This window comes from Melospiza melodia, chromosome 3 (genome assembly GCF_035770615.1).
Source record: "Melospiza melodia melodia isolate bMelMel2 chromosome 3, bMelMel2.pri, whole genome shotgun sequence".
Lineage (NCBI taxonomy): Eukaryota > Metazoa > Chordata > Aves > Passeriformes > Passerellidae > Melospiza > Melospiza melodia.
In genome coordinates this window covers 9,827,118-9,971,296 of record NC_086196.1, presented here as the reverse complement: position 1 = coordinate 9,971,296, position 144,179 = coordinate 9,827,118, and the positions used below count along the sequence as shown (strand labels likewise).

The 144,179-nt window shown below is 38.8% G+C and overlaps 2 protein-coding genes across 6 annotated transcripts; both read right to left on the bottom strand.

Moving 5' to 3' along the window:
- Positions 1–89,308: 89,308 nt before the first annotated feature.
- On the bottom strand, positions 89,309–134,689 carry COLEC11 (collectin subfamily member 11). Of its 5 annotated transcripts, none has more exons than XM_063150800.1 (7): positions 134,435–134,689; positions 110,434–110,589; positions 104,770–104,841; positions 94,246–94,317; positions 93,494–93,547; positions 91,705–91,800; positions 89,309–91,548 (listed from the first exon to the last, which is right to left on the bottom strand). In XM_063150800.1, exons 2-7 carry the CDS (start codon positions 110,561–110,563, stop codon positions 91,139–91,141), a joined length of 834 nt encoding a protein of 277 aa, XP_063006870.1. In that variant the 5' UTR covers positions 110,564–110,589; positions 134,435–134,689; the 3' UTR covers positions 89,309–91,138. The 5 variants fall into 5 exon arrangements, with proteins under 5 accessions (XP_063006870.1, XP_063006868.1, XP_063006871.1 ...); XM_063150798.1 differs by lacking the exon at positions 134,435–134,689 and adding an exon at positions 126,423–127,243; XM_063150801.1 differs by lacking the exon at positions 134,435–134,689 and adding an exon at positions 126,423–127,238 and having other exon boundaries at positions 89,309–91,530.
- Positions 134,690–134,787: 98 nt separating this feature from the next.
- RPS7 (ribosomal protein S7) lies at positions 134,788–141,753 on the bottom strand. The gene is made up of 7 exons (XM_063150803.1): positions 141,683–141,753; positions 141,065–141,146; positions 140,680–140,751; positions 139,010–139,153; positions 137,349–137,413; positions 135,523–135,673; positions 134,788–134,903 (listed from the first exon to the last, which is right to left on the bottom strand). The coding sequence occupies exons 2-7, from the start codon at positions 141,137–141,139 to the stop codon at positions 134,826–134,828; spliced, it is 585 nt and encodes a 194-aa protein (XP_063006873.1). The 5' UTR covers positions 141,140–141,146; positions 141,683–141,753; the 3' UTR covers positions 134,788–134,825.
- Positions 141,754–144,179: the final 2,426 nt, after the last annotated feature.

The following is a 144,179-nucleotide window of genomic DNA, read 5'->3' as shown; positions in this document are numbered from 1 at the left end:
CAAGCAAAACCAAATAAACAACTGGTACCAGCCCTCTGAACTTAAAAAATTGTTATCAGCTCTTGGAGGCACCACTTCCAGCCATGTTTTCCCACTGTTTCTAAGCATGTGCACTCATTCATAATATGTCAATCTCTCTCGTAGAATAAAGCTTCCCCAGTTCATTCTTCTTCCTCCATAAAAATTAATACATATATTCCATTAGAAAGCATAGTCAGCGACTGCATATCATGATACAGCACATATAACTGTGTGTTGCAAGCAGCAGACTCCTGATTCAGGGAATTTCACTTAAGCAACTGACAGTTTTTAACATTAAGTTCTAATTACTGATGTTGGTATTGAAAATTCCAGAAAGCAAACAATTAAGTCAACACTTTGCCTCCCCCTTCTTCAGACTCAAGTCCAATATCTCTCTGACCACTTTCCCAGTCTCACTTTCCTTTGTTTTTCCAAACCCTTCAGTGAGATGTTGGGTGGCACAGGAGCTCCAGGTCAGTGCCAATTTCATCTCCCCTTTGCTTCTTGCTGTTTTTCTTCCACTGCTCCTTGGCTCTTACTGCTCCTCTGCCCTGGGAGGGACTCTCCATCCCTTCAGGGGGGTTCCTGCCCCAGTGTGAGGGTCTTCATATGTGACCCCAGCCCTGTTCCCTTCCACAGTGCTCCCCCACTTTGTCTCCCTTTTCTCCTGGTAGGTCTATTCCCTTTTTTTTCCCCTTCCAACAGGGCATTATGTTATCAAACCCTGCTGCTGCTGCTCTATGAACAGTGCTGCAAGATTAAACCCATTAACAGTTCCACTTGTTATATTTTCTAAATATTTCACATTCCAAGAATGTTCAGTGGCACTGGAAGTCGCATGGAAGTCACCATGACGAAGTGCTCTGCTTTGCACTCCCAAACAGGGGTTTACCTATCTCCACCATTTGAAGAAAAAGGTAGTATGGTTTTTTCAGGAATTTTGTGGTTGCTAACCCCACAAAAATGAAGGATCATGGAGGATTGGAGATGCACAACTAAATTTTGGGATTTGCTGGTATGGTTTGAAATTAAATTCTTAGCTGATAGTGATGGTGAACAGGATCTGCTGTAAGAGAATCTAACTTTCTTTTATCATTGAAGTAGATGTGGTGTTTAGGGACATGGCTTAGTGCTGGACCTGACAGTGTTAGGTTAATGATTGTAACCAATGACCTCAGAGATCTTTTCCTACCTTAATGATACTATGATTCTATGAAAGAATTCACTACCTTAATCTGCCCTGAATTTATGTGTTGCATACCAAAGTATTTATTACATCAAAAAGACATGTAAGAAATGGCAGCTAGGCAGCTCATCCTACTAAAGTATCTACTGAAATCACATCAGTGCTCTGGTTATTAAGCCCAAATAAATATACTGCCTGGCTGTGTCTGGGGAATTTTTGAGGCTGACACTGCAGGACCAGTGACAATTTCCATCTCTGTTACCGTGGTTACGGTAAGAAAAGACTGTGAACTCTTGAAAAGATAGATTTCAAACACTGAATGTCCCAGTTATAGCTCTTGATTAGTTTAGATATTTGTAATACTTGTCTTTAATCCTGGACTGTAATCCTAATGCAAAATACATGTTTCCTTTTTCCGTGTGAAAAAGATGTTTGTCTTTTTCATCACTAAAAAAAAAGCATTTTTCACCATTTGAAAGACATTTTTTCATTTCCCTGCAGTAATTATATGACTACCAAAATATAGGAAAAAAAATTGAAAGAGATCTCTGTTTACTTTAAGTCTATCAAAAAATAATTGGGACAAGGTCAAACTACATACTGTGAGGAGAAATGTCAGTATTCTTTCTGAAACAAATATGCCTGAATGATGTTCTGCACAGTTAAGAGTCATTTACTAATAATGTTTTTAAATTAACAGAGAACTTTGTATAAAGCATGAACATGATCTAAGTAGTGTTGACATTACATTTATGATACTAATAATGAATGGAAATTATATGGTCAGGCAAAAGAATAAAGAAAAATAAGCTACTATACTATGGTTTCTAGAAGCCAAAACCTCTGGTAATTATTTTTCATGAACCCTTTATTTTTAACAGGTAATACCACAGTGAAATATTAGATTCATTTTGACATGAAAGCTAATTGCATTCAAGCATTTGAAGGATAAACAGTAGAAAATTGTACCATTTAAGATAGGTGTATTGGTGTCCAGGCTTTCGTAGCAGAATGGCTACAAGAGTGGCTTCTATGAGAACCTCCCAGAAACTTTCCCCATGTCCAACAGAGCCAATGCCAGCCAGTTCCAAGGTGGACCCACCATGGGACAAAGCTGAGCCTACCAGCAGCAGGGAGCACCTCTGGGGTAATACAGTTAAGAAGAAGAAAAAAAAAAGTGCAGCAGCATCCAGAGAGAAAAGTGACAGTGTGTGAAGGGATCAGCTCTGCAGACACCAAGGTCAGGGAAGAAGAAGAAGAAGCAGGAGGTGGTTCAGGCGTCAGAGCAGAGATTGCCCTGCAGTCTACAGTGAAGCCCTTGGTGAGGCAGCTGTTCCCCTGCAGACCATGGAGGAGCAGAGATCCACCTGCAGCCCAAGAAGGAATCCGTGTCAGAGCAGGTGGGTGCCCAAAGGAGGTTACACCCCATGGGAAGCCCACTCCTGGCAGAACCTGTGTCCCTGTGGAGACAGAAGCCCATGCTGGAGCAGTTTGCTGGCAGAACTTGTGACACCATGGAGCACAGCCAACATGTGATGAACTGAGAGCAGTCCCCATTCCCCTGAGATGCTGAGGGGCAAGAGGTGGGTAAAAGCAAGAATAAAGCTGAGATGGGAAAGGAGGGAAGGGTAAGGGTTTTTTTTTAAGATGAAGTTTTATTTCTCATTATCCTGCTCTGATTTGATTGGCAATAAATTAATTTCCCCAAGTGGAGACTGTTTTGCCCATGATTGCAATTGTGGAGTGATCTCTCCCTGCTCCTGTTTCAACCTTTTCATTACATTTTCTCTCCCTTGCCCAGCTGAGGAGGGGAGTTATAGAGCAGCTTTGGTGAGTGCCTGGAATTCATCCAAGGTCAACCCACCACAACAGGACAAAGAAAATATGATGAGGACTAAAGGAATACAGTTAGAGAAAAGAAAATATGTATCTGGAGTATAATCAAATATAAAATATCGAGTCAAATCAAATGACAAAAAGAATTAGAAAAATTGTATCCCAAAACTCAGCTGAAACAGGAATAATCAAAATGTTTGCTACTTTACTTTGTACAATAGTCCTAAGCTAATAACAGAAGGATCAGTGTTCTGAAAATTCTTAGCATCTCCTGAGATAACTCTCCTCAAGTGAAAGGCCAGTATGACATTCCCAACTCCTCCAACTGAACATAATTCAACAAATCTTCTGACAGGTTGGAGAAGTGTGAACATAACACCTGTTGTGCTTAAGTACACATATGCTGGAGCTGTAACAGCCCACTAAACAGGGCCAGAGCACAAGCTCAGCTGCAGCTGGTTCCCTTATAGGAGCACTTAATGAGCTTTCATGCTCCCAGATATCACCAAGATATAGATTTGAACACAAAATAGGCCAACGAGATCTTCAGACATCCTGCTTTGTGTGGGAAGAAAGTTTAGGTATCAGCATACAAGTTGTGCCAGCTAGTTACCCTGAAAGCCAAAATGATGTTTATTTTTTTTACCAGGATTCATATAGTTATGGAGTTTCAGAGCAGTAGGGCACAAAAGTAAATCCATGCCCTTCTGTTGAAATCCATTGCGAATGGTTTGAAATCCATGCGACTTTTCTGTTTCGCTAAGGAATAATAAATGCAAAAATACTCAAAAGCAAAGAAAAAAGAACACTGCTTTTTATTTTTTTAATAGAAAGCTTAAAATTTACTAAGAATGTGTGGCACATCCCTCAGGAATCATTTAGCTGACACTTCATTCACTTATGCTGATGTTTAATTCTGTGTAGTGCTTTTTGAGAAGACAGGATTTTATTCAGCCTGTGCTTCAGTGAGGAAGTTAATTTGGTAGAGGAAGGGGATTTTAACCATTATATTCAGTTAATTTTGTATAGGAAATACTGTCATAATATCAGGAGCTTCAGGAGAGATGCATACAAGGAAGACTGGTTGATTTATAGGTACTGTAAATACAGATCCTAATGAGTCATTTTAAGACTACCTGGACACAAAATTTGCCTCTGAATTTACACATAAGACTACCCGAGTAACTCCACTGACAAAACAGCACCTTGAGCCAGTCACATATTAACATAGTTCACAAAGTGGTCCACAGGACCCTCTGGATACTCCAGCTTAACAGTAGGAATGGCAGTTCTGTCTAGTTCTGGCTGACTAACTAACCTTGACAAAATATTTAATCTTGTTTCACTGATCCTTTGCTGAAAGAGGATTTGAGTCCTTGACTACCTGACATCTATGTATGAAAATGTGTGCAAGTATATAGCAAATATGTATTATTATATAGTAAATATTACCATAACAAACCATGCAAAGGAAAACCCCTTTTGCATGTTAACTTAAGGCTAGGTCAAAATACTCTTGCAACAAGTTTCTGTTTTTATGCTTACTTTACAATAAATCAACACCAAAGCTGTCAATACTCCAAAACCTTGATGAAAACTGTGGAACAGTTTGACCAGTTCTGAGCTTTGCTGCTCTGTATTTACATTCAAAAAAGGACTCAGCTGACCAATTGCAGCCCCTCCTCTAATATGCATTAACCTAAAGCTGAACAGCTGCCAACGTGATCTCTGTAAAGCTTCATTGCATTCCCTGCTAAGTCTTCATTTTGTCACGTTATAGTATTTGTAGATCAAAAACAGCTCTCCAGCCCTGCCTTAAGCAGTGGATAAAGCAATTTCCTTTAAGAGTTTTAGGGTATTACACCCAAGTGCATTTCTGAAAAGTCTCAAATGGAGCAGATAAAAGGGCAAGCAATGGATATAAAAAGAAATAATTTCAACTTGATACCTGGCAAAAGGGGGTGATTTTTGTGTCTGTTGATTTCACAAATCATTAAACTTAACAGCAAACATAAAATGAATGTTTTCTGCCCATTTTTTGAATGTGGAGGCGTACAGGCACTTGTAATGTTCCCCTATGTGAGTGGCCATTAGATTGAGCATTGCAAGGAGGGCAACTGCATAAGTGCTCTCACAGCATCATTGCCAGACACCAGATGCAGTTGTTGTGGCCCCAGGGCCAGAAACCACAAGTACTTACTGTGATTGCAGTCAGAGGTCTCATCTGTGTCCAGGTTATTCTTTTCTTCTCCAGCAGAAAACATCAGTGATTCAGCTTCACTTAAACTATATAGTGCTTATATAGAAGATGACATCACTCACTTTCTCTACATTCATTTCAGGAAATCTCTCTTTAATGCACTCCTCTGCTTTGCTGTGCCGCTCCTCAGCTGATACAAGGGGCTGCAGCTGGATGCCTTTTTCAGCTGACTCCAGCTAGCCTGGTGCATTACCTGACAGGGAGCTATTTTTTCAGATGTTTTTCCAACTTCCTTCCTTCCTTTTTTCAGATGTTTTTCCAACTTCCTTTTCTTTGAGAGTAGCCTTCACCAACAGTGTATTGCAGTAAAGACTTCCTCAGGCTGTGCTTCAACAAGACACACAAAGTAATGAAGAACAGGTCCTGGATTCAACAGCCCACATTTAAGAATACCTAGCCATGACAGTGCACCATATTATTGCAGTGAAGTTTAACCTTTATGCCCAAAACTGGCCTGAGCACCTTGCCCTCTAGGCATCTGCTGTATAAACACTGGGATTCTCATATTTGTAGCTTCAGATGTTTGTCATGGTGATTCAATCAACACTAAGGAGGAACATCATTGTTTCTTAGAGTATCAGCTCCAATGCTTCAAAGAAAAGTAGAACTAAAAAAGAAACTGAAAAATTACCTTAAAATAGAAAAGCCAGGATACAAGAGTTTGGAATCCTCTATAGAATCACATTTTAATGAATTTAACATTGAGTCCTGCCTTTGATGCTTTTGATTAGTACATAGTAATTCCCTCATGAGCTTGAGTAAAGACAGGTCAGAAAAATCAGGACCATCATACTGGTTCTAAGACAGAAGTATCCTTTCTCCTGAGGACCAAAAATTGATTTTTTCAACATCTTGTACTTATACTAAATCTCAGTAATACAAATTAATATTTTAAAAAATTAAAAGCAATTTTTAAAAATCAAAATCTCTTTATTCCCTTTATTCTTGGTAGTTTTGCTTTTCTTGGCGGTCTTCCAGATTTATATTTTCTGCTCTTTATCAGCAATCTTTTAACAAGAATAGTTTTGACAGATTGAATAATAGAAAACAGTGTATGCTGACAATCAGATGAATTAATGGACAAGTATTGGTACTTAAAGCTTACTTTTAATACTAGCTCAGACTTGTGTTACAGCAGTGAAACACTAAATCACTGTGGACAGGGATGGAAAGTGTGCACATTGGCATCACAGCATTGCATTAGCTCTAACACTTCTGTTACTTTGTTTTTTATGAACTATCAAGATCCTGCACATGGTATTTGAGAAATTAAGATCATGTTGCATGGAAAAATTCCTTCTGATTATGGTGATCATACCATAAGGTACTTTTGAATGTCATATGTTATTAAAAAAAAAAAAAAACAAACAAACACAAAACAAAACAAAAAACACCACAAGAAGGGATGAGTGTTAGAAAGTACTGACTGCCTGGAGTTAGTCTTTGCAGGACCATTCCCTGAAACTGCTTGAATCTCTAAACTTGAATCACTGTAGGAAAGAGAAGCAGATATACCCATGAGGTTTTGATTCAGAATTTGTAATTCAGCTTTTGTTCAAGATTTGATTGGAAAAAACTGTTCCTGGGACTAATCCAGAGAAAAGCTAAGTTTTAGAGAGAGCCCCATAACTCACTGTGTCATTTGTACTGATGTCAGTGACAATTTGTGGTGTGAATTCCACTCAGTATCACTTTAAATATGATGCAGCAATTCTCATTGGGAGCACCAAAGTTCTTTCACAACACAATCTGCTGATTTCCCAGGATTTGGCCTATTAAAAGCAGACTAAGAAATTAATAAGCTGTATCTCAAAGTGCATATTTTCATTTTTACTTCCACTAAAATGATATGAGACGCAGACCTTAAGGTCCAGCCTGGCTCAGGTAGCAGCACTGCACACAAGCGGTGGCAGCTGCTGTGGGTGTCTCAGAACTGGGCAGAAGCAGCAAGGAATAAGCAGTCCCTTGCAGCTGACAAGTTAAGGAGCACTTGAAAGGCATCACAAGCTTTTCTGTTCCTTCAGCAGCAGTCAGGCCAGTGCCCCTAAGCCCAGGAAGGTCACACACTGATAAGTTACAAACTACTGACCGGCCTCCGTCACTAATTCCGCTGGCGACAGGTTTGGCTGATTTGCACTCGTAATCATGCAGGCTGCTATGCAGCACTGGTAATATGAGAACTAATGAGGCAGCAGTTGCTTTGCTCAAATTATTCCCCATCCTTCCCTTCCAGTGGTTGCCTGACTTAAAAAGAGAGGCCCTGAAGGCACAGAACATGCTGGATTCCCAAGGCCCATATATCAGAGCATCCCTTATGCAGCCATCATCCCTCTCTAACTCTTGCTGTAACATCCAGCAAAATGCACAGCTACTTCTGAATTATTTTGACATATCATTACCTTTACATTGCAGCTTAGATTTCAAGCATAGCTTTTAAGCACAGATTCATTTATAGGCATATAGGCATATGTTTTTTCCACCAAAAAGAAACAACTTGATTTCTTAATTAATCAGTCTTTCCAAAGATGTTGAGATGTAACTAAATAATTCAATACAGTATCAGGAAGGGAGCGCTGAAGGACTGGAGGCCTCTTTTCTAAAAGAAAACTGCAGCTAGGACCTGAGGCATGGGACATAAATTTAATACTTATTTTGATAACTTGAAGGCAAATAAGGTTTCCTTTGCAAATGCTGGCTTACCAAATAGGCATGCAAATACTCCAGGGTAAACAAACACTCAACAGAGCACATGGAGAGTGTGAGTTATGAATATACCACAAAATTAAAGGAGCAGATGTGTATCTCTGGCGCTCATTGGAACAGTGAGCCTTCTGACTGCAGACATGCAGCCACTTGACATTTTTGATATGTGTTTACACCACTGGAAGGGCACAGAGAGAATGGATGGCCAGTCAGTGTACAAGGATGAGACAAATGATGCTTTGAGTAAAACCTACATGCACCAGGAAAAAATGCTTGCAGCCTGAAGGGGAAGTATAGGATGGCATTGTTTCCAGGCTAAAACAAAGGTTAAACCACAGAGGTTAAACCAATGAGTGAAAAGCAGAGCAGCAAAGCAAGACATCAAACTTTTCTGTCTCACAAAGAATCATAGAATCACTAAGATTGGAAAAGACATATATGATTGAGTCCAACCATTAACACAGCAGCACTGTGTTCACCACTAAAGTGTACTCTCAAGTGCCACATCCACACACCTTTTGAATCATCTGTATATCTCCTACACCATCATCTATTTCACTTCTGATTTTGGCACTCTATGTCTGTGACCTTGGAGCAGAAAACAACTCTCCGACTAAAAGCCCAGGAGATGCATTTCTTCGTGTAAACCACACAATAACTCCAGATTTAGTGATTTCCTCCTCTGCCCAAGAGACTTGAGAATAAATTTGATTCACAGTATTTTTCACTAATACAAAACCTATCAACAAAAATCTCATGCAAATCTCTTAAAAAGCCAGTTATCCTGGAAGTAGGAATCTTGTAAGTCCTCTAATCACCTAGCTAGCAAAGTCATCCCATACCCACACACATCAACACCTTTCAACAAGTTTATGATTGCATGCAGAACCCTCATATATATACCTATACTGTATAATAGATAAGTTACATATTTGTGACATGTATCTCTATGTGCCACATAACTAATACAAAACCTTGACTCTAATGTAAGTCTAATGTAAGACTTGATACTTCAAAGACCCACTTCCAACTGCATTTTATTGTACTCAGGTAGCTGTTACCTGTACTCTGTGCACCTCCACATTGGTATTCTTAGATTTGGTAGTCTTGTCCATGTTTCCTTAGGCTGCTCCTGATGACTTATTGGTATTTCTTTGTTGGACTGGGCTAAACAGGGCAAGGGATGTCATTGTTATTGGCAGGGCCCCTACTGTACATGGTGGCTGCTAATAGGAACCCACACAAATAATGTGAAAAACAGTTTAACCTTGGCTCCCCTAGTCCTTAAATTTCTACAGTGCTTGCCTTGAACCCAGCCCTCCTGTCTCCTCTGTTCAGAGCATGCAGGTTGTGGGGCTGATGCAGATGGACTCTGCTCTCTTCTGGTGAAGCTCCCCTGCCTCACCCTCTGCCCTCACCCTCCTGCTCTGCAGCACAGGTGTGACTTTGCAGGCAGCTGCACAATCCTATGGTGCCAACATAAATGCATACTGAGAGCTATGGAGTGGCTCTCTTAGGGTTGATGTGTTTGTTTTGCCAGGTGATGCACATTTCTGGTATTAACTGAAATTTGAGAACAAGCAAACAACCTTCTGGGAAATCATGCAAGAAGGAGTGCTTTTTCTCATCTTGAACTTTCCACTGTAATAATGTTTTTCTCATTTACCACAGAATGTTCAGAACCAACTGGGAGAAGTTTTTAAGATGTTTGTCTTGTCAGAATAAATTTCTTCAGTGCGTTTATAACTAGTTCTGCACTGGACTATTATAAGCAATATAAGTTTACCTTTGACTGGCACCTCAGACTTGATACAATTTTTTAAAATTAAGACCTTTCACACTTTTGGCTGTGAAGAGCACCTCGCTTTCTTTTCCAGATTAAAAATGTTTAAAGTAAACAACCATTTGCAAAAAGGATACCAAATTTGACTTTGCATTAAAGTAAGCAAAACAGCAGCAATGCCCATTCCTTCTGAGATGCTTTGCAGGTCAAGGAAATAAAGTGCTAAAGTGCTCCCGTTTCAGACTTAAATTATGATGGAGCTGCTGTGCCAGAGACCAAAACCTTATTTTAACTAAATTTAAAACACAAGAAGGAAAGAGGGCGGGGGGGGGGGGGAATGGAAAAAGAAAAAAAAAAAAAAAAAAAAAAAAAAAGAAGGAGAAAAGGAATCAGTGTTGCCATTTCTGAAGGTGATGAGTTAGCACGTTTAGCCATTTCTCCACGAGCTGGCAGCCCTTTGCGGACGATGCGGGCGCTCCGCCCGCTCTGCCGGAGCCGGCGCGGAGGAGCAGCGGCCCCGAGCGGCCGCACGGAGCCACCGAGCATCCCAAAAACACCTGCTGGCATCACTTAACAGCTCCCGGTCGGCCGCCAAAACCACAAACAAAACAAAGCAAAAATATTTACCTCTAAGCCACCACTTTGTAGAAACGCCTCGTTTTAATTCTCTTTTCAGAGCTCTGAGAAAGCTCCACGTTAGGTTCGAAAGTGCGGTGTGAATTTGGTGTGTATTTTGGGAAAACACGTGGAAGCCTGGATATTTAAACCTGAATCCAGCGGAAGAAGGCAAAGGAAATTAATTATGTGTGCACATACAAAAGACCTGGAAATAGCACTGCTTACCCAGTGATTTTAATATCTTTGTTTTCATAGGGCTTGGCTACACAGCCTAGTACAGTGCACTACTCCCAGGGCTAAGGGTAAGTATTCTTCATTTCTTGCTAGTTTTTCTTAGAAAAAATGTTGCTTTATCCCTGCTCAGTTTTTCTGCTACCCAGCTGCTCTGCTCAGTGAGGTCTCAGAACTTGCTCATGGAAACTGAAGTCCTCTTTGACAAACTGCATTTTTTGACAGAATCAAGTTTGCCAGACTGTCAGACTGAGACAGCTGGAATGAGGGATTTTTTCAAAACGTTCAGGAATGACAGACAAATTATGTCATGAAATAGCATCATATTGAGGCATAGCATTATAATACATAAATTCTCATGAAATTACAACAGTGCAAGCATTCTTGCCTGAGAACAGTCTTCACAATTTTAAGTCTACTCCAGACTGGAAACTACACTGATTTGATCACAATCCAGTTTTATCTTGTGATGTATTCTGCATCATAATTTGGAAAGTCACATAAAAAAATGCCTGAATTCTTATAAAACAGTGCTTTATATAACATAGAAAAAGTATTTTACAATATTTTGCATGCTTAGCAATCACACTAACAGCAGAATTCACTGAAGGAGCTTTTTACAATCCCTCATAAACAGAGAAGGAAATTAAATATTTTAATGCTGTTATATGAAGTGATTATCCTTCATCATCTGGGAAAATGCTCTCAGTTCTGGTCATCTAATTCCATTGGATCCAGCAGAATTTAACAGAAGTCTTTGCAGAAGTTGCAATATTCCAAGAAATAAGTCTCATAAAACAGTAAATTATTCCACAGATCCACGCTAAAGCTAAAGGTTAAATTCCATCACAACAGGTAACTGCAAAACCTGTTTTTCACAGTTGAAACTTGTACAACACAAGCTACAGACATGAGTTATTAGAGAGGATCTGATATAGGTTAAAGAATGTAGAGGAGCACCTAATAATGACCACTTCTCTGGGGGTCATTTCTCATCATACAAAGTTAAAGGGCAATTGGTGACATCAAAATGCAAAACAAGGGTAAAGAGATTGTTTCGGCTGAAATATTATTATTGCAAGGGCTACCACCTCAAACAGTGCATATGCACCATACTCAGACTGGGGGAAGGCATTTCCCCATGAGCCACTCTTCAGAGAATTCTGGCACTTTGAGCTGACTCTCTGGCACCAGACACTGCTGAAACAGGACACCAAATCTCAGGTTTGGCACAGTATAGCAGATCCTGCATTCCTAAAATTCCTGTTTAATCTGTGCAAATTGGATCTAAACAAATGCTCCTGCTGGGCTTACAAAAACAAGGATAAAGTCTAAATTAGGCAATGGAGTTTGGCAACTGTATTTAAAGATGAACTATGTGTAAGGTCAAAGTAAAATTCTACAAGATAGTGGTGCTTCTACTGTCTTGGAAGCACACATGCAGCTCCAATGGCCAGCATAGGCACTACTACAGAATTGTGTGAAATTGTTTATCTATGCAGCCCCAAATTAAAAAAAAACAAACTCATACCATTTACTCTGTAAAATTCCATGTAGGGTTTGAAATTAATTTCAGAAACTATTTGTACTACCTATGATGCATACAGAATTTAAAATTTGGCTTTACAATCTAGACCATCAATTTAAGCCACTAGAAATTAAAACCATGAATAAATAGATGAAAATAGATTATACAAAGAAGATTGAGGCCATCTGTCTTGTCAAAGAGGAAATGCTTGAAAGACAAACCCCAAAAACTTATATGGAGTACAAAACTCTTTCCATTTTTTTTTTTTTTTGTTAAACTTAAATTGTCTCAAATGTGAATGAAATCTTATAGTCTACAGACTGTATCTGAACTAGATAGAATGAGACTGGCTGTGTTACAATCCCCACCATGATTAAGGGAAAGAGTCATCCAGGCTAGTACTACATTCATATACTTTTTGAGGGGTTGTTAGTTATTCAGCTGGCAAAGTAAGGCAATGGATCTATTCTGCATTCCCTCCTTGTAAAAAAGCTGGCTCATATAATAGTATTTCTTACTATGAATATAGAGTGTGGGAAGGAAATTCTCTCTGTGTTAATATTTATTTCAATATTGCTTTAAGAGCTCCTTCCTTTTTATTTGTACTCTGATATACCTACCATTATACCAGGTATTGTACAATTGAAGAATTGCAAGACAACTTCTGACCCAAAGTGTTTACTGTTGAAGACTGAAATGAAAAATAAAAACATCATTAAGGTTAACTTCATTATGTAAAGATGCTTCTTCAAAACCTCTTTAAGTTATATATAAAAATAAGAAACAAAAATTAAAACTATTCGTTTTGTAACTATCAAAGCAATAAACATTTTTATATATTTAATAAATATAAAACAGAAGTCTGCAATACAGTTTTGAACTTTCTGAGACACTTTTTTTTTTCCATTTTCATCAGTTCAGTTTTCTTACCTCTAAAGTGGGAAAACTTTATCAAAACTGGCAAACTCATCTTTGATTCATGTTATTCTTTCTGAACCACTTTGATAAGGTTAAGCAAACATCATTGTGGGGTAAAAGTAAGCATTCATTGTTTTCTTTATTTTTTAAATGCATATTTTATGTGAAGGTACAAGATTTTTCACTAAAAAAGCAGATGAAAAACACAGAGAGAGAAATAACAAAGAGATGGATAGATATGTGCTTCTCAGATATCTTAAAATCTACTTATATAAATTCAAGCCTGGAAGTTAAAGCTGAACATAAATACTCTAACTAAATTCTGAAATAATTTCTCCAATGCCTCCACAAATAAGTCAAAAGTTTGTTATAACTATGTATGCACAACAGCTCCATTGCAAGTGCTATGTGATTTCCAAAACAGATTATTCTGCATGTTTTCATAACAAAGAGAACAGACCAATGCCACATTTCCATTTTTCTAGTGTTTTTAATCAACACTAGCAGGTAATTTTTTCCAAGTTTCCTGGACAACAGTCTTTTTTTTTCCCTAGTTAAAAGACCAATTTTAAACCCCAAAACATTAAAGCACTGGAAGGAAAAGAAAATGGTATGAAAATGTCTTCTAAAATCCTTTTAAATTTCCATTTCAAGCTTAGATGTAGCTTTTCCATATTTAATCAAAAGCATTCAGGTGTCTGCTCTCAGAGAATTTAGCAGAGAATCACATTCCTACTATCAGCAAGTTGCAGTCCTTCCAAGTGCTTTGTGCAGTGACCTTAGCAACTCAGAGGGCTGAGGAATTGAGGATTCTGACTGAAGCAGGCTCTGACTTCATGAAGCATGGTCTGAATTCTCAAAGTATTTAAAACCAGCACTTACCAACTAAAATGTAGTGAGCATCATTCCACTCCACTATTTCTGAATTCAATTTTACTTTCCTCTCTTCAAATGGAATTGAATATGATCAGTTAAAAGATATTATTAAAGGAGGCATCAAAGAGTAACATTTTTAAAATAAACAGTATTAACTTGTCGTAATTTTGTGTTAATAAAAATATCAGGCTATTGCAGTGTAGAAAACACAGAGTAAATGTGAAATAGGTATGGATAGGAAATGTGTTGGAAGTTTACTTTGAATATAAAAAGAAATATTATTAAGAAGATCACGTTCAGTAAAGAATATCTATTACAACATCATGTAGCTTTTTATTTTGTGTGGCTCTTTTATGACAAAGTCCAATATGCAAACCTTGGCAGAAAAATAATCTCTACTTAAAATATTTGTAGTTGTAATTGCATTTATCTGAAAGTATCCCTGTATATTGTAAGGACCCCATTTGGGTGCCAAAAATAGGCATCTAGTGCCATTTGAAACAGCTTATTATTTTTGAGATATCCACATGTCAGATATGCCACATATCTTCCTGGGACAGCAGCTGGAGGACAGATAGGACAGCATTTTGGAAGCTTGAGACCACACATATTAAATGTTACTATTTATCTGTATTTGGTCAATTGATTCCAACTTGAGTCACACATCAAATAATTGAGAATAATTACCAACTGAAGTTTCTCAATCAGGCAATAAGGAAGCAATTCTATGTACATAAATGAATAACAAGCCAACAATTATAAAGAGGGTTATAATTAAAGATGATACTGCATGAAGTTTGAAAGTCTAATTAGAAGTCTAAAATTGTTTCCTGATAAATGTGTGAGTTCCATTTCATCCCCGATTAGTCAAAAATTTTCAGTTAAACCACCTATGATGATTTTTAAACCCATAATTGAAGACTCTCATCAGCAAATTTCCAGATTTAAGCAGTAAGCAACTGCACCTCTTCACTCTTCTGTTCAAGATAATCCTCCATAAAAATGAGGATGGTTGGATATTAGAAAAATATTTTTCACCCAGAGGGTGGTTTGGCACTGGAACAGGCTCCCCAGGGAAGTGGTCACAGCACCAGCCTGACAGAGCTCAGGAAGTGTTTCAATGCTCTTAGGCCCAGAGTGTGACTCCTGGGGATGCTGATGTGAAGGGCCATGATTTGGACTTCAATGATCCTTGTGTGTTGCTTACAACTCAGCGCATTCTGTGAAGGTAAAAATCCAATTCAAATTAAAGCATGATTTAAGAAACATTAATGTTACACTAATTCTTTCAAGGCAAGCTTTTGTTTCCAGGCAATTAGCCATTCTGTCTCCCATTCATGTAGCTTTACACACTTACTACTCCAGTTACATTCCACAGGCACTGGAAAGGATGCATGAGACATGAAGTTACTTGGTGTGCACTTCACCATAACTCAACATTTATGTGTAGTTTTGGAACTGTATGTAATAGTAGTCCTGGCTACCATCAGCAGAGAGAAACAGACATTCTAGGACATGACATACCCTAATCTGTCACAGACATAAGATTAGAAGAGCCACATCTTTTCCACAGTAGACTATGAAGGCAATGTAGACAACTATCTCTAATAGACAACTGAGTTACAGATTATAGAATCATAGGATGGTTTGTGTTGGAAGGGAGTTAAAAACCATCTAGTACCTACACATCTGCCATGGGTAGAGACACCTTCCACTGGACCCAGTTTCCCAAGACTACATTCAACCTGGCCTTGAACACTCCCAGGAATGAGGCATCCACTTCTTCAGGAAACCTGTTCCAGAGCCTCACCACCCTCACAGGGAAGAATACCATCACACCATTTACTCAAACAAATCCTGCCTCTGCTACCAAAGAGATGTTTTAAACTGTTACAGTGAAAATTTTGCAGTTGAAACTTTCCTCGTTGCAGCTCTAAAGAAGACAAACTTTGATTTACAAGGATGAATAAAACAAACTGCAGTTGCCTCTGAGGCAACTGCTGCTTTCCCTTTGGCTAAAGGATATATTATTTTCTGTTGTGTTTTAAGGACCCTGGCTGTATCCATATGACACACTGAAGTAAAACCCTTTGGAGTTATTACATTCTATCAAGTAGCTAATATGTCTTTAAAAAATACTCTAAATGTGTTTACAGGCTAGAGACTAACAATCTGTCAAGTAATTCATGTTTCTGAAGTCTCTAATATGGTACATACATTTGGTAGGATTTCTTTTTCCCTAAGGAAAAAAAGCGGCAGTCTTGATTACATCACACTAGAAAAATTGCCTCTCCAGCTTCTTGGCTGCATTAAACAAATAAAACTACTGTACATTATGTAAACACTTGTAAAAATGTCAGTGGAAATTAAACAAGTTTTTTCACCCTCTTGAGGAAGATTTCTGCAGGTATTTCTCAATATAAAGTATTAGAGCTGCCTAGAGAACCTCCACTCTCACAACTTGCACAGTCTGATTTCTTTCAGCACTGAAATGAACTGAATAAAATGAAATAGTGTAGGAAAAAAAAACCACTTAGGGGACAGGTATCTGCTCTGTTTTCTCCCTACAACATTCTTACACTCCCTACAAGAGCCAAACACCATACACCAAAAATCCTCCTTTGTCAGAATGTGACAAAATGAAAGGCTTTGACATGCATCAGAACATGACTGGGAGTAAAAAGATAATACTACAGAACTTAGAGGGGAAAATACAGTTGCTACTCCCTGCATAGAACACTATTGGTATCCAACCTCTCCCACACAATACAATCTAAAATGCTAAATAAATGGAGGGTGGAGCAGAGTGGAGACATCCCAGCCAGGGCCTGTCAAAACCCTTGAGAAGAGGGAACTCAGCACTTCCCAGCTGATAAGCCACACAATGGCTGAAATCCATGGGAGATAAAGGAAGATGTCCTACTGTTCAACCAGCAACCATGACAAAATTGCTCTCCTTGGACTGGCACACGTCCCCATCCCAAGGTTATCTCAGATACTATATTGAGATATCTGCCCCAGGGTACAAGTACCCTCACTGAATTAGATGTAGGAGTACAGTTACTCAAGCTTCTCCTAAAACAAAGAAATGTTATTAGAAGTTAGTTAAGAGAGGGGAGAAGTTGGCAGAAGGCTCCATCATAGCTTCTGGGAGCAGCTGAACCTGTCTCCATCATAGGAACATCATTTGGTAAGAATTGTGTTCTCTGCATGATGGATGATTATCCCAAGCCAATTTTCAGTGGGGAATGGAGCTTGTCTGCATAGTGCTTTCAATTAGGATGCTGATTTGAATATATTTTTGCAGTCAGGTACTATCACTGGCAGTCTTCAAACTGTAACCTGTCACTACTTTATTAATGGAGAGTATTATTCTGTAAACTGTTAATGTGAATCCTTCAAAGGGACTGTCATTCCCTGGCAGTGGGTAAAGGTGTGAGACCTGGGAGGGGGTTTCTCTTTTTGGCACATGACTCCAAATAAGTCAGTGAAACTACCCTCTGATGCAGCAGGACTGCTTACTGAAGGTACAGAGTACCCCAAAGGGACACGAAGAGGCAGGTCAGGCACAAGGGCCTTCGCTTTCCTGGGGCACTGACAGACAAATCAAACAATAAGTGTTTGAGTCAGTCTCCCCTTTTCACTGGCAGCATACCAGCAATCTGCACTAACAAGGAATATCTAAGGAAGCCAAATACACTCTATCTCTTGAAAATAACAGAGCATTCAACACAGGCCCAGAAGTCAGAAATTCTCATATCTTCAGTCTATAAACTTATATTTTGAATATGCATCCATGCATCTTTCAAGCAGGAAAGTTATTCACAACATCCTGACTATACTCATTATTCATTCTCAGCTGCTTGTAGTTTAGTAGGACAGCAGACAAAACTTAACATTTTTAATTTCTTTCACAGTTTTAAAAATATGGGGGGGGGGGGGGGAAGAAAAGATAATTTGTGGTGGTGTTTTTACAGACCCAGGTTATTATAATGATTCAGTCTTCTATGCAAGCACTAGCAGGGAGTAGAAAATATTTCTGCTAGTTATGCCAGAAAAGAAAATATTATGTGGAATGAATTTCCATACTACAAGAGTAGTTTAGACTCCATAATTTAGTCCTTGTACCTATGTTCTCCTACAAGTGACATACAGTAAGTATTAAAAGAGTAGCTACAAAGAAGTCAGAGACTTCCTTTTTCACAAGGGATCACATGGAAAAAAGATAAGGGGTAATGGGTATAAGTTAATCCTGGTGAGATTCCATTTGAACACAAGAAGAAAATTTCTCACAATGAGAAAAATCATCTGTCGGAATACTCTTCCCAGGAAAGTGGTGGATTCCCCAACACAGGACACTCTCAAAATTTACTTGGACATGGTCCTGGGCCATCTAATCTAGACTGTGCTTTTACCAGGAAAGGTTGGACCACAAGATCCTTGAGGTGCCTCCCAACCTAGTATTCTATGATTTTCAGCTAATGATGGATCTGGGTTTTAATGGTCCCTAAATAATCAAGGAACCATTCTAAACACATATTTTTAAGATATTTTTTTAAAGTAGCGTTAGCTGTTCTTAATATAATTGTTTTTAAAATTGAAGTTGTTATCTCTTTGGAATTTTGTAACTTCACCCTCAAACCAAGCATCTCGACATTCACAGCACTCCAAAGACCTATGAATTCTCTCCATAAAAACTGCCACCGCTGTCCAGGCTAATTTAAAATTATGCCTTTTTCCTCTTAGGAGATCTTCTGAAATTAGAATCTTGTCAGTTGATTGGCAATTGGCATTAAGCCAGGATATAATTCTCTGGTATGCACCATTAAACCTCACAGTGAGAATTAATTAGTACTGCAAAAGCACTTTGGAAATGAAATGCGCTGTGTACTAAATAATTATTATTTTTATTATTATAACATTGTAAGAAAATTAGCAAGTGACTAAGAGACAGTTTACAAGACCTCCCACTGAAAAATGCATTAGATGACCTATTTCTAAGAGATCATCCAAATAAAATTATCCACCTCTATATACATCTAAATCTGTTTAGATGTATATAGAGGCGGATAATAAGGTGCCATAATGGAACAGCACTGGTAATATAGCTGGGTTTGGATATGGAATCAGTGAACAAAAAGAAATTTGCCAAGTAATTCACAAGACAGCATTATGACAGGGTTTTCTGCCTATTATCTGCTGTAGCCATATATATTTATATGTGGGCAAACATAATTTGTAAATATCCATGGAAAATGAGCTGCAGAACTCACTTTGATTAGTCACTTAAATTTAATAACTAAATTAGGAGCTTATTCCCAAAATATTCCTTGCAACATCAAGCACAATATGCGCTCAGATCTCACAGGTTTAACACAGAATCTAGATTTTTCTTCATACTGACAAAAAACAGGTTTTCCATGATTCAGACAATACCCCTCTCCTCAAAGGCTAAATGACTCACCTGAGGTTTTTGCACACAATATGGGCTGATTTAGAGCCATCTTCATTATCCAAAATAGTTCTTATCATGTCCTTAGATGCATACACAAAGCCAAATGTGTGATTTCATAATCCTGCTCAGCTATCACTTCGAAGACTTCCTTCATAATTATGGAAGTTAGAAACCAACTTTGCCAAGAGTGGGAACTGAGGCTTTGGATAGGAATCATTGGGATAATTTTGCCTACATTCCTTCAACTATTCCTTTCCTTGTTTCCTTGCTCAACAAAAGAAAAGGTAGCAGATTATGCATTTGCAAACTCAAGGGTAATAAATGGCAGTGAGATATGAATAAATTCACACAGTGAGACACAGTAGAATCCTCAACATAAACTGCATGAAAAATGCAGTTTTGAGGCTCTGATTCAGACAGATGTTGTCCCATGTATTTTTCTTCATATTCTTCAAACTCTGTGGCTATGCAAATAAAAGCAGAATGGCCCAATCTGTCTTCTCATTGCATAATCTAAGCCTTAGCTCCAGAAGAACTGGTATTTTCTCATTAAACAAGTATGCATAAAGATAAGTTCAGCTTAGACTTTTGTTTGTCTTCTGCGTTCTAACAGATAGGATCCTTTCTATGGTATGTATTGTAAATTAATGGAAGTAGTAATCCAGTTATTTTTAGACACCATTAGTCAGTTCCCTGGTTAAACAGGGGCAGTTGCATGTGCAGGAAAGAAATCTGTGATGGAAGTTATGTAGGAAGCACATTCAGCACACTCTGTGGAAGAAAATAGGAATGACTATCTATCAAAAGCCACACAAAATGCAGGTCTGGATCTATGACAGTATGTGAAATTTGTAACGGTAATGTATAGCCACAGAGCATGGAAAAAATCAAATGGCATGCCATTCATGCATTATTTATATTAGTTTTGAGGACTAGCAGGCAGACTGCTGCTCTTTGGAGACTCAGGCTGTTCATCCAGGTTAAGTCTTGGTGAAAAAAACCACGCAAACTCTAGCTCATAACTTTCCTGCCCCTAAAAGCTTCTTGAGAAATGAACAGATTACTCATCACTGACTTTATTTTGATCTCAAGACACAAAGGTTTATACACACTTGGTATAACCACAAGAAAATTTCTAGAATAATTTGGAATACAATAAACCTTTGGTTGATCATTAATATGTTAATTTCCTCCATATTGTCAGTGATAATTAAACTAACCATTCCAAAAAGAAGATTCTTAACCTTGCCCATCTCCTCCATCCTCATTAAATTGCTTGTTAGATTTAATTTCTATCAATGTCTTACATAATATTTACCCCACATATTTCCTCTGTAGTTTTTAAACAATTCTTCTTCAGCTCTCATTTGCTAATGGAATTGATCCTTATCCTCTTCTGAGCATTTCTTAATGGATTTATTCTTCCCTCATTATTTATTTAATTTGAGGTTCAACTTACGTAACTAGTAGAATATCCTAGCATGCAATATTTAGTCAAACACTTTGGAAATCCTGACTAAAATCTCAGTGTTGTAAGGTGCTAAATGACTTCCACAAGGGGAATAGGGCTCTCAGGTCTTTATCCAGGGTCTAAAAAGATTTAGAAATGCATCAAAGATATTTTGGTTGTATTTGGGTGTTTTTCATACATCTGTCCTGCACCACAGAGATCTTTCTCGGGTTAGGGTCAAATACATGTATAGAAAATTTGGGGGCATTTTATTAAATCAGAGTAATGGATGCAGATGGATGAAAGACATCTGTAACTGATATCAGTAATAATGAAAGAAAAATTAGACTCCCTTAACCTTCATTAAGCTACATAATTCTTTTGTTTGTGAAGTTTTAAAAACAAGATATTTTCACAGAAAAAATAAGTTGGAATTATATCAATCCTTGAAAAATAATTGTCATTACAAATTCTGTAACACTCATTTTAATTCTTAACCTGAGTTTTAAGAAATCAAAGAAAATAATTTTAAAAGTAAGAAAGATTTTATTTGTTAATTATAAAATACCAATTCAAAATTAATACTGTATTCAATTTTTAAGAATAGTTTTGAAGAAGTTTGATCATTTTATGTAAACTCTTAAAATGTACAAAAACTTCTCTGTGGCACTCTTTTTAAAAACCAAAGATTGTCAGCTAGACACAATTCCTATTGCCATATTCAGATCAAGACATCACCTCTTAGATAAGGTGCTCCAAAAAAGTGTGGTAAGTTTATAAAAATTGCATAAAGGCCATATATGTTGTCCATATATCATGTAAACAACTTCTCAAACCAGTTTTCAAGCCATTTAAAAATACTCTAACTTGTGAGATTATTTGTATTTTAGTTCATTTTCTAAACCACTGAATCATCCTATATCAAAATTTAAAATGGTTGCTTGAGGAAGCGAAGGGAGACGACCACATCCTGATTGATCAGCATCGAACTCCGATTTATTGATCCAGCTTACACACTTTTATAGTAGTGTTAATTAAGCTCATACATATTGCAAAACCCAAGCTCATCATTGGTTACAGATTGCACACCAACCCCTCCTTTGTTGCCAATACTTGTGGTTTTCTTGTTGAGGCTAATACTTGTTTTTCTCATCCTGTTGTTGACTTGTTATTTACCATTCTCAAGGCCTCCATGTTTTCCACCATGCCTTTCTCATCACTTTACTCGAGGACATGGTGTTTACTGTTTAGGGGAAAAGCCTGAGAACTTGCTGCTTACAGCTGCCTTTTACTTTTTAACCAGCTGTATATGATCATAGCCTTTCTATAAGCCATGTCTGAACAAAATTCTGCAACAGTTGCTGAACATTTGGAGTACAGTAATGACCCTGTCATGTCTTCTTGTGCATATGCTCTTACTGTGGCAGCTCATAACTACTAATTAACATTAGCAATTCCATCTTTCAGGGCTGGTGTAAATGATTCCAGCCTACAATGTTGCACAGTGTATGAGGGGACTGTATCAGCCATGTGCATTTATTGACAGCACAGATTAAGTTAGCATGCTGACGTGACCATGAGACATGACCAACTCACAGATTAAAAACACACTATTTATTGAAATACATTTCACAAAGCAGAAAGTTATGAAATTATTTATGGTTATAAGGAAGTTCAGAGGGCCCTCTGGTCCAACCCCTGCTGAAAAAAATATTTTGACTCCTGTCTCTCAAAAAGGCAAAGCTTGGTAAAATGAATCAACCCACTGTATTTTATGCCATCTGCTGAAGAATAGGGAAGGAATCTTAAAAATTCTGTAATTCTACATCTTGAGAATGCATTGACAGAACAGGAGTGGTGGAATCAAGCCAGTCTAGCCAAAGGGACATTCTCTGGGACTTTCTGCACCCTGAAACTCATCCAGAAGAAATGGCCCTTCATCCGGCAAAGTAGGCAGCCTGAAAGACAGGTTTCTACAAACTAACCTCAAAATATCGTATTCAATATACTTCCTTCCATACAGTCAAATGAAAAATAAATTGTATAAAATACTTGAAACTTATAAATTTATTTTGAAAAGTTATGTTTATAGACTGCAATACTATCTTTACTCTTGTACTATAATGATTCTGTACTCATACTACAGTGCTGACATATATCTAAAACCCAGAAGCTAATATAATAATTCCAGTGAAAAATATAAGATGACCGGTTATGATGTAAAACTGCTTCACTGTAGTTTCTGAAGAATGAACAAAAGTCAGACTCTTTGGTGTGGACATTCTTTCCTAATATCAGGCAGATAAATGAGAGGCATAACGTGATAAGCCAGCTATTGAAGGTCTATTTACAGTCTTTAAAATAAATTAAGACTTTCAGAGAATTGTTTAAATTACCTAAGGTCTAACTTGTTCTTTGTCCTCCACAGTCATGGCATTTCTGCCCCTTATTTTACTGAGTTACCTAAGAATGTAGCATTATGTGATTTCATCTGATAAGGACTGTGTGTCCTTCCCTGAATTTCTGTCTTTTGGCTCCAAATCCATAGAATCATAGAATGGCTTGAGTTGGAAGGAACCACCTAGTTCCTACCTCCCCTGCCATTGTCCAGGACACCTGCCACTATTCCAGACTGCTCAGAGCTCCATCCAGCCTGGTCTTGAATAACTTCAGGTATGGGACATTCACAGCTTCTCTGGACACCCAGTGCTCACCACTGTCACAGTAAAGAATTTCTACCTAATATCTAATCTAAATCTACTCTCCTTTGAAAGCCATTCCACCTTGTCCTATCCCTCTACACACTTGTGAAAAGTCCCTCTCCAGACCTCTTATAGCCACCTTTTAGATAGTGGGGGGCCACTCTAAGTTGTTACGTTTACAAGACAAGTAAAGTCTCAATGCTGACAATTTCACCGGCATAAAGATTTCCCCAAAAGGGACAAGAAAATTGCTATTCATTTAAAATGTCCTCTAGGAAAATACATACTTCCTTCACAGTTCCACAAGTGTTTTCTCATTTTCCAGACATTTCACATTCACCAGGATTTAATGTATATTTCTGTTAGTGAACAGCACTCAGTACAGTATTTCTACAGCATCCTCCAAGATTATCCCTCTGCCATGACAGTAACCCTATGAGCCTGATTGTCATTGCTTCAACTGCAGGCCATCCCATAATGTGACTGCAGAATCATATTTACCCTCTTCTCTATAGCCCCAGCCAAGCCTCCCTTGTAAACCTGCTTCAACTACAGTCAACAGTGAATTTTCTTAATGATTTATGAAGTTAAATTATTGGAGGGAAAATTAATAAAATCTTCCATAGCACCCTCACTTTCACTCTCCTGCCTAAATTTTCCTTCCTGGGTAAAAAAAGGCAGTATGTCTTCAGAAGCTGAAAGGAGAAAATAATGCAAATAAATGACTGATTTGAATCCTTATATTTGTAAGGAATCAAAGAGCCCATCATGGATACCAAGCTTCCTCTACATATTTAGCTTTTGTTATTAGATATTGTATTCCAAATGTGTCTTAGACAATGACTGAAAGCCTTGGTTTGATTTTTACTGGGGGGGCAATCAAGACATCAAGACTGATTTACATCAGGTGAAAAAAGGTTTTTCCTTTTTAAGTAATCTGGGATGTACTGCAATGGTACAGTGGTATGTATGCTTCACCGTTGAGTTACTTTCATGAATAACTACCAAAGTAATTTCATAAGATATAAATTATTACTAACCCCAGGCTACAGTAATTCATGAATTCCAAAGCTTTTTAATTTAATATGCATATTTTATGTACTTGAGGATGAAAAGCACACTTTTTAGACTGACTCTGTTTTGATTTACACCCTTAGCACCATGCCTGAGAAATGTTATTTCACACACAGTGGGAGGGAGATTATCACTGTATAATGTAAATATTGTATATATTGATGTGCAAAAAATAGATTGTTTCTTTTCACATAGTATCAATGCCTCTCAGTACACAACTTTGGAGATTTGAGATAAAAAAGGAAAACTACTAATTGAAAAACATGTAAAAAGACATAGCTATGGGAATTTGAGATATGATATTTGTACAAAATTATTGTGATGAAGGACAAGGGGTACCTAATTAACTTCATAATGTTTGACTGTGTGCTACTGCTAAAAATGTCTAAAAATAATGCCTTGAAATCAGACTGTGATAGTATCTGGAACTGATGTTGGGGAAAATGCTCCATTTACACATAAATTTACCACAAATTCATCAGTGGTCATTCAGATCACCACAAAATTACTCGGGTATAATTACTGATTGTGAAGAAATAGAGCTTTCTGCCATGACAAAAATTCTACTCCAAGCCAGACTTTGATAAGCATTCTTTTAAGTACTTAGAAGCAATTTTTTCAAAATCTAAAGAATTTGTAGGGTGTTAAAACCTCCCTTGTGGGTCCCCCTGATGGGGAGATCCCTAAAAAGTTCTGTGCCAGGAATAGAGACAGTTGGGACTTTTGGTTTTTTGCTCTTCGGATTATTGTTTATTTTTCTCTTATCTGCAGTTCTGCATGCCATCTACATCTCAGGCTTAGTGTACAATAGGCAGCAAAAAGTCTCAAGACACAAAGATTCGAGGTCTTTTAAAGCTATTTTGTCCAATTAACTCTTTAAATGTACTTTATTTCTACCTTCCTACCAATAACTAATTTTTCTGTCTACCCAACATCTGCACTGCAGTTCTTTCTAACCAATTGCCCTGTGCTCCCAACACTAGAGGAAATGGAGTAGATGAAGAGCAAGAAGGAGATCAGACAACATGCAAAATCCTCCATCTTATTTCCTATCTACTTCCATACTAAAAATCCAAAACTCTAAGTTTTTCACCCTGTGATAAGATATATTACTATCTATGTCACACACTTCCAATTCATCCCAAAGTCTGGGAAGCTTTCTCCACAGATGAAGGTTAAAAGCAGTGTTTTCCTGGGGATCAGGACTTCTCAGGACAGGCAGAGAAATATTCCCTAGGCCCTGGGTTCCAACAGTAGGGTTTTATTTAAGTTAACACAAAAACTTTCAAATCAACCGTTTTACAATTAATATCACCCAAGTTCATTGAACGAAAGATCTGAAAAAGATTAAGTTTTGTCTAGACAGGATGCAAATTGACATTTCATTTTTAAATGTCAGTTTAAATAAAAATTTTGTAAAGTTTTTACTTTGTGTCCTTCTCTCTAAGTTAACATTTTCTGATGCAGATTTCCTATGAATTTCTGTGATGGTAGGAACTAAATGCAATTTGGGGTTCTTTCCTGATGGATAGGAAATAGAATACTGCTTCACTCCAGGCAGAGGCCAGGGAACAAACTGAGGATGCCAACCTATGGTGGCTGGCAGGTTTAACTTCAGTTAAATTGAAGTTAAAACTCATTCTTCAGTCAAAACTCATTCTTTCACTTACTATCGAGCTTACAGCTAATGAAACAGATTGTTACCAAAAACTTGTAGCTGCCTGTTCAGAGCACAAATGAAAGGATGGCATCTGGGGACTGCAGTGCTGGGAGGCGCATGTTGCTTAGTCCTCAACCACAACAATAACAACAGCAACTTATATTAAAAAGTGGGGAAAACCATTTGGGAGAGTCATCTGCTAACTGTCAAGGGTGAGCAGCACCACCAGGAACCATCCAAGTGCAGACTTTAATCACCTGCACAAAGAATACATTCTCATCTTCCTCCTTTTTTGAGAATTTATTCCATCATGCCTCCAGCTAATGCCACTGGTCAGATAGCAAGGAACAGAAATATAAAAACTCCCTCTTCATGGTCCATTTGCCAGCAGGAAAAAGTGTGTTTTCTTTTTGCTGTTGTCAAAGAGACAACCTCAGCAGGTTCAAGCAAGCTCTTGATGGATCAGTCAGAAATGACCAGCCTCAAACTTTGAACTGTCAGCAATTCACACCTGAAAGACACATGTGGAAGCGACCACTTTACCATTACTACGTCTTACAAGGAGGCAGAAAGCCTAAGGGCAGGATTCTCCTAAGCAGCTGTGACTTTGGCATTCTCAGTGTCAGATGGACGTTGTTGTTAGCTCTCATGTAGCTGCACAAGCTGCTTGGTAGGTATTGCTGCGGGAATTTGAATGGCACAACAGAAAGGGAGCAGAAACTAGAGCTGGAGCTAGGTCTTTTCACTTAAAGAGACTACACAACATAGATTTATTAGATAATACCAATTCTTTTGTTAACTCTTTATTCAAACATATTTCTTCTCTTTTTGCTAGTCTTACTTTGCTTAGCTCTATAAAGATTTTCTTAAGGAAAATATACTGGCTTTAAAAATATTTGTATGTGAATACCAGAGATCAAACATAGGAAATTAAGTCAGCGTGCATTTGTTTATGCACAGAGACACTGTGGCCACCTCTGGTCAGTGAGGAAGAGAAAAAGAGAGACATGATCTTTGTTCACCAGCATGATGACAGTGGCAGGATGGCTTGGGAATTTAGAGTGGAGGCATTAACAGAAACACTTTCTGGTTAAAACTTCAGTAGAAGAAATGTGAGCTTATGGGGCAGAAAGTGTTTGCCAGCCCAAGAGTCTGAATCACAGATATAAGGATCTCTTACTTGATATTTTCAAAGACTTTTCTTTTGATGAATAATTTAGATAACACTTAGAGGTCTCTGGAAGTCATGAGCCTCCAGAGCTCTAAGTATAAAACTGCTCCTTTTTGTGGTTAACAGATAAGAACTAGAGTTACAAAGCTGGACACACAAATTATATTTACATTTGAAAATTAAGCACATCTGGGATCATGCCTTGGCCTGGGAAATCGTGGCCTGACCCAGTTACCATCACTAAATTTACAACTTCCAAGGCCAGATAATTTCTTGGTCACAAATTACCATTGCTGAGCAGTGAAAATTTGAATTTCTCCTTCAATGCAAACAGTCAAATGGGAGCAGTTCTGCATCTGTGCAAATCCCACAGTGCATGAAGGAACAGGTCCTGGTTGGCATCATCGGAAAGCATGGTCAGCAGCTCCTTGCCAGCTGATCTAACTCACCTGCACAAGTACATTCCCTTACACTGCTGAAGCTGCTGGTGCTGACATGGCCAGAGAGGGGCACAGGTGTCACTTGGTCAGTGGTCACAGTGATTCATTTTTCCACTGGGCCTAGATGAAATAATTTTTTCTTCATCTTCCTGCCCTGGTAGTATTGACTTATTCCCTGCCATGGTAGTATTGACTTATTCAAGGCCGATCACTGAAACACCATAAATCTCACATACCATGAGAATTTTCAAAGTTCTCTGGTCTTTATATCCTGCCTTTCTATACCCCTTTTTTTCCTCAACACCTCCTGTCAATAGGCAATGAACTGACAAGAGGCAGAAGCTGAGACATTCTGCCAGAACAAAACCATCTTCAACAGGAGCTGCTCCAGAGTGAAGTGCCAGCTGAGCTAGAGATGGGAATAGAGTACAGCCTGGGCAAAGTAAGCCAGGAAGGAACCCCAGGAACACATCTTACATGTGGGCTGAGCTCCCACTTCTTCCAGTTCTTCCTCAGCACCCAAGAAGAATTCTGTATGATGCCAATATATTTTTCTCTCTTTAGTCATCAGACATAGCAATTATTTTCTTTTTCCCTTGTGCAGGGCTGTATTTTCATAACATTTTTTTACCATGATTTACTACTTCAGTGAGAGCAATAAAAGTATCTTTCCCAACAGAATGGCACATGCATGTTTTACTTGTAAAGTGAATTAATGACTTTGTTTATGGCTACTGTTTTTAAGCTCTCTAGTCACAAAATACACTATTTTTATCATTTCCTCCCCTCTATTTACCTATGGATTATAATAGCTTTAGTCATCACATCCAGTCATCAGAGAGAAAAAGAAGAAAAGAGGCATTGCCTGTCAAGTTTTGACAAAATAAATTTATTTATTTCAAAAGCATTTCCAATGATTTCATTCTTTATCTCAATAATGGCAAATGTATCATGTCAATGTTCTACACCCTGCTAAAACAGCAATGGATGATACAATCCATAAAGTGGAAAAAGAAACATTAGGGGTTAGATAATATTAATTCAGACATAAGCACACTTAAAAATGTCCTGGTATTCTGCAGTTTTGCAAATCACTAGCTCTCTGGAATAAGGACTGTGCCTTTGCTTTGTTCTTCACACAGCATAATGGCACACTGACACTGATGGAGGTTTCCAGGCAGTCACAAAATGTAAATAACATCACAATTAAATTATGATGGCTATATCTTTTGGTTTTTGAGTATACAGCTGAAATGAGCTCTATTCTTTACCTAAAAAAGGAAAACAACTGTTTTTTTGATGCAACGTATTATATGATCAGTGCCCCTGGTGTTTCTGGTGGTAGAAATAAAGTCTTTATTGTTTGAACAATATCAAATACATAAATGCAGCATAAGCATATATCACAAGAGGAAGGAGGTTAGGATGGCCCCTTGAATTAGTAAACAAATTAGGGCATATTGAAGGTAGTTAATGCCCAAGTGTGCTTTGGAGACTGAGGATTCAGCTGAAAGCTTTGTGGCTGCTATTGGCTGTGGTGACTACTTTTAATGATGCCACCAAGGCTTGTTCAGCACAGTTCAAAAGCTCTGGTTCAATTAATGCTCCTGTCAGACTACTGCAGTGCATAGCAAGCCCAGGATTAGAGGCAGAAGCCCCTGTATCTTGGCATGGAATACACTACTGAGGGGAAAAGCACAAACCATAGAATCCTAGAATTAGCTTAGGTTGGAAGGAGCCTTTAAAGGCCATCCAGTCCAAGGTGCCTGCAATCGGCAGGGACATCTTCAACCAAATCTGTTGGCTTAGAGTCCTGTCCAACCTCATCTGGAATGCTTCCAGATATGGGGCACCTGCAACTTCTCTGGGCCATCTGTGCCAGCGTCTCATTATGTAAAAATTTGCACGTAAACCTTCAAGTAAAAATCCTAATCCAAATCGACCATCCTCCAGTTTAAACTGTTACCCCTTTTGGTGTCACAACAGACCCTGCAAAACACTCTGTCCCCTTGTTTCTTATAGATCTCCTTTAGGTATTAGAAGGGTGCTATAAAGTCTCCCCAGAGCCTCCTCTTGTCCAGGCCACAGAATAACCCCTACTCTCAGCCTTTCCTCATACCAGGGCTGTTCCAGCTCTGTGATCAGCCTCATGGGAGTACAAAAAGAGGACAATCACTATGGCTGTCAACAAGAACCTACAAAGGCTGAACCTTCACTGCAGGTGTAACTACCACAGTGAAGCTGCACTATGTTACACCATAGCTTTGCATGAGAGAAAATCATTTCCTGCAAACCTAAACCTCCCAAGCCCTGGTCTACAATGAGCTCTGCCTCATAATCAACTGGCTGTTCAGTGGAAGTACATAAAATCCAAGGCATGAACTTATTATATAACAAAGAATTATGTCAAAGACAAAATTTAATAGGGGCATTAATGTGTTGACACATAGTGAGAGAATACAGTCCAACTGAAGGTTTCCCAGTGTGGGATTTGCAATATTTCTCTGTTATGTCAAATAAATCCATGACCCTGCTGCATTCTTTCAGTCAGTATTAGGGTCTCACAGAGAAGTTTTCTCTTTGACCACCAAAATTTGTAGGAATTTATTGTTTCTGAAACATACATCCCATTTGCTAGAAATTAGCCATTGAGCAAGAGGCAAAAGGACAGATGTGGAGACAATACAATCCCATACATTTTGTTTCCACAGAAAATGAGACTAACAATCATAATTGTTATGCAATTGGTTTGGGTTGTTTTGCATAGATAATTGCATTTTCCTGGTGTGTATAGTTCCGTCATTATTGTTTAATGTAAATCACTCTCAATCTGCCCAGCATGATTTACTGACAGGATGTTTAAAAGGGAAGAGTAAAAGCCTGAGCCTCTATGCAAGGGATAAAATACATTTCATATAATTTCAAGTATATTGATTTTGCTTTTGAAATTGAAAAACATAATTTAGGAAGGCATGTCTATTAATTTGACTTTAGAAATAAGAAATATGTCTCATGATTCCCTGCCGTTGTAAACTAAATTATAACCATGACTTTCTGAGTTGCATTGTTTTATATGATGAATTTTTCCACCAGTCATCCATTTAGAAAATCTTACTAAAGCCTCCTAACAAAGACTAACCCACAAATCTAGTAGAACAGTAAGCCTTACAGGGCAAGAACATTAAAAAATTGCAAGACAGGTATAAACTGAGATTACTTTTCAGTTCCCCACATGGCATCTGTCTTGGCAGCCTGGTTAAAAGTCTCCATTAATTTCACAACACAAAATAAGACTAAAAATAAGAAGAGCAGTCTAATAAAAAACATGCTTCTTTCAAACTGAAAGAACTGCTTGATTTCCAAAGTTCCCATAATTAAAGGGAAAGCAAACAGTCATGTAGATTACCTAAAAGGTCATAACTTTTGAGGGTAGATTAACACAAATTATAAATATAAAAACTATTAATATAAAGGATAAAGAGTTCTCTTTTCCTGAAATCATACATATCATTCAAATGCAAATGGTGAAACCTAAATTTGAACATGCAAAGACTCATAGTAATAATGGTGCCCAAAAAGTTCAATGAAGATGTATCTACATCTAGCCACAGTAGCAAGCAATAGAATCAAACACAGAAAGTTCTGTGCTTGCACTCTTGCTAAGAGAATGATGTGAAAGAGCTTTAAGCAGAGGGGGTTTTTGTTTGTACAAAGTACTGAGGAATGGTAGGCCAGGTGTAATTAAAGTAATTTATCGAAATATTCTTATACTCAGCAATGCTTTCTTATTTCTGCCTTTTCCATGACAGAAAGCTACATATTTGTGATATTTCAGCACTGATTTTCTCTATCAGATTTCAGTGCTAATATCTCATATTCTTTGAAAAATACTTGGGAGTGATGACCCTGAAGTCTGAATTTGCCCTTATAGATATGAAAGGGACAGAAGAATTGATACTGCTGTATACACTCAGTGGAGTACAGGGCAGGCTCAAAGCCCTTTCCCAGAGGTTCAAGCAAAAATTGGCAGTAAATTGGTTACTCTCGCACTTTATGATTTCGCAGAATAACAAAAAAATTGTTCAAGACTCTGAAAGGTTTGGCAATTGTTGTGGTTGTGTCTTTTTTTTCTTCAGCAGCATTTTGGTCGGCCCTAATATACTGTTTGTTTTGCCTATGACTGAGCAAGACATCTTGTTATAACTGTGCAATGATATATCTGTCCCTAATCTCAAACTGACAGGGTTATCAGTCACAAAGCAGGCCATACTTGAACTGAGTTAAAACAAAATACACATCACTGAGCAAGACTTCTTTTATGTTCCACTTTGCTGGTTTTACCATTCTTGAGATTATTTGACCATTTATTGAATTCAGTGTAATAAATGAAAATATCTTTGGTTTCTCTATTTTTTCTGTATACCAATAGCTTCCCTTTAACTAGGAAATTGGTTACTTATATGCTTATTGTCTCCCTTCACTAATTTAATCTTATTAAAATGTGACCTTCTTGAGGCTCTGAGGAATACATCCATTTATCACTTGTAATGTGAAAAATGTTCCAGCTTTCTATCCCTACCTTTTGTTAATAGGTCTCCAAGTTCATATGAAATTGCTGTCCAATATGTTTTGTGTCATTGGCAAGCTGTTAAATGAGAAACTTTCTCGCAGAATTTTGTGAGAATAAAGAAAAAAATTACCTCAAATCTTTTCTGTCAAGTCTCTGCTTCAAAATATCTCCAGTCATGAGGACTGATAGCTTCCTATTGATGCTTTCAGTCAACCAGACACATCTCTTTCATTCCTAGTCTCCACAATGCGCTGGACCTTTAGAGTGAAACTTCTGGTTCAGTTCTAACCCATTCTTAGCTTCAGTAATCAACACATGATATAATTTCATATAGAATTAATATAATGAGGGAAGATGGGTCTAATTAAAATCCACTGCCTTAATTACAGTCCAAATATTCAGATTTGAAACTGGAAACATTAAGAAAGCATAGCAATAAGGACCCTCAGAAGCACTCATATTCCTGAAATACAAGCCCAGGATTTTTGCTAATATTTACCTCTGAAAAAAGACCTTGTAGTTGCAACACTGAAATAGAGAAAACTGGTTGTTCTGGGAATGAAGAATGCCCACTACAGTCGAGACCACTATCTTTCTCTAAGTGAATACATGCTCAAGGAATAATTTCCTCTGATACTGAATGCAAAATGCAAAGTAATTGCCTATTGATTTGATCTTTGAATTAAGTTGTGATGATAGGGCTGATATTTCTGGTCTTGAACTAAATTTATCTTAGAAGAAGAATCCAGAGAAAGTAATGAGTTTGACACCTATTCACTTCAAAGTTAATGCTAAAGTTAGGCTTAGACACACTGTAGGTAAAAATACAAATTTGTGAAGTCTAATAAGACAAAATCTAAAATGCCTTATAATTAACAAGAGTAACAAGATTCAGGACATCACATGGACAAATCAGTCTAACTCTATTCTTAGAAATACTATTCTTTCATCTTCTTGCCAGCTGATCAGTCATAGCGACAAGGGCCAGACCAGAGCCATTCTTAATTAAAAATCTATGGAAAAAAAGTCAGCAAACTTAAAAAACTGAGGAAAATAAATGCCACCTCCAAGATGATGAATAATCCTGTCCATAGAAACTGCTAGAATTTATGAAAAAGAGAAAAATTTTAACTATTTAAAGAGCATTGATTTTTCTTTTTTTTTAATCATGGAAGTATATGCTTCAAGAAAGAACATAATACCTTGCTTTATAATGTCTTGATGTTGATCTTACTGGCATGAGTCTATCTTACTGTCTTCCCAAGCAACAGTGTCTTAATCACAATACCTTGCTAGATGATTTAATCAACTTCCAATAAGATGGTAATTGATTAATCAACAAATAATATTATCACTTTTTGCTGTTGGGGCTCCATGCAGTCTTCACAGTTAGTTACATTAAGAGACAGGTGCTCACAAATCAAGTGTTTTAGCTTTGTTGACCATGACTTTATTTCTACTGCCTTAGATGGGAGGTTTAGTACTAGGTGAGAGGAATTCCAACCCAGCTGTCAGCAGAGTTCTCACTCTCCAGTAGCCTACAAAAATCAGAATCCTGTTGCAAATATTTCTGCCCTCTCACTAACAAAACAAGCCCATTTACCAATTTCTCCTTGAGGGAGATTCCATTTCATCCCTGTGGACAACAAAAGACAACTTTCAAACACTGATAACCCCAGGCAGACACTAGACTTGAATTTCGTTTATCTGGATATTCATAGGTATGAACAGAAACAGACACAACTCTTGCAAAATTATGGCTCCTCTTCTATTAGGAAAATAATTTATGAGATATATGACTTCAGCTGTGTTCACTTTCCACACACACAGAGAAAGCTCCTTATGCCTTTCTGCTGCCTTTCCTTTTAAGACTAACTATTGGAAAATAGTTCATGCTTTTTACTATGGTCAAGGTCCTTTCAAAGGTCTTTTTGCATATTGATTATAGTATAAAGTAAAGTATAAAATGTAAAGTGTAAAGTATAAAGTATATTTTTCAAATCCTACATGCCATTTCCCTCGGAACCACTCTCCAGCTGTGGTTCTTTCCCAGAATCTTCTAAACATGCAATACTTAGCAGGACAATCCTCTTGCATTAGCAAGATGAGGCCCAGGAAGAAAAACAACCAAACATAAAACAAACCAAACCAAAAGAGAAAAATCAGAGTAAAGTGTTTGGAATTAAATAATTTCTGAAATATTCCAATCTTTTAGAAAAATCAATTTATAGTTCTTTGGCAGCTTGTAGCAGAAGTTCTAATTATTTCTTTCTGCAGAAGGTAGCCAAGCAGTGTGTAAATTCCCAACAAGGCATCTATATTCCATGTACCATGTAGCATCTCCTACAGCATCCTTCTGCCTTCAGTGACTTACATTGGCTTAACCTCTGGCTATCCTCATTTGAGTCTGTATTAAAATATGACTACTGAATCATTCTTTAAAGAAAAGCAGCACTGTACTCAGCATATTAATTTTGTTCATTTATTGAGGGCTTTTTTATCCTTCATATCCCCCAGCATTCCTCAGAAATATCATACAAAACCTCTTCTGAGACTCAGCATCAAAGGTCACCAGTCACAGAAAGTTCCAACTCCAAATTCCATTTTGAAAATTACAGGGTGTTGTTCTAATAGATTATTTATCTTAGAAAGACAAATTTTTCTCTGAAAATCTTCTACCAAGATTCTAGCAATCACTGCACTGAGGTAAAAATGACTACTTGGACCAGAGGGATTTGTTACCATGTACTTCAATCTTGGTGAGAATCTATACTATACTATACTTCATGAGAAATGTCTCATGAAATATCAGTCGTGCATGCCAAAGGCTAATTTTCTTCTTTTTTTTTTTTTTTTTTGTGATTTGTGGCTCAATTTGCACGATTTTGCACTCAGTCTATAGTGCAAATTGTCAAATAGAAGCTGTAACTCACAATTAGCACTCTGAAGAGCTCAGATTCATTGGAAAACCTGCAAAATCAGTGTAAGGTTTCATTCTCATGAAAGCTGAAGTTTACCTTTTAAAATGAGCTCCACAAAATCCAGAAAAACTTAATTTTACATGAAATTGTAATTTTGAATGGTATTTCATAATATGTACCTAAATAGCTGTTTGCTTTACTTATACTCAAAAACCTGTTAGGTGTAAAGCAAAGTCTTACTTGTCTTAAAAATGTGGGGATTTTGTAAATATTACAGCATGCCTACCCGTGGTGAAAGGGGCAGTTGGAACTCTTTTAGGCTCCTTCCAACCAAGTCTGCCTCCTGCTGATATGAACAGCAGCCTGTAAACCTATTTGTGATCAAGTGCAGTAATTAATTTTAGTAGTAAATATGGGATTTGGTCAATTTTAAGAGCTTTTTCCAACCTCAACAATTTGCATTATGTTGATCCTAGACCGGGACCAATATTATTTATTTTAAAAGGTGAAAATTTTGTACTTACTGTAAGACTATATCTTATTTAGGATTTTTCACATTTCATTTCTTATATTTTGACTTGAAATATATTGAATTTTTTCTAAAAATACTCTCTGCTTTTATGAAGTTCATCAAAGCACAACAAAGGATGAGTATGTTATCTTGGTTGGGTATGTGAATGTTATTGCTTTATTCTACGTAATTTAATCATCAAACTTATTCATCTCATGAGACTGTAATTTTCTTTCAAGTGCAATTATATTTCACAGTATGCCTGCTGATTAGGCAGAAACAGAAATAATTCATCAGAAAATTACAAAAAGAATTAATCATCACCAACATGTAAAGTAAAAATATGATATTCAGCAGCCAATAAATAATTAAATCCCTTCTTTCCAAATCCACCAAAGCTTCATAGCAGGCATCTATACATGTGCCAGTAAAAAATAAAGATCATATAACCACCCATTAGGGGTTTCCATTTTGAATTGTGCAAAACAGATGGATAATTTATTGCTTGTTTCTTTACAAAGCACTATTTTAACAGATTATGTAGAAGACAGCCCCTTCTAGTATAAATATGTATTTTATTGCAAATTGTGCCTCAATCTGCAACACTAAAATCCTGAAATGGAAAAATTAAAAGGCAGTAATAAAATAAGAATTACTATTCTTACATCCCATGTGACAGTCTCATGGAAACACTAAGTCCCAAACAATTCTTTAGACAATTGTAGCCCGATCATGTAAATACATGCACATATGTACACATCTATTAGTTCCTGTAAGGCTACTCAACAACAGGCTCAAAAACCTTTGCAGGAGTCGGGCCTCAAGTTCAGTGTCTCCAGTCATTATGTCACTTAGAGGCAGGAATTGTTTCACTCATGGTAAACAGTTTATAAATTAGAAAAGCCCATCAGTATATTCAAAGTCCCTGTAAGAGAGAGCAAACAAAAAGCTACCTACAAGATACTAAAGAGTTAATTTAGATTACAAACTAAAATGTCAGATTCCTAGAAGCTTGTCTTTCAGAACAGTTTTAATTTCAACATATGTAAGCTGAGATGTCTTTGGGCACCTTGAGGTTCATCACAGCCCTGATCCTGTTGTTCCAGATGAAGTCACATAACTGGCAGATACAGCACAGGAGTCAGGGCAAATATGTACTCAGAAACAAATTCATGACACAAGGTTACATTAAAAACCTTGCAAGTGGTCACTGGCAATGATGGAAAACAAGGATGTATATGTGCTGTTGAACTGAGGGCCCATTCAGACTCTGGAGGAGATGATGGCAAAGGGACAGTACAGTGCAGTGACAATAGAACTCCCCATCACAAGCTGCCAACACCTAAAAATAAATGAGATGTACAAAGGAGCTATGTCTAGTAGCTAAAAATACTATTGAGAAGAACAGAAAAATTATAGAAGTACCAGCTCAGAAGTAATAATGGCTTTTTTGCCAAGATACACAATACTTTCATTGAACTCTGGAGACTAAATAAGCCAGAACTTCATGTGAAATAATGTGGAATGAGCCTGAAAGTACATGCTGGAGAAGGGGTAAGATTTTTATCAACAGCAGAAAACGTGTATCTTATATATATTTTACTCATATAAATAACCTATTTCCATGAGATCTATCCATTAATCCCTACGTAATAATTGCATGTTAACATATGTATCTTATGTCTCCATTTCCTCATAAATAGATATCAGCTTAAGTTCCTTGGCAAAGTTCTTAAAAGCCCTGAAAGTAACAAAAATAGTAATTCCCAAGAATGAGTAAAGGAGAAAAGCAGTGTAAGAGCATCACACTGATTAGATAATAAAGTTAAACCCAATGTTGGAAAAATCACACAGAAGGGATTGGCTAAATAAAAAAAATCAGCAAGTTATCTCTCAAAAGAAATAAAATATATTTTATTTAAAAGGAAATTCCAAGCTTTTGACTTTATAAATAAATATATAAATATTATAAAAATGCATTACATAAAAAATGTAAAAATACATGACAGTCTAGATTTGTCTATCATTAACAGTTACGTAACAGTTTTATAACAAAACCAAAAAAAGGTTTCTTTTTATAAGTCTACCTGCACAAAACACCTGTTTACAGAATCTGTGTATTTACACATGATGTAAATACATTTGAGATTGAATTAAGCATTTCAAACAACAAGAGATATTTTCACTGGAAAAATATATTTGCATTATATTGACAAGAATGCAATATAATTAGTAACATTTTCTGTATCAATCCTTATTTTTGTACTTCATTTCACTGCTTAATTAGCGTTTTTACCAATAAAAGGTCATAATTTATTAAAAATTTGCACTCATAAGAAAAGAACTAGCAGCATCCACTGCTACAGTATGAATTACAAATATATGAAAAATATTAAAAGACTGATATAAATGTAATGTGGTGTGGCTGTAGGTACTTGGAAACCTATATAATTCAGGTTATGGTTCCGAAATTTACTTCAAATATATTTATTTCACATCCAGCACCACAGAGTCAAGCACAAGTTTTGCACTGTTAAATCAGGGTGTTAAATATCACTAGTAGTGGTTAGAGTGATAGAACTGGATCAGACCAAATGGAAATGTGGAGAAGATTAAGCCACATCCTGTGGATAAAAACACAATGGCTTCAGAATCTATAGATTCAAAATGTTTTCTAAGCACTTTAAAAAAACTCATCCAAAATCTTTCAACAGTAAAAGGCATGCAGTTCTCACAAATTACGAAATAAAAACATGAAGTTCTGCCACACTTAGTACTGTGAAAGATAATTCATATCATCTGCTGCAGCTATCCAAAATAAAAAGTGATTCTGTATGTAGCTATCCCAACTCATACCTTAAAGTGGAAGCATGGAGCTGTTTTACATTATATGGAAAATGTGTGTAATTCACCGTTATGAAAGAGCTAATGCTCCATACTCAAATTCTTTCTGATTTCACCCTTTAGAAGAGAAGTAACAGTGCTGCCTAAACCGGGCCTTATGAAAGTTAGACTAAGCTACTTGGCCCAGTTCCTTATATATACAAAGGAGACTTTGCCAGATTGAATCAATTCCAAGAGAGATTTATGTCCTTATATCTTTTACTAAGGTATTCATAACAGAAATAAAGCTTCTGCTATGAAAATAATAGATACACCATGCAAAAAATAAATTTTCTGGACAATATTAAACCTTTCACTAGTGATTTTTGTATTTGAAAAAGAAAATGGAATGCATACAAAGGACTTTGACATTGGGAAAAACAACACTGTGTCTGATTCTGATCTCATTAACAGCTCCTTTAGATAAAATCCATATTCACAGTAAGATTAATTCTTCATGAATTGTGTCTTACAAAAAGATGCCAAATTCTTTAATATAGATTTGGAATTATTAATCAGCCTTGGTATCCCAGGCTTCTGTTGATATCTCTGCATAACAAAACCTCTTAGAAAAGACTAGAACCATTTATTTTGCACCCAGCTCATTTCATATCTACATTGCACCATAGCAAATGCATGTTTCTTTTATTAAACTGACTTACATTATCCAGAAAGAAATGGCAATGAAAGTAGAACTGCAGTACATTTCTTCATGTAACAAGAAGAAAGAAGAAAAAAGGGATAACACTATTTATTTAACTTAAATAGGGGTTTTTTTCTGTACAATGGAAGTGGCTGTAAAATTAGACAGTATTTAAATAACATCAGAGCTAACTCAAACTTTCAAAATAGAAAAAAAGTCAACGGAAATGTCAGTGTAATCAGACCTTTCATGAGCTTCACTGATCACTTAGCTGTTTTTTCAATATCTGTTGCATCCAAATACCTATCTGACTTACTTAAATAATTATTGACAATTAGGAAGATAACCTATATTAAACCTGAAAGGGCATTCAAAACAAATCACATTTTTTGCTGGGATCTAAAGATATTTTCGTCAGTCTGAAAACTCATACGAAAGTGTGAATTTTAGCTATTTTTTAATACTGAAAAGAGTCTTAGTGTAACTAATTTAAATCAGCAAAATATCCTTCATTGCTATTAACTTACTTAATTTGAGAAATCAGTATGAACTTCATCTGAAAAAAAAAAAGTACCATAGACTTCTGCTTGTATAAGCCTTCCTACAGTTAGGGGTGTGTCTAATCCAAATATTGTGACCAAGAAATATAGTATCCAACCTTCCCTAGAACAGACAACACAAATTTGTTTCAAGCTGGCAATTTTGAAACCCTCAATAATTTGAATACCCTCAATACAACCTGCTACCTGCTCTCTTAGAACTGAATGTTGTGTACATTTTCAAAAATACTGATCTGCAAATGAAAGAGGAATAAAGGGCCCTGTTGACCTGTCTGAACTTACTATTATTGTACAAAAAAAATTGGTAGAAGCACTCATGTACAAAATTCCCAATGCATTCTTTGTTTTATGTTTTGAATGGATTTTATTAAAATCTACTACTTCTACACCAGAACTTAAATTGAACATATTCTGCTACACATTTCTCTATGAAAGGAGCTATAAACTGATGAAGTAGAACCTAAAACACTTCTCTTTCTCTCTATCATTTAATCAGTCTGCAAGTTTTACCACCCATTGTGTTACTTCCTTACATGAAAATAATTAAAATTACAGCGCTACAACTTTTACTAATTTCATTAATATGTAACAGCCCAAACCAGCGTCTTGAGCTACATCTATATTTCAAAAAGGACATCAGGGAGGACTCAAGGAACCACAGGCTGTTCACCCTAAGCCCCTGGGATGGTTAAGCAGCAAACTCCCCAAGAATGTATTTCAACAGACATAAAAGACATGCACTGTCTACACTAGAATGATTTTTTACCTCCTTTAAAGCCCCATAACCCATAATATTAATAGAAAAGAAAAAATAATTTATTCAAGGTTTTACTGAACTTTTATCTCTGTATTAAAGTTAACTAGAAATTCATTTATATGTACAGATACACACTGACTTTTTTGCTATATTAAATGAAATTTTTAGTTATGAACATATTTTATTTTAAAAATGTGACTCAAGAAGTATACATAAGATATGTTTTTCAATTGTTCAGCTTACTTAAAGTTGACCAAACTTCAGGTGCCACAGCAGAAAGTAGAACAATTTAGTTATCGAAAGGGCCAGTGTTCACAAAAGTGTAAACTGTGTTCTTTGTGTACTGATTTAGACTGAGTGCACCTGTGTAGGTGAAATTAATCAGATTTATAATTGAACTGAATTATCCAAGGTAGTTTATCTTACAGTGATGTTTTAGCAGGTGGTGGTTTGTTAACATGACTTTCTCAGATACAGTTTACAGTCTGTTCATTAGTGTCAGAGCACCAAGCAGGTGCACTTCATTTGCTTGGTTTGTCTGAAAGTGTATTCTGATAGTTGAGCAACATGGTCATGGGACAACTTCTGCCCAAGTGATTTTGTATATGCAATGAATGAAGATGAAAATCTGCTTGCACGGACACAAGTTACTAACAGGAAGCAAATTACCTCACTGAAGGTAAGAGAAAAACACAGTCCAACTTCTTGATTGTACATGTCTGAAGCGTTTTATACAAAATATTTTAGATTTTTTACTTGATAGAGTTTAATGTGTTTCTTCAGAACATTTATATGGTGTTTCTTACTAACCATGTTCTATTTTGTACAGGTTTTCAGATGTTTACTCTATACTAAGCTGTATCTTTCTCTATTCTTTTAATGAGGAAAAAAGGTAGAAAAGACACTTAAGAGAGCTTCAATGCTTACAGAGCATTGTACAGATTAGAAAACTAATCATATTCCTTGAAAAATTGGATAGAAATACAGGAGGTGACCCCTGTGATAATGAAGTACAGGAAAGCTATTCCTTATTTGTTTCAAATTCCCTGGCATGTGATGCCAGATCCACTATAAAACCTTGAGGTAGAGCAGGGAATCATAAACAAAAAATGACTCCATTTGATCTGATTCAGGTGGCTGATGTGCAAGAGCATTATGGCCACAAGCCAGGCAAGATTTACGTCCAGCAAGGGGAACCCTATCAATGCATACATGGTAACAGCCCATATATTAATTGACATCTCCATTGTTCTCATTAACTATTAATAGCATTTTGATAGGTAAGTGAGGACAATGTCCAATATTAATGCAGCAGGATGCTGAGAACTGAGTGTATGACCTGGAAGACAAAGAGTTAAAATCGCTTGAGCGAATGGAGCAAGTGTTATATGCCAACTCCTTCAGTTAACTTTTGGCCCCTGGATGATAAGCAGATGCTGACCACTCACTTTGCAGTTAAAGATCACAATAAAAACAATTTGGGTTTCAGTGTTCTTAAAAATCAAACTTGGCGACTGGTCAGCAGTGTGTGGTCCTTTGGTAACATTTACCCTGTTCCTAAAAGATCCCAGACTGCAATGAACTTCCTTTGTGTGGCACCTACATGTCCTGAATGTAGCAGAAATATCCCAGCCTTTCATTATCACCTGCTACTGATGAAGTCCTAAGCAGGCTGCAGAGGATGAAGAGGGACCTCAGGACCTTGGGATCTGGAGCACAAGCTGTGTTCTCTTCTGTCCTGCCAGTTGCAGGGAACGGGGGGGCAAGAAATAGGAAAATCATGAAGAACATGGCTTTACCAGTCTCAAATACCTGGCTTTGAGACAGATGTTATTATCAGCATGTGAGTGGTTTGATTATGGGTTGGTATATATGACACTGAGTCTGATGGCAGCACACAGGATCCATGTGTCTCAAAGGGAAATAAGATCTTAATCTGCATGTGTAGCAGGACTCATTGAGAGAGTTTTAACTAGATATGAGGGGGAAGAGGGACATTGCCAGGCTTGACAGATGTGAGGTATGGGAAGGAGAGAACTATTGCAACCACTCAAGTAGTAAAATGAAGCTTAAAGAAGGGACAATTCCAGAAAACACAAGTACCAAGAGGCATAACGAAAAAAATCTACTGTGGGGCATCACTTTGTACCCTCACTGGGATATTGACAGAAATATTTCTATAAAGCCCATGTACACAAATGCACACAGTATGGAGAACAAACAGGGAGAACTAGAGATCTGTGTGCAGTCACAGGGCTTTGATCTGACTGCAGTTACAGAGATGTGCTGGGACAGCTCACATGACTGGAATGCTGTCATGAACAGCTGCAAGCTCTTTGGAAAAGACAGACTGGGAAAGAACAGTAGTGGAGTTGCCCTCTGTGTGAGACAACACTTGGAATGCATCAGGCTCTGCCTTGGGGTGGGTGATGAGCAAATTGAGAGCCTCTGAGTTAGGGTAAAAGGGCGGAGTGGCAAGAGTGACGCTGCTGAGGGTGTTTGCTACAGGCCCCTGGTCGGGGCAGGGAGTGGGCCAGGCCTTGTACAGGCAGCTCGGAGCAGCCCCACAGCCACAGGCTCTGGTTCCTTGGGGGGCTTCAACCACCCTGACATGGCTGGAGAAGCAGCACCGTGAAGCACAAACAGGATGGGAGGAACCTGGAAAGCACTGATGGCATATCTCTGACACAGCGGAGGGTTCCACAAGGAATGGTGTGCCCCTTGACCTTACACTAAAAAACAGGGAGATCCTTGTTGGAGATGGGTCTGACAGATACCAGCAAAGCTTGGAGATGGGTCTGACAGATACCAGCAAGGCTGACCTACCACAGTTTCCATCAATAGACTTCCCTGTTTTACCAGGTCATGTTTGCTTGTTACCTGCCAGAAGTGAGAATAAACTATGTCGTCATGTTAATTGGTAATGCAGAGGTAATACAACTATAAAAATGACCCACATTTGATTATTTTTCATAAATCAACAACAGAAGCTCTCATAAGGGCCTCCTCCCACACACATTATCTTCTTCATACATAGTAAAATGAGAAAATCCATCCCTGAGTTCAGACAGTGATGGTAAAAACAGAATTAAAGGACACCGTATTTTCAAAGTCATTCTAAAAATACAGCAGTTCTCTTAGCATATCATTATTTTAGCTTCTGATTTCTAGATAACTAGGAAAATAATTTTGTCTCAATACTAATTTCAGTATTCTTAATTTATGATCTGGTTGAGAAAGGAAAATCAAATTGTTGGAAAAATTCACAGGGGTATAAAAAGTTTTGAATCCAAAATGATCCAATTCCTGATTGAAAAACAAAAATGGTCAATTGAAGAAGAAAAATGGTCAATTGAAACTTAGACTCTCCACTAGAAAATTGTGATTTTAATCACATTACATTTTCTCAATTTTTCACATAAAACATTACCACTAAACCTACTTATTGCTCTGCATATTACTACTGCTTATTAATATGACGTGTTTATCACCATATGCAACTTTCAAAACCTTTATAGAGGCATTGCTTGCAGGCTTTCTTACAGATGCACAGGTTGGGAGATTAAAATTCCAAATATGTCAGTACCCCCACACATAACCTACAAAGTAAGAAAGAACTTCATCCCAAAGACATTACTTACTAAGTATATGCTTGTAACAATAGTCCAGATTTATTTATGCTGGATATGTAATACCACTTCGTGTACTACTTTTTTCTATATTAACTTATGTTTACATTAAGATATGCATTTACTTATCCCAAATTTGCAGTACTTCTTTTAGCCTGCTACCCAGAATTCTTCTGTTCAGAAAGCAGTAACTGTGTTTTTAATTAAAACTTTTCCTGAACATCCTCAGAGACAGAGTATCCCCTTCAACCTATGCCAAAAAGCATATAGCAGTTAATCCACTGAATATTTAATTGAAATCCCATTATCAGCATTTTCAACATTGGTTTCACTTGGAATTTTATCCATTGAAAATGCATGAATAAATAATATTTACTTTCACATATGCAACTGCTGCAATTACAAATTCTTTCAAGTAACTCATACATTTTTAAAGGGTTTTAATTATTTCTATGCCATTCCTACCACTTTTTCTAACAGTTACAGAAATATACCAACCAAAGTGCCAGTAGTATATGTCTGAATATGCTGAATCATAACTGAAATTTTTGCTATAAATATGTATGGTTATATCTGCATTTGTGCATGAATATGCACAGTTATACCACACAAATACAGAATGCCAAATTCTATCTTTGGATTCAAGTTTGAGATCAAGACTCGAGTTTTGCTGGAATCAATCTCCTAAGTACAAGGAGATAGCATAAGTGGCTTTGCCTTTCCTCATGTCAGAAAATGCAATCCCAGTGAGTTCAACTTGTAGCAATAGCGGTAGGCAAGGTGGGCTACAGCAAAAGAGACATGAAATAGAAGACTATCTTGAAATCCAATAGTTAGTTCCCAGCCCAAGGGACCTTTATGTTGTATTTCCTGCTATAGTGGGCATTTACTTAATCATACAATGAGAACATAATTTCAGTTAAAAGTAAGTGGAAAATATTCATGACCAACTCCTACAACTCAGTGTCTTAGGACAATGCAATAAAGCCTGAGTTTAAATCCATTCATACTAAGGGCTAGGACTTGTAACACCCATCTTGCCCTTATCAGTTCAGACGACGCACACCTGGAATTCAGGTTTTTGTGGATCACACTCTGAGATTCCCTATTTTCCATATGCATTCTACAGAAGGCTTAAATGACCATGCTGAGACTAAAACCGTGACTGAAAACACCATGCTTAAAAAGTACATGCTATAATTATGATCATAAATCTCCTTTGTGAATCCTGACTAATTTTTTCGAATCATTGAGTAAACTAATAAATTGCCTCAGCATCAAGTAGCATAGCCCTTCCCAGGTCTCAGTCTCAACAATAATTTTCTGTGGATATAATCATGTTCACATAGTCAAAACAGTGACAGTGCTATCTTTAAAATTAGACCTGCTTCTCTTTCTCAATTCACTGAATTAAGTGTACATAGAATCAGTGTAGGCATTCTTTCAAGCATAAGTAACACACAGACAAATGATTAATGACAGCGAAATTCTGACATAGCTATGCTTTTCAGATTCATCTTTATCTCATAAAGCATATCTGGTATCATTTTATTCAACTTGCTAAAGTCAGTTATAAAGCACACACTATTTCTGATGAAACCAAATTTTCTGCCAGAGAATTCATTGCATGACCCCTAAGAGGTGCCTTTTCTCTTCCAGCACTGTTAAACAATGAGTCAATTCTAAGTCAAGTTTGTAAAAGACAAATTACTATTTAAGGTAGAATGAAAATAAATATATTCTAATAAAAATACATACATAAACAGACTTATTTCAATTGCTTCCATAAGTGTTCACAAGAAAATCCGTGTGGTTGTATTGCATTTCTTTCTTGGTTGCAAAAGGAAAAAAGGAGTGTTGGCAGTATACACTAGCTAAGTCAAATGGATTTAAATTTTCAGTTGAAACTGATTTAATGATGTTGGCATTTCATGAGTTACTCCTGTAATAATGACAAAAATTTGATTACTGAATCCTACAGGATTCCCATCATCATTTAATCATATAAATATCCTAAGCAAACAGTTCATTGAAATTTCAGCCACATCAGAAGGAAGCAAAAAAACCTCACCATTCCACCCCTTAATCAAAAACTACATTAAATGGTTTCATGTTCAGAATCAAATGCAAAATGCTTCACATTCTGCATGAAAAATCCAGCTCGCATTTAAAATAGGCCAACACATTTAAAAAGCAAGGAAATCTAACATCAGTCAGTACTACTGGCACGTGCTGTAATTTCTACTTGCACATTCTCAGGTGGAACCTACATACTTAAAAACCAATTTAGCTTTTCCTTGCAGACTTTGTATACTAGTCATTAACACTTTCCTCACTCTTGTTCCATTCTAACTTTTACTATTATATTAATCTTGGTTTTTTCCTTAATTTTAAATTAAATTCAGTGTTAATATACAAAGAACTAAATACTAATTCTTTAATTTATGAATCAAAATACCTACAAAATATTATTTACATATGTATTATTAAACAAAATATCTGATCTGAAGGCCTTATTCAAGTCAAAACAGTATACACTTCAGCATGGTTTTTACTTAAATAAGAGCTGGAGGGTCTGGCTTAAAGTAGTAAAATAATGAATTATGCTAATTTCATATTCACAAAGACATTCAACTCTTATAAATAATTTAGCCAAATCGAAATTACTGTTGGTGTATGAAAGTGAATTAGAACAAGGGTAGGGAACAAAAGTATCACAATTACAATACTAAAACCATTATAACCTTATCCCACTAAGGACTAACATTTATCTTATAAGATTATTGAGAAAATGGTCGTTTTAAAGAAGCAAAGTATTGTAACATCATTTTCAATCTTTTTTAAAATTTAAATTAATTTAAACAAGCATCCTCACCAATAGAAACACAGACAACATATTTTGTGCATTTTTTAGGCTTTTAACAAAATCAGTAGCTCTTTCCTGCTCTGCTCCTGCCACATAGGCTAAATATGCTGGGCCACATTCAGTTCATATCCTTTAACAGGCAGACACTGCAACTGCATTTTGACTAACAGAGGACAATAAGGAGTAGTCTTGAACCAAATGCTTTGAATAGAGTAATAAACCCTTATCTATGAAAACACAGAAGTTTTACTTTTCAAAGTAAAATGCAAATGTGTTGGATTGGATAAAAAGGGTTTACACACAAATATTCATCAAACACATTGAGTAAAAAAGGATAAGAGGCGAAGAAATAAAAATTAATTAGGAGGCTTTGTTTGAGAAGAATGCTGCAATACTCAGAGGAAAGTACAAGGATCTTATTAATTAAATTAATAAAATATATATTTGGAAACTACTCAATAGACTTATACATTAAAAAAATCATATAACAGAATAAAAATAAACAAAAATAAAGACAAAAGGTTCTAGCAATGCAAAATAATTTTCTGAAAGATTGATCTTATGCATATTGGTTCTCCAAGCAATGAAAAATATTGATGTAGTCCCATGGCTGCAATAAAGAAAAATGAACATCATGATAGTGTATAACAAGTATACCCCAAAAATGAGCACATTCTTACATAAATATTTATTGTTCCCTCATATGCATACTTAACATTCTTTATTATTTATTTTAAGTGTTTCTATTTTTTTGCCTAATATCTTTGTTTCCATTTCTGAATTCTCCAGCTCTATTTCCATTTTCTATATTCTGCATCTGCCTATCCCATGCTTTACTGAATTATAAGCTTGCTACACTTTCCTTCTTTCTTATTCTTCCCCCCCTTCCATGTTCCATCTTTTCCTACTGTACCATCTAGTGTAATAACAATATACTGCTGTCCAGTTTGCAGCTATCTGACAATGAGTTACTGTGGTAAAGATCATCTCAAAAAGATCCAGTATAGATATGAAATGGCAGCACAAAATTTCAATTGACCTTACACAATGGGTAGTGAAATGTAAACAAGTTGAAAACAACTTCATACACACAAAAAATAAAGTAGGAAACTAAGTTATAAAAGCTGATAAACCTGGTGCTGCTTTTAGTTGTAGTGAGCAACTATCTTTTAGCCTTTGTTGTGGTTTTTAAAATTATGACCTGCAAAATCAATTGTGAAGCAACTGTACTTTATTGCTAAGGCTTGTGTGAACTTCCTAGTAAAATCTTAACTGTTGATGTTACTTGATGAGCAGCATCTCTTCTGTGAACAAACAGAGGGCTTCACCTTTCTGTAATGTCAGTCTGGCACCTCTCAAAAGCTTTGAGTCTCCTTTAAAACACAAAAATAAAGATTTCACTGTCAAAACAGGTTTGACCTGACAGATAAATTGAGTGAGAGATTTCAGAGATGAAGACAGTTCATTGCCCTTCAGCAATCTCTCTCATCTGGGCTGAAACTGAAAGACAGTAGCATATTTAATTAGATGCTTTTGTAATTTTTGTAAAAAAAAAAAAAAAAAAAAGAAACATAAAAGTCATGTTTTGTCTCAGTCCCTTCCAAACATAAATAAAGATAAAATAAAATACTACTGCATCCTGATTTGTATGTTTTCCATTCTTTCCCCCTATTTTTAAAGTATCTACTACTCTTACTTACATGTTTGAGCAGGTTATCTAATATAGTAATACTAAGGACATCTTTAATATAAAATAAAACAGCTATTTTTTTTATCTTTTAAACAACACATATATAGTGCTCTAAAATTTTAAAACAGCTGTTTCTTTATCGTAACTACTATAAAAACGTCTATGATAGAATATCCATGCATATAAAAACCCTATTAATTAAACTAAATATAAGAAAAAAAATGCAATAAATAAATTTAATGAATTAATGATTTAATGACAACATCATGATCATGAGCTAACAGTAGATACAACCATTTTTCATATATGGTCTTCTCTATTGGTGTTTTAAACTATACATGTTCCTGTTTATTAAAGCTTTTATTGAGGAAAATTATTTGCTCTTAATGATCACTAATATGATTTCTGATTTGTCAGTATGGATAGAATCATCTCAGCTTTTTTAACTGACAGGGCTCTATTAAAAATGTATATACATCCATTCAGCATGACACAAAAAATTCAACACAACTTATTCCAACTCACCCAGAAATGAAGCAAAAGAAAACCTGAGTATTTTCTCAGGCTCACTTTTGAGTATCAGTCTGGTATATACGATTTTGCTTTTTCTCTACTATGACGTTAACATTCAAAAACCAAATCAATCAAAAAAAAGTTTTATGAGTTCATGGCTGAGTGGCCCTGGTTTGATTCCACTATTTTATTAAGAGTTTAAAGGAATACTAGAAACATAAATCCCTCTGGTAGAGACTCAACATATTCCCCCACATTATCCAACCAGCCTACCTGGCTGCTTGAGCAAAGACAATCCAAGAAATTGGTCTGACTTTTCCCCAGGAAGGAGCAAAATCACAGCAACTTTCCAATGTATATTATGAGAACCTTATCATCTCCACCTGTGTGTAGTTAGGTGATCCTCAGGTGTTAGTCAGCCAAGTGACTTCTGTTAAATTTACATTCCAGCAAGGAACAGCTTCAGCAGATTTTAGCAGTCCATCATACCTTTGAATCTTAAAGATAATGGCAAAGTGGATATTGCAGATATAATGGGTATTTTTAACATTCTGAAAACACTTTAAATCTTGAGAGGGGGAAAATAAGAACTTCAAGATAAATAGAAATCTAGGAAAAATAAGAATGACAAAACTATTTTTAAATGTATTTATGAAACACAACGTTTATGTTCTTTACCTTCTAATAGCATCAGATACTTCTGGTATTTTAAGTCAAGTTTTGCTGTACAGTGGCACTAAGTATATTCTTTTTATTACTGTATATCTGCAGAACAGAGCTTATGTATATTATTTCTGAGATCTATAGACATCCAGCTGTGCAGCATCAACAGAAAAAAGAATTCTGTATTAAAAGCTTAGCATTAGAAGAAATTACTCGTGTATTTAAACACTATTTCTTGTACAGGTTCATTAAACTGCAGTTAACATTATCCTAAAGAAAATTCACAGCTCTACCTTATTCTGTCATCCCAAATGGTTGGGTATTTTTAGAGATAGAGAGTAGTTCTGACAAACACAAGACTGAATAATAATAATTCCACAGCACTTAATCTCAGAATTTATTTATATTGCGTTAAGTCATCAGCTATATGTTGTCTTGGGTTACCTTTTTCCGTAAAAGTCTGGTTTTCATTTTTCAAGTGCTATTTTTGTATTTTTAATGGATATTCCTTGAGGTCTACTGGAAGGTTCCTGGTACTTGGTTTTGCTGACTAAAGAAACATAAACAGAATTTGTCAAGATGGAGACTAAACAGTTTTGATATATTGATAACTATGCCGAAGTAATTTGTTTCCAATTGTATTTAGTGTAACAAATATCAATGTTCTGATTTATCACTTCCATAATCTTTTTTACTTTGATTTCTAAATTTATTTTGTCTTTGCAAAAGTGAGAAACTGCAGCTCTTATGCCTATATTCTCATATTTCAGTCACTGTGTAAAATGACTGACTGCAGGTAGCATGCATAGATCCCGTTAAGAAATGTTAAACTATTTTTGATGAAAAAATAAATAATTTCATGGAAAACTACAATTTGTTCTTTCAATTTCAAATGTCATTAACAATTTGTTATGGCTCCTTTCCAAATGCAGGTAACATATAGACTACATAGTATTTTTACATGCTACTAAGTTGGAAGGACGTAGCCAGTATGTTCCCAAATTTTCATTGTGGCCCTACTTACCACTAACTCCAGTAAGGGGTTATTCCCCCTCTGAGTTCCAGTTCCCACTTCTGAAACTATTTCAGTCCTCAATAGTAAACATCAGAACTAAATAGTATACATCAGGATTGTAAACAATCCAGAATCCTTACATCTTCCTTTTACTTTAAGAAAAGCCTGGATGTGGCACTCAGTGCCGTGGTCTGGTGGCCAAGGTGCTGTTAGATCATGGGTTGGACTCAATGATCTCAAAGGTCTTTTCCAACCTGGTTGATTCTCTGACTCTGTGGTGCTGCAAGGCTTGCTGTGACTAGATTTAGTTTGCAATGCAAGGATTGCATCAGGCCAAGTTTTAATGTCCCAATGGATTACAAGTAGCCAAACTTGTGTAATATCAGTGCAGTGATATTTCTAATATTATGATTAACACATATGGCACTGTCATATATACTAGCAGAAAACAAGAGCGAGGAAAAAATGAGAAAAAGCCAATTTTGTAATAATAGAAATGATTGATATAAAAATCTCATTGAAGGAAAAATGTAAACTCATTTTCATCATGACAGTATGTCTTATTTTTATAATGTGATCTTTGACACGAACAGAAATTTTAGAGAATGTAGGTATGACTTTAGGTATGACACAAAAATAAAAGTAGGATTGTAATAAAAACCTATAAAATATTAAGTGAACCACAGATGGCATTCATCTTAATTCAGGAACAGCAGAATAACCAATAAAATTCCAACCTAGATGGAAATACATGTAACTCTTGTAACTTTTATTACAAGACAGATACTTTCCATGTAGTTCTTAATGTTTAAAAAACTAATATCTCAGTAACATTTAGAGAACAATTACGTTCATGCACAGCTACATTAACTTATTAACTAAAAAAATTTATGAGATAAATCCAGCATAGAAATCAAACTTTGACTGACAGCATTAAAGGAAAAATTGCTTTATAAGTAGTACTGACCTCCCTCCATGATGACCCAGCTCTCCCCAGGTGAGAGAAAGATGGGTCTCAGGTTCAGGTACTCTGTGGCCTCATCACCCTTCACTGAAGTGCATGCTGTGGGTTTGAAACCAATTAAGCTCAGAAAAGATGAGGAACTCAGGACTCCCATTTTCCATTAAGTTAAGGCCTAAAACAGCTAAATAGCTTATGAAAATATTTCTCTCTTCTCTTTGAGCCTTTTCTTTGTGTTTTCTAAAAGAGGAGAGTGGTCCAGCTGTCCATAAATGGTAATGGGACACAGACTCAAACAAAGTATTACAACATGTATGTCCCTTTATCCATGGTGACTCTTTCAAGGTTTCTTGCCAGCACCTTACTCTAAGAAATTGGCAATATTTCCAATATATTCCTTTTATTAGTATATTCTCTAGCTGGTTTATGCAACATTCTGTGTCAGCTGCTGTAAGTCCCATCATGCAAAGCCCACAAATTTCCTTACATATCTTTCTCCAGCAATAGTTGCACTGATTGCAGCGGATAGTCCTGCGCTACAAAAAAAGGCAGTTCTAGTAAAACTGTGATGAAAACTGCCTAATCCATTTAATCAAGCTTACTCTGAATGGAAAGAAGACTCAGCCAGGAGAGTTATGAAGATGACTAGGGCAGGAGCACAAACCAGCAAGAGGAGCAGGCTGGAGGCAGTAGCCGTGCCATTGCTACAGAGAATGACTAGTGCTCTGGCCTAGGTGTGAGTTACAGCTTCTAAGCCAGGTCTAGATGAGTTCACTGGCCATGTCCCAGCTCCGTGTCACCAGACACATGTAATCTGAAAAATACATGTGCACCTTGTCCTGGTTGCCTTATAAAAGGGCACTGAACAGGCTTGGTTTAGAGGATGCCCAGCTGATCAATGCACACAACGTATACACTGTTTAGATGCAGCATCTCAAGTGCCACTCTTCAAAATAAGCAAAGAAAATACAATAAATAATTTTTAATTTAATTTCAGTATGTGGGCTCCCAAATAGGCTTGATTTCTTTATTTTCTTCTTAGTGACTAAATCTCTGAGTTTATGCCAGAGGTCTTTTCTATAAACCTCATGATATCTGTAGGAAATCAGGAGACCAGGAATCTAGAAACTTTGTAATCAGTGCATTTTATCCATCACTTCCTTACAAGCTTAACAAGAAATTTAAAAGTGGAATAATTTTTCCTTTAGCCTGAAATATCCCAAATGAATGAAATAGTTTTTTTTCATCTTCTAAACATGAATATTAAATCACTTACTTTTTTTAGCAGAGGTCAGAGAAGTAATAAATTAACCATGAGAAAACTAAGCACTATGAAAATTTGGTGATGAGGATAAATGCAAAAATAATATGAAAAATACACTCATTTATTTTCAGTTTTAAAGCATATAGATATGTTTTCTGTCTACATTTTTATATACTTAAAATGCAAATAATTAAATCCACATTATCTGAATTCAAGCTTAAATTACAGCAGATTCATTTTGTTGCCAGCTATTTTTGCAATATTCCATAGCTCTGACAATGTATTTTTTTATAAAATACTGAAACATACCCTAGCCACATCTTTAAAATGTATATCTAAAATTCATTTTTTCACTACCTCTCACCTTTTTTAACTTAGGTCCTCTGAAAATTGTGTTTAATAATCCTAAAGGGGAAACTATAAATAATTAAAATTAAAATTATAAGTAATTTTTGGAACACTCTCCTCTTTCAGTAATTTTAAGTAATTGTAGAATGGATCAAGACTAGCCCAGGGGAGAAAGTCTTGGTAATGTTTGTGGGCAAAAACTCAACATGACCTGGCAGTGTGCCCTTGCAGCCCAGGAGGACATCTGTATCCAGAGCAGTGTGGGCAGCAGCTGAGGGAGGGTGTTCTGCCTCTCTGCTCTTCTCTGCCCTGCTGAGACCCCACCTGCAGGGCTGCATCAGCTCTGGGGTCCCAGCACAGGAAGGACATGGAGCTGCTGGAGAGAGAGTTGGTGGCAGGGCTGGAGCACCTCTCCTAAGAAGATGGGCTGAGAGAATTGGGGCTGCTCAGCCTAGAGAGGAGAGGGCCTGGGGGAAACTTTAGATCACCTTCCAACACCTAAAGAGATTACAAGAGAGATGGAGAGGGACTGTTCACAGGGTCTGTAGTGATAGAACAGATAGAACAGGCCTTTAAGTGAAAGAGGGTAGATTTAGATTAGATATGAGGAAGAAATTCTTTACTGTGAGGGTACTGAGGCACTGGAAAAGGTTGCCAAGAGAGGCTGTAGACACTCCATCCTTGAAAGTGAGCAAGGTCAGACTGGAGAGGACTCTGAGCAACCTGGTCTAGTGGAAGATGTCCCTGCTACATCAGGGCCTTGGAACCAGAGGATCTTTAGGGTCCCTTCTAACCAGAACCGTTCTATGATTCTATTATTCTAATTTGATAGTTTTGAATGCCAAGCATTACAATGAAAATCTATTCTCTTTTTCACTAATTTTAAATAAAAGTAACAGTGCTAATAAAGTCTCCCTTCTGATGCCTAAAGAGGCTACATAGAGAGTGTTAAAGGAATGAAGTAGGTATTCATTAAAAAAGATGTCAAAGGATACACCTTGGGAAGTACAAGAGCCTGGCTGAGGCTACACCCAAGATGGATGACGGGTCACTAGTTTTCACACTTTTATAAGTTTTGGTCCATTTACATATTGGGTTAATTGTCCAATTACAGCTTCAGGTTGTGAAGTCCCATCCTCCCAAGTTTGCTGTCCTCAATTCACTGTTGTTTACACTTTTTGGGCCTGAAGCTGCAATGGTGTCCTTGGTTCTTGGTCTGGAGAAGGATTGCTTTGTCTAACTAAACTGTGAGGAGAACTTGATAACTTCACATGAAGTTCAGAGTTATGTACTAACGCAGTACAGAATCTGGGAAATATGGAAGCTAAAACTTAAGGCATCACTTCCACCTACTGAAGAGATTCAACCAGATGAAAGCATTTATAACATCATTAGATATTATATCAACCTGGAACTTAAATTTTAGATGCACTTTAATGGTTTCTCTTCTATATGAGCTATTGCCCCCTGCAAATGGCACATACCAAATAACTTCTAAGTGATTGGTTTATAAAGTTAAAAAATAGACCTTTAATTAGAACCCTAAGTCCTTCTCATTTAAATATGAATTATACTTAAGTATTGTAAAGTTGATCCAGTTAATATAGGCAGCTGTACATGTTTTGTCTCTTTTTTTTCCATATACCATAATTTTTTTAAGTAAAGGTTTTCCCACAAAATCCAGCATAATTTTACCCAAGTAGTGGCAATATAATACATGTCATCATGAAGAAACTATTGCCTTTTACAGTCAAATTTTGAAGAAATCATAAAAATTTCAATTAAATCAGCAGGGTGTCTTCTGAAGTACATAGGCACTGCTGTGAAACATTTTCTTAAAGTATTTAGACATTGGCAAATGGTGTGAAACCATCAAGTCACTTGATTTAGAATCCTAAAAGACTTCCAGGTGGTAGTAATTTCTGCCTATCATAAGTCTTGTCCAAATTCACATTCCTTATGTACAAGTAAGAGCTTGAAGTGCTACAGAGCAAACTGCTTTGAATTACCAAAGTTCAATAATTATATGAATTCATTTCATAAACTCATCAACTAGACTTCAGTTTTAAAATACACTCAAATGATACTTAACACAGTCAAATATAATAACTGTTGTAATAAAAACCAAGTTATTTATGCATTTGTTCTAAGCCCAGAGGAATAAAATTATCTTATGAATTGTTTTAAATCTAACTCTAAGCAATGTAAATCATTATGGTTTTTATTTATTCAAGTAAGTACTAACAAATAGATAATTATATTTTGCAGTCCGTTTTTAGTACCACAGATATCTCTGTTTAATGGTTTTAGTTCTCATATTTTCTGTGAAATTAATTTTTGGGGAATCTGTTCTTGGAAGAACATATGATATTTTGTTAGGATCATGAATTTCTGATGGAGGTACATTAAGAAAGACTGGGAAGATTCATAGATAAATGAATGCCTAGTTTGTAATTTTTCAATTAATTCAAACAGTTCACAAATTTAGAAATTTATTTGTTAGATGATTCACTATTTGCAATATATGGTCAATTGCAATATAGATAAAAGAGTACTGTAAAAAACAAACTTGACTTTCCAAAGAAAAAATATTAGGAGGGCTAAAAAGAATTATTACTTACAAATGGAAGTTTAGTAGTCTGAGCAAAAATGCCAAACACATCAAATCAAAAATGCAATCAAACTATAAAGGTAAAACACATGCTAACCCACAAAGGTATCTGCTTTCAGAAACCGTGAAAGCAGTTACAATATTGTGCCAAATCACACTATAGAAGAAATGACACATCATGCACGTAATAAAAATAATATTGCAAAAGGTAAAAACATGTTGCTTTTCATTAAAAAAAAATACTGCCTGGAAAAAGCTTTCAAACAGAAAGCTTTATTGTTAAGTCAGAATGTGAGTTCATCAATACATCATAATTGTAAGCCTTAATCTTTTCAGAAACTATGGCAAATAGACTATATCAAGACTGTATCAATAGTAAATATAATATCCAAGATTAGTGCTTTTGAAAAACAACTTGATAGGCCAGCTTGAAACCTCCTGTGTAACCTACCAAGACCACAACTAAGTGCAACTCTGTCTGATCCTAGAAATCTGATGTCTTTATCAGATTCATTCCTGTTTGACTGGTATCTCACATTTTCCTTCATTTGGACTCCCAAACTGGATCTATCACTGTTGGCAGTCTGATGCACAGTTTGTGAAAGTGGATCCTTCAGTCTGTCTCCAAATATGTTTTAGCTCCCATCACAAGCGGGTGTGTAGACATCCAATATGGGTATGCAATATGACAGCAAGGATAGAGACCACAAGAAAGCTTGTAAAATGAGGAAGCTGAGTAAAATAACCATCAGATTAATTCTGACTAATAAAAAAGTCCAGATTCAATAAATAATGTAGCATGACAGGCAGGCAAGTTAATCACTGTGTCATAAGAAATGCTGTGAACCTTGACTACTTAGATGGAATGATTGCATTTGTAAGGATGCATCTAATCACAGAAGATCCATCTTCTTTCAGCTCTCAGAGCCATCAAACATCCAAGCCACAATATGAATAGAGCTGAGATTTCAGCTCATTGAGTGTTGAAACCATTTCACATAATAAAACTTCTAAAAAATCACTGTCTTCAAAGGTAGGACAAGATTCTGTTGATTCTAATGGCTGCAATGTGGAATTAAAGGGATTTAGTATACTTTGTAAGGATTCCCAGTGCTTGCTTTAACTCCCAAGTTCTCCTTCAGTGTAGAGAGTGGAAGGGAAACATCTGACAGAAACATGATGAGAATAAGCCTCTTGAAATTCCATATATGTAAGCTAATTTCTCTTAAGAAGACACTGTTTTGAAAATCATGCAGATATCTAAAATACAGAATGGGACTCTATGTTTGATCTTTCCATATCCAGCAAGTAACTGTTGTACAACATGCTTCCTGTAATATCGGTTCTAGAAACTTCCTCCAGATCAAGGTCTTTTTGATCTACTCATCTGGTGGACTTGCAGTAGTCTGGAGTCCATCTGTGGGGAACAAAAATACCACAATAAGAGGCAAAGAGGATTTTGAAAGTGTACAATCCTTGTAACAGGTTGTTCTGGCCCAGAAGATCCCTGAAGAAATTCCAGAAGTTGCCTACAAACATAGCTTTCAGCTGCCTAACCACTGTGCCCAGGGCACTTTCAGGTACCTGTGGAATCTGAGCCACAGAACTGGTGGGCTGCACGACTTCTGGAGCAGCAGCTGGAAGTCAGGTAGAACAAACCAGAGGATTTCAAGCAGCAGGACACGTCTATAAAAATCTCATCTCGGATGTCTATACTGTCAGCAGTACCAAACTGTTCTGATAAAATATTCAAGATGTGGAAAGATGTCTCAGTGGGGAAGAAATAAATACGAAAGTTTTACACAAGAGTAAACAGGGGAAAGCAGCTTGATTCAGCCAGCTGACTGAAGGGAACTGAAAGGGAAGTATATGCTATGCCTCTTTTATAGCAGCATTAACCCCAAGAGCTGGAAAAATGCTTTGGGAATGTTTGAACATCGTTCTCTAATGCCTGTGTACAAGGAAATTATGACAAGAAAAGTGGAGGTACTAAAACTGCTTCCATCTAAGAGGGAATGGTGGATGGCTGACCTTGAGGAAATGTCTTAGCTTGACCACAAACTCAACATGAATCACAGTAACTATCACTGTGACCCAGCTGTGATGTTAAAAATAAATGATGGGAGCTGAGATGCTTCTTTTTACACTACATGTGTAACATATGCAAGAGATGAAGAAGAAATATGTCTTCAGAGCTAAAAGCTCCAAAAATTTCACTTACATACTTTCCTTCAAAAGAGAAATAAACTGTCTGAGACATACAGAAGTTAGTGTGGCTTAAGCATTGGTTTTTTCAATGTTTCACAAAACTGTGGTTCAAAAAAGCAAAACGAATACGTTAACAGGGTTGTAAAAATCAGGTTCCTAACTAAAGAATAAATTTAACAGGCAAACCTACTCAGCCTATAAGGCCTCCAATGGATAGCAAGAGAGAGGGGGCACCATATTTAAAGAATAAAACATGCTGAAATTGTAAAACAGTCTCTGCAAATGGGAAAGTAAAATTTTCTGTGGTAGTGTACTGGTTTACAGTCTGCAAATATGAACTCCTGAAATATTGTTATCAATATGATACCAAAAAACCTAATAACTTCTCAAGAAACACAGGCCCTGAGAGAGATATGGCAAAATAACTTAACAAATTTCAGTGTAATGTTATTTTTTTTATTTGCAGTTTTTAGGAACATTGCTGCTGCCAGACAAACACTTTCAACATATGGAAAGTGAGCAGAAGAGTTGCTTAGAAAGACTGAGAAAGAATCATTAAGTCATGTTTAAGTCAGAATAAGTGAGAATAACATTTTTTGTCCTCCCTTCAAGATTTTTGTATTTAAAGGCTTTCCCAAAGACTCTCTAAAGTGTAAAGATTCTGATAATTTAATAATTAGAGGAAGGATGCTAAACATAAAGGAAAAGATATTTTATTATCTCTGACTTGAATTGAAGATTTCACAAAATAAATAAATTTCCATTAACATCCTGGGAAATTAAGAGTTTTATCTAAATGGGTAGAACCCTTCTATTTTGTTTTACTTTATTTCTCTAGTGATACACTACAAGCTCACCAAGTTGCTTACTCTACTTTTTATTTACAAACTGAACAAGATCAAAACCAAAAAATAACAACGAATAATTAATTCAAGGAGAAAGCTGGCTGAACTTAAATCATCTGTCTATTCAAACATAATTTTAAATTTCAATAGTTCATTTTAAATCCTAGTGTGTTTCATCAAATTCTAAAAATTATTTGAAAAATGTGGGGTCATGTCCTTAATGCCTGTCTGACATAACAGATGAGTCAGCAGTGGAATACATTGTCCTCCAGACTTCATCTGCAGTCTTTTTGTGTTATTCAACAAAGTTATCATGATTCCTAACAGGTAAGTTCATGAAGACAGCTAGCAAGGCAAGAGTTTTGTGAATTTGCCGAGCTCAGGGCTCCTCAGTCCAGCAGAGGTGTGGGCTTACTGGAGCAAGGCCACAAAGACGGGGAGGGCCTTGGAGCATTGTCACAGACATCTTTTGTGGAAAATCCTTTCTTTAGGATTTTTCCCTCTTCTGGGAAGCTGAGGCCCCAGAAGGAGAATGTAAACAATGGTTGTCTGTTGCTGTGGAATGCAACAGGTGCACCTGTGATTGGCCCATGTTCCATGTTTACAATTAAGGGCCAATCAAAGACAAACTCTCTCTGGGACAGAATCAGAGAGAGCTCCTTTGTTGATTCATTCATTTTTCTATTCTTAGCTTAGCAGCTTCTGAACTTTTCTCTCTATTCCTTTTAGTACAGTCTTAATGTATTATATATCATAAATTCATAAATCCAGCCTTCTGATCATGAAGTCAAGATTCTCGCCTCTCTCTTCACCCCTGAAGAACCCTTGCAAGCCTGGTAACAGAGCATATATTGGATTATGAGAAGAAGCCAAGATACTGCGAGTGGAGATGGGAAGGCTCAGGGGAATCTTAACAATGTGTATGGATTCCTGACACAGTGAGTGAATAAACAGACTCTTTGCAGTAATGTCTGGCTACAGGAAAATTGGTAGAAACTCAAAGATGGGAAATTTCACTTAAGCATAAGAAAAATCCTTTTTTTACAATGAGGTTGGTCAAACTCTGGTACTGTTTGCCCAGAGAAATTGGAGATATTTCAATCCAGAACCTGAATGGGCATGGCTCTGGGCAATCTGCCCTTGTTGCCCTGTCTGTGAACAGGGGTTTGGATGACCCTCATAAGTGTCCTCCATTTATAACAGTTCTGATTTTATGTGATTTTGTCTCAATGACAAATTCTCAGAACTCATTTCTTCTCCTCTTTCTTTCCCGTTCATCATACACTGTTCTCCCAAATACAAATAAAACTAAATCAGTAGAAAAATACTTGGAGTTTTTTCATACTCTATGTTATATTCTGCAATATCCTTTCCAAAGGCTGTGTTTTCTAATTAAAAATAAATAATTATGATAAGTCACCTTCCTCATATCCATATCCAAAATAAATAATTAAAGTCACCTTCCTCACTTCCATAAAATATCCATTTTCCTTGAAACTCCTCTTCCCATTACTTCCTTCTGTCTATTACTTCCTATTACTTCCTTGAAACTCCTCTTCTTCCCACAACTGTAAGTTTCTTTTGGACCTTCTGCAGATTATCCGTAACTCACAACCCATTCAAATATTTAAATATTTCCTTCCCTCTCCTACATCACTAATTACTCTAATTTTAATGCCTAATTTTCAGACATTTTCATTAATTTTCATTCATTAAATCTTTTCTCTGTTTTGATATTGAAGGTCAACTGAGAAGAACACATATAAAAATTAACCGGTCTTCTACTGTAAGTCCAGCATTTTGAAAGCAGATTTCCTTGTCTTGTAATATGAAGAAGGGATTGAAAAGAAAACAGCATTAATAAATTAACAGCCAAAAAATATCTGTTTTTAAAAGGAATTTTTTAGTCTAGGCTTAAGTCAGCCATTTCACTCTGATAGTGCTGCAAACCTGCTCTAAATTGCTTTAGAAAGTACCTTCTGTCATCTTCCATGACAAAGTAACTTCTAAAAAATTGTCTATGTATATCAAAAAGAAAGTTGAAGCATCTTCTGTGTTACATAAGGAATCTAACTCTATTTAGATGTCATAAAAAGTAATTCATAATTTACCAATGTTCTATATGTACTATTGGGATCTAAATGCTTTATACTGAGAAGGTCTCTTCCCTCCTTTTCTTTTTATTTAATATGGAATATTATAATGTACTTTGTTGTTGTAAGACCAAGAAGACGCATTTTAATGATCTGTTTATCTTGCAAATTGCAAAATATAACTTTCTGTGTAGGTAAATATCATGTCAAGAAAAACACTTTCCAGGAACATGTGTTCTTTTTTTTTTTTCTTTTTTTTTTTTTTTTCTTTTTTTTCAATAAATAAATAAAGCTGCCTGGGGCAAGTCCTAGCACTCCTACCACAGTGTGTCAAGTTCCAGCCAAGAGCAAATATTTATGTCTGCATGCCACATTAAAACATCTTGAAGCAATAAAGCTGTGTTCAGAAGAGGTTTGGGGCCATCTAGTGGAACTGAAGTCAGGCAAACCCTGGGGATCGTGGCCATGAAGTACAGTCAGTTTGGCAGAAAGGGAGAGACTTCATTTTTAGCGGTTTTTTTCCTCAAATACATCATGAAACTTGAAAAAATTCTTGTTATTCAAGTTTAAGGGGGAAAAAAAGCTTTAAAAAGAACTTAGAATTAACGCAAAAGTTCAAACCCGTGGGTTGGTCTGAGGGTTGATGTAGAAACAACATCCCCAGAAATATATAAATCCAGAGTAACCAGGAAAGTGTACTGCATACTGCAAGTGTACTGCATGGCAGCTGCAGGAATTAACTGAAACACTTAAATTATTTCGTTTGTCTTCAAATTCTGTTGTTTAATTTGCAGGGGTAGATAAACAATGGTCAAGAATAATTCAATTTAATAATTATCCACTTCATTTCCTTGAAGAAGCAATTCACATCACATGTCAGACATATTCTTCAGCTTATACTTTTTTAATTGGCTCTTGATTTTAACATTGTAATCATGTATGATTGCTTGATTACAGAAATGTTAAACCTTTCAACATTAGCCTTATGGCAAAATTTCCTACATCACATCTGCACGCAGAGAATTACATTGGCTTTGTATTTACTTCTGCGTACAACTTAAACATTACTTGCTTTAGTGCACAAACCTTTCCATAGCATTTACCATGATTATTTCATCTATGTCATCAATAGAGTTTCAGATAACATCACACAAATTTTGGGAGTTATCAATGTACCCATATGCAGAGAGAATACACTCCATCATCAGTGTCGTCTTCGAGGATAGAATAAATGCTACAGTTTTCAGAGTCCAAGTCCATTGTTTTTCAGTTAATGATGAGAACATAGGTGGTCCTCCTTCTAATAATAGACAAGATTTTAGGTGGAGATAATAGAAAAGGTCATAAAAACCACATTAGTTATAGAATGACACTGCAAAATATGCAGAGATTTTTGATCTCTCTGTATTTGTAACTTCATAGAGCTACCTAAATATACACAATTGTGACAACAGTAGCTTGAATTATTAGGAGTTAAGTTGAAAGCAAATTAGATATTAGATAAGAAACTTTTATAAACTTTTATAAACTTCTACTAAGAGTCCTTTCCCTGGTTATATTATTTTGAAGGTTCATCACTTTAAATAATAGTTTATCCATTAAATAAGTCTTAACATGAAAGATTGGAAAACAGTATATTATCTTTTTTTCTTCCAAACTCCCCCATTCTTGCAAGTTGAACTGGTTACTGTCTTTCTGCATGAGAAGCATCAGAACTGCAAAGAATGTGGCTTTGCTTGAATTTTATACACATTACTTGAGTAAGGGGCCTGCTGTTTAGGGCCACAGTCATAATAAGCCCCTTTGTACACCCAGGCAGGGTGACAAAAGACATGTGGAATATAGACATTAGTAATTTTTCTGTTTTATTATTAGCATAATATTATCATATATAAAAACCTTATGTAATATCAGAAATTTATAGGAAACTAGGTTTCATTAGCAGTTCACAGAATTAATTTCTCAAATTGTGTATTTGTAACACTGCTGTTTTAGAAAGCTCTGTGGTGCTTTGTGGTTATGGGATTTTTTCTAAATAACCCCTGGATTTCATGTTATCTATGATGCTTAAACATTGTATTCTAGAAGTTTCTTAAATATTATATGTTTTTTTTTAAATTTCACTAACAACTATGCATTGCAGTATATCGTCACTTTCAACTTATTTCCTTCCTTAAAACTACTTCGTAAAAATTAAGCCTACTGCCATACCATAATAATTTAACTTTAATTCATGGTATCTGAATCAAGAAATTGACCATTCCAAATCTCACCTGGTTAACCAGAGTAACACTACAAACATTCAGTCTGTACTGGACCTAGACATTTGGAAGTTTGTCTATGTTAGAGTAGAAACCTTAAAACCAAGAAAATAGTCTGATTTATAACATATTTACTTGATATTATGTGACTTATTACAGCTAAATTGCCATCTGGAAGGCCCACAGAAAGTACTGTGAATTATTGATTTAATCTGCAGAAAAATAAATCATACATCATTAGCTGATGCAAGATGTTTAAAATATTTTCTTCTCAGAAGCATTCCTTAAATATAAACACTAGTCCCACTGTCAAATACTATCTTTGTTCAATGCAATATGTTACTTGTCAGTATTTTGGAAAATCTGTCATACTTGAGGAATTCCAAGGCTTTCCCTGTTACATGTCTTCTATCCTCAAAAACCTGTGTCATATTCTTTCACCGTTTGTCCAAAAGACTTTTCTGTTTGGAAGTGGCTGGCACAATTTAATCAACCAGAGAACTCACTGTCAAGTGGCCTGATTCACTCTCTCCCCTGAGAAAATAAGCTGCCACCACAGCTTTTCCACTATCTGCTAAACCAAGAAGTGAAAAATTGAGGTTTGGAATTAGAAAGGATGTCCCACACAGGAGTTCAAACTGGGAAAAAAAAAGCTGTTAAATATTTATAGTGATAGTCAAGTAACTCTAAAACCTGCTTTCCTCACCTACTAAAAAGACATTGCAGGCACCATTTGGCTTTAATTTATGCTATATAAAACCCTGGTATCATTAATGATGCTGCAGTGATTGTAAACCTCTATGCAACTTCAATCTGTTTCATTCAAATAAATTTGTTTATTGATGAGGGCTCAGTGGAAACAAAGATAAGCTGCTATTGTAATGGCAAGGGTAGGAAAGCACAGATCTTCTCTCCAGCATAAGATCTGTCCTTAGATGCAAAAGCTGCGTGTGTTACATGGGAAAAAATGTGAATCATGAATAATGAGACACAGTTCTATACTGGTGGGATTCTATCAGGAAATGTATAGGGCAAGGAATTTGTTAAACATAAAAATCTATGTTCTCTCTTTCAACACCCACATTGTCTTTAGCCTAGAGTCAACCTCACTAGAGTACCCATACAAATAACCAGGGGCAAGATGCCACAAAGCACAGTACTCGGTGCTCATATCCATGCATAAACACTCAATGGATGGCAATGGTGTAATTTAAGTTTACATTTTAGTCCTTTAATTTCCGTTATAGCTACCCTTTTCCTAGTTTTAAAGGATATTTGCAGAATACAGCAAAGTTCTTAAAGTGGAAAAATACTACAAGACAATTTCCAACAAAATCCTGGTCCCTCAAAATATCAATACACCACTTGCTACATTTACACTACTGAATGAAACAATGGCAATACCTATTCCCCAGTCCGAAAATCACATAGTATCATCTTCTAATCCATCATATTTAGCTCAGTGCATCTTCAAAATGAAGTTCGTGCCTATTGAGAACGGTGTTTGGTCCATCCTAATGTCTAGGCTGGGAATTGGGGTATGAGCTGGCGCAAGCCAAAAGCATGTCCCAGTACAGATAATTGAGTTCTGGTACCCTAACACATTGTAGGAGGCAGTTTAATGTACTGATAAATATGCAGCCAGAGACAAACAGACAGTGGCACTGTGGATTATTGCTATTGCCTAGAGGTCTCTTTCTGACCATGTCCCTGTACTATTTCAATAGAAGAGAAAGTACAAGGAGGGGAGATAATAAACTCCAAGGTTGCATCATGATGTACAGACAAGAGTGACCACCTCAGCCCGAGGTGTTCTCAGGTACTTCAGTCCACTCTAAAATCACTTAGATCTGGTCTTCCTGGCTTTCAGTCAAGAACAAACAGAATTTGGCTCTAAATACAACTCAATAGAGAGAAAACAATAAAGTATATTGTGATATACTTCCAAACTGATATTTTGTAAATCCTCCCTATTCACCAAGCGCTCTTATAAGGTACATCACAAGCAGCCATACAAAGAGACATGCTACTGTTGAAATTAGACCCAAGTGTTTGTTTCATCAAAATAGCTTTTATAATTCAGGTGTGAGAATATAAGCTTACTGTTGGTTTTTTATTCACAGTAATTAAAAATGTTAATTTAAATAGGAGATATTATGGCATTTTACAGATGTGTAGTTTAGTACTTTCTGCCAAGTAGGTATCAAAGCAGTAACACAAGTTCCAAAATTTATATTTCTTATTTATACAAGAAATTGGGTGGGATTGACTTCATTTATTAACTTTAAGGTTAACTTTATTTATTTGATTGTTTGTTTATTCTCAATAAGAATGGCACAGTTTCAGTAAAGTCAGCAGTTTAGCCCAGTTCATTTTCACTATATCATTTTTATCAAAGCAATGATATTCAAATGTAGAAATTTACCAAAGGCCTTTCCCTTTTAACAGTTATGAATTCGATCGTATTTGCCTTCAGTGCCATATGGGGGAATGAGAAGATCCTGTTCAGAACGATAATGGCAACCTCTGACTGGCTAAGCCTGCCCAAAGGAGCTCTGTATGTGGTGCAATCTATATCACATTGAGTGAGGCAACACTGGACTCAAAATCATATATTCAGTGAGATGAGAATATCCATATCCAGTCATTTGGACTCTGCCTTCTCTTTAGAGGGAGAAAACAGAAGAAACAACAGATTAGAGTCATTGTACATAGGTTGGCCTTGATGATCTCAAACGTCTTTTCCAACCTAGTTAATTCCATGATGTGTGAAACAGATTTACTCTGCATGTGCACACAGGACTCAGGGCTTCCCGCAGTCTTAAAATAATCCATTGTTTGGTTTGCTTAAATTCCCACTTGAACCACTTTGGTTATATTTGTAGGATATAAATGGGACTTCAGTAGTACCACTGTTCCATATTGTCTGTCATGTCCCTGTCTGTAACAAGCTATTTTAATGACAAATACAGCAGAGATGTCACAATGCAAGTGTACATGTGCTAGGTCAAACTGCCAAACATGACTACAAAAGGATATATAGTTTAACATTGCATTATCTCTATCAATATTGTCATAAAAACTCCCTGTAATCCATATTAGATGAATTACACATAACTAACACTTAACTGTTTGAGAAATAAACTGCTAGAAAAATGAGCTATTATTCTGTGTGATGAAGTCATAGAGATTTAGGCTTATGACTTATAATACTTACATTCTATTTTGAATGTTTCTTATCCTCTGTAGCAGTTCAAATAAGCTAACTTAACAACACCTATGTGATTTGGTCAGGCTCTGACTCCACATAAGCCAAAAAATGAGCAAATCTTACTTATCTGGCATCAATTTCAGCTGGGATGAAAACCATACAAGATCAGATAAGGAAGAACAACTCTTTTTTTTCAGCGTGGGTGGTCAAACATTGGCTGGTTGCCCAGACAGATTGCAGTCTCCATCCATTGGATACATTTAGAACTGGAATGGACAGGGCACTGATCAACCTGCTTCAGTTGTCCCCTCAGTCAGTCGGGGTTTGGACTGGATGACCCCCAGAGGTCGCCTTCAATGTCAACAATGTCATGATGCTGTGATTAATCACTAAATGTTATCTATAGTTTACACTGCCTGAACTTCTACTTTTACGCTCTACAGCAAAGAATGTAAGAGAGTAATAATTACTCTTAATTCCTGAAAATATTTATTGCCAGTCAACTGATGTTTAAATAGTTGTGCAGTAAGGACAAAGGAAAGTTAGGACAGAGTAACATTATCTTTGTATCCAAAATTTTACATAACAAATCTCAGGTAAATTGATATTATTATCATATCATAGTCTTCCCTGAAATAGCATACATTAACAGTTAAACATAAATTATACAAGTGTAAAGTAATGAATGGGTATTTTTTCATAGTAATTTAAACAGGCAGTATTCATAATTAAACACTTACTATCATTTCTTTCTTTTTCCCCTCAGGCTTTTTAATTCCTATTTCAATGTAACTGTAGAGGGAAAAAAAGACACAGTAGATAAAGTATGTTCATTTGTATTCAAATTAAATAGACAATCTAAAAATACTTCGGCCTAACTTTGAAATCCTCATCTAAGGATTGAGGGGAAAAAAAGAAGAAAAGGACATCACTTCAACTTACCAGAACTGCAAACTAATTGTAGCACATTGCCACCACCACAGAGTCTATAATCCCATCAGGCACAGGCCTCCACAGATTGGAGGCTTTAAGCCACTTCCAGAGGGCTGCTCAGAAATCCCACTCTGCCATGAATTGCCTGCAGAGAGCCAGCAAGGGATACAAGCCACGTGTAGCAGTACCAAACACAGCTGCACACACTAATTCACTGAGACAGGAGGGAGAGTGCCCTCTGCCAGCTGCCAGCCCTGAGCCTGAGCTCTGCCTGCAGAGCGCTGTGCATCTTCTCATGGCTGCAGCTGCTGACAGCACCACCAGCTCCAGCACAGCAGCACAATGACTAACACACTTGTACTCAATCAGTGGGGTTTAAGTTCTAGTCTACAGTCATTTTCTTGATGTCTACTCTGATACATTGCATTTATGAGTATATGTACGTATACACAGTGGGAGTTTCATGGCCAGATTTATTCGGTTCCAGAAGAGATTTCTGTAAATGGTCAATTAAAATATGGTTTTTGAAAAAAGGTTTTGCTCTCTGAAGAGGGTGATCCAAGGAGATATTATGTGTATAACAGAAGACAACCACCATTATATATATGCCAGACTTCTTTTTCAATGAAATCTGACCAAAATTTCTGTGCAATCTTCCACTGAGCTAAGCAGCAGCTCATGCTGGATATCTAAACTAGTTAAACTAATTTTACGCAAGTTGAGATCTGCCAGCTAGCTAATCTTGTTCATGAACAAAAAGAATTCCTTAATATCACAGGGAAGTGATAGATTGTGTACAGATGTGGTGTATTGGTTATTCAGAATTTGAATTCAAATTACTGAATTCTGTTTTGCAGCAGTCCATTAGGTCTACCACTGCTAAAAAAAAAAAAAAAAAAAAAAAAGGAAAAAAGGCCACTGGATGTTTTTGTTGCTCCAGTTTCCCTAAGGCAGTAGCAGTAGCAGCAAAGCATGCCTGAAGATTATGAGGCTCTTGACTATTTCTGCTGTACTCTGAGGTTCTTCAGAGCAACAGTAAAACTGAATAAATCTTACTGTTTTGACTTGCTTGACAAAACAGAGACCTAACAGAGCTATCTGTACATTTGGGAAGATTATTCATTATTTGCACAGAATTTCAGGATAAAAATCCTAAAAGCTCTTGCTAGAATTCACTGCCTGCTGTGAGCACCATTACTCTCACTGGTGAAAAAAAACACAGTTTTATCTTGCTGCTACTGACAGCCTTGTTGTTGCCTTCTCAGAGTAGGAACAGCTGAACTCTGTTATAGCACCCCACATGAGAGCAGACAGTTCTAAGATCAGCTCTGAAAAGCTTTTCAGGGTGACAAATTAATTACTGTATTAAAGAAAGAAAGAAAGAATTCCTTTGATCATCACTATTTTCCAGAGGAGAAACTTGGCTGAATGAAACTTAGGTGTCTTCTCAAGCAGGCAATTTGCCTTTCCAGTGTAACACATGGTAGGGAAGAGTATTTCCATTCCTCCTCCTCCTCCTCCTCCTCCTCTTCCCTTTCCTGTTGCAGTGTGATGTCATGCCTCAGTTTCCCAGTCCTTCCCCAGGCGCCAATCACCACTCCTTTCCCCCTCCCTTGCCCCCTGTGGAATGCTGTCTGTCAGTCCTGGCATTCCAGAAGGGTGTTGAGTGATTGGCAGAGTTGAAAAGATGCCTCTCAGCCCTGGGGACATTGAGCCATCCAGGTGTCATTTGTCCCCGGATGCTCCCCCTCTCCCTTACCTGGTTGGTGGGATCCCTACCCCTTCCCTTCCCCTCTCCCTGGGGTTAAAAGACAAAACAACCACGCGGTTTTGGAAGTTCTGTTGGAGCTGTTGAGAGATTCAGAGGCCTGTGTGCCAGGAATGAAGCTCTGGATTGAAACCCTCTAGCAGAACTCGACTCCTTTCCTTCACCTTGCCTTAAAGCTCCTTCCCCAGAGATAAATCTGAGCTCTTGCATGTCTGGACTTGTCCCAAGCCCCCAGCTGCAACATCCAGCCAGCCCAAGGTGTCTCTGAGGTGAAACCACCACAGCTTCCACCTTTGGTCAAGCACCAAGGGCCAGAAAAGCCAGGCATGTCCCATTCGGTTATATTGGTAATTAATTCCAATACTTTCCTTTTTGCATTTTCAAGCAGTAATTCATAATGACAAAACCCTGGCAATGCCAAGGCAGTTCATAAACTCCCGGACCAGGGCTGCCCATCCACAGAGACAGCTTAACTGGTCCAGGACAAAGGCCTGGGAAGAGCAGTCCCTCGCAGGCTTCATGAAGGTTTTCTCCCATCCCTCATCCCAACCCCTGCTGGTCCCTTATGACCCCAGCAATCCCAGGGTGGGGAGCAGACAGCCCCAGAACCCTGGAGGTCCAGCTGAGGCAGTCAGGAGCCAGGCAGTGCCCTCCTGCTGCCCATCCCTCCTGCTCTGCCCCAGGAAGCTGGAAGTGTTGGGTGGCTTGCATGTGTGCTCTACACACAGACCCACCTTTGTGGGTCTCCACAAAGGTGGTGGGAATCCTAAAACCTCCTGGGGTTAATTGCTGAATATGTCAAATGTCCTGAATAGCAACACGTTCTGGGCTGGATGTTATAGAGCACTTTGCAGTAATAAGAAAATAAGCTTTTAAATTTGATAAGTCCTCCCTGAAACATGAGGCTTTTGTTTCTCTGCATGAGTCATTCCCTTCTCCTATTCTGTGTTCCTGTTTCACAGCTTTTTCTCTAGCAGATGCTGAAGTGCCTATGGAGTGCTGAGGAGGGCAGCCAGCTTCCTGGAGCAGCAGAGACAGTGAAGATCTGAGGAGTTCAGCTGGGGATTGTGTAGAGATGCCTTTCCCTTTCCTTTCATCACAAATTTAAAATGTCACGCCTGTTGAGCTTCTTATTTCATCTAGATTTCCTCAACAATTTTACTCCTTTGCAATAGGACAGTCAGCACAGAAAAGGGTTCTAAGGACCAAAAGTCTTTACATGAAAGACAATATCTAAAAAGTGGCATTTGGACTAGTAAAAAAAACAGTGACTCACAAAGTTTGTCCTTACAAAAACAAAAATGTTATTCTTATTTTATAAACAGTGAAGAAGAATTTAATTAAATAGAAGCACAGAAAACAGAAATGCAATAAACTAAAAGAAATACTTTTAATGATAGTATTACTCACAGCATCACAGACACAAACAGTGGCATGAAGCAGGAAGGAATAGAAGAACAGCTATGAAAACCAGGCCATTTCTGGCAAGAGATACTAAATATCTGTGATTATTGAGAAGGAATAAAAGTCCTATTGCTAATCTGGCTCTGAAGATGTGGAATTAAATATTGTATTTTCTACAGACTTCCTGTTTACTGTCTTTATATCACATTGCTTCTGTCTTAGTTCTCTGGACAAAATAGATACTCTGGCATTTACCTGTCACACAAAGTATTCTGAGCAGAAATATGTTATACACGAGGGCCATTTTACTACTTTAATGTTATATTGTTTTTGTTACATGGTTACATAATCTGAATTTATTATTTTTAAATAAATATGCTTATGTGTGTAAAAAAGCAAACTACAGGAATCATACTTTGTGTCAGAATTCACACTGCCATATACGTGCATAAAACAAAGCAAACTAGATAACAAAACAGCATTATTCAGGATTGATTTTTTTAAATGTATAAAATGGCTAACTCTTCAGTGATTTTTTTTAATCTCCATATAATAAACATTCACAATATACCTTAGTAGTATTTAAATAGCATAGTGCTATTTAAAATGCAAGTTTGGAAAGCACAATGTCATATGTTACATTGCATTTTACAGCAAATTAAGTGAGCACCATTATTTAAGGGGATGTTGATTTAAAATAATGTAAAGACAATATAGAACTTGCATTCCATAGTTATCACACAACTAACGAGGGATACTGCATTTCATCTGAATGGTCAAACAGAAAAGTACATGGTAACATTGTGTATGAAGGTCTGTCTGAGGTATTACCTCCAATGAAAAAAAAAAAAGCTTAGCTAATTCTTTTAAAGCACCCGAGTTCTTTGGTTTTATATTTTCTTAACAATTAAGGTCCTTTTGCCAGGTATGGGTGTTGGAGAATTTTGCTCAGAAATGGCTTATAGAGTTTTGTTCAGACATGCCATAATCATATACAGCTGATGGAAAAGTAAAAGGCAGCTGTAAGCAGCAGTTCCCAAGACTGTTTCTGTAAACAACAAGGTTCTCAGGCACATTTATGTAAACAGCAGAAGTTCTCAGGTTGTTTTTTAATAACAAGTAAATATCTTATCCTTGGATAAGTTTTGGGAAAGCAAAAGTGACAAACATGGGAGTTTTGAGAACCATTCATATCAGGGTGAGAACACAAATCTTCGTTTCAATAACAAACCACAGGTATTGAAAACAAAAGGAGGGGTTGGTGTTTAATCTGTAACCAATGATGAGTTCGGGTTTTGCAATATGTATGAACTTAATTAACACCATTATAAAATGTGCATGGTTGATCAATAAATTGGAGTTCGATGCTGATCAAAGGATGGGTCGTCTCCCTTCGCTTCAATATATGGGAGATAAGACGGGGAGTACAATGGAACTGATAAAGCAGCCTGATATCTTAGACCTATTGGGGAGATATTATGGGAGAGACAGACACATAACTGATCCCTGGTGTGGGAGTGACCAAGAGACCTGTTGTGAAACCTTGTCATGCTTACCAAGTAACTGATGTCATAAAGAATGTATAGCCAATGGGAAACTGTACCAAAAATAGAATCTTATATATCAGTGTCATACAAGTAAACCCTATATAAACCTTTTGTATTCTCAATAAAATGGCTTCTGCTGCAGCTCAGTCATCCCCTCCTTCTATCACTGATGCCCAGGCACAAAACATCCCCTGGCAGTGAAGCTGCAGTAGATCTGCCAGGCAAGATGAAGATCTCAAAGGGAGCTGTGGAAAAAAGTGTTGCAGGAAAACCACAGTGGTACCCAACACCTGCATGGGCCAGGTTGTGTTCAAACTGTTACATCTCAGCCACCAGAAGACAAAGAGGCACAGAGGCAGATTTGCCCTGCACTAATTCCACAGTTTTCTTCTGAGGGTGGTACATTTGCTCTTACAGATGTAGCTCAGGAATCCTCTAAGGAAAATGGTTCTCTGTATGGCTGCTGGTTGCTGGCCTTGTATCCTATATGAAGGATTTTGCTTCTTATAGCCAAAAGGTGTGATCTTCAAAACACCTATTAATGGCAAATGCTGCATAAAACATATGTGTTAAAAAGCAACGAAATCAGCAGCTCTTTCTTCCCTCTTCATTCCCACTGCCATTTTGTCCTTGGTAAGACATAGCTATTGCAACACTACTTTTATCCAAACATCAGATTTTAAGGAATTAATTACACCAACTATGAACTCTAAAATCCAATTCCTCCAAAACAGCATATCTGTGGCCTTAACTATACAATGTAAAGATCCAATACCTCTTTCTCTGTGAAGTCTAGTAACTTCTCAGAAACTGCTCTTTTACCTTGTTTCAAAACGATTTTTTTTGTTGTGGTTACTTCAAACATGCTTTTGAATTGGTAAAAGAGGAACACAGTTTCCAGCAGAGAAAAGTTAACTCACAAGGACAGATAATGCCAGGTTTTCCCAGCTGGGTAATGGATTAATCATACCTGTTAATGGAAAAAGATAGAGAATATGTGTTTTCTTTTGTTTGTAACTAAAATAGAGAGATATGCACGGTCTCTAAAATTAAAGGCAAGTAATATTTTTAGCACATGAAAGTGTGGCAACATTGAGAAATAGAGGTTGTGAAATAAAAATCAAATTATGCCTGCAAAGTATCCAAAAACCCCATAATATATCCCAATTTTCTTTTAAAGAATTTGTATGTAGTCAAAATTTTCTGAAAATATTTCTATTAGATTTTTTTATTTATTTATTGTTAGGGATAGCATTCCAGAAAACCACTAGACTAGGGAAAAGGGGAATGGTCGAACTTTCTTTACCTTTAGATGTGAAAGGAAAAGTTTAATTGAAAACTTCTTGAGAAAAAAGTATGTGGCTGTCTTAAAATGTAGATGTGTGTGGTTTAAACCACATTAAGTATTCATAGTAAGCATTAAAAAAAAAAGGGAAATGTCTTCATGGCAATCCTGAACTGTGTTTAGGAAAGAAGTTGAAGATTTGGTTGCTTTTATCTGGACTTTTGGACCAGTTTATTTTATTAAAATTATTGTTTTGAACATTCACACTAAAATGTAGATTTGAGTAATTAAATTGTTCAGTTGCAGACCTTCAGTCTGAATGCACCTGCATTTTGAAATAACCACTATGGCCACTGTCAACCTCAGGAAAAATTTTAAAGTTAATATATTTCAGTGCAAAGCAGGAAAAAAATTAGTATTTCCTGGCTCTAAGGATGATTTTAGAATAAACTTGTGCCACCACAACAAGTATCAGATATACATAAAACTCTTCACAGCCCAACGCAAATTAATTTTATCCACTGTTTGAACAGGAGAGTGTATAAAGGCTGAAGGTCTGCATTTGCAGTGGACCAAAAACAAAATTTCTGCCTATATTTCTTTATCATTGTATTATGTGAAAAATAACATATATGTGAAGATTTTTACTTGGTTTTTTTTTTTTTTTAGATTTGGAATTTTTCAGAAATTTCCCCACAGACACCAGAAAATAATGAATTTGACAGGATCAAACATTCTGAAGGGATATGCCAATTCAGTTGCAACCCTTGAGGAAAATCTATTCGTTTGTGGTCTCTCTGCCCACTGCCCATCTCCTGGTTGCCTGGCTGCTAAAGTCCTTTTTCCAGCCAGCTCCCAGCTGCTAAATCTCTTGAGCTCTATGGGGTTTTTATAAGCAGTCTGCTTGGCAGAGTTCTCAGCCACCATCCAAGCTCGCAAAGGAGCTCATAAGGTTTAGCAATTCCCTGGACTGCTGGAAATCAAGATAATGCAACAAAAAGAACTCTCTGGAGCTACTGCCCTACTCTGCAGCCAGCTGGCTCCTCATGCCACAGACAGCACCAAACATCCCACCCCAGCAGCTTCCCAAGCTCTCTGAGCTACGTGGGGAGCGAGTTCCTCCATAACTCAGCTGTGCAGACATTCCCAGCAGGTTCCTTTCTCAGCCCTTCACCTTACTGGCAATACTGCTTCACAGAGGTTCTTTCACAAGAAATTGAAAAATTCATTTTAATTTTACCTTTTTTGTCCTCTATACATTATTTCTCAGAATAATTGTTGTGCTCCTGAAATTTTGTCCTTGTGTTGGATTTGGTTTTAAACTGGGAAAAAAAAAAGGGTTTTGCTAGGGCCTGCCAGTCCTCTGGCCAACTGGAGGTTAGTTTTGATCTTGGTAATTGTGAAATTTCGTTGTTTCTCTCATTTATCACCTTTTAATTCTCAAAGGTTTGGCAACATTCCAAAATATACTGACCTGTTTTGCTTGTCCAAAGAATAAGAATGCCACTGAAACATTGTCATTATCAAAAATAAAAGGGGATGTTGGAGCAAGAACACAAATATGGTTCAAATAATTAGCACATCCTCTACTGAAATTTGCTCACCACATTCTGCTTCATTTCACAGTCAAAGTGAGCAGTTGAGGAATGCAAGTTTAAAGCTCATATATTTTCACTCCATCTACAATTTCAAAATCTTTATTGTCACACTGGTTATCATTTTTGTATCTTATTGATTCACCCTCTGGAATCATTCATCCTTAATAGTTGGATTTTCTTTGGGGAGCTTTTGTTTCTTGCCATATTGGATGACAACCAGAGGTTTCAAGCTTGCAGTGGATCTCCAGGACCATCCATAATCTTCAGGAGGGGTTGGCATCTTATATTACCTCTGCTTATAGAGAATATGCAAAGTTCAACCCACCTCACCTGGAAAGCTGAGAATAACAAATATGAGAGGTAAAAGAACATGAGTAAAAAATCCTAACATTAATTGTAGAGTTGACAATTTCTGTGTAACACCAACATGACACTAGACATGTCGACTACATCTTTATGCACATCATGATTACTTCTTGTCTCACCCTCCTACTTTTTTTTGTAATAATATGCAAACTCTCTACTTTGGGAAAACTGAGCATCAGTCTACTATACCTTTAATGGCTCTTCTGAAGGAGCAAAAATCTCACCTGAAGTAAAAAATGTTTATCAAGAAAAAAAAAAGAAAACAGAAATATAATAGTTTGTGAAAACTTGTAAGTAAAACAAACAAACAAAAAGCACAGCAGCTTTCATTTATGATCACTCACTTCTCACTTAAAAAAAAAACACTGTTTTGTGCCCTGTGTTCCTACTCTTCAAAAGTGGACTAGTCCTGAAGATCACATGAAAAAGAAAAGCTCCATTAAATTAGTTTACTGATTAAGTACTAATATGTGCCAGTACTCATGCCACGTGTGAAGCTGGCCATGCTTTGAGCAGGAGCTTGGGCCGGGTGACCTCCAGAAGTCACTCTGACCTCCCCAGCAGTGCAGGGCAGAGCAGCACGGGCGCACCATCACTGCCAAAGCCTGATGAAATGGGGCACTGCAGGAGCAGGGCTCTGCCCATCCCCTGCTGATAAGGACATCACTAGCCAAGCTCCTCCTCACTTTCTGACAGAAACTGCTGTCACTATCCCAGCAGTAAGAACTGGATTCGTATTTTGCCTCAGTCGCCCCCTTTCAGAGTGTTAACCCCACCCATTGAGAAGAGGGAACTGTGTCCATATGCAAGCTGTGGCCAGGAGTGGGCACAACCAGTTCCATATTCCTCCTCTGAGCAGAAGAGGAAGCTCTGCTGTAAAAACAGGGCAGGCAGGAGAAGCAGCTTTTGAAACTGCTGTAGCTAAATCTATTACAGCATTTTCACAGGTTTTGAATACAGACAGGAAGGGTAGTTTCTAGCCTGCAGTCCCACAGCTGTCTGCATATTTTTCAGGGTCATCAGCTTCTGTGTGTGCAATTCCTACTTCTAATAAATTCAGTTATTTCACATGACATTTGCAAAGAGTTCAGCTCCGAGATACACATCTGCCAATAATAGCAGCCACCTGCCACTTCTCTACCAGCTAGTTTGATTTCTCCCCCTCTGGATTTTTAATGATTCAGTAATGCACCATAAACCCAATCTTTTAATTACAAATAATTTTAAAGAATAAAGTCTCTCTTCTTTCATGGGTATAAGCATGGGATTTCATATACAAAGCAATTCAGCCAGATATTTTTTCATCTTTTCATTAAAAATCTCTCTCTTATAGTACATAATTCCATTTACTTCAAAGGCACATAAAAAGAGGGGGATTATGCTACTATATAGTAAAGTACAGGGAGGAGAGTGTTTTGCCAAACAAAAATTAACTTTCTTTTTATGAGCTCTGCTGAAGGCTATTCGTGCCCATCCTCAGAAGACGAGAACCTAATTTCCAAGCTTTAAAATATTCAATATAAAATTCAATGAGTTATATTAGGAAAATTTCAACCCGTATATCTACTAAAATTGCTGAGAACCTCTTATTTTAGGAAACAGCTTTAATTAAAGAAAAAGATGATGCTGAAGAATTTCAGACTTTATTCTGATTTTTACCACAGGATTACAATTATATGGTTCATAAATCTGATTATTTCTTTGTGCCTTAGTTTCTCCCACATGGAAAATTAGACCATTACCTAATTTACAGGGATGTTGAGAACCTTAATTTTTACAGTCTATAAAACACTTTTTGATCTTCACCTAGAAACAAAAGTTTACTTTTTGTCTGTGTCTTCTTTTACATATAGTAAGTCAGATAAATACTGAGTTTTTTGCTTTGTGAAGATCAGACTATAAAAGGTCACTTGTTTTGCATGTCTGCAACTTTTTCTCTGCCCTTTCGGTGGCCAAGAAAACTGATTTGAGTGGAATTAGTTGTTAGTTTCAAAAAGCACTTAAATATCTACTCAAGATACTGCCTTACATGTTTTACAATGCACGCTACAGAAGAACATGAGAGGCATGCATGAGGTGACAAAGAATTGCAGAATTTAAGTTTTTAAAAATCATATTTCCTTCAAGTATGTAAGGCTGACAAATAATTATGTTTTAATTGCAGAGCCATATTATAAAAATACATACCACAATCATACTTTTTGCTAGTAAGGGCGATTCCCAGATTCCCACTTGACCAGATAGGAAGGACTGTTTCAGAACCACAGGGCAGGAAGGGATCTCAGTCCATGGCCTGCATAGCTTAGACTTTAGGATGGCCCAGGTTTATTCTAGGAAAGGTTTGTGTGCAGATGCAGGACATTTCCTGCGTCAGAGATGCAAGCAATAGATTTAGGGAAATGCTTTGATATTTTTTCAGTCAGAGACTTAGTAATTTACTTTCAATGTTTTTGTCATCAGTTGCCAGAACAGCATTTTGGAGAACATAAACTAAAGTGATGAGCACAGGGCAATCCATGTGGAGATTGGGAAGCCCATGGAAGCCTTCTAAGAGAAACATCCTCTGTATTAACTCTGACCCTTCCTTTGGCTGAGTCCAGCAGTTGATGCCATCCATCACTTGCCTCAAGGCAGTGTGGGAGAAGGAGCAGGGCAGTGCCAGAGGGAGAAGAAGTGATAGGGTCATACAGTCTTGGAACAGGGAAGCAACATCTGAAAAGAGCAGGAGGAGGGATGAGTTACAGTAATGGTCTCAGGATTTGTGGGAAGCACCAAAAGTATGGAAAGGACCCACTTTTCATGAGCTCTTCCCATACAAGTACCAAAAGCTATCAGATAAAGCTAGTTGGAATCATCCTCAGCAAAAGAAAATGTTGTGATGCTCTACTTGAAACATTTACAAGCGTTCTTTGGCATTACTTTAGAAAACAAATATTTACGTTGAACAACTAATTCCAATAGAACTACCCTTATATTTCTATGAAATGCAATTTAGCCCCTCAAAAATATTACTTAGAAACCTTAAAATAATAATTACTTTATGCCTGCTGCCACTCTAATATCTGCCAGAGACTGTCTGTTGGGAGATCAAAGTCTAGAAAATATTATGGAGATCCCAAAGCAAATCTACACCTCTGAGAAGCAAACAATCCCTGGACTTACATTGACTCCAAAATGCCAAAAAATTAACTGCTTATATTTCCTTATTTTGGAGTGATATTTTATGTGTGTGGGTGTAATTCCTTTAGCCCTGTAAAGACATATGGCTATTTATATCTCAGCATTGCAGGAGTTAGCCTAACATGCTTGCAGCAGGATTTCACATGGGGCACATGCTCCTGGCTGCCTTTGGCCTGCGCTGCACCACACCAGGAGCAGAGCACAACATCAGCCACAGGAGCTCAGCCTCTTACTGCTCGATTTGCCCTGGGTGCTAAGCTGGCCCAAAGGAGCCTGAGCTACAAATGAGAACTGCAGGGGGTTGGGATAGGAAAATCAGCAAATTCCTCACAGCTACTGGAAGTCAATACAATTGTGCATCCTTGATGCTAGACAGGCACAGGAAGGCAGCCAGATCAGCATACAGCTGACTGGGAAGGCACAAAATCCTTTTTTGCACAGTTCTGCTTTGCACTCATTATTAAGTATTGTCACAGTAAACTCTGACAGTAAAAGAAGCCATAGCATCATGGCACTGGACACATGAGCCTGGAAGGAACCAGATTCAGCTTATCTTGTCATTAAAATAAGGCAAGAAGAATTTTTTGCAAATAATGGGGCAATATTTTCATGAAGAACACAGATGTATGATAGTAATAATAACAATAACACATAGCACTGATTCACTGTAAAATCTGTTTTAGAGCTTGTGTCCTTTTGTTAGATTTTTTTCTGGTATCTTAATCAAATCCTGTTGGCTTCACAGTTAACTTATCTTTTCATGTCACATTGTGAGCAGACATTGTAAATAATCAGTTATTATCATTATAAAAACTCTTCATCATGACACACTTGCATCATACACTTCCTTAAGTCTTCTCTAGATCAAATAGAGCTTATTTCACAGGTCATATTTGTCAGCTGTTCATCAGTGTTATTGTTTCACCTTTGGATTCCCTACACTTTGTCTGTATCCACTGCTCAGAAGTGAGTCCATTATTCCAGCTGAGAACCCAATTATACAATGAAAAGGAAATTAACTCCCTTCCATGTCCTTTATGAGTATATCCCAGACTGAAATATCTTGATAAACAAAAGAATCTTTTAATCTTTTGCAATTTAGCATTGACCTTAGCCCTAAATCTCCAAGTCTCTTTTGTCTTTCACGTATTCTGGGGCATCTTGTCACTTTTTCTTATGTACAATACTTTTCCCTTTCCGTTATTGCATTTCATTTGTTGATACCTGGCAATTTTCCATACAGTAAAAATCAATTTTAAACATGATACTGTCTCCCACAGTTCTTGAAGTCTTCCTTACTCTTTCATTAAGTCATTGAAAACAACAACATGAATACTGAGTAGAATTGTGGTCGGGATAAACCTCAGAGAACTCTAACTTCAAACATCCTCTCGTTTTTACCCCAAAGCACTGATGGTGTTTCTTAGCAGGATTTTTTAAGCAGTGCACTCACTTTGTAGCAATGGATCAAAGCTATACCCCACTTGACATGCGAGCATCAAGAATACAACATCTCACTGTTTTTCTACATCTACCAGATCAACAAAGAAGCCAAATATATAAAGGAGGATTCAGTGTGATTTGTTCTTGACAAATCCACAATTATTATTTCCACCACTTTATGATCCACTTGGTGCTTTCACTTATTTTTTAGACATTTGCTCTGGTAATCCAGTTTATTTGCCTGATGAGTTACTTTGTATTTCTTTTTCTTTAAATAAAGGAGAAGATTTTTCTAGGGCTGTGAGACCTCTTGGTCCTCCACAAGCATCTGAAGACAATCACTAATAGTTCAGCAAATGCTTTGGCAACCTTCAACCAGATTTCACCTGACCCTGCTGACTGGAACATTTCTAATTCATCCAAATATTTTTTAACCTGCCCTTTCTCTCTTCTGACCTGTGATTCTCTTCCCCTGTTAAAATTAATTGCATCAAAGATCTGATTGCAATTAACCTTGGGGGAGTGAATCTTTCAGCCTTTCCTATGTCATCACAGCATACAAAAGCTTATTCTGTCAAATTAAAAAAATATCTATTGTCCATATAATACCAGCACCTCAGCAAAGCATTTTCATTATGCAAAGCCAGACATTTGTCCTCTCAACAGTTACAGTAGAGTTGTGCACCCCAGTGATGCTGCTGCATTTGCAGGCCTGGCCCCTCTCTGCTGCCCAGCACTGACAGGAGCGCAGGATGTCTCACACTCCTCCACAATGGCATTTTACCCCAACACACACTTAACAGGGCAGAGATACCACACACAGTGTGTAGGGTAGGAGATTAAAATACTGTTCCCCAGATCAAAAACAATTGTTTGACTTTACATTTACAAGCAGGAAATCAGTAATCTTTTTAAAACATTCAATATGGCAAGTTCCCATCTGGGCTATGGAGCACACACACCATCCTTCTCTGTTGAGTTTTTGCTACTGAAATGAGTCAAGTGAGAACATCTGTGCATGGAAGTCACTGAAATGGTCTCTGCCATGTCTACGCCTGTGGTTTCTTCTTTCTGGTGTCCATTGTCTCTCCTGGAGATGCTATTTATTGCTTTGCAGTACAGACAAGGAAAGGCAAACATCACAGTTTGCAGGGAAGAAAGAAGCAAGGCCAGGCAATTGTTATTGTCTCTCTCTCTCCTGCAAGAAAGAGAAGTAAGAACAAATTCAGCTTGCCTCTCACACAGTGATCATAACTGCCAGTTTGAGAGAGAAAGAAAGGAGAGTTATTTTCTGCAGGCAGAGCATTGATTTTTTTCCTGAGTGTGACTCATGAGTCGGCACCACACTGGGCTGCATGATAGAAGAGGCATCTGGATCCACCGTGTGACAAAAAGTCACCTGTCGCAGGTCACGCTCTTCTTGTGGATGTCACACCTCCTTCAAAACCTTTTATAACCTCTCCTCATTACCTTACACGACAAGCACCACTGGTCAGCAAAAGAAGCATTTGAGTGGCAGCTCCACATAATGGGGATTTTGTGATGGAGGCTGCTGAGATTTGATGGGTGGGATTCATCTGGTCAGTCAGAAAAGTCTGCATTTTAGCTTGTCACCTTGACCTCACCTCGGGGCAAATGAAAGAAATGAGGAGTCAGAACAAGGAACTTTCCTATCCCAATTTAGACATCTAAAATAAGACAGATGAATCATATCCTGAATGCACTTATTTCTCCCCACAGACTAGAGAGACAGTGTGACTAGCTCAGATGAATATCGACAGTGCTGATGTTTAAAACTGCAGGAGACAACTCCCAGCCACCAGACCTCAGCCAAGGGTACTGGCAAACCCAGAAGGCTGAACTGATCATCATGATGGATGTGCAGAGGTGCCCAGTGCCCTGGGCACCCTAGGACATCCAAGACATTCAGCAAATTTATCCACTGGCCTCTCCCCAAGGGATGCAAAATTTGACCTTGGTTAAGCAAACTACCAGGTCAGGCTGCATCCCTGCAGTAGTGCTGCTTCCAGTACAGTAAACCCTCCACACTGTCACAGCAGGTGAGCATCCTCCATCACAAGATTGGTAATGAAGAGGGATAGAGATCATGCAGACCAACCTGTAAGAATAAGCCAAAAAACAGTACCTAGTTTGAAGACACTTTTTAAAAAAACAACACTTCAGGGCAATTAGAGGTTAAACAGGCTCACGAAAACCCTTAACAGTAAGGAGCAGCCCAGTTACTTATGCTCCATGATTATTTCCTTGTAATCCTTTTTAACATGTAATACTACTTTCTTATTTTCAAGACTAATTTCACACATAATACCTTAGTTAATATTGATTTCCACTGTGGGATTTTTTGATTTCTTCTCATTTTAACTACATACCTAGCAATAAACCTAGTCTGCATAATCATTATCATACTTCTTAAGACCTTTAAAAATTTCATCACAGGTTTAAATATTCCCTTCTGTAATCTTATGACAAATGATTCTTCCCTGCCCGCTCACTATTAAAAATGGGTTCCTGTGAATGCACTTATATGTAGTCTCCAGTAATACATTACTTATCCAAACAGCAGAAAAGGCCTTTTTTATTTCCTATATCCCATCTCCACATGAACAAGTAAAGAGTAAAGGAAGCAAAATACAGCCATTGGGAAAAGGCATTATACATTGCATACATGCAAAAATAAAGCTTGCAGAACCCATCCAGCAGAAAAAGTGGGATGCACAGGACTCTACTTCCCAGCTCTGTCTTTCCCTTTCTTGCTCCCAGGAGAGACAGAACAATGCTGAGTGGTTTTGAAAATTCCTTTTTTATCTCTGGTTAGTGGTCTCAACAATGGAGGGAAAGGCATAGGATCAGTGTGGGAGTAAATAAAAACGTGATCAAATATCATTTACACTCAAATCACAGCAAAGCTGACTCAAAATGGCATGGATGGAAAATGTTCTCTTCTAGGGTGAGAGGTGATCTAATGGTCCCTTTTCCCTGCAGCCAGCATAACATCAACTGGACATCGCAGAGCAGGTGAGTTGTCTGGTGGGCATCCAGCAGAAAGGCTGGTTTCCTATAGTATCCATCAATATTAGTTCAAGTCTTTCAGTGCCTAGAAAGGACAATTTCTCATCAAATCTTTCCTGTGGTTGGGATTTTGTATATTCTATTTCCAAGATGGCTCTCTGATGTTTAACAACAGGTGAGTTCCCACTGCAGCCATCTCCTGGAGCAGGAAAATCTTTGTTTACTACCCATTCACATTTTTACATAAAAACTACAAATCCCAGAGACTTTATGTCACACCTGGTTGACAATGGTTAAAAGGTTCAAGAGCTATTTTAAGGAAATATACCATACAATCACATCAGCTGTATTCTTCAAACAGCAGGTTAACACAGCTGATCAAAGGAGCAGCCAGCACCTGAGGCGGGCACTTCTTGATAATGATCTGCAAGTGGCACCAAACCCAGAGATTTGGGCCTGTGCAAAACTGGCCCAAAAAGCCCCAGACCAGGTGTCTCAGGTGGCAGCTGATAGGGGACATGCCACAGTACAGCCTGGGCTCAGCAAACTCAGGGCCTGCTTCACCTGAGCTTAAAGGTCAGTGGCCACTGACTTCTCATCTGCTGGAAACCAGCCCACTTGGGCTTAACTTAAAATCATAAAGCAGATTTGTCTCATGGGTTAGCAAAAAAATGTCAAGACTGAAAGGAAATTTGCCTTTGTTAACAATTTAAAACATACTTTCAAAGAATCCTCTTTAAGTTGCTTATGATTGAAACAACTGCACAGGAAAATCAATTCCCAAGAAACTACAGTATGGAACATATCATAAACACACACAATTAACTCCACTTTGGGTCTGACCAGATGCAAAAGGAAGGTAAGCTTTAAGAAGGAAACTGGGGGTACTGTGTAAATCAGGACAGTAGTCTCAAAGAATGTTTTTTTAAGAGAGAGGTCATCACACCAGCTGTAATGCATTTATACTTTTACAATCCAAGCTTAAAGGATACAGCATTCTATCTTCCACTTTCAGAAGCTGTAGACAAAAATCAGGACAGAAAAGGAATTCCATGAATCAAGGCCAACGGTAAGTTTTCTGCTAACTCAGCTGGGGATATTTGGAAAAGGTAGTGAACTTTACCCAATATGTCACATATTAGATTTATTTATGTAGAACAGAAGGGTTATAATGCTGGGGAAGAAGCAGGGAGTTGGACTAAATAAAACAAGGTAACATGTATATGTACAGGGCATTTTGTAATAAGGAAATTAGTATTTTACATTTTTATACCTCCTTTTATTTCTGTGTTTTACAAACACAGTGGACTTAACATATTGCACACTTTTCCTCTTGCAGGATGACCACATCATTCATTTCATACTAAAGAATAAAGCAGGAACAAAGCTGGATTTGTGGTTCTTTAGATATGCAACAAATCTTTTCTTCACTAGATGGCACCCTGTCTTCTCCTATGGATAAATGTTGAACGCGGCAAAAAGCAAAGGTTTCATTTTCACAGAAGAATATAAAATTATAGAGGACTTATTCTTTGTGCTGAATGATTTTACTGCTTCTTTTGTGTTCTACATCGTACTCCTTGTGTACTTGCAAGGATAAAGTTCTGCATCATAGACCTACCTCAATTATTTTACATTCAATATTTGTCTCAAAACTGATTATTGCCCAGAAATCTTCATGGGAGATGCACCCGTTACAGTGGCTCAGACTCTGAATTACATTTAAAGAGCTCAGAATAAATTATAAATATAAGAAATACTTCTATATTTTTCTTTCCAAAATAAGCATAGGTCTAGAATTGATGACAATACTGTCTCAAATTCTCAGCAGGTATAAATCAATTTGGCTTCACTGGAGTTGATTGATGCCAGGTGAAGATCTGCAACTGCAATTTAGATGCTGTCCTGCAGAGCACAGCTTGACTTGTTTTCTTTTTCTTCACTCCAAGGCATGATAATTGAGCTCATTTGGGCACGCTTCTCACTTCTTAGTCAAAACTCCCACCTGAGAATTGGACTTAAAATCACTGCACGTCTCTTTGCAATAATTCAAAATAATCTTTCAAAAACGGGGGGGAAAAAGAAAAAGAAAGAAAGCTGACTAAAGTCTTAAAGACTTCAGAGCTCAAAAGTCAATACAACATCAGTGATTACAACATGGGAACTGATGCAAGCAGAAGCAAAACACCACTCAGCTCCTTCATTTTTACTCTTACTGCCACTAGATGATAGTATGGTAACACCTGTATTGTTCAGCTGCACACCAGACCTTCTGTTGCTGAATTCCTGGCAGCACTCATGCTTTTATATGTAAAGAATATCCAGAAGCTCATCAATACTACATAGCTAGCCTTTGAATAGCAGGGCTTAATTATATCCCCTGTGACTTCATGCATTAATATACCCAGAGTGTGGTGGATGCTATTATTTGTCCTTAGACCCAAACTGGGCTTTATTTAGGCACAGAGATAATGCCAAATTGATCACCTCACTCTTTTTGTGAGTTACCCACCCAGAGCTGTAGTGAGACATTTTGATGGAAAGGGCAAGATAATTACATTTCCCTAGCAGGAAGCAGGGGAATGGCTGCAGGTAACATTTACATTCCGCCTCACGGGCATCCCACTCACTGCCAGTCATGCACATCCACTCACTGCTTCTTCCACCTTTTCCATTTTGTGCTCTCCCTCTTGAGAGGATTCCCTCCTCATCCAATAGAAAAGCTCTGGGCTAGGAGGAGACTCTCATCCAGAAAAACACCTTGAGCACACAACCGTGTCCTCTCCACAAACGCTTTCTCTCCCTTCTCACATAGTTTGTACTCTCCTATTACAGTAAAATTAAAACCAAACTGCTCTTTCTCACAGCTACTCTGTAAGTAAATAGTCAAAACCCTTCACTGCACAATTTTTTCCCTAAGTAAATCCTAAAACTCTGGTTTCTTTCTACCCACAATAAAATGGTCGGTTTTTCTCTTGGTAGGCTGGACAGACTCTCCCTGGCCAGGAATATGCATCCCAAAGGAGGGGTGAGTGGCCAGCTCCAATTTTGCACAAAACCTTCCCCTTCACAGTCAGTTTTACAAGCACTTCCAGGTCCCCACAGTGGAGAAAATCTCATCTCTTCTGGGATTTTGGGTGTGTACCCTGTGGCAGACATGTAGAGTGATGAACCTGTTGGCACCACAGGCAAGCCAAAAATTGAAAACCAGAATCTCCAGTGAAAAGACATTGGCCCTTGGACCAACAAAGACTAAGGGGATGCAGCTCAGAAAGTGCAAAGGGTAAAGTCACACATCATTACATTGTTGGCTAATTCTCTGCTCAAGGATTTGATTCAGTCAAGATCATTACAAGTCACTGAGTTTTCCACAGAAACTAGAACTGGATATAGGGAAACCCTGAATTTCTGCATTACTTTGGTTATTTTGACAAATTGTTGTTTTAATTCAGGATTAAAGTATATTTGTAAGATGTGCAGGTTTCAAAAGGCTTGTATTTATGTTATTTACTTATTGGTTTGGACTTCTGGAATAGTGCATAAACTACTAACTATATGGCATAATACTCAAATGAATAGTTTTCATAATCAGCAAGAATGTTTTCTATGTAATGTAGGTTGAACTATCTATTGTTTTGTACTCAAGGCATTTACAGTGTCATTGCAGGCCCAGGAGGAAAAACAATTCCAATGTCACAGTATTTTAGCATGTCAAACATAAGTCTTAAAAAAATAACTTGTTCCCATTGGAAATCAAGATGTAAAGAATAAAGTAAAATATATCAAACATTATAGAGATCACTGTTACTGACATGGTGTAAAATATATTAACAATATTATAAAAATCAAATCCCTTTATGTGTGAAAATAAAGCTTTAGAACTTGGAAATTCAATTCTGAAAAATTCTAAAAGTAAACATCTTGAAAAATGTCTACTTCAAAAGTCTTCCTCCATTATGAACCTTCATCATATTTTACAATTAAAATTATTTTAATATCATCTTCTTTCGCTTTTCATAAAGAACTGTAACAAAACAATGAACAATGAACTGGCATCATATTTGAACTGGCATTTCCTCAGCTTATTAAAAATGAAGCACTCCATTTTACTTACATGAATAAGGATGCTCTATATATACCACATATGAATATTAATTTTTTTACAGTTCTTCTCTGTGATACAAGAACGTTTAAAACCCACAGTCAGGGAGAAGTTCTGCTGCTAACAAACCTGCAACAAACCCATATTTACAGGGATAATCATGTCAGCTGTCAGAGCACAGTGAGGAGCAGCTGGCTCACGAGGGATGGTGAGCCAGGAGCGGAGCAGAACAAGGCAAGTGGGAGCAACACTTTCCACCAAGCAGTGAGGCTGTGGGGTGGCAGATCGGGATGGTGATCAGGATCAGACATGATCCAGCACTCTCCCAAGATGTCCCCTTGGACTGAGCCACTTAAATGCTTTATCTCCTCCAAGCCCCCTCCCAGAAGGGCAGTGCACGTCTGCCCTGCCATCAGTACTGCAACACACAGCTAAAGGTGCAGAGTACAGCTGAATGAAATCCACATTTTATGTGAAGAAGTCATTCAAAAACCTGAATGGGTGACTATATTAAATAAGAAAAAATACTGCTAATTTTGCCTTTTTTAAATGCCGTAGAATGCCCTTTATTCAAGAATAAAATAAAAAAGGGCTTTGGGGATATATTTATGAGGAAATATTATTTATCAAATATAGAGCATATAAGAATAGTCTGAGAAACACTTGTGCTTGCCAGACAGACATGTTCCAAAGGCTTCTGCAGAGCTACACAAAATGAGTAATTATATTACAATTGCAGGTTTTAATGCACATGGAAAACACCCCAAGTAAAATTAATTTTATTTTTTAAAAAAACAATAGCACCAAATTCTAGGGAGAATAATGGAAACCTTACCAAGCATGTCAGCAGGCTTCATGCAGGCTGAGCACTACATGCAACATTGATTTCTGCCTCCAGCAAGGGTCTACCTACAGGCATCAGCAACTAGAGGGTGAAAGAAATTATGAAGGGCTCATTCATTTCCAATGCCTCCATCATTTCCCACCCAGTTCCTCAAAGGGGTAAATATCAGATGTGCTGTTGTTGCCCCTTGCAGGACAGCTACAGATCTTATGCACTAGCCCTGCTCCCTTTGCCCAAACGGTGAAATAAAAGCTGCTGCAGCCAGCATACAGGTATCTGACAATGAAACTAATGTACTTTCTACCTCACATATCAAGCACTGAAAAAAAATATCCTGAAGAACATGAAAACTAGGAAAAAGAAATGTTTTTCCATTGCTCTTACTTTTTATCCTAAATTTTAGTAGAAATTGAGACTGTTTAAATGCTACACATATCTAGGAAATCTTTAAAACCTGATGTGACTTCAGCTAAAATAGGAGCATTTGGCATCTCAAAAAGCTTCCTATCTCCCTAAAAGGCCTCTTTTCATCTTTCTGAGGAAACTGAACAATACAACAGAAACTTTCAAAACCTAGGTGAAAAACAGCACACATAATGAGGGAGCTTCAAATATCTGTATCTCAGGTTTGGACTGTTTTAATATAGCAACAATGATTTGAGAAAAGTATGTTGGAGATTTAAATGGTTTCTGAGGATTTCTATAGCAGGCAGGAAACAATCATGATATTCAAAGCACTACTCTAAACAAATTGCTCTACTGGAATTGTTACTCCCTGCAAATTCTATAGAGTCTTTGAATATTACTGTAGAAAGAGATTCACATTATTTAATAGATTTCAATATGCAGTTGGAAGAATGACTAACACACAGGTATTATACCTATCTTTATTAAAAGAAAAGAAAGCAATCAAAGGAGCCATTCATTTTGAGTGATTTCTCTGGAGCTGGACTGATATTCAAATACTATAGGATACTATAGTACTGCTAGTCATCTTCAAAATTAATAGCAAACATATATATAAAGGAGAGAGATTTACAGAGTAAATATATCAAACAAAACAGTTTGTTCTCTTAGGTATATAAATCAAATAATGTCAGTGTCTGTGGATATGAACAACATTGTGTGGTCATTGATTGTTTACATGCTGCAGCACAGCAGAGTTTATGAGTTGGTTTCCTTGCTGTAATGAAATCTCTGGGACCACATGTCAAATCCACTGTGGATACCCTTTACATCAATCTGCCATAATGATCAGATATGTATTTTGACCAGAATGTTATGCAAGGATCATTTATCCTTAAAAATTAGCTTAAAACACTATGCAAGGTATTCCTAAAGAAGCACTGTTAGAGATTTTGCTTTTTCTTTTGTCTGTTTTTCCTATGCCTAACAGTGAGATGAGGTGGCATGCAACTGGCTCCTGGGAAGATTTAAAGTAATTCATCATTTATTTTGTGAAATTATTCTGGGTTGTTTTTTTTTTTTTAATCTACATCCCTTTTTCGATCACATGCAATTGTAAATTTGGTAAATAAACTATATGTGCAAAGTTATTTATTACTGCTATATACACAGGAAAATTTTGGAAACTTTTCTGCTTTTCAGGGGATTGTTTTAACAATCTGTGTAAACATGTAAACTGTTTTTTTACTAAAAGGAACTGATCCCTAATGTGTTTTCATGAGCTTATTGCATATATATGAAGTCTGCCTTAAATTGTGGAGGGCTGGTAATTTTGCTTGTTTTGTAACAAGATGGACCAAGATTATCTTAAAGAAATGTGAAACATTTACTTTAGGAAATTATTTAGGGCCTGAAATACTTCATGCACTGAATCATTTTCAACTGAGGAATGAAGAAAATCAAATTGTTACTTTTACATTTAGCCAACCCCAAAACACCATCTGGATGGAAATCCTCTAAGTACTAAATTATAAGAATTTTCATAACATAGAAGCATGGAATCATAGAATAGTTGGATTGGAAGACACCTTAAAGGTTACTTAGTTCCAAGCCCCTGCCATGGGCCGGGACAGCTTTCACTGGATTTTTTCCTCCCACAGCACTAAAATTCAGTTTACTTAAATGCTTTTTGGTCATACATCTGTGAACAGTTTAATGAAGAAACATTATAAAATTGGTAGGAATCTTGATTTTTGGTTTGCTTTGGCCAGTTTAAAAAAAAATAAAAAAAAACCAAAAACAACAAATGTTGTAACATTCAAAAAACTGACTAATATTTGTACTTATTAACTGGAGTATACAAAATACGTCTTGTTGCCAAAATATCCCTGTAGCACTACAAGTTATTAGCTTTTATAACTACAAATTTTACTAAGATAAAAGAATATCAGGAACCTAATTCTTACCATTCAAACTAGAGGCCAAATTCTGCCTTCCCTTACAGTCATGCAATCACAGTTGTTAACTGTTGTAAGGGCAAAATTTAGCCCCAAAGCACATTTTTATCTAAACACATATATTTTCCTACAAAAAAAAAAAGCCAACCAAGCTATGCCTTATTACTGCTCTTCCCTTCTGAAGGGTAAATTCTGATATTTGAAATACCTCAACTGTATTTACAGCTGTACAACTCCGACACCGCATACTTGCAGAACTTCACTTGTTCTCTATAAACATGGAGTAACTTGTACCATCGTCTTAAACATTTTTCTTAAAACAGAGAAGGAGCAGAGCAGCTTAGACATTCTCTTTGTCGAACTCGCACACGAAATACATGGTAATGTGACAGGCAACATCATTCCAGCCCCCCGAGGCCACCATCTCCACACAGTCCTCCTCGTCGTAGGCGTTGTTGGGCTCCCCGCTGCGCCATTTGTTGAAGGTCTGCATGGGCGACCGGTCGGAGTAGACGAAATTCCCCTCCTTCTCCAGGTCGTTAATCCCAATGAAGACCCTGGTGAGCCCGGCTTGGTTGATGTACGAGGCGATGAGGTTGTTGGCAGTCTCGTCCTTGGGCATGCCCAGCGTCCCTCCTCGCCCGTGGCAGTACAGCTGGGCCTCCTTGTACCTCTTCTCCTCCTTGACCAGCAGGTAGATCTTATTGTCGGTCTCGCGCACGCCGGCGACAGCTGCGGGGGAGGGCAGTGCTGAAAAGTGAGCACTCGCATTTCTATAAACCAAGTCACTGCGCACCCCAAAAGAGCTTCACAAAGCAGAGGTGGAATGGCGGCACTCTTTACGAGTGGTTACACCGATAAAATGGGGCAAAAAGAAAGGAAAGTAGTTGTATCAAATTAACCTACCATTTTTTATGAATTTTAGTTCTGTCATCAGCTGGGCTACTTGAATATCCATTTCACCAATAGCCTTCCTTAGCTGACTGCACTCACAAGGGATGCCTGTGAAATGATATAGATACACCCAAATAAAAAAGCTACCTAATTTCAACAATTATCTTTATGAAAAGGCCCGGCGTGGCAGCTCTGGAGAAAGCTGTCTTGCAAGTAACAGACAGAAAATTAGAGCCTTCACTACCCTGCACCATTATGTGATTCTCAGGGGTGTCTGGGCCTGTGCAGAACAGATCAGTTCACTTCCTCTGAATCTTCCATCCTGAATAATTAGCACTAACCTAAACACAGATAGATATTCTCACAGAGAATATCTATCACAGAGATAGATATTCTCTGCAAAACACCCACAATATTTTTTAACTAAAAATGTTTTCCAAAAATTCCCATTTTCAGTAAAATTATTTTCCTTAGTTTTCTCAATGATTTCTTTCACAGGAAAAACATTGTTTGCAAGTTCTTCACAAGGAATATATCCCAGCAGATCCAAAATTCCAGCACATATTGCACATAATTACCTGCAAAATTACCTGTGTTTTTGAAAGTACAGAATTTACAATACTTCTGACAATAAAATTAGACACTAGAAAATCGTCTATTGACCCAAATTAGGGTATAGGTTTGACAAAGATAATCTGAATGTGAATACTAAAAGAATAATTGTTACATCTCTGGCCACAAATCTCAAATTGAGGATCAATTACCATTTGCATCTATTGCAGTTTGCAGTTCTGTATGTATTATAAAAATCTGCATTGGACTACCCAATTACTCTGCTCAGTTGTGTAAGTCAGTCTAAGCACAGGGTACCTGCCCTGCAAAACTGTGCATGCTGGCCAGGTGCACAGCATGCTGGCTCAAGAATTACAGTGACAAATAATGTTCTCATGAGAAATCTAATCTGTGCACCCCCAATGCACTCTGCGAGGAAGGGATTAATTCAGTCCAATCCAAACCTGCCACTCTTGCAAGGCTTGCACTCATGCTGTTTCCCTAGAACATTTTACACCTCTGGAAGATCCATGCACCTCCATATAAGAATCTGAAGAGAGGGTGACAGGAAGACTGAGTCAGGCTCTGCTTGGTGGTGCCAAGCAATAGGACAGGAGGCAATGGGCAGAAACTGCACATTGCACAGGAAGTTCCTCCTGAACATGAGGAAGAACTTTACTGTGTGGGTAGCTGAGCACTGGAAGAGAGTGCCCAGAGGAGTTGTGGAGTCTCCATCCCTGGGGATATTCAAGAACTGTCTGGACACAATCCTGAGCCATGTGCTCTGGAATTACCCTGCTTGAGCAGAGGTTGGACCAGCTGACCCAATGAGGTCCATTCCAACCTGACCCATTCTGCAATCTGTATTCTTGACAATCTCCTGCTCCTATAACTATAATCCATGGATGAGCAGGAGCATCCAACCTGCTCCTTTGTGTTGACTGGAACACAAAGAGAGATATGCAGAGATATCCCATTGCCCTGGTGATGAATGATGCAGACAGTCTGACTTCAGTTCCCACCAGGCTTCTGGAGAGATTACTCCTCAGAGATAGTATGAGATACTGTTTTAGCATATACACTACAAGTCCAGCAACTGCTGCAACTTCAATGATTTTAAGCCGTTTGAAAATATCACAGTGAAATATTACAGTTCCAATGAAAAAAATAATTCATTATTTCCCCCAATATGTAAACAGATGTATTTTTAGAGATGTCTTTCACATAAACAAGGTGTGTTATGGATTACCTGGGTCACCATTAGGACCTGGTGGTCCTATGTCACCATTATCTCCTTTTTCACCTGAAGACAGGAAAAATAACATAATGTTAATGCTGCCTTTTCTGTCAATAGTTCATTTAGCATTTATCTATTTTTTCACTAGTAAAATTCAAACGTGGAAAGTAGAAATATGCCCAAGCAAAAATAAAGACTTTTCTGTCCCAGTTATTCCACAATAAAGGCCAGCCATAGCTATGAAACTTGAACCCAAATAATATGCACCAATATCCACTTCTTGACATTCATAAACTTCACAGAACCAGTAAATTCAGATGCTGTAGAGGGAAAAAGGCTGGATTTCCCTAAATTTTGAATCATGATCTAGATTATTAGGTAAATGCTGGTCCAAATGACTTAACCAGTATCACATAGGAAGCCTATGGAGTAGTCAACCATCTTCTAACTCTTAAAAGTCTGCCAAAGTACAGCACATCTTCCCATCTTCTTTAACTGTCCACACTTGTGTGACAGTGCAAAGTTCTTTATTTATCCTCAAACCAGGATACTCACAGTGCTTTAAGACTAAATATGCTGATGTCACAGCAAAGGTAACTGGTTAAGAAATCTCAGTGACCTGGCTGACTACAATGTGAGAAAATTCCTACTAAGGTAAACTGTGAGACTTGTTAGCCATTTTTCAGTGGCTAAACTTTTCTCAAACATAAACGATTGCATATTTTTCACCTGAAACACAAATGGAGAAATAGAATTAAACCTACCTTTTGAACCAATAGGACCAATTTTTCCATGACGTCCTATGCTGCCTTTCTGTCCTTTGTCCCCCATTTCTCCTATACATAACAGAAGGATGAAAGGCACAAGGTAGCAATGTAGTCTGATTCATTCCGATTCTACTATGTTTGCAATATCAGTTTTTAAAATGAACAAATTCTATACCCCAAATATTCATTGAACTCCAGAGGCCTAGCTCAATCCTTGTGAAGAACTTACATACAGCAACCTAGATAGTGATTTTATCTTTGCTAAACAATTGACATCAACAAGGCATGAAGGTGTACTTATCAACAGTTCTTGTTTGAAAACCAGTGGAAAAGCTTTTCCAAACTCTTTCAGTGGATCATGACAGAATTATGTCGAAAATACAGAGGATTGTTGCATTCAAACATGGATCAGCAGATTAAAACTGTTATGGAGTTGAGAAGACCTAAAGGATCCAAGCACGACTGACATTTCATCTCAGACAGAAATTCTGCTGTAACTGAGGGCTGGCTTTGGGCTTAATGACCTATTTATACAACACAAATACTGTCATATGAGACAGGTTTCCCTCTGTACCACACTGTTAGAGGAGAGCAGGTATGGAGGGGCTGCAGGGATGAATGCCTGCTGAGGCTCCCATCCTGCAGAAATCTAAGCCCAAAACTGCTTCAGGAAATATTTATGAAGTTGTTTTCAATGACTGTTGAAAAGATTGTTTCTTTGCTGAAAGCAACATCTGCTATGCTCTGGTCTGCTACACAGGTGCAAGGAAACAATGAGCCAAGCTAGGAGGAAAATGCACCAGAGGGATCCAGCAACTGGACTCGTGCAAACTGTCACAGCTCAGCCTCAGCTGTGGATCCAAGACAACTGAAGATCTGCTGCCCCCTGTTGCTATTGCATTTGGAGAGACATTCGTATTTTTGAAAGCTGGATAATTTTATTAGCCATTTTGTCATTACCATTAACTTAAGGTGAAATCAATAACAAGTTTCAGAATATAAACTGATCACTGGTGGGCTAAGAGATGTTATATCTATTACTCCATGAAGTCTCAAGCAACCCTTGTCCCTTGATGGCATGAGCCAGAAAGAAACCATTTCCTCTGAACTGAGAGAAGCTAAATGTGAGTGGTTTGTTGGTATGATTAATTATTGGCAAGTCCTTCAATCAATCATTTTCCTTTGTTTCTAACAAGTATCAAATTCAGACACTACTGGACACAGGCTTTCACCAGAAAACAAAAATATATTTCTCTTATCTATTCCTACTGGAAGTACCAGCTTGTAATCAGTTTATCAAGTTGCTCTGAAAATTATGTCTCTTGTTTTGCATATTATTGAATTGGGATTACCACACTAAAGATTATCAGATGTTTGAATTCTTTCTCTTTTCAGGCTGCTATACCTGAAATTAAATAAACTCATTGATCTAATCTGTAAATAAAATAAAATATATAAAATTATTTCACTTTCTTTCTTGTAGACATTGCCTAGAAAATGAACTGCTTCTCAGTCACAGCCAGTAAAATCCATGTGCTCTGCTCAGAAGTAAAAGGAAGGTGTGTTATCTCTAGCAATGAAGACATACATTAAATCTCCTTTCCTCATTAAAAGAATTGTTCACACTTGGGTTTCTCTTACAGTGACTAACCCCTGCTTCCACTCCAGGGGCTTGCTTATTCTGCTTCTTCTGCAGAATAAATCACAAAGTTTCAAGAGAAACCCATCTGCCTTGAGGGTTTCAGAAGTTTTAATACCTTTTGTAAAGCCCTTTTTAGTGGCCCTATGGTTGTCAAAAATGCAGTCTGAGGAGTCTTAACGAAATTGGGAAGTGATAGCTGGAAAGAAATTGGGACAATAAAAGAAATTAAGTCTCCATAGACCAAAAATAGGAAATCAAACACAAAGAGTGAATAAAGAATTGAAGAAAGTCATCTGACATGTCTCAGATGGAGGTGGCATACATTGGATCCAATTATAGAAGATTTAAAGGATTTGGGAAGGAATTGAAGAGAAGGAAATTCTAAATTATCTTCTTGGTGGCTTTTTCAGGCCCACAAACAAGTGAAGAAATAAAATTCCAGAGATGAATGGTGGGCTGCAAAACAAGTGAAAAAACGAGGCGTTGCACTCTGTGCCATACTATAAATGGGGGTCACAGAATATGAGCAATCTCATCAGGATTATTTGGAAGAGACAAGAAGGTATAAAACTACCTCAAAAATAAAAAGGCATCTAAAAGACAAATTAGCAGAAATGCAAATTCACCATGTCACAGACAAATTTAATCGAATCATGGTAAAAAGAAGACAGCAGTGGTTTTCTTTCCAAACTTAAGGATTTTAAGACAAATCAAATCAAATCCATGATTTGACATAGAGGACATCACAGACACCTACCTAACAAGGAAAGTAGAAGTGTACCAAACCACACCAAAGGTCTCTTGAATCTAGTGCCATCTTTAACAGCAATCTGCAGAGGATACTTTGGAAGAGAACATAATATATAGATGAAGATTAAAAAGTCTTTCCCTCAGTACACCTCAATAGTCTTGCAGCAGTCAGCATTCCCAATGCAAATAGATTGCCTGACTTGAATGAGAATGATATTTTTAAAGGATATAATGATGCTACAGTAGTAATCTGCATTCAGGACACTTCATTTTTAAAAAAACTATTGGCAACTGGAAATCAGAAAATTCCAAATATGTCAACAGGCTACAGAACTGCTACAGAACTGAAAAATATAAATTATCCACACTAATGAAGGTCAGCGATTGGTGAGGAAACCACCAATTGCTGAGGAACTTGCTCTTGGTAGGTGGCTACAAGAAGTTACATCTTATCATAGAATTATGAAATGAGCAGAGTTGGAAGCAACCTTTAAGATCATCTAGTACCAACCCCCTTCCATGGGCAGGGACACCTTCCACAAGACCAGGTTACTCAGGGCCCCATCCAACATGCTCTTGAACACTCTTTGAAGGATGGAGAATCCATAGCTTCTCTGGGAAACTTGTTCCAAGGTCTCACCATCCTCACAGTAAATAATTTATTCCTTATATCTAACCTAAATTTGCCCACTTTCAATTTAAAGCCATTCTTCTTTGTCCTATTATGACATGCCCTTTCTGGCTTTCTTGTAGATCCCCTTTACTGGAAGAGGCTCTAAGATCTCCCTGGCACCTTCTCTTCTGCGTGTTGAATAAGACAAACTCTCTCAGCCTGTCTTCAAGGCAGAGGTGTCCCATCCACCTCTGATCATCTTTGTGGCTGTCCTCTGGACTTGCTCCAGCAGGTCCATGTCCATTTTATGTTGGGGGCCCCAGAGCCAGGGCTCTCATGAGAGTAGGGTAGAGTGGGAGAATTATTTCCCTCAACCTGCTGCCCATGCTGCTGTTGATGCAGCCCAGGATGTGGTTGGATTTCTGGGCTGCAAGGGCACATGGCCAGCTCGTGTTGAGCTTCTCTTCAACCAACACCCCCAAATTCTTCACCTCCAGACTCCTCTCAATCCATTCTCTGCCCAGTCTGTGCTTGGGATTGCCCCAAAACAGATGCAGGAACTTGCACTTGGTCTTGTTGAACTTCTCGGGTCCACCTCAAGCCTGTCCAGGTCCCTCTGGGTGACATTCCTTCCCTCCAGCGTGTTGACTGTGCCACACAGCTTGGTGGCATTGGCAAACCTACTGAGGGTGCACTCGATCCCACCATCTGTGCCACCAACAATGTTAAACAGATATTCTTACATGAATGAACAGTGCATAAGCACAGGAGGCATTGTATATAGCTGGGGCAAAAAAATTTCATCCAGCATTAGCCACCCTAAAGTTCAGGATTTTAGTCTAAGATATTTATCTAAACTCCCACAGTAGGCAATGGAAAAATAAACACCTCTGAGTAGGGATCCCTCCCACTCATGTTAGACAGGTATCATAATCAGAATAGTTAGAAAACTTGCAAAGGAAACTAAAGCTAGTGAGAAAAAATCTAATCTAGAGAGGCACAGAAATGTTTAAAGGATTTAAAAGTACATTCAAAGCCAAAATAGTACAGTACATTCCTGAATGGACGAGTTTCTATTTGGAGGCAAGCAAAGAAAAATAAGAGCCCTCATGAAACATTATCTCACTAGAATTATGTTAACAACATATTACCAAGCTTCTTCAAACCAGTGGCCCCTCTAGCCCAAGCCTTTGTTTCCTGTGATGGCAGCAGAAGGTGCAGTCCAGGAAGATCCCACAACCACAACCACTATCTGCAGGTGAAATTGCTGGATCTGTCCCCAGCAGCTTCAGAGAGGGCCTCCTGGTCAGGTATGATGGGATCTGGTGATTCTGTAAGCTTGATTATAACCTCCTCAGACTACTCTGTACAGACACAAGAGTCTCAGTCTATCCAGTTTCTCCTTATGAGGCAGCTCCTCTTTTTCACATTTTGGTGTCCATCTCTTACTTCTCAAGTCTTTTTTGAGAGACAAAGGCCAGAAGAACATTCTTGAGACAGTGCATGTCAGGCCTTTGTACAGAACAAGATCAGCTGCAAAAGAAGCTTCCTGTTTTGTCCTTTGTCCTTTTGTCATCCTTCTGTGATGATGGGCAGTGTTCTGTTGGCCTTGGGACTCTTGCTAATGACTTCAGAGCAATCCTTGAGTTTTAAGTGATAGTTTGGGGTTTTGGCATCATTTGACATGGATTAAATCATGCATCCCTGATTTCCCCAGGCAATATATTTATTTACATTGAAGCCCATCTGCCACCTTTTTGCCCACTCAGTTTAGCAGTATTTTCTCAAAATCCTATTGAGTTCAGGTGGAACTGAAAGACAGTTTTGAACCAGATACCCACTTTGTGCATTCACAGCTGTCAATGTCAGGACTTTTGTATGGAATACTGCCTGCAGCACTCCTTAGCGAGCAATAAATTCATGTAGAAATTGACTCAGAAATGCAAAGGATTGATTGATTACATATTAATGAGCAATCAGTAATAATAAAATATAAATTAAGATATTATTACCTCTTTTTAGAATTTGATTATACAAATGACTGAGCACTCTGGCTCCAATCCAGTTAAATTAATGAGTCTTCTCGTCTACTTAAGAAGCTGTGGCTGTATTAGTAAACTAAATGCCTGGGATTATTTCCTGGCAGTGGGAACCAGGTAGTCAAGAATGGGACACCTCATGATACTAAATTGTCTTACTCTTCAAGCCAAGATAATCTTGCAAGCTGCTCGTTGTGTTAGCTCCCAGAATATACCTGGGAAAGTGTTAGCTGGCAAAAGCCAAAATCACTGTGTTAACACTGCAAAGGTAGAGACAATTGAGTTCCAAGCCCAAGAACAGTATGTCAGACTGCATCACATACCATTATAGTTGTACATAAATTAAGTACAATGTATAAAGGCTGAAATTAAAATACAAAAATAATACACATTTTAAATGGTTATGGCTCTAAGAAAATTGAAATATCTTGAAGAACATAATTTTAATGTTCTGTTCCTTTAATGTTACATTCCAAGTGTAAATCCACTTTGCCCTCCTTATTTTGATTGCTGTAAGGCACTCTGGGAATATTCACAGAATGGTACTGGTACAGAACTGCCTGTGTGGAATTTGAAAACATGGAAATTATGGCCTCACAGACTGCACCAGGACTCAGTTAAATAACTGAGTTTGCTCTCATCATGGGAGAGCACAGAACAGCCATCAGTGCAAGTGGGGAAGTTAATTCTGCGAACTTCACAGCCTAAAACTTACACTGCTTTAATCTGAAACAGCCATTGTACTCAACCCAGTGCCCCATGCTTTACATAAGGCCAACACAGTTTTATATTCTGCTGACATGCCATGCATCATAATTGACCTATACAATTAATTAAAAGCAATGAGGAAAGTAAGTGGAATTTAACCTTAATCAGCACCCAAAGACATCAGTATCTCTGATGTCACCCTGAAGCATCAGGACAGTCAGAACAAGATTAATTTCAGGTAAGCACCAGAAAGTTTTAATTTTTAATTTTTCTGAGTTACCAAAATCTGAAAATATTGTGAGGAAAGATATGATAAAAACATCTGCAGCACTTTCTGATCTTGAGCTGTTCAGGTCAAATATGCCATAAGAAGATAGCTTCTTTTGTAAGCTATTTTATGGTTATTATACACCTATGAAGTTCAAAGAAACTGAGTACATTTTCTTAGATGAACGTGCTAGAAAATGAAACAGAGAAAGGGGAAAGAAAAAAAATAAAAGAAAAAAGATTAGTGTGATTTTGATGATGTAAATTAAGACCAAAAGTAGAAAACTCTATAAATGTGGCAGAAGGATTACAGTTTCTCCCTCATGTAAACCATCAATTACTCAAAGAGGAGAAAAGTAAAATGGAATTCAGCAGCTTGCATCAACAGAAGGACCCAAATATTAGACCAAGACAAAATTATCAGGCTTCAAGATAAATACAAGGGGTTGAACACATGCTCACACACTGACTGAAATTCAACAGATTACTGCATAGAAGCAGGGCTGCTGTCTGTGGGTGGTTTTAGGGGCAAATGCAATGAAGGAACAATTATTTTTGCCAAACATATTGTTATATTTTATTTTTGTCTGAATGTTCCATCTTCTGGATTAGAAATAGGAAAATCCTTGGTCTGTTGGAAGAGAATGTGCTCAGCATCATGCAGCTTGAGAGTCTAGAAAAGTATTTATGCATGAAGTCAGCTACAGGTCTGCACATTACACACAATCTGTGGAGGTTAACCAGAGACTGCAAGGTTTTTCCAGGTCAAAGTTGGATATTCTTCTGTGTCCTTTCCATAGACCAGAAGTTACATCTGTGAAGTCTGTTTGCTTATCCAGTCAACACTGTGACCTTCAAAGTGTACTGGATGTAGTATCATGATGAAAAGTGGTGCCATATAATCCAAATTGTTTTTAAGGTATCTGTGTTATTTCCTTTGACAAAGCATCTGTGGAAAGGAGTTGATCAAGACAAATGTCTACAAAATGTGGAGCATTAATGAAATTACTAGTTAATTAGGACTTACTTTAAACAAGAGCTTGTTTGTAGAAATTTCTGTATGCAAAAAGGAAAGCAGAAAAATATATTGCTACAGAAGTAGCAAGAAATTTTGCCTGTGTTTAGTTGAAAGTACTAACTGGAAAAATACTGATACAGCATGCATTAGTATTCAATTTTCTTTAATCTCTTTTCTGTTTCATTCATGTTTTCTCATAGTGTGTTTCCACTTCAGTGTTTCTTTTTTCAGTCTCATCAGAATTTTGGACTTTTGCAGGTATGAAAAACTAGAAAATTACCACTGTTATTAGCATTAATCAAGCCTACCTCATGAGAACTCTTTTTCAAACAAAAGTAATTTTACAGTAGAAAATAAATAAATGAAGTGCCACATCATGGATTGCCCTGACTGAAAAAGTGTACTTCCACATCTCAGATGGACAAAGCATTTTGAAGTGACATGACAATATGCCAAGATATAGAAACATACAGGACAGCGTGATGAGAGGGGTTCTGAAGAAGTTGTCAAGACAATCTCATTCCAAAGGACACAAAGAAGGCTGAGGCACTTGGTGCTTTCTTTGCTTTGTCTCTGCTGGCAAGGGCTGCTCTCTGGCCTCCCAGTTCTGCACGTCTGGTAGCAAAGATCTGGGGAGGACAAGCTACTCATGGCAGCTGAAAATTGAGTGAGGGACTGCTTGCCCTGGATGTACATGGGCCCATGGTCCTGCCCACAAGGCATTCAGGGCTAGCTGGTGCTGCTGCAAAGCCCCAAAGTCTAACCAGCAGCTGCTAGGGAGTCCTTCACAGCTGAAAGGGAGGAAGAAGTTGTTGAAAGTGAAGGGAGACGACCCATCTTTGTTGATCAGCATCGACTCCCGATTTATTGATCCAAAAGGCACGTTTTTATAACCGTGTTAATTAAGATCATACATATTGCAAAACTCAAGCTCACGACAGGCTACAGAGCAAATACTAACCCCTCCCTTTGTTTTCAATACCTGTGGTTTGTTTATTGAAAACAAGATTTTTGTTCTCACCGTGATATGAAAAGTTCTCAAAACCTTTATATCTGTTCCCAGAGCAGCCAAGGACAGAATGTTTACCTGTTATGAGAAGACTGTCTGACAATCCTGCTGTTTATAAAAAATGTGCCTGAGAACCTACTTATTTACAGAAAAAGACTTGGGAACTGCTGCTTTATGGCTGCTTTTTACTTTTCCACCAGCTGTATATTTTCATGGCCTCTTTCTTTAAGCCATGTCTGAGCAAAATTCTCCAACAAGAAGTAGAAGATGCTCCATGCTGGCAGGAATGGTTGGTGCATTGGAGGGCGGCCCTGCCAGTCATGAGGAGCTGGACAAGCTGCAGAAACACTTTGGCAGGAATATCAGGGCTTCAGCCAGACGCTAAATTCCTTATCTGAAATACTTTGATGAACTCTGGCTCACAGCTGGGTAAAAAACTCCTTTGTCTTAGAGGACCCAGAGACTTCTGGGCCCTCATACATGAGAAGCAAACTGAAGTCCAGCTGAGGAAGATGGGCTTACTTAGCTTGGAATACAGAAAGGTTAGGGGGAATTAATTGCAGACTTCCTCTACTTACAAGCAGTTTCAAGAGAAGATGCAGTCTTTTCTTCTCAGAGACACACAGAGAAAGAGAAAGATGCCCTTGATTACAAACTACAACAGGTCTTTCACAATGACACCAGTGAAACAGTCTGATTAAAATTTATGTGGAATCTCCATCCTTGGAGACTTTCAAAAGTCTACTGGACAAGGCCCTGAGAAATCTGCTCTGATATTGAAGTCTGCCCTGTTTAAAGCAGGAGATTGGACTAGATGAGCCATTTAACCTAAAATATTCTGTTACCTGCACTTCAGGCTGCATTGCCTTACAGGAGCCAAAATTTTAGTTTCCAATATTTTTTTTCTAAGAGTCATCCTTGAAAATATGTCTACATAAGGGAAATACACTGACTGAACACACACACCCTTCATGGAAGTTATAAAATGTATTGTAGGAGGAAGAGCTCTAGCTATGAATTTTGGTCCCCAGGTAATCAGCATCAGACTTCTGTAACTGCCTAAAAGAACAACATAATGGATCATGCATCATCACAAGGAAGTATAAATTATCTCTATAGTTGCTTTGAAAGAAAGATTGCAAACTCAGTTCAGTAACAGCTAACTCTAACCTTCTAATGACAGGGATGTCAATCTTTAATTTCAATATTGAAATCAAAGGATTTGACTCCTGCTAATTTCAACCTTTCAGAATACAAACCTCCTGGAAAACTTATGAAGGTCAAATTTCCTCCTTTCTTCAGGAGGAAAACAAATGTGAAAAAACAGAATTTCCTGCAAGACAGAGGGCTATGTTTTCCTCAGCTGCATAACTGAATACTGCTGAGCACCGTTCTTCTCAAGACCTCAAAATATTTTTGAACTACAATGCAAACAAATTTATCACCATTTCACCATATCCAAAAAACGTGGGAACACTCATGTTCATCTTTGCCTATTATGGCTTACTGCGTTTCCTCAATGGTTTTAATTAAGATGTTGTGAGTGTTCAAATTCACAAAAAAAAAGAAACAAGAAAATTGAGCCTTGTGAATTTTTCCCCTCTGATCTGAGGTTTTCATTTGCAGAAGGCAAGTTATGAAGGAGATATTATGATGCCTTTCTTCACAGAGACCTTTTTAAAAAACTGAGATTTTTTTTTTATTTCCAAAATATATCTTTTTAACCAGAAGAAAATACTTAGTCTACAAAGGAGTGCATATAGTTGTACTGGTTTTGGCTAAATTAAATTAAGTTAATTTTTATCATTGTAGCTCTGAGGGTGCTATATTTGGGATGTGTGACCAAAGCAATGTTGATAACACAGAAACATTCATTATTGCTGAACAGTGTTTGCACAGGGTTAAGGCATTTTCTGCTTGTCACCCCACCCCACCAGTGAGGAGTCAGAATGCACAAGGAGCTGGGAGGGAACAAAGCCAGGACAGCTGACCCAAGGGAAATTCCCCAATGTGCTCAGAATGTAAAGCTGGGGGAAGAAGAAGGAACAGGAGGACATTTGGAGTGATAGTGTTTGTCTTCCCAGGTCACACCATGTGTGATGGGGCCCAGCTCTCCTGGGGATGGCTGAACACTGCCTGCCCTTGGGAAGCACTGAATTCATTCCTAGTTATGCTTTGCTTGTGTGCATGTGGCCTTTGCTTTCCCTATTAAAGTGTCTTTATCCCAACCCATGGTTTTTTCACTTTTACCCTTCTGATTCTCTCCCCCATCCAAACCAGGGGATGTGACTGAGTGGTTACATGGGGCTGAGCTGTTGGCTGGGGTTGAACCACAACAGCACTAAGCAGAAATGGCCAAGGATGAATGGCCAAGGTCACCCAGTTAAGCGAGCAAGGACCCCCATTCCCATCATCTCACAGGAAAAAGCAGCATTTTCTCAGGAATGACTTCCAAAATATCTTAATCAAAGTTACCTTTTTCTCCTGGAGGTCCAACTCTGCCTGGACGACCTGGAGCACCTTTCTCCCCCTTTTCTCCAGCCTCCCCTGTTGATACAAAAGTAAATAAAAAGAAGAATCATATTAAACCAGGACTATTTTCTGTTAGCAGCCGTGACAAGAATGCCATTCTCTGCAGTGAAAAAAATAGAAGCAGATGTGATCTGATTTAACAGCTTTGCTTGACTGACAGAAAACAGATTTTTCTTCAATTGATGCAGACACTGTAAAACCCTGTCAATACATTACTGAAGTTTCATACAACAGGTCTAGTTTTGTGGATGTTACTTATATCACTGACCTTCAAAAAGCCAACAGCACAATTCACTTAAGCAGAAGCTTCAGAATGAGTCCCCAGCTTAGCTCAAAAACTTCTGTGTTCACCAAACTCTTTCCAAGGCTCTGCTAAGGACGTCCTTAAGTCTCAAGTGAAAATGGCTTAACTCAAATTAAAAGAAAAAAATGCCATTTTTGAGGCCTATAAGAAAGCACTGCTACATCCATCATTAGAGGGCCATTTTAAAGCATGAAAGCATTAACTCCCTGCTTCATATCCCCAGTTATATACTGTGCTTTTTAATCTCTGAAGTATGAACCACTATGTAGTGTATTTACATGCACATAGCTTGTGGTGCATCATTATATTCAGGATATTTAAACATCACTTTCTGTAAAAAGTATTTGTCTCCCTGGTGCCTTACATTAAAAATTTGGGGATGCTTAGCTTGTTTCGCTCACTAAAGCTACACTACCACTGTAGTCTGCCATTGGCATAAAATTAAAATCTTTGACAAACAGAAGGTTAAAGAATTATTTATACAGCCACCTTGACAAAACAAGATTTGTATGAGGAAGGAGAAGAAAGTTCTATGGCTTCCACAGAAAATAAAGTGTTGGTATGTAAAACCCAGAGTTAGCACAGCACATATGATGTCCCAACACTGTTTTTCTATGGAAGAGAGTGAGCATTAGCTGCTCTCCAGGAAGGTGATGGGAGCACCACAGCAGGAAAGTCAGCGGTCATCATGCAGCCCAAAAGCCCAGCTCTCTGGCATAGCTGGCAGCCGTGGTTCAGAGAGGAGTCACAGAGATGACATGTAAAAACATGTCACACCATGGCAAATTTCAAATATGCAGCCTCCAGCTCTCTTTCCAAATCTCTCTCTATATTGTAGACCTAGGTGGCTGTGAGCTGAACTCAGCCCTCTATCTGTTATATTTTCATTCTTCTGGCTGCTCCAGACCATCTTCCCTGCCTTCAGACATGCAAAAATAGGCCATTCTCTGACCTTAATGAGGACAAACTTCACATAACCCCCAGTGAATAATATTGTTAGTATGAAACAGGCTATAATTTGGCACATTTGGGAACGTCACATTTTTATTATCAAGTAACCAATAGGCTTTGTATGATTGCCTTTCACCCCTCAGGGCTGGTTATGAGTTCTTTGCTTCCCAAAGATAAATCCTGGCAATGACTTTCCCTTGCTCTCTGGAGGCTGAGAGCAGGCTATTACAGCCTATTGCTTTACACGTTCTTCAGAGTGAAAGCTGTGCATTAGGGATCAATAAAATAGATCACTCTTGCTTCAGGCCATTACACTTGCCTGCATTTATTCTTATAATACGATGACACTGCATTCCTTAGTGTGGGTGTTTCAAAAACTTTCTCCGGGAGGAGATTGCTCAATTACAGGCCCAGCTACAGACCAGTTGACATTTTTTTCTTATCAGCTGTTTTAAGGAGCAGGACCTTGGCCAAGCGGGACTGCTCAGTGGTATAGCACAGCTTTGCCTTGTCTAAGTCCCTATTCTTGCTGGTTGTACCCTGAGCATTGTGCAAACTGAGGAAGTAAAGCCTGTGCAGGTGTCATGGGCAACAAAACAGTTTTCTGTCAAGACAATCAATTTAATTTTTCACCAATAAACAATATTTAACTTCTTGATTCATGAAATAAAGAAAGACACCCCTGTGCCTCCTTCCTGGTCTCCAGTCCCTCGATCTACAGCCAAGTCTCTCCAGAGCAGGAGGCTGGGATCTGTGCATTATGGTCCCTACCTGACTGGTCTGTTGTGGCCTCTTGCACCAGCCACAGTCCCTTAGCACTTGCACTTCTTGCATCCCTCCCTGGATATTTGCTCCAGCCCCACTGCAGGAAACTCTCCTTGTCAGCACCCTGCAGCATTGTCTATGCAGCTGAGATAGAGTGAGATGTTGTCAGTAGTGCTCCACAGTGCTGAGATGCCCCATACTCCTAAAAGAAACTTAGCCCTGCCAAACTATGTGAGCTATTAAGCATTCCTGTTTGGTGACAACTTCTTTCCACTACTCATAGTCCCCATGTGAGTAGATGCATCAAGTGTGAGTGTAAAGAAATTGGGTTTTTTAACATAACATTATTTTTTTATGTATTGATTGTCATTAAGACTATTAAGACAACTATTGATTTGGACTCTAGAAGGGAGACAAAACAAGACGGCAAGCTGAGAATTTAAGCTTTAAAGGACTGTTCTGTTTCTCCACAATAGTAGTAACTTCAATTTCATGTGCCTATCAAAAGAAATTGGACTTTAGGAAGAATATGAGTGAGCTGTGTAGTTAGGCTTCATCATCCATTGCTTTTTCACACACAGCACAGTTTTTTTTTTGTTAATATTGCTGGCTTACTAAAACATGGTTCAGTCTGCTGTCTGCATTCTCACACCCATGGTTTTCCCCTTACACTTTTCATCTCACTCCTTTATACTCTTGAGTTAAAAAAAATAACTAACCCACCAAAACCTCCCCCCCTAAAAAAACACACCAAAATGACTACAAAAAAGAAAGAAAGCAAAATAATCCACCAAAAAATCAAACCAAAACAAAATTACCCCAAATATACAAAAAAACCAAAACCAAACCAACCAACCAAAAAAAAAAAAAAAAATCAAAACAAAACCTAACCAAACCAAACCAAAAAAACACCAAAACACAAACCACCAAAACCTGCCCCTAAGACCTAAACTGCTGACTATAATCTCATTTGTGCTTTTACTATTCTTGGCGTCTTTAGTAGCTTTCTTCCTCATTTATTTCCACTTTCATTCTCATCTCATGCCCCTTCTGATTTTCTCTTTTACTCTGTAAGATCTTAATTGATTTTGTTTCATTTTACATTTATTTAGTTTCCAGTCTCTCCACTCAGTCTGATTCTTGAACTCTTCTTCCTTTGTTTTTCCCCATTATCTCTTTCTGTTCTTCTAAAATTCCTCCTTTGTGCTCCCCTGCTTCTGTGTACTTTTCCCTGATGACTTTCTCCTTCATCACCCCATTTGGGCTCCACTTTTTGCACCACACCTTAAATGCCTCTCCTCTGCCATTCACATATCCCACGGTCTCCCTAATTTTTTGCATTTTTTCCCTGCACCTGTTTTTCCTGTATTCTGACAGAGCCATGCCCAGCAGCAGTGTGGAACTCTATTTCTCCACCACTGGAGATGTTGCTGGCAGCCCAGGCAAGGAGGAGGAGATGGTGCAGATCTAAAAGCTGCAGCGAGCAAATCCTGACGCATGGCAGCTGAATTTGGGCACGTGGCCACACGTGTGCTCAGTTTAAAGGAAGCCTTGGCCAGTGAGATGGGTTGGAGTTGTGCCAGGGGGGGACAGCAGCATCTCATCACCACCTCTCTGAGCCAGTCCCCCTGACAGCATAGTTGGAGCCCTGAAAGCTTTTTAGGGATTTCACATTAACTAGGTCTGTATCAGGTCATTTTGTGCTTCACTGAATTTGTACATCAATCTCTCTTTGCAAGGCTTATATCTTATGAAACTGAGTGGAATCATTAACACACAGTGGCTTTCAGGCCTCTCCCTGGTTTCCAGGCTCAGAATTGTCATCTGCCAAAGGGTCCTGCCAGTTTACACACTTTAAAAACCTCTGCTGCACAACATCATCATCATCATCATAATTCTTGCATTACAATGCATAAGTAATAATAGATGCTAATTTTGACTGATTACAAAAACTAAAAAAATCAATGCAAAGAAGTCAAAAAAACTCATCCTGTCAAGTTTTTTGATACAAAATATATTTTCAGACCTTGGGGCTGTGAAATCTCAGCCTTTGACTGATCTTTCATGCAAATTTGGACAACATATATTTAATTTGGTTGTGTAAGTCACTGTGACTCTGTAAGTCACTTTTACACAGTAAATATATCAAACAAATTAAACAACTTTACTGAAGCCTTAGTTAAACCTCAGAAGACCTGGATATAGTGTTGTTCTCTCTAACAAGAACATCTGCAGAAGGTCTACATATTATTAAGATCAAAAGTCACTTATTGAATTGAATAGTAAAGAACAGATTTTGGCTGAGTTCAGGCATCCAAAGCTGCATTAATAACAATAATAATAATAAGAACAATTAACAATAATAATACTAGACAAAACAATAATAAATATTAAGAAATAGACATGTTCTTAAAGCAAATTAGCTAAGCACAGCCCACATCCCTGCAGGCCAATTCTCTTGCCCCAAGCAGAGAGCAGCCACACAAATTGGGCAATGCCTGGAGAGGGCAGTTTATCCCCCAGCCAAACCCCTGTCCAAGCTGGGCTCACAACTCAGCTGTGTGAATAATTTAGCTGCAGAACAGAACTGAGCCTCACCCTTCCCAATCAGTTAACCACAACAGGCAATGCCTGCAGTCCACCCTGTGGCTCTCGGGCAAATGGGAAAGCCCAGATTGGTACAGATAAGATTAATGGCAGCAGTTCTGGTTGGGTGGGCTTTGTGACACTACAGAGCATAATTACAAGAAAAACTGAAAGGTTTGTTGTGTGGTTGTTACACAATGCTTTTTTTTTTTTTTTTCATTTTTGATGATAAACTGGTGGTTTTCATGGGGATTTTTTGTCCTTGGTTAAAAAGTATTTCCCCATGTTCAAAAGTGTTATATTTCAACAGAAATGTCAGAGCCTTCACAAGGGGAATTATTGTTATTGACTAAACAGAGCTGGGATTTCAACAACCATAATGGATGTTGTTGCTTTAAAATGCTAATTCTTCCCAGTGGCTGAATTCTTATGCAAAATATATTTTTTCCTATGAAAAGATCAATAATTTATTGCACCACCTTGTTTGGGCAAGAGTTTGGGGGCATATTCTGCAAAAATGTTGCCTTTTTCAAAAAAAACCTTATAGAAATGCCAAAAACCTAACTAAGGTTTGCTTTATTCTAAGAGGTATTTGAGCTTTTAAAAAATCAAAAGAAGACAAACATAAAACAAGAAAATACAAAATAATTCCTATTACATTGCAAAATGGAAATGAAAACCTCTCCAGGTATAAAGTAGGGCCTGATGTTAGTTTTTGGGTATGTGCACCACTGCTCAGTATAAACACAGAGCAACCAGGCAAGGAATAAGAGTAACATGCACTAGTGATCACAAGCAAATCTGGGAAACTGGTATGCATTCTCTGAACCATTTAATTTCACCTTATGGACCTTAAAATTTTTAAGGAGGCTACAAACAGGGGCAAATAAGAGGACAATGAGAGGTACCTTCTTTGTCTCTGTTAAAACTGTCAGTAACACAACTGAGGCTGTTAGAAAAAAAATATTAATATTTGAATAATGAGTAGGCTTTCACATTACCTTTGAGGCCTGGAACAAGAATCTGAACAGAGCAGGACTCCTCTGCAATGTGTTGAGGATATCCAGATCTTAGCAGTGACAGGAAGGCAAGGCTAATTAGAGTCACCAAGAAAACCAGATCTCTCTTCATAATGAGCACTTACAGGTCACTGACTCCTAAACAAAGGAATGAATAAACAGTTATAAGAATTCCAAAGGCTTTCAACAGTTTCTACAACTACATCCCACTACAAACACAATATATATTTGTGTGCCATAATCCCCACAGCATGAGAAGCACATGTGCTGCTCCTCCAAGCAGGTTATATGTTCCTCAGACACACATGAAACAGGCAGCAGCACATTTAGCAGGTTTTTTGCTGTTAGACTGGATGGAACAAAGCTCAGGAGAAATTTAATTAAACAAGAATGAGATTAAACAATGCAAATAATAGGCAATTCTGTGTGCATGATTTCTGAAGGTGATTGAAGGATTTCTGTGCGTGATTGGAAGCAGCTATCTGGAAAGGTGGAAGGAGATAATGCAGCATGTAGGCTTAGAATCACAGAATTGCTTAGGATGGAAAAGACCTCTAAGATCATCAGCCAACCATTAACCCAGGACTGCCAAGTCTGTCACTAAGCCATGTCCCAGGTGCCACATCTACATGTCTCTGAAATATGTCCAGGGATTGTGACTCAACCACTTCCCTGGGCAGCCTATTCCAGTGCTTGTCAACCCTCTTCATGAAGTAATTTTTTCCTATATACAATCTAAACTCCCTCTTGCACAACTTGAGGCCATTTCCTCTTGTCCATATTTCTTGTAACCCAGGAAGAAGGACCATCTCCATCCTGGCTACAACCTCCTCTCAAGTAATTGTAAAGAGCAATAAGGTCTCCCCTGCATCTAAACCCCACTCCTCACAGGACTTATGCTCCAGACGCTTCACCAGCTCTGTTGCCCATCTCTGGACATACTCCAGCACCTCCATGTCCTTTTTGCAGTGAGGACAGAACTGAACACAGGATTTGAGGTGTAAACTCACCAGTGCCAAGTACAGGGGGAAATCACTGCCCTGTTCCTGCTGGCCACACCATTGCTGATAAAGGGCAGGACATCTTGGGCCTTCTTGGCCACCTGGCCTTGCCCTGAAAGTTGTCAGTACTAAGTTCCCACTTAGAGTGGATACTGCTCTAAAGAGGCAATTCAGTAACAGATGAACCAACTCAAAGGCCTAAAAATTCACTTCCCATCTACCTGAGCACTGGAATTGTGCCCAGGCAAATTGTCTGATACAATAGCCCTCATGTAAGGCATTGAGGGTGGAAGGCAGGTAATATTTCACTGTATCACTCAATAAAGTTGAATCAGAGTCTTCAATAACTCCTGAAGAGAATCACCTTTGAAACACATCCTAGTCAAAGCTGACAAGTGAAATGGCTTGCCTGAAATTAGGCTGTGAAGAGATGTCCCAGAAAACAACCAAACAGAAATGGAGTTTGTGTGAAAAGACTGTAAAAAACAGTATTTAGGAGGCCTGTAAAAATACTTTGACAAAAATGTTATTTATGTATTTCTGATATATTTTTCATGTCCGTCCTTAATCAGAGCTCAGAAACACACAAATAAGCTGAAAGTCATAACAGGTTTTTTATCATCTTTTATAGCCACCATAAGAGCATGTGCATTTCACAGCTGGAGCAAGAAGATTGGGCTACATTAATTTCCACTCCCTGAATCTCTTAAAAAATAAGCCAGATAGGATTAGGCACAGGTGTGGGACCAGTATGTGTGTTTGTGTGCCTCAACATGTTGGGGATCTAGGAGAGCAGAACTGTTATTTTTGGGATGGCCTGAAGGTATTAACTGGCATAAAGGATGTCATAGCAGCAAGGCCAAGTAGATGATTTTGGAGTTGGGGGAATAAATTGTCACTCTGAATTACTGTCCAGTTTGTGCTTCCATTATCCCCTAGAAGACCATAGCAAGGGAATCTGATGGGAGCAGACCTTGTCTCCTTCTTCATGTGTGGAGGGCATTGCATGAGTTACAGGCCAGGTTTCTGTGCCTCACAACTCCTTTGCTACACCACCTGTTCTACATCCAATTAGGGGCAATGAGGGACAGGCGGTTGCCACAATACACCCCTAAGTTCTTGCTGATCATCCAGATCTGGTGCAAAGACTTGTATATGCTGTGAGTCCCTTTTGACCCAAATCTTTTCCCCAGGTTTCTTTCCAAAGGAGAGAGACCTGCAGCTGGAGGACCACACCTTAAAAGATGGTTATCTATGCTTTGAGCTGGGAAGAGCTGTTGGGTCAAGAGATCTCAATACAGTCATAGTCTGATGGGCTACAGTAGGCCAGGAAACCCTAGGGAAAAGGTTATCCTGGATAATGTTGGGTAATTTTCCCATGGGGCAAGGGAGGAACAGGGACTATCTGAGGTTTTCCACAACCTGCCATGCAGTCCTATAATGGGTCAGGCATAAGCTGCTTCATAAGACAAGCTTTGCCAACCAGAAGGAATACCTAGGAGAGTGTGGAACTGCTGCTCAAATATTTAGGCCATGGTAAGTTTTGTCACAATTGCAGCAATTATCACTTGAGGCTTCTCAGGAGTACAGGGCAAAATTGACTTTTGCCACTCAAGGATGAGGAACAGGAGCTAGAGGAGAAGGTACACCACAAAGCCATGCATGGATCTGTTAGAATGTGTCCACTGGAGGGACACAAAGATGATCAGAGGGCTGGACCACCTCTCCTACAAAAACAGGCTGAGAGAGTTGGGGCTGTTCGGCCTGGATGATGCCTTAAGTTTTAGCTTTCATATTTTTCAGATTCTGTGCTGCCTTAGTCTGCAACTCTGAACTTCATATGAAGTGTTAGCCAGTTCACTTCACAAGGTAGTTAGACAAAACAATCCTTTTCCAGGAGATCACCTGGTCACCAGGCTGCAGGACATCCCAGGCAGGATATCCCACCTTTTTTATCTAGTGGGAGCACTTCAGGATTCAGAAGATCAGACAAAGAAGCTTTCAAGCCAAGTGGTTCAGATACCCAGCTGAAAGCCTGGAAATTAGGCCCTTTCAGCATGAGCACCTGGCAGACTGGTGATAAGGATTCTTGATGGACAAATTGGAGAGTGGAATGAAATGGCCTGAGAGGGAAGAAGAAATTGAAATTACAGTGGTGCTCCTGTGTCTGCATTAGTGAATAAAAGGCAACATCATCTCCTCTGTCTGCATTTTATGAGGATTCAGATGTATCCAGACTCCAACTGAAAGATCAAAGGCTCCAGGTATGTTAAATATTAATCTGCCTTTGCAAACTCCTGCACAGCTCAGAGATGAGACCGACACGGAGCAGCAGAGAACTGTCAAGGCTGCTTCTTGGCTCTGCTCAGCAGCCACACATGAAGGATTTTCTGAGGAAAACAAAATCTCCCACAAAGCTTCAGCACATTCCCTGCTGTCTGCTACTGGGCTTACATGTCCCAGAGACAGACGGGATACAACCCCACCTACCACATATTAACTCAGCTCACAGAGGAAACGGACTTGTTCTAGAAAAAGGAGATTCTTTAGTGTCATTCAGGTAACAACACCCAGATCCATAAGAATATTCAGGGAAATTAACTTGGTCTGAGAAGAGCCACTAACAGAAGTAATGTCTGAGGAGGCTGCATATTAAAAACTCTCTAGAATCTGTGGTTGCAGTAAAGAAACACATTAATAGTAGAAATCAAGGCAAAAGCACTTTGTATATCACTTTCTCCATCTCTCCCTTCTTTCAAAAGAAACCTTCTGCAGCTAAAATTTCTTTCTCTGATTGAAAAAGCAGTTTGATCTCCAGGTATGTGCTACAGCAGACACTTTCACTTTAAAATCAGAAAATTTCTTGTCTTTCTGACCTACTTTCAAGCCCTTTCAGACCTAGATGCATAAAGTCATTTAAGAAAACTAAATCTCACTGAAACTGGTCCTCAGATAAAGGAGGACCAGCCTGTTTTTTCAAACACTGTTTTGGCCCTGGTATTTTAAGTACCTTCAGCATTGGTAAAATCAATGCCAGAGAGAAACCTAGACATGTTCAGCACTTGTAAAAGTATGAATATTTTCTCACTGCCTATGCAGGGGTCAGAAGTCAAATTTATGGCCTTTTACATTGGTCATTAAATCAGTGAAAGCTGAAAGTATTGGAAAAAAATAGGAGAAGAAAAAGGCATCACTTACTTAAAAAAATAAAAAATAATAAAGTGCCTCATTTTCCATCAGAAATGAAAACATATCAATGCAACCAGCACAATAATTTCAAAACAATTTTTTGAGACCTCTCAGCTTTAGGAAATCTGCCTCAGTCACCAAAAGAGAAGAGGTTTCCCAAGCCAAGCTTCAAATGACAAGTCCTTGAGAGGTCATTGGAGAATCCCAAAGGCCCCACAGGCTCGCTCAAAACCCTGCAGGACCAGCCAAGCCAGCTGGCACTCACTGAGTTCCCACACTTCCCTCCAACTATGGGGGATGGAAAGCTTGGAGATGACTTGAGCCAGCTGATGCCTCATGCATGAAGTCCCTGTATCTGCCAGTGGCTCCAAAAGTGCCAGTGGCTAATTCTATGCCATTATTTTGGACTTAGAAGAAACAACACAGATGATCTGCCAAGATGAAACTTAATGGATGAAAAATGCAGAAGACAAGTGATGCTTGCTGGCATTAATGCTCAGCCAGCCAATAGCTACAGAGTAACTCTAATCTTCTGTATAATCCTATAGGACTCATCTTTGAGCTGATTTTATTTCACTGAGTAGTTTTCACATTATGATATGTCTTTTGCTGTAATTTTAAAAACTATACTTCATTCTCAGTTATCTGAGCTGAATTATCTATATTCTGAATTGAGTATACTTCTGGTACAGACACAGAAATCTGCAGAACCACAGCCACATTTGGTGAGTGACTTTCCCAAGCTGGTTTGAGTCAGCACTACAGACACAGCAATAACTTTCAACAGTTTTCACTCCCTGACTTTTCAAGTCCTTGTCATCCACATCTCAACACCTCCCTGGCAGAACTCTCTGGCAGCTCACGTATCTTCAAGCCACCTGCAGGCCCTAAGCTGAATTCTAGGAGATGAAACACATGCCCACAAAATCATGCCCACAAAATAGCAGGCTGTAACACAGTCTCCATGCTATTTCAAACATCTTGAACAGATAAAAGACCAAAAAATAAATTAAGTCCCAGGGCTACCTCCAGTGCCCACCTCAGACCAGGGACAGGTTTCTGGGGGGAGTGGGGAGGAGCAGAAGGGACAAGCCTCCAGCACTGTTGGCACAAGCTGCATTTCACCCCTTGGCCCAAGGGATGTGGATCATTCCCTGGGGAAGAAGCCTTTCACACTGGAGATGAAACCTGTGTCACTGACCTCATCTTTCTCCATTACAGCCTTATTAATCTTCCTAACCTACAGATGTTTTGTGTAGCTAGGCTTTTACTTTATCTAAGCATTTTCTCATTTGTCCTCTCAGTTCCCTTGCACATTACCTTGGGTAAGCAAACGTTTGCCATTTAGCTGGACTATAAAAATCAGAATCAATTACAAAGCTGCTTAAACATTGGGTGATCATTATCCTAACATTGCAATGCTCTCAAGTTAAATCCTATGTGTTGATTTAAAGGTTAAACAATGGACTTGAAAGACTGAAAAAACTCCCTAAATATTAATAATGTAGAATTGCAAAAATGAGGACCATAACTGCCGTGGATACCAAGCCTCTGTGAAATCTATGGAGCATGGAGTAGCATAAAGCAGAGACATAACACATTTCAGCTCCTGATGATGCTGAAGAACAGCAAGATTTGCTGTAGAGGACAAAAGAGTGAGTCCAAGCTGATGGGAAGCTGCTGGCATTACCTACAAAGCAAACTGATACTAAGTCCTTGGTTACTCCCCAAAGTACACTTAACACTGGCACAATAGAGCCATTTCCTCACACAGTGTTTGTGAGGTGTAAGGTATCATTAGTTTGTCAACATAGATGCCCTTATCAGATGTAGAGAGTCTCATTTTTCATCAAGAAGAATGTTTTGTAAAATTGGGACAAATTTCATCCTGATGTTGTTCTGCTGAAGTCAATAGGTTGATGTTAGAATTAACTTACTGTCATTTGTACTGAAAGTGTAAAAATGAGGCTTCAGCAAGAGTGAGATAAAGTAGTGCCAGAAAAGAGCAAGTTTTCAAAACTTTTACTCAAGGGAGATGAAACCTGAGTGCAAAATTTTTCACAATAGTTCTCTATGGATTTTTAGACAATCTATGGATTTTTGTAGAAAATAACACTCAAGTACATTTTTGTTTTTATGTAAATTGGTGGTCAGAGACAACTAGAAATACTAAACAGAATTTCTCATGCAATGTTTCAGTCAAAGTCTCGACTAGATTACAAGATCTCTTCTGCCTTCAGCTATATTTTACAAAACTAGTTTGTGATTTTGGCTGCCATCACTGTTATATGTCAGATCAAATTTTTTGTATTCTCAACCACAAACAAACAAGCAAACAAACTAGTGTACAGGGTTCTAATTTAACTATCAGTTCTTCTAAAACAGGGGTCTAAAATGTCTCTGTTCATTTCCACTCCTACAAAGCAGTTACATGAGAACTTCATACTATCCCCACACAGTTAGCTATAAGAAATAAAAACCCAAGGATTCACCAAGAATCAGTGAATGACGTGGAGAATGCTGCAGGGAACATTTCTGTACATGAATAAATACATCCTATGAACATATGCATTTGTAATTTTATTTATGAAGTTTTAAGGCATTGCTTTTCAGCCCTTCCCATCCACAGAGGCATGGGACTAGCTGCAGAAGTTGGGATATCTGTGCAATATTATTCCCACTTACATTTTGCAACAAGTTCTCACTCTTGAGGTGTTTGGAAGTTTTCCTAGGTGGGCCTGACCATTGTGTTCTTGAGGGCACTGGACAGGCTCAAAAAGCAAACTCACCCTGGGAGGGAGCTGTCCCAGTCCTGCAGTTCCATTCTGGGAGGTGCAGAGGAGACAGAAATCTATCAAGGCCCCATCCAATCATCCCAGCCATGCCAGCAGTGGCACCTGCCTTTTGCACAACAGAAATGCCATTCAAGTATTGATCCAAAGGGTGGGAAGTAACAACTATGGAAGATCCTTAACTTAAAAGGATTGAAACACACAGCTCCAGCTCCCCAAGAGAGTAATTGCTCACATTGGATGGACACAACAAGTGAAATTAGACTACGCTCAGGCATGCTACATTAAAGGATGAAAGGAAGCAGAGAAAAAGCCTGATGACAAAGCCAGATCAAGCCTATTGGTAGGACACTACACTAAACTGGCTAAAATGAGTTTTCTGATTTCTGTTTTTGTGTCCCACAACTGAATACATACAAACACATGGACAGGTCAGGAATATCCAGAGAGAAGACAAAATCTAAGAAAAGCAGGTTTTGAGATTAAAGGAAGAATAAAAACAAAAGACAAACCATAGAATATAGACTACTAGCAGACGTACAGGAAAAGGGAAAAATTAGACATCTGACCAGAGAAAGGACAGAGGAGCAATGGCACCATCCCAGAGGGTGAGGGGACAGGAAAAAGGTTTGCTTTTGGTTGTCACAATAACCTACTCCTCACTGAGGAGAAAAAACAAGAGCTGACCCCCTTTTCTCACACATTAGACAAGTGACAACTGCAATTAAAGGAGGTTCAAAGAACAAAGGGAAGCCACTTGAACTGCTTCCCAGTTCTTCCCAATGCTTCAAGTATGACACCACAAAAAGTGAACCATAAGACAGAGCACAGCTGCCATTAGCAGATGCCCATTTATCAGGACAACTCTGCTTAGGTCCAGACCTCAAGCTAGCAGAGATTAGTTTTAAACAGACCCTTAGAGGGGACTTAATTGTTCTGGCTTAGGTGGTCAGTCTGAGAAAAACATCCTGAACACTGTGTAGCCAAGTCAGAGAAAGGCACCTTGGCACAGGGATTCATTTCATCTCAATACAGAAAATTGACTCTGGAGGTACCTGTTCATTGCTGAGTATCACTAGTTCAGCCTTGCAGGTATGTAAAGTTAGGTGAGAGGTGTCCCATCACTGCTAATTAGCTAAGTCAGTTTACAGAAGGGTTAACAGCAGCCTGGCTTCCTGCCCTTCTCTGTACTGTCACCAAGGCCAGCTGACCCCAGCTAGCACAGGCTGCTATTCCAGCAGTAAGATATCCTCTGCTTGTAATGTTGTTTTTTAGTTGATTTAATTCCTTGGTTCCTGGCAAGGATAAAATGGCCATAATTCCTGTGAAAAATTATGCCAGCCAAGGAAAGGAATGCCCTTGGCAGCAGCTGAGATGGCCTTCGGTGTGTTACAAAACTGTGCCACTGCATGCCAGCAGCATACAGAAAACAGGAAGATACATAAGTGAAAGAATTCAAGGGACTAAATTACCAGGAAAAACAAACAAATAAACAAATTACAAAACCACAAAACAAAACCAAAACAACAAACAAAACCAAACAAACACACAAACAACAACAAAACAAACAAAAAACCTACAAGAAAACCCACAAAAAAAAACCCACCAAAAACCAAAAAAGAACCCCGCACATTAATGAGAGTGGGAACATTTTAAAAGAAGGAAAGATATGGCAAAATACTAGGCTGCAATGGAATATAATAACCAGTAAAAGATACAGAACATAGGAAACACAACAACATCAGGCATTTTGTAATAGCATGCAAGCCACCAAGAGTTATGGAAAGGATCCAAGAATGTTATCCTCAAATGACAAGGACATATTTCTTGTAGTGATATCCTCAATATAACAAAACACTGTGGCAAGATGATCAAAATCTTGCATTTGAACTGGGGCAGTGTCAATGCTATTTCAACAAAAGGTTGTTTTTACTTTCAGGCTGAGAGCCAACTAACACTCTACATGTGATCCTGTGTGATTCTACACGTGACTACATCAGTGGACAAGGGAAGGGCTACAGATGTCATTTCTTTCTTGAGGTGTTTGGAAGTCTTCTCTTTCTGTCTTTCTCTTCTGTAAAGCCTTTCACATGGTGCCCCACAACATCTTCTCTCTAAATTGGAGAGATATGGATTTGATGGGTGGAGTGTTAGATGGACAAGAAAGTGGTTGGACAATCACATCTTGAGGGTGGTGGCCAACAGCCCAGTGTCCTGATGGACATCAGTGATAAGTCATGTCCCTCAGGGGTCTGTATTGAAACCAATGTAATTAATATCATCATTAGTAACATGGATGAAGGGATTGAGTGCACTGCAGAAGACACCAAGCTGTGGTGCAGTGACACTCCTGAAGGACAGGATGCCATCCAGAGGGACCTGGACAAGCTGGAGAAGTGGCCCATGGAATTTAATGCATTTTAACAAGACCAAGGGCAAGGTGCTGCACCTGGGTCGGGGCAAGCCCCAGCATCAACACAGGCTGGGGATGAGCAGATCCAGAGCAGCCCTGCTGAGGAGGATTTGGGGGTGTGAGGGGGTGAGAGGCTGGACATGGCCCAGCCATGAGCCCTCACAGCCTGGAGAGCCAAACGTGCCCTGGGCTGCATCAGAGGCAGCGTGGGGAGGGGATTCTGCCCCTCTGCTCTGCCCTGCTGAGACCCCACCTGCAGGGCTGCACCAGCTCTGGGGTCCCTGCACAGGAAGGACATGGAGCTGTGGGAGTGAGTCCAGGGGAGGCCACCAGGATGACCAGAGGGATGGAGCAGCTCTCCTACAAGGAAAGGCTGAGATATTTGGGATTCCTGGAGTCACCTAATTACAGCCTTCCAGTACCTAAAGGGAGTCTAAAAGAAAGATGTGGAAAGACTTTTTACAAGACTGTATAGTGACAGGACTACAGTGAAATTTAAAGTAGCTTTAGATTAGATACTGGGAAGATATTCTTTACTGTGAGAGTGGGAAGGGACCCCCACAAGGCTGTCCAAGGAAGTTCCCATCCCTGGAAGCGTTCAAGGCCAGACTGGATGAGGCTTTCAGCAACCTGGTCCAGTGAAAGATGTCCCTGTCCATGGCAGGGGGGTTGGAACCAGATGATTGTAAAAGTCCCTTCCAATCCAGGCCATTCTATGTTTTTATATCTTCATTGGACAAGTGACAGGTGATCTTGATAGCAACAGTACTACCCAATGTCCTTTTATTCTTAGAGGTCTCACACATCTTTTCAAATACAGATTAAGGAAAGAAGACAAAAGAAAGGGGAACTTATCAAAACAGCTGCCCACATAAATAGAAAATATATGGTTGGTACACAGAAATAGTTGTATAAGCAAAATGCAGTGGGAAAATAAACAGGTTTCTATGTGTCTGATGTGACTTAGTTGAAGCACACAAAAAGGCATTCAATTCTAGACATTAACAAAGTTCTCAGAAGTCAAAGTATTCTTACACTATACTGTGTATTACTATTATACACTGGTATGCCACAGCAGACTTTCACTAATCAGTCTATATCATTGGCAATAGCCATGATCCAGTGTAAAAGCTGTTGCCAAAAGGAACCTAGTGGAAATATCTTTCAGTGGCAAAACCTCCCAGAGCAGCTCTTAGACATGCCACAACACATGCACTCAAAATACTTTTTCATGTACAATGCACCGGTTGACAAATATTTTTAAAATTTGAGAAGGAGTACAAGGGATTGCATGCAGTTTGAGATGCTTTTGACAACCTCATCTCATTTTGTAAATCTGAAATATTAATTCAGATGTAAACAGATAGAATGTGAAGAACAGAATTTGCAAGCAAGGGTGTTTATCTGAATCCATATAAAGAAGATGTTACTTCCCTTAAATGTATATCGTGATGCTTCTGCTACCAAAAGATTCTTGAGGATGACAACCCTCTTAGAAATTTTTTCATTGAAGTTCTTCCATCTAACCAACTGCCCTGAGAGATTTCTGTATTTTAATAATGTACATTTCTAGGGAATAATATAACAAGCTGTGTTAAGTAAGTGATAACTACTGGCATTTCCACTGCTTTGGTACTCAGCAAATTCTCTAACAATAGCCATAGATGTACCTTTCACAAAGCTAGAAAATGACCAGAGGGCAGCTGTGCACCAATTAAGAAGCTGCAGAACAGCTAAGCAATGAGCACTTAAACCTCCACGTTTGTCGGCTCAGAATTTATAGGGCACTTACAGGAGCAAAAACTAATGCTACTGTTGTGCAGTTACGAGTAAAATAAAAGGCTTCAATGGTGTTAAAGAGTAAACTGACCTGAAATCCCAACATCCACCATCTGACTTAAGAAAAGGAACAATGAAAACAAAACCAAGACTTGCCACAGTTACTCATTGCTGCCAAAAAGATACAGAGACATCAGTTCTATACATAACAGAAAGTCCATGTACTCAGTCACTGTAGCTGCAGTGTTTAATGTCATCTTCCCTAGAATCAAGGAACAGTGTGATGCAATCACTTGTACATTAAGTGTAATTAGCCAAATGCATGTTTAAATACAGAGTTGCTTAGGAGACAGTCTGTCAGACGTAGTGGGCTGGCCATGGCTGGAGGCCAGTTGCCCACCAAGTCCCTCTATAGGTTTTGTACAACTGTCATAAAAGTAGAAAACAACAACTGAGAGTTTTTGACACTCCACAATTACATAAAAGGCAACTTTGACATATCATATATCATATCTTGGCCTGGGTTGAAAGGGAGCTTAAAGGTCATCTGGTTCCAACCACTTTGCCATGGGCAGGCACCCTCCCCTAGACCAGATTGCTCAGAGCTCCAACCTGGCCTTGAACACTTCCAGGGGTTCAACACTTCCAGGAGCATCCACAATTTCTCTGGGCAGCCAGTTCCAGTGCCTCACAGTAAAGAATATTTTTCTACTATTTAATTTCAGTTTGAAGCCCTTTCCCCCTGTCCTGTCACTACAGGCCTTTGTAAAAAGTCCCTTACCATCTTTCCTCTAAGTTCCCTTCAGGCACTGGAAGGCTGCAATTCGGTCACACCAAAACCTTCTCTTCTGGCTGAACAAACCCAATTCACGAAGATACTAAACAGCAATGGAAGATAATCTCCAATAAGGAGTTTTTTCAGCACAGCATGGCTCTCACTACATTATCTCATTTAATCTCTACATTAGCTTTAAACTGCAAGTTCATTGCACAGCTAGAGAGAAACACTGCAAGTGTACCTGTAAGTGCTGCTGGCAGATCCAGCACTCTGCAGTCTCCTCAGCATGCACCATCAGTCCTTCTCTTGCTCTTCCACATGTTCTCAGTATCTGTTTCCTTAACATTTCTTGAACATAGCTCCACTCCAGTGAGCCATCAGAGACCTGTTTTCTTATTAACACCATTCTGACAAAGCTCATTGATACACATTTTTCTTTTCCTACTTAATAAGGGGATTTGTGGGTTTTTTCTGTTTCCTGTGTGAGGTCTTCATTAGATTCTTGTCTGGTGTTTTTAATTCATTGGCTATTATTACTGTGCCACCTAACAATGCTGGTTCTTTCATATAAAATTTTTTAAAGCTCTTTGTTTTAATTCTCAAAAATTAGATCTCTTACAAAACTTTCTCTGATGATAACAAAAAGTTCTCTATATAAGTAAAATTAAAATTATAAAATCACTTCTATAATTTTGTCCTTCCAAAGACCAGACTGACCCTGGCATTCAACATCTCATCCATGGTCTCTTGGAGCCCATAGACCATTTCTCTAGAGCCCACTAAAGATGAACAAATGGATACCTGTCAGCAAGTTTCAGTATTTGTTAAAATCATCAACTTGGGTGTCTAAGCTCTTCTTACTGCACATACCAGAGATGGTCAACATCTTGCCTGAGAAGAATAACAAGACACTCTTCTCTCACCTAGCCCATTTCCATCAAGGAAACACATCCAAATCTTTCAGTCTCCTCCAAGCACACCAAATTACTATGTTGGTTAGTTACAAGGGCACCTTTCCAGCAGATGAGAGGTGGAGGTTTGGAGCAGTAAAATGAGCTGCATTTAGACCTCCTACTTCCTGGGTAAGTGGTCCCAAACAGCAGGTTATTATGAGACATAATTATAATATTTTGTGATATGGGTAGCAGCAGTCTAGTTTTCAAAGAGAACTGTACAAACCATTTTTCTCTGAGTCATTTTTCAAAATCTCTATGCTTGAAGGACAACTCAGCACACAAATTTAAGGTAAGCTTGCACCTTCCAGAACTCTAGCTCCTGCAGCATTTGGCACTAAAGATGGTGAATTGATCCACATCCAGCAGAGAGAATCGTGGAACACCTCTCAGAAGCAATTTTCAGATGGCTGTTGTGGCCACCACACACTTGTCTGACTGTGGTGTCACTTCAGCCCTTAGCTCTCCTCCACTCACTCCATATTGCACAGCCAGTTCTTGGTTTGGAGTCTGGCATCCAGCTTGGTTTCATGCACGTGCTGTTGGACTGGATCTTTAACAGTCCCTTCCAACCCAAACCATTCTATGATTCAGTGCAGAAGAACACCAAAGTAAACCCTAAAACCCCTCACCATTTGTCATACTGCTCTGTCCTGGCCTCCAGGACGCCCTATGGATCTCCTAAACAATCTTCTGACAAATTTTTGAGGGGGCAGCATGCAAAGAGTCACAGAAGGTAAGGATCCTAGTGTCCAATGGAAAAATTAAGAAACTGGTGCACTGATGAAGTGCTTAAGCAGGCCAACTTCTGTTCTTTTCTTGACTACAAACATCTTATACAAGGCAAAAGACCCAGGACTAGATTTTTCTGAAGAGCCACTTACATGGGTGAGATGACACCTTGCTGGATTTTCAAAACCACCTCTTTCTAAAGCTTCAGGCTTCTAGTAGGTTGTTTTCCTCTTAAGAGTTCTTAAAAAATCTAAACATCCAGCCATGCTCCCTTGCATTTTTCAGTTCCAAATATATACAATAGAATACTTCCAGTACAAAAGTTGGCAGAAGCATTAACAAAGCCTTAGAAATGTTATTAAATATTTTCTCCCTTGTACAGGTGTGTGCACGGCCAAAAACAACAAAAGGCTTTAAACCTTCTGCTGACACTCTCTTGAAGGGCCCTACTCTCATGGCTGAAAACCAGGATGGCCTGTGGCTCGTGCAAACCAGAAGGAAAAAATGAGATTTTAACAATCTGCCAACTAGTTATCAACCAGCTGATGCCTTATGAGCCCAGCCTGTGCCTCTTTTACGAGACTTACTTTTCCAAAATACACCCTAACACTCCTTTCATCAAGGGAAATTAAAAGAGTGAGACCCTGACCACACAGCCTTACGGGAAGTGTGGTTCAGCTGTGAGGTTCAGCCAGTAGTGAAATGCAGTGCAAAGCACAAACTACACTTCCCAAGAGACACCATGAGAATATTTTTGGCTAAACTCTCCTGGTTTTCAGCCAAAATAATTTGACAAAAGGACTGAACTATCCCAGAAAACTGACACTTCTCTTTAAAAAGCTACTCTGCCAAAAGTCTTCCTACTTCAAAAGGATTCTCGTTCAAGAATTTTTGGACAGCCCTAGAGATGACTAAAAAGAGCTTTAGAAACAGTGTAAAGTCACTCAAAATAATCAGAAAAAAATAGTCTTGAACATAGCATACAATTAGAAATTGCACAGATTTCTGCTGCACGTCTCTGTTGACTGTAGAATGATGTCATGTTTCAACTGCTATTAGGACTACGAATTTAACTCACATATTATCTTTCATGTTTTGACTAAAACAATAATTTCATTTTAACAGATACATCTAAGAATTTTATGAAAGAGAGTAAAAACATTTTTGAAATGAATACTCACCTTGTGAGTCTTACTTCTTGTCTACAACACTGGCACACCTTATCTATGCTGCATCAGTAACATACTAAAATTTTAGGGATAGTATAATTTTAAAAGTGTCAACTTTAAATTAGTGTTTGTTTTATATTTTCTGATTACTATAATGCCTTAAATGTTCATGACCATGTAAACAATCACATACATATTAAATACAAAGATCTCAGCTGCAGAGAGGAAAACACAGGGAAGCAGTTTTTACATTTGTAACACTTTGAAAATATTTCAATACCCAAGAATCAAAGTGTATTGGTTTTACACCAGTCCACAAAGGCATAACATTTTCAGTCCAGACATTCTGTTTCACTGTATGACAAGTAAAGTTAGGTATTCTCCACAGTGATTTGATTTTGCTAGAAAACAATCCTCCTCCAAAATTTACACATATGTATGCACAGAGGTCAGAATGGAAACTTGCAAATCCATTATGAATCCTACTTTTCATAGCTCATGACTGAAAAGCAGGCATGTGCCTGGCTGCTTACTAAAGTATGACTTAGTCTCACTCGTTCCTGCTCACTTGGACCAAGATTTTGTATTATTATACACCCTCATATCTCACTAAGAATTTCTGCATGGTACTACTCCCTAAATGATTTGGTTTCCACCAAGATTGCTCTTAATTATCCAGTGATGTAATTCCAGCCCTTACTGGACCTTCACTTCTGCAATGTCAGTCTTCATTCTTTGCTTTGCAGTTATATTAAAAGATCACTTTTCAAAGTGGAAAACAAGACAACTGCCTGCGTCTGTTACCAGGAATTACAGCTCAGGAATGGAGAAAATAAGTTTCAATTGTAGGAGAAGTTAAAATTCATGTACTGTTTTGCCCTTTCCTGCTAAAAGGAAAGCAAGCTCTTCCAATGACATATGTACATTTTAAATACAACCCTCTCCTAAACTAAACTGGCATTCAGTGATCTAACCCACATGGGTGCTTCTCAATAGAAAAGTCCAATGTTATCCAATAGACTCAAGCAAGCTTTTTTCCTTTACCTTCTCCTTCTATTTGGGGATTGCCAATCATATTTTGCTATATACAAAGCAGCTCCCTAACAAATATCCAGACTTTTTCTTCTACATGTTTTTACAGAGTAAAAGCATTAAAGTCTCTTACCTTATGGCTGCTGAGAGAATGGGAACTGCACAATGCTCTGTGCCTGCAGGGACACTGCACAGATGAACCTCATTGCTGCTGTTTACAGAAGTCTGACAGTTTTTAATTTGAAAAGAGGTTGTCTTTTTCTTTTCGACAGTTCAACAAATCAGACAAAACAGTTGCAAGTGTTATCTGTAAACAGCTTCCTGTTTGAAAAAGATCAGCTGTCCTGCAGGACAATAATTAGGGAAGAAGTGTGGGAAAACTGAAGAGGTCCATGATGTAAGCTTTTTATTTTGGGAATGTACTTTTTTGGGAATGCACATTTACTTTCCCCTCCTCCTCTCTAGCAGAGAACCCCTTTTTAACCATTTACATCTATTCAGCTCTAAGCCATGCATGCACATTGCCCCAGCACAACACTTCTCTTGCTTTGCTTCAGTGGATATGAAAACACATGAAATGCAGCACTGAATGTGATCATCTCGTGTGGATAATTAACACACTCTCCCCTTGCTGAAATTCTCTCTATGCTTGCAATTGGCTACACCATTTTTGACTTTAGTAAAACAGGCAGCTGTTTCAGAGCTATGTCTGAACACCCCACAACAATGTAAATACTAAATTATCCACATGGCAGGCATCTTCACAATATTTTGTGGGTTTTTTTAAACACCTTTGATACAACTTTAGTACTATTTCACTCTAGCTTCTAAATAGTTGTAGAAACCTGGTTTTTACCTTAAACAGCTAGACTATTTTGAGGCCTGGATAAATCACAGTACTCCATATACATTCAAGCAGCAAAAAAACTGGGGCCAGTTGATTCTGGAAAGTGGGATTTTGAGAACACCCCCCTCTGTTACAGCAGTTTATACTTCAACAGATATAAATGGCTTCACTCTCCATTTCCAGGGCAAATAGAGAGTATCATTTGTGACTATATCAATTAATACCCTCTGATGAAAAGCTGCTGTATTTGTAAGACTGTAGCTCTGATAGCTACAAAAAAAATCCTGTGAATCATCTGTCTCCATCCATCTCATGCCACTGTTCCCTCCTCTCAGCTCTTCCAGGTAGTAACATTTGAGGGGTCATGCTCTAAGCAAGTACCCAGTGGGCTGGGAGCTTGGATAACCCCAGTATGTGACCTTGAAAACCAGGGCAGGAGCTAAGGGCAGTAGCAGGAGGTTCCTTTCCATTTTCCACATGGAAAGTATCAGAACACAGAAAAGGTTTTAGACTGAGTGCCTAGAGAAAGCTGCAATAGAATCATCTGTGTGTTCACTTCTTTATCACTTTTCAGATCTCTTTTGAGGCGTAGATCCACTCCACTGAGAATTTTGTGCTGTGGTGGGGCTTGCAGTACAAGCTGATGACACAGTACTGATGTACTCTCTTTCTGCTTCGCTCTTGACATTACGTAGCCTCTCTCCCTAAGCCTGGAGAGTGCGGCCTTCTTGCCCATGACAGCTCCTGTTTTGTTAGCCCACAGCACACACTGACCAGCTTTAATGGCAAAGAGAAAAACAGGTACAAAAAGAGGTAGTGATGTCTCAAACTCGGGACTCCCTGTGGATGGCCTACATAGAGGGTTCCATGCTGGACTGCAACCTAGCTACCCTCCTCCACTGCTATGAACTCCTGTATTTTCACACACACCAAATGGTCACGAAGAGTTAAGAACCAATGATCTCTTCCTCAATACATTACCTCAGTAAAGAAAGGGCAAAATGGTAGAACATGAACATAACTGTCTAAGGACCGTGCAACTCTAATTTTAAAGTTCATTTTCTATGCACAAGGCCCCATCAGTTCAGTGGGAGCAGAAGGCAATTAGCAGGACTGGGCCCTTGCAGCACTCTGTTGGCAGAAACTTGCCAAGACAAACATTTTATGTAAAGAATGCGGCAAAGTGAATGTAGTCCAAGCCTTTGAAGATCATATTACCATGGCAAAGACAACTCCATTTACATACATATCTACTCTCCCTGTAAACACAGGAAAATAACTTTGAGGCCAGAAACAGAATTCAATGGAGAAACAGCCATTCAGGGAAAGCTGGTAGAAAAGGTAGGACTCAACACTGGGGAAGCAGAAAAGAAAACAAACATAAATGACCAGTGTTCAAAAGGAAAGGGCAAACACTATAAATGCAGTGAAAGAGCTTTCTCTAGAAAAGGGAGAATAAACAAGCACAGGGTTTTCTTTCACATGAGAGAGAAAGGCATAGTCCCCATACAGAAGGGCATAAGTAACCTTTTCCCACCCCAAAATCCAACTGGAAACTGTGTAGCCATATTGGTGCATCATCCAAATCAGGCTAATATGTGGAAACTGGGGTACTGATGCATGGACCGTGTGGGAGCAGCTTAGGTCATCACAGGTCAGAACAGCTGCTGGTTATTAAGTTCTCTATCATGTTAACATGCCTGTCTTGGATACCCAAGTGTTTGAGCTACCCTTGCTGGAGAGAGAGGGACAGCCTCCAGAGGCCATAGTATACCAGTACAGAGGAACAAGGAGCTCCTGGACAAACTGAAACACAGAAAGGAAGCCTGAAGTGGGTGGAAGCAAGAATGGATAGCTTGGGAGGGGTAGAGATGTCTGAGCAACAAGGGAATGTGTTAGGAAAGCTAACCTGCCCTGAGAGAATTAAATCTGGCCAGGGACATCAAAAGCAAGAAGAAAAGCTTCTTTAGGTACATCAATGATAAAAGGAATACTAAGGCAAATGTGAGTCCTCTCTGCAGGGAAACAGGAGACTCTTTTGACAGGATCAAGAGATGGGACTGTGCAAATCTCATGAAGTTTAACAACACCAAGTGCACTTGGGTTGGGGCAGGCAATCCCAAGCATAAACACAGACTGGGCAGAGAATGGATCCAGAGCAGCCCTGAGAAGAACTTGCTGGCTGATGAGCAGCTACACGTGAGCCAGCCAAGTGCCCTTGCAACCCAGAAATCCAACCATATCCTGGCCTGCATCAAAAGCAGCATTGCCAGCAGGTTGAGGGAAGTGGCTCTGTCCCTCTACTCCTCTCTCATGAGCACCTACCTGCTGTGCTGCATCCAGCTCTGAGACCCCCAACATAGGAAAAATGTGGACCTGTTGGAATGAGTCCAGAGGAGCGCTAATGAACATCATCAGAGCTGGGCTGGAGAACCTTTCTAATGAATACAGGCTGAAAGGGTCAGGCTCCTGAGAGACCTTAGAGCACCTCCCATTACCTAAAGCGTGTAGGGCTAAAAGAAAGCTGGAGAGGATTTTTTACAAGGACATGCAGTCCTTGAGAGAGGAACTTTTTACAAGGACAAGGCAGAAAGGCTTCAAACTGATAGAGGGCAGGTTTATATTAGATACTATGAATTCTTTACTGTGAGACTGGTCAGACACTGGAACAGGTTTCCCAGAGAAGCTGTGGATGCCCCATGCCTGGAGATGCTCAAGGCCAGGTTGGATGGAGCTTTAAACAATCTTATTCTAGAGGAAGGTATCCCTGCCCACAGCTAGGAGGGCTAGAGTAGATAATCCTTAAGGTCCCTTGAAACCCAGACCATTCTATATTTCTATACAGCAAGACACCAGTTGGGCCAGCTACTTCTGCTTGATCCACTACACAATTTTTCTTCAACCTCTAAATCCAGGGTAAATACCACATTGACACAACTACAAATGGAATTCTTGGATTCAAACCAAACCAAAACCATGCAGATAAAATCCAACTGGTTGTAAAAGGACAATAAAAAGTTTTTAGAAAACAGAAAAAAATATGCTAATACATTTTGGGAGCATCCAGGAAATTTTTTCTACACTTTTCATAGTTAGTTAGCATTATCTTTCTATCTGTAAGAGGATTAAACACAACACCTATTTAAAACACAATGGTTATTAAAAAATCTTAAGAGAAGATGACAAGGCTCCGATTTTCCCTTTGGTTTAGCAAAGCATGCAATGGTATCAGCATTTCCTAATCAGATTTTTCCAAAGGATTAAAATTTCCAATACCCAAACTCTTTAAAAAATCAGTACCTGAGATGAGTTGCAGGAGCTCAGTTTATTCTAGGCATCACAAATGCTGTTGTAGTTATTGAAAGTAAGAGCTGACTCAGTAAGCAGCCCCTTTTAGGCCTCCCAGGACATCCCCAAGAAACTCCAAAAAGTAGCAAGGAGACAGAGCAGATAGAGGACTCCTCCATGGTACAAGCATGCACACAAGCATGCCAAGTGCAACCCCTCCTCTGCTCCCAGGGCAGCACAATGATGTGTCCTATTCCCTTTGCTTCACAGAACAGTATCTGTTTGGCCAAGAAAATAGGAAACAACTTCATTAAGTGTTAAGACAGTCCTGGTAAAACACAGCCTGTAGATCTGTCTCTGTGAAGATATCCACCTGCCATCTGACTATCTTAGCACTGCCCCAGCATCTCTGTGGGTAGAGAGCAAAGCTCTCCTTCCCACCTCTTCTGTGCAGTGCATGAGATGTAAGGTGGGAAAGATCAGTGTGGCCACACCAATACAGTATTAACTTTATTTGTAACTGTGTAAAACCTGGCCTTCTACTTTATTAGCAATGTGGAACTATTTTATTTTTTTTCATAAAAAATTTTAAGCAGCATTCACTGCAGCAATTGTGCTTTTTCTGTTAGTCATCTCTAAAACTAGCATAATCTCCTCAGTGCTTGGATTTAATTCTATTTTTGCTGCTCCAGGGGCAGATCACAACTGAGCCACACATGTTAACTCAATAGACAATAATTAGAAATGTTATCTATTAATCATTTAACAACACCAAGTAGCAACTGCATGACACTAAACTTATGATTTTCCTGAAAATAAGAAAGAGTAACTGGAAGGTAGAAGAGATACATGAACTCAAACTTAACAAATCCAACAAACTTTCTCCTCTTGATGGTAATGCATAAATAAGATCCTCTACTTGCATCTCTGTAGGAAACAGAGCACTAGTACATAGATGTTCATGTCAGCAGGGTTTTCACAGGAGCACCCTTAAGGCAGGCAGCAAGGGGCAGGGTAAAGGCACTTTGTTAAAGAGCAGTGAATTATTCACACTGATCAGTGCTGCAGTCAGCCCCTACTGGACACAGGCAAATTCACACTCCCTCATCAGCTTCACCATCAACCTTCATTTTATGAGCCTTCATAACTTTCTGTAATCAACATCTTTTTTTCTGTCATTCTGATAAACGTCCAGTGGCCTAGGCAGCACATCCCACAAACTAGAGAAAGCGTAGCTTTTCAGCATTGCTCTGACCTTCAGATGTAACTGAGAATCAAACTCAGGCCTATCGCTTGGAAAATTCAGGAAAAACAAAGGAATAGGAAATTAATTATTTCAGTCCATAATGCAGAAGTGATGGGATTTCCTTTGAATGCTGCTTGGCATGAGATCATACACTGAAACTCACCAGCTGTTCCCATTTACACTCAAGAGGCACTACTCAGACATGATGTTATCATATATCAAGTTGCCCTATTAATAAAAGATAGGTCAAGCACTTACCACCCAAAACTTCAGGCAAGTTCTGTTATACTACAATTGTGACACATCTGTATACCTTTCTGAAGAAGAATCACCAGGGATCAGACCTCCTCATAGGCAAAAATATTTGAAGACATTTTGAAAGAATTCATATGAAATAAATAATTGAAGCTTTAAGATCAGGCGAATGTCTCATGAGCAATTAACAGATGTAAAGCCCTTACTTCTCATTTGGAGCTGCTACAGGAAAGAACCTCAGTATATGGCTGTGTTTGCACATTGGTAGTACCCACATATTATTGCTGCAGTCTTGGTACAGAACACCCCACCACTCTTTCACCCAGAGCAGCTGACAGAACTCGTGATCAATCACACGTTCAGAGTTCAACTGTGCCAGCATGTGAAAGGTATGGGAAAAGTCTAGCATCATCTCACATGGAGTTTGCTTAGGTTAAGGTAACATTTGACACCAGCATTCCAGCAGCCTCATTAGCACTTGACCAGATGGCATCAAACTGACTTTCCAGATTGCAGGCATGCACTTAGTATGCTTGTCAAGGGACAGAGGGAGTTGTCTGACTGTATCACTGACACAAACACACGAGGGAGTCTGTAAAGAGAGGTAAACTAAGACTAAAGTCCTTTGCAAGCACACAGCCTTCTATTTTTATGCCACAAAAATTCACCTCGTCTTGTAGTTTAATTGATGTAAAAGCCATAGAGCTTTGACAGTGTTATCCTTTCCCTCAAAGAATTTGCTTACGGGGCCATCGTGAGCCTTTGCATATCATATAGTTCAAGAGGGCTTGCAACAAGAGCCAAGAAAAATCTATAGCCAGCTGGCAATGCCTGGGAACGTTTGCAATCTTTCAGTTCAGTTTACTGGATTTATCCTCCCCCGCTCACCCCCTCCCAGGGCTTCAAAAGAAACTCGACTGACATTTTTATTACTATGAAGAGATGAAACCTGAGTTACATTTCCCCATAAAGCAGGAAATGCTGTCTAGCAAAGCCTGCTGAGGATCACCTCTCCTTGCAGAGGTTCCACAGCCCCAGCAGACTCACCAGCCTTTAACTAAAGGTAGTTAACATCTGCTAAGTCTCCAAATACTCCCCAAGCTGCTTCTTCAGCCCACACCAGGCAAGGTCTACTTGCACAGGCTGCCATCTGTGACTGTTTTAGAGGAAAGCTTCCTAATGTGTCTGACTCAAGACTATTTTTGGGGGACTAGACAAGGTGGCATTTCCAATCTGAATAATATCCATTTTTGCAATGAAAACTTGAATTCAAAAGTTATGGGTCCTCTACTGTAAGATCTTTTACAATTATTCTCCACACAAACAGACAGGATTCAGGGTTATTATATACCTGCCAACTCCTCTCATCTAATTCTAAGGGAAGCTGATGCATTCGCTTCTGCTGAATCATTCAAGATGAACAATAAGTAGTCAAGGAATAAATAAGAAGTTATACCCCAGAGACAGAAGTTTGAAAAGGAGATAGGAAAAGGCCTTAAGGTAAACAAACTTCTTCAAAGATACAGCCTGCTTTTTGTGCAAAACCTCAAGCCTTGTCAGCAAGTAACAGGAAATTAACTACTAATTGCAACAGGGCAGGTTTTCCTTCTCTTTGCATTCCTGGCATCAACAGTAACAGCACAGTGCTATCTGTCCTGCCCTACTAAGTCATGCTTAAATTTTGAAGTCTTAATTTTTCAATGCAAAAGCAATGCAGAACTTGTTTTAACCTTTTAGCTCTCCATAGCTAGAGGCATCAAATGGGAAGCAACCAAAACTACTGTAAATGGAAAAGGGAAGTAAAGATACAAAGATACTCAGTGGTACTTCTCCATCTACCCTCAGGTAGAAAAATGCCAGTTATTAAGTGCTCCTGTCACACAACTTGGTCCCAACTTAGCTCTTCACTTATCAGACTGACTCCAAAATTAGTTGTCTTCTACTGTGATCAATTAAACACTTACTCTTAATACTATGTTTAGTACAATCAGGTAGTAAATTCATGTAATTAGCTCAGAACTTTAAATGACCAACATCACCCTGAGCTTGTGTAAAGGGTTCTTGTTGAAGATACTGAATATCTTTATTCACAGATATTCACCCACAGATACTGAAGTCAAAAGTGTTGTGCTTCTGAGACACTGTCAGCCTTCAGACACTGATGCATCTAGTTCTTCCCCACCTCTCCCTGTATCACTGAGCATGTAGAGAACCATGTTAAAACAATCTAAAAAAATATTTCTGAAAGCAAGATGAATACCTAAAAAACCTGTCATTTTTGTCCAGTGATATAGTCAAGCACTCAGAAGTAAAAATTCCTTCCCATTTCAGTCTGAAAGGTGAGAAGCTACAGAGCCTGCTTTTAGGTAAGAACTCGTAAGGAATGCTGCCAATTAGAGCAAGTTAAGTTACCTCAAAAATCAACCTATACCTCCCCCACCCCATTTCCTAGGAATTCAAACCCCTTATCCACATGTCATTTCTACACATTTCATAAGTCACACACCACCTGCTAGTTGACTTCTTCCAGTGTCAGGAACAGGTAGGTCTCCAACTGATATCTTGTGTGCAAAACTCAGAGGAGTTCCATTGTTCTACAGTAATTTTCCTTATTTCCCCCAGCTGAGATTTGGAATGCTTAGGTTCTTCAGTATGAATTCTTTTTGCAGGCTCTGGACTCTTTTTGTCCAGTTGTGTTGCAATAGTGCCAAGAAAAACCCAAGAGGGCTACCATTAAAATGGTAGCTGGGGAGTTAATACTTTGATTCACAGGTGTCACTCTCCAGACAGCAGAGAAGTCCCATGAACCAGTTAATCCCCATCTGTGTTTATGGAATTCAAAATTGAAATGAAATTACTCTGTTATATGAATAGTTGTTTATTCAGCCATTTTTTGCATTTTACAGCTGGAATTCTGGAAATTCAAACACCACATCTTTGCCTGTGAGCTTCTTGTACACACCAGAAAATGTTTCCACCTGTGAAGACAAATAAATCTTGCTTATACATGCTGTGTAAACAAATTACTCTAAGTAAACATACTTAAGGTACTATACTATTTGCCAGTGTATCTCCACTCTGGGGCCAATTATTTTCTTCTATATTAAGGCAGCTGAGGATTTACACAAAAGATACATTTCCTCTAGAGTATATGGGCTCTCTTTGATTTTCAACAATGTGAGACCCTAAGAGCTGAGCAGGCCTGAACACAAGCCTCCCATTTCAGAAAAAGATCAAGCCAAGTGCAGGCTTTACTGAGCACATGTGTTTCAGGTCAAAACGAAATGCTTCACTTGAAAAACAACAAAAACACAAACCAACCAACCCAAACAACCCCTATTCATACAAAAAACCAAATAAAACACTCTCTGGTCCCATGAGGGAACCAATATAACTACTTCATAATCTAGGGGCTTTGGCAAGTTGAACTAGAGCTTTAGCCCAAAACTGTTTTGCCTCTATTTCAGCACCAAATACAAACCAAAGCATCTCCACAAGCCAAAAGGCAAGTCTTTTCCTGTATCTCTAAGCAGTCTCTTGGGGATATCAGAATGTCCCCCCCACTTGCATGAGAAAGTAAGTTTTTTTTTAATTTACCTTGTGTTCAACATTGTTCTGTTGTGCTTTGTCCAGATGGACTTTTATAAGCCTGCTGCCGTCCAGTTTCACGCGGATTCTCTTGCCCACGATTTCACTGGGGAAGACCAGGTCCTCAAGAATGGCATCGTGCACTGCAGTAAGTGTACGGCTGAAATGCCACATTTAGAGCATTAAAACACATCCTCGTGGAAAATTCCAGTTTGACAAGGTTTAAATCTTCCATAGCATGCTCTGGCTGAAAATTCAGAGGCGTTTTCTCTCTTTAATGCCACAGTGTGACAATACAGCACTATCACAGGGCATGCAAAAAGAAAAGCTGAATTCTACAGAGTGCAGAAACTTAATGACTGCACAAGAAAAAGTAGCCAGGATTCTGACCTTCTAGACCACACACTGATTTGCGGCAAGAGCCCTAAAACATACTTTATTTCTACACATTTAATAAAAATTTAAATCAAAACCAAATTGCTCCATCTGCAACTCTGCCAGAGACACTGACTGGAAAAGTTTAAGTGGACAAGTATCCTCAGCTGCACAGAGTACATTCATGGGAGACTCAGTTTTGGAAACACCGATTTCTTTATCTGCCTAAAGCCAAGCAGCTTAGAAGACCAATGTAATACAGAAAAAGACTAGCTGGCCAATTGAGTCCATACTTAGAAGACTATTTGAAATCTACATGTGTGTTCCTGAACTGTCCAGAATTGAGCCAACGCGAGAAAAGGTGGCCCAGGTTGTTTTACATGAGTCTAGATGGATTACTAAATCTGCAGCATCCTAATCCAGTTTCAGGGCAGTATCACTAGTAACCAACACCTGTGTCTACAGCAGCACTTCACACCTGCCCACACTGGCATAGCTAAGGGAGACAGACAGACATCCACAACAACACAGCAGCCTGATCTCATCTCAGGCTGAGACAGGGGCAGTCCTGCACACTGGCCCTTCCTCATGCAGAAAGTGGCAGCGTGCTACTCAGACACAAATGCCAACTTCTCTAACTACTGTGCAGTGCTAATTTTAAAAGAACACAGGCAGAGTCTTCCAAAGGCAGGACTGCAGCTAAATTAGTATTGTGAAACTGTCCTTTTAAAATCCATGCCTGAAGACTGCAAAATACAGTAACACATGACACAGGTATAATACTGGGGGAGCAGGGAGAAGCTACAAGACATGCCACATGTCATAGAGGACAAACCTTTAAGACACAGACTTACATAATGACATAGCAACATACAGATGAGGCACTGACATCCACAGAGACGTAGCAGTGTTGCATGTCTAGCAATCCAGTGACTAGATGAGAGCAGGGAGGCCATTTAACACAAATGACTATACTATTGCTATCAAATTCATATCCAGAGGGACTAGTACTCATACCTACACCCCTCCTCAGCCACTCTCTCCCTCATTGCATCCCCTTCAGTGTGCCAGCCTTGACTTCTGCACACAGTCTAACATGTGATGTGGAAGAGGCTCTTCCTACAACTTAAAAGAAAATAGTTCTTGTCAGCACACTGTGGTAACAGAGACAGCAGGTTGGGTTCCTTAAGCCAGCACTGACAGCTAAAAATTTGCTACAGCTGTAGCTGGAAATACAAATAGAGTGCTAAGAAATGCAACACAGTGCCCAAAGGTGACCTTTCTACTGAACACTTTTAGCAGTCAAATGACAGATACAAAGCAGTACTTCAAGCAGTAGGAGAAAGGACAAGACCAGCCAATCACTTAAATGACTTCTCAAAAACTCAACTAACCATTACTTGACTAAACTACCAGGCACAAAAGAAGGCTGTCATACTGAATCAGTATCATTTACCAACCTTCTCGGACGCTTTTGCTTGTTTTTTGTGCGGCTTTTTCTTGTTGGCTTGGGCAGAATCCTTCTCTGTTAAGGCAAGAGAAGAACAAAAAGGCATTTCTCAGTATTTGGTGGTTACAATGAACTCAGAAACATGCACCTTTTTCTCCCACACTAGAAACCAATGCATGAAAAGCCAAAAAGGTAGACTTAAGTATGCTGAAAGTTACATCAGCATTAGAAACTAGAGAACTAGAGTTGCCTGCAGAAAGTGGTGTGCTGTACTGTTATATTTTTTAATTACTACTCTTGTATTCAGGGCACTGAAATAGCAGACTTGTACTTTATCTCCTCTCTCCAAGAATACAACCACAGTATTTTACTATGTCTCATCAGCACTGTGAACACACTTCTTTGGGAACAGAAATCCCAGGGAATTTCAAACTTCTGTCAGACTGAGCCTCTGGTGCAAACCAGAGTAGTGCACTGAGTTCCACAGACAGCTAGGTGACATCTGAGATTGAAATTCAAGTTTTACTGGTAAGATCTATTGCACAATCCAGATCAAATCCTGGCTTAAATATAACCTGTTCCAAAATTAGGATCTAAATGTTAGGTCAGTAAAACTTATTTTCTACTTTCCTACTGCAAGTGTAGACATTTTAAAACATTCTAGATGCAGTTTTAGCCACCTGCAGTATTTTCTACCATCACATCACAGCTTCTCCATGACTGTATTCATGATGGGGCTACCATTATCCAAACTGGGTCATGTCACACTCAAAATCACATGTTCCCTTCTAAAATAGATTACTGAATTGATAAGGAATTCTCAAGGGATTACAGAATCACAGAATCTAAAAAAATCACTGAATATGCTGAGTTGGAAGAGAAGGACAAGGACCATCGAGTCCATCTGCTGGCCCTGCACAGAACATCCCCACAAGTCAGACCACGTGCCAGAAAGTAATGCAGAAACATCTCACAGCACTCTGTCAGGCTGGTGCTGCGACCATTCCCTAGGGGAACCTGTTCCAGTGCCCAACCACCCTCTGGGTCAAGAACCTTTAGGTGAAGTGAACCAGAGGCACTTCATTCAAATAAATCCTCTTGGTCATATAAAGACTCAGGGTAAGGTGCTCTGGCTCTAAGAATTGCATTAAAAATTTTCAGCTAGCTTCATTTTAACCAATTTTCCACTCTGCAGACAGATTCCTAGTTTGTCCAACCCTTAAGTACTGCCCATAGATCCCTCCAACACCTTTTCACCTTAGCTCCTGCCATATATTTAGAACTTGCATGAGTTTTTTTTCCTCCTTTCCTAGTAAATTAAATTTTAAGTGCCTAGATTGCCTCAGTGTAGCAAAGCTCCTATTAATATTTGCTCCCTTTTATTTTAAGCTTTGTGTGTCAAACTTCTGAAGGAGTAAGGGTGGCCAGAGCAAAAAAGTAATATCCTTCATGAAACAACTTTGCATCTCACCAAGTTTCCACTGCTGCCAGCTGAAAACATTTTAGCTAACATCCACCAGATGCTCATTACATTTCCTGCTGGTACAATGAATTACTATCACTGTTACCTTGAATGGGTAATGCAACACTGGAACATGCCTGAGTCTGGACTAGATCACCCCCAGATATCCCTTCAAGTCACCACTTTTGTGATTCTAAGGGGTTTTTTACCTGAGCAATGAACACCACATGTTTTCCACTAAACTTCTTCTCCAGCTCCCGGACTAGCCGCACCTGAATCTTCTGGAAGGACTTCAGCTGAGGAACTGGTACAAAGATAATGATGGCTTTTCTGCCACCACCTACTTCAATTTCCTGAAACAAAAGTACAAAGTAAGCATTAACTGAGGGTTGAGAAGTAATGTTTGGTTTGACCATGAATCCTGAGCACAGGTATTGATAGTCTTGCTTCTGACTCCGTGGGGCAGGGAGTGCCTCAGAGAGCAGTACCTGCCTTAATGCTCTACAGAGAAAGCACTGACACAAAAACTTTTATCAGAGTACTTGTTCCGCTGTGGAGGAGTGATTGGGCCATAAATCCCACCACCCCTTTCAGAATCACATCCTCTGAACAGCAAGTCCCATTCCTTCTGAAAGATGAGACTCAGGTGCTCGTGCAACTATACTGAATGTTTACTATCCCTTCTGCATTTGTGCTAATACAAAGTTTCAAAAATTAGTTGCCTCTAATGCAGACTTCAAAGTTTAGGGAAACAAATCTTTTAATCTACTGCTTCATGGAAATCACCCCTGTCAGCCACTTGCCTAGGACTGCATTCCTACTCAATCAAAACATGTCACCCCTCCAAATACCAACAGGATTACAATACACTAGGACAGGTTACTTCTCCCCTGGTTTGTCTCTCCAGTAGTTAAACCCAAAGTCTGCATAGGCTTACAAGGCACTTCTCCCATGGAACTGGCTGCAGACACATCCTCATTTCCCAACAGAATGGAAGGATGGATTGTTGTTCACCAGCTACCTTCTCATATGAGCCAATTCAGATGCCCGTGGGAGATTTCTCACAAATAAAATCAAGCAGCTAAGTAAACAACAAAGACTTTTCTGAAAGCATTTCACTAAGGACAGGTGGCATTGCTGTACTTCCAGACAGATGTGGTTTCTTCTGAAGGCCATTCAGCTCATACATGATACATGCTGCTTTCTGCATTCCCAGACTTTTAACTCGACTCTAAGCAGTCAGGCTCCTGTGTCTGTATACTGGTGAGGCTGGGCAAAAACCAAAGGCAGCCCAATAAAGTTTCTGATTGCAGTGACCTGCTTCATTGCTGCCATCCAGTCTCCCAGGCTGACAAATTCTAACACTAACTTTCCTTCTCCTTTCCCACCAATTGCCGCCTTCTTTTTCTTTCTTGATGTTTCAGCTGCCTGCACGATCTAAAACTAGAAATGTCCAAGGAGACTAAGCTACACTATCAAGTCAGTCCATTGCCTCAATCCATCTACTAACTGCACCTAAGAGATTCAAACAATTTTGTTTTTTATGAAGAGTATTGCAGTTTATGTTTTCAAGTTTCTGTAACACCTACATTTCCAGCCAGTATCTACATGCAAAAAGGAAGTTTCACACCCCAAACCCAGTCTGCAGAGACATAAAGTAGAATCATTGTTTTCAGATCAGCTCCTAAGAAAAACACTACTACAGAATCCTACAACACTAGCAGCAAATACCAGAAGATAAGCTACAGCAGCACATAACAAAACTATCACAGGCCACAAGGCTTAAGTCACCATTCACCTAGTACATTAATATCCCCAAAAATTAAACATACACAGAACAAGTCACCACCCAGCTGTCAGTGGAGAAGGTCCAGCCTACCTTAGCTGCTGTGATGTTCAACTCCCGCAGCTGAGCCTTTAAGTCGGAGTTCATTTCCAACTCCAGCAGAGCCTACAAAAGTGAAGTTGTGGAATAATCCATTACACACACTTCAGTTCATGAGAACACCTGAGACCAAAGTGTGTCCACAGTGCCAAAGAGCAGGTATAGACTCTTAACCACAGTCAGTATCAAAGACTTAACTTCCTGTAAGACATACCAACATCCAACAAGTTTAACTAATGGAAACAGAGGAGGACTCAGTTCCCAAATAAAACTAGGAAAGAAAACACGTTGGCAGGATTATCCTCAAAGTTTAGGGTCTGGACAACTATGTCCATAACTTGAAGTGAGCTACCAAAGAGAATAAGGAAAAGCCACGTACCTGGGATATACCAGACTCGAATTCATCTGGCTTTTCGCCATTAGGCTTCACAATCTTGGCGCTAGAGCTGAACATGGCCTTTCTGCAACGCAAAAGAACACTCTGGCTGTCACCAAGCACGTGTCACCTGCTCCAAACACAGCCAGGACTCCCCAGTCCGGCTGCGCAGCCACACGCTCCAGAACTAAGCCAGAGGCCGCCCCACGGGCCGGGCCAGCCCCAGCACGCCGCACCAGGGGTGACGACCAGGCCACAGGAACAGCGTCCCAGGGAGCGCGGGGCCTGCCCACCTCGGGGCCCGCTGCAAGGCCCCGGCAGCCCGGGAAGCGGCCCCACCACGCACAGAGCCCCACGAGCGGCTCCACGGGCCAGCGGCACTCCCGGGCCCGCTCCCGGCCCCGGCCCCTCCTCCCGCAGGGCGCCGCCGGCCGAGGGAGGAGGGAAACCCCGCCGGCTGGCCACCCCCGGCCCCGGGCGCCTCGGCGGCCATCGGGCCCCGGGCTGGCGGTAATCGGGCGCATCCCGACGCCGCGGTGCCGCGGGGGGCTCCGCTCCACTCCCGGTCCCGTATCGCGGCGGCCCCGGCGGGGAAACGGCGGCCCCGGCCCGGGCACCCACCTCGCTCCGCGCCGGCCAGGAAAAGGGGGAGCTCTCGCGAGAGCAGCACAGATCGCGGCCCGGGAAGGCGCTGGCCCCGCCCACCCGAGTGAAGCCAGAGCCGGAAGAAGGGCAGGGCGGGCGCCGCGAGCACACCGCGAATCCGCGGCAGTGAAGCCCGAGCGGACATTTAGGGTCCTGGCGCGGGGGGGCGCGGGCTGGCACATGCGCAGTGCCGAGGAGCACGGTGCCCTCCCGGCCCGCCTCAGCCCTTTGCGTTTGCTGCGGCAGGGAGCGAGGGAGAGGCGGGAGAGCCTCCTCTGCTCGGCTCTGTCCCTCGCTGTTACGCCGCGCCCTCGCCGTGGGCCGCCCCTGCCGCACCTCTCGCAGCAGAACTTTCGGCCGGTGGTGTCGAAATGGTGTGAAGAGCCGCCAGAATGTCGTCCTTGGCACCGCGGTGCCCTCGGTGTGTGCAGCCCGATGAGGAAGCGCGGCTCTGCCCGCGCCGCGGAGCTCCCCCTCTCCCCCCTTCCCTCTCCCTCTCCCTCCCTCCCTCCCGCCAGAGCTGTGCAGGACGGCAGCAGCCGCCGCTCGAACAACAGTGGGAGAGTGGATGGTGTTTTTCCCTGCCCTCTCCGTTACACCATTCCACGTTAATTCAGTGCTTTGGGAGTTCACCCTTTCAGGGCGGAACAGACGTGACGGAGCAGGGCTGGCACAGTCACCCCCGGCCTGCAGCGAGGGGCAAGAGCCGTGGCAAAACCCATGCCAGGGAGCGTGCTGGCATCCCGGGAGTGTGGGCAATCGCCTGCCAGCACAGGGCAGCCTGGCTTTGGTTTTTATTTGCCTCTGTAAACGTGACCTGTCTGTTGCTTCCGCTAAGACAGTGTCCCAGTGATCACAGTTACCAGACTGTTATTAGACTAGAAATAATGCATGAGTCTTCAGCTGTGTTCAGGTACTACTAACTCAAGATGAGCGTTCTGGGGTCTCTGTCATCAGTGGAAGCACTATTATATACTGTGTTATTATCTAACAACACTTGCACACTGATAAATAGAACAAGCTGTACTTTTTAATTTCGAAAGAAGTGACTTGCATGTTGATTCATGTAGAAGTGCCTGGCTCTATATCTATCTGAAGTGGAGCTAAAACCATGCCTCAACAAAAATTCCCCATCTTGACATTTCCCTGTTGGCTGATTTAGATTTTTTGTTCAAGGGTAAGTCCCACTTGGAGGCAGGTGTGCAACTCACCTGTCCAGGGATGTTAGGCCCAGGAATGGGGTTCAGAGCACTGGTTCTGTGCTTGGATTCCCTGGATTACTCCAAGAGCAGCCAGCTTAAGCTTATAGAAACACGATTGCTATTATCATGTAATGCTGTGTGTAGTCTCTCACTTTACAAAATGTAATAATGGAGTAATAAACCCTTGTAAACAAAAAACTGACAAAGACACCAGCATCCGACACTAAACAACCTTAGCATCTGCAAAATGCAGCTCATCATGTTTTCTAACATTTGTGGACTTTTCACTAAATTTATGATAGCCAGAAAACGGATTGTTCAGTGCTGTTTTTGTCCCAAGTCACTCTTCTTTCCTAGCATTAAGTCAATGAATGGGAAAAACTGCTCAGCTCATACTGATGGCCAGGATTAGTATTTATAGAGATTTGGTTTGGCTAAACAATAGTGATCAGGACCTGATTGAAGAGTACCAAAAAGAAAAATAACATGGAATCGTCTTCTCAGTCCAGCAGTATGCACTCAGTTTATACTGAGAAACCACGCATGAGAGGGAGAAAGAGCAGGTGATGTGTGGGTGGATCAAAACATGACTGTTCAGAGCATTAATGAATAAAGATGAGACTATCTGCAGCTTCCCATCTCTACATTGTGAGTGCTGAGCAGACCAGGAGGCTGCATAATGGCAACGAGGAAAAAAGGTGTAGAGAGATGTTTCCTCTGGGACACTGAATTTATGTTAGGAGAAGATGTAGAGTGATTAGTGTGCCTGGTACCCAATAATGCCTGGTAGTCAAAATATCTGACAGGTTTTTAAGAACCACTGTGGACCTGTGTGATCTTTAAAAGAAGTTATGTCACTACAAAGTAATGCAAGAAGGTTCTTATGCCATTCAGTCTCAGAATGGGCACGATGAAGAAGTGGAAAGAATAAATTAGTCAGATGTGTAACAAAAGTATCCCAACAGCAGTAGGATGCAATGAGTATATGAAGTCTCACGAATGTGTTGGAAGAAGTACAGAAAATGCAGTAATTATATTTTCATACAGCCCTGACCAAGTTGTTTCTCAGTTCCGCCAAGGCCTGTCAAATACCTAAAGTCTTCAGGTTTGGGGGTTTTTTAAGAGAAATGTTATCCAATTAATACACATAGTAATTATGTGTAATGTTGAGCCCATTTGTTGGTTTTGCAACAAGGCAAAATTAATGCCAATGTTTCACATTCCTGGCATTTTACTGGGCCACCCTTGTAGATCTGGACACAGCACTCTGC

Excerpts from the sequence above, each read along its gene's own strand:
- RPS7 (XM_063150803.1), bottom strand. The coding sequence starts at position 141,139 with ATGTTCAGCTCTAGCGCCAAGATTGTGAAGCCTAATGGCGAAAAGCCA. Across the intron at positions 139,154-140,679 it reads TGAACATCACAGCAGCTAAG|GAAATTGAAGTAGGTGGTGG; the intron begins GTAGGCTGGACC and ends CTTTTGTTTCAG. Across the intron at positions 135,674-137,348 it reads AAGCAAAAGCGTCCGAGAAG|CCGTACACTTACTGCAGTGC; the intron begins GTTGGTAAATGA and ends GTGGCATTTCAG.
- COLEC11 (XM_063150800.1), bottom strand. The coding sequence starts at position 110,563 with ATGAAGAGAGATCTGGTTTTCTTGGTGACTCTAATTAGCCTTGCCTTC. Across the intron at positions 94,318-104,769 it reads TGGACCTCCAGGAGAAAAAG|GAGAAATGGGGGACAAAGGA; the intron begins GTAACTTTGATT and ends TGTTATGTATAG. Across the intron at positions 93,548-94,245 it reads TGGTCCTATTGGTTCAAAAG|GTGAAAAAGGAGATAATGGT; the intron begins GTAGGTTTAATT and ends TCCTGTCTTCAG.